Below are 144,179 nucleotides of genomic sequence, written 5' to 3' on the forward strand. Positions count from 1 at the left end.
ACACTAATGATGAAACACAAAACAGCTGAGTGCAATGAGTGGGATAATGAGTCCAGGAGTGAGTATGGGTAATGTAGTCCAAGGGGTGAAAACAAGAGTCCGGAATGGAGTGCCCTCTAGTGGCTCACTAGGGCAATCTCACTAGTGATCATGACATTACCCCTCCTCAAAGGAGTGGCTACCAGACGCTCCACCAGACAACAAAAACAAAAAAAAAAACACAAAAACTCAGGAGGGAGGTGGACAGGAGGAGGATCAGGGGGAGGGATGGTGGGCCAGGACCAGAGCCCCCAACCGAAGGCCAGGGGGGAGCCGGTGGAACAGACCATGTGGGCTCTAAGAGGGTCGGGGTCCTGGCTGAATGCCAGGGCGGCGCTGGAGGAACTGACCAGGCGGGTTCCAACGGTTCCAACGGCCGGGGCAGTGGCAGCAGGGCTGGCGGCCTGGGCGGCAGCGGCAGGCCAAAAGGCTTGGATGACGGCGGCAGTACAGAAGATCTGGACAGTGGCGGCAGGGCAGAAGGCTTGGAGCAGTGAGCGGGCTCACTGGCTGGAGCGGGCTCCGGGCCTTGAAGGATGGAAGAGGTCTTCTTCCTTCTCCTCCTCCTCCCTTTACCGGAGTGAAGCTGAGGCTCAGTGCCCACCTCCTCTGAAGACTCTGGAGTGGACTCACAGGCAGGAACAGGCTCTGGCTGAGCGTGGGTTGCCCAACGGCTTCTGTGGGAGAGATAATGGACAAAGCGCCAAAAATCCAGGATCTGGAGCCCCTCCAACTCCCACTGAGGCAGAGGGTCATCGAGGCATCCATTAAACACCCCTTTTAACGCCTCATTATACCGCAGCCCTCTTGAAAATGTCCAGAAAAACTGGGCAAAACACCCTATCTCTCTCCCCTCCTGTCGCAGAGCCAGCACCGCCCGAACAAGAGCCATCCGCTCCCTCACCGTGGCTGGAGGCGTGATCTAAATCCCCATCCTGCTGGATCCTAAAATGATGGTGTCTTCTGTCACGGCACACACAAAGACAAACAGGGTAGGTCCAATTGCAGGTATTTATTAGGGAAATCCGGAAACATAATCCAAAAACCAGTCAATAGTCCAAAATCCAGGCAGGCAGTCCAAACAAAATAATAACAGGAACAAAACATAAAGCAAACCAAAACAGAGACTCAGGAAACATGAATGAAGACACCATGACCAGAGCAGAAACAAACCAGGTATAAATAGACAAACACTAATGATGAAACACAAAACAGCTGAGTGCAATGAGTGGGATAATGAGTCCAGGAGTGAGTATGGGTAATGTAGTCCAAGGGGTGAAAACAAGAGTCCAGAATGGAGTGCCCTCTAGTGGCTGACTAGGGCAATCTCACTAGTGATCATGACAATGGTTGCATCTTTCAAGTCTTCACAGACTTGCTCTAATCATTCTAATCTGTTGGACAGCTTGCATATTCTGGCCCATACAAACAGCTGCTAATAGGGCATCTACCTATACATATCTGTGAATAAACATTGCATTGTTTATTGCTGTTTATTCATTGTTTCTCCACTGTTTATGTTCACTTAATATATATAATGACCGTTTACGTGAATACTCGCTAAGATGGGCAATTTGACATGAGTCACTAAAAATAACTAATTTTAATAGACGCACACTGTCTGAGAGGCAGCTTTGTGCTTGCATGCTTTGGGTGTATATGAATTGAAATGATGTCTTAATGGATGACCTGTATGACCACACAAAAATAAGATCAGCAAACAATATGAACTTACAACAATGGACATTAATCTTGAGTCATGCAACTTTTCAGTCATTGCTTCCAAGTCTTCAGTTGTTGTTGTTATATGTGTAGTGGGATGAACGGTGTGCGTTCTTTAAATTGGCCACAAGTCACGAATTGTCCAATCATATACTTTCACGGCTATATAAAAGGGGACTTTTAAAGCACTTTTTTTTTATTTTTTTTATTGAAGGTAACATTGGGTACAAACGTGTAAAACCATCAATATACAAACAAATATTTATACAGACATACCATATCAGAAACAAAGAACAACAACAGAAAATAAATAAAAAACAACAACAACAACAACAAAAAAACAAACATACATAGAGGTGGAAAAAAGAGAATATTAAGAAGATTCGGGAAATAGGCCATAATATTTATACAAAAGTTTTCCATTCTTCTTGTTCTTTACAAACTTGTGTGATTTAAGAAGCATATTAAGTTCCAAAATATAATGTTTAAAACATAAGGAAGACTTATTAAATTTCTGCTTGTGTATAAAGAACTTAGCATATAAGATTATAAAATTTAATACAAACTCCAGGGTGCCATCTTGTGGGAAACAAAAGTAACAAATAATATCTTTCAGGGTGAATGAGTGAATTATATTTTGAGATTGGAGAAAGTAAGTACCCAAGTCTTCCCAAAACCTTTTGGTAACTGGACAATTAAAGAATAAATGAGGAATGGTTTCAGTGTCCCGTTTACAAAAGCTGCAGCATGTGTCAATGTCTCGAAACTTAGCAACAAAACAATTTGTAGGGTAAATGTTATGTAAAAGTTTAAAGTGGACCTCTTTAGCTTTATTAGAGATACAGTATTTGTGAGGGATTAACCATGTTTTTTTCCAATTTATTTCACTTATTAAGGAATTCCAATAAAACATACCCCTTGGAGCAATGGAGTTACTCTTTTGCAAATGTCGGCGAATATGCTTATTGTTACATTTTTTATCAGACAGTTCTACACCATCCAACATAAGTGAAGGCTGTCTGATATCTTTGTTTCCATAGCTCAAATGATTTTTAATTAATTGTCTAATTCCGATAGGGATGGCATCAGTGATAGCTTTAAAGTCTTTAAAAGGTATTGGGAAATCATGAGCTTCCATAAACTGTTCATAAGAGAGCATGGTGCCAGAATCATCAAATAAGCAGAGTACATGGTTAATTCCTCTATCGAACCACTTAGGGAAGAATACTGATTTATTCCTAATAAGAATATCGCTGTTGCTCCAAAGGAGAGATTTGTGTGGTGAGAAGTTGTGATTGAAGGATAATCTCCAGGCCAAGAGGGACTGTTGATGGAAGTTGGACAGTTTGATAGGTAGTTTATTTGGTAGAAAATTACACTTTAGAAGAAACGAGAGCCCACCTAGTTTATTAAAAATAAAGTTCGGAATAAAGAAAAAAATAGAATCAGGATTTCGAATGCACCTTTTTAACCAATTAATTTTGAATGTGTTGACCACATCTATAAAATCCAAAATCTCTAGACCTCCCTTTTCTTTAGGGTTAGAGAGAACATTCTTTTTAAGCCTATGAGACTTGTTCTTCCAAATGAAATCTAAAAAGGTCTTGTTGACTTGATTAGCAGTTGAGTCCTTTACAAATAGAGACAAGGAAGGGTAAACAAAGCGAGAAAGGCCTTCTGCCTTGGAGAGTAATACTCTACCTAAGACGGACAAGTCTCTTTGTAGCCAGCAGTTGAATATTAATTTGGTTTTCTGTATCCTATTTGAAAAATTTAAGTTCTGTCTAACTATAATATTTTTACATACATGTATACCTAAATATTTTACATTCTGTTTAACTGGAATGTTATCAATAGCAGAGTCACTACAACAATGAAGTGGCAACAGCTCACACTTGGATCGATTAAGCCTTAAACCAGACGCATAAGAGAATTTCTCCACCAATTCAAAGACAACACTCAACTGGTCCTTGTTGTTCAAAAAAATGGTGGTGTCATCCGCCAGCTGTGAGATCTTTATTTCTTTTCCAAAAATCTTTATTCCTTCAAAATGTGCTTCCTTTACTAAGTGTATAGCTAGTAGTTCGGTTACTAAGATAAATAAAAAGGGAGAAATGTTGCATCCCTGTCTGACCCCCCTATTAATCTGAAATCGTGGAGAAGTATTTTGATTAATTATAACAGAACTATTTATATCTTTGTAGAACATGCTGACAATGTTGATGAAAGGGCTTCCAAAACCAAATGCCTTGATGGCTTGTATTAAAAAGGGGTGTTCGATTGTGTCGAACGCTTTGTAAAAATCAAGAAACAAAACGAAGGCATCAGAATCAACATTGTCAGCATAGTCAAGCAAATCTAAAACGAGCCTTATGTTATTGCTTATGTGGCGGTTTTTCATGAAACCTGTTTGAGTTTCTGCAATTATTGAATTTAAATTCGATTTTAATCTATTTGCATATACAGAGGCCAGTATTTTATAATCTATAGTTAATAATGTGATTGGACGCCAATTATCAATTAAGTGAGGGTCTTTACCAGGTTTCGGGATCAAGGAGATGATGCCTTGCTTCATTGTTGTGATCATTTCCCCTTGATCAATACACTCCCTAAACATGTGCATTAAGGGGAGTTGAATAAGCTCCCAGAAATGAATATAGAACTCCACTCCTAGCCCATCTATCCCGGGAGATTTTCCTTTCTTCATAGCAAACAAAGCATTTTTAACCTCATTTAAAGAGATATCAGTGTCACAAGATGCTTTATAATCTTCACTAATAATAGGGATACTGTGCTGAATTTTTTCAAAAAAACTTACACTTTCTTCTCTGTTAAAATTAGACTGATATAAATTACCATAAAACGAGCTAACAAATTTAGAAATGTGAGTTAGATCCTTAGAAAGGGTCCCATCAATGTAGAGCTCAGTTACAGAATTTCTTTTAGCATTCCTTTTTTCTAAAGCAAAAAAGTAATTGGTGTTCTTTTCACCCTCTTCCAGCCACTTAGCCCTTGATCTAATAAATGCCCCCTTTGCCATTTCTGTATATATTTGGTCTATCTGAATTTGGATGGCTTTTAGCTCAATTTCTTCTTCTGGATTAATGTTTCCTTTTGACATTAATTGAGTTAACTTATTCATCAAGACATGTTCTGACTTATATTTTTCTTTCTTTATTTCCTTAGATCTTTTTATAGCCAATTGTCTAATTTTGTACTTGAAGTACTCCCACTTTTTCTTATGTCCATTATTAATGTCAATCTCGAAGACCTCTTTCGCTAGAAGCTTAACAGATTCATTAAAGGAGTCGTCAGTCAAAAGAGTATTGTTAAATTTCCAATAACCTCTTATGCCCGATTGCGGGTCAATGGAGCCTAGTTTCAAAATAATTAAGTTGTGGTCCGAAAGGGGTGCATAAACATGTTTAACCTCATTGACAAATTGAAGAGCAGAAGAACAAACCAAAAATAAATCAATTCTCGACTTCAACGTTAGACTTCTATTACTCTCTTGGATGCCTGAGTTAAAAAAACGCCAAGCATCAGTCAAGGATAGTTCTGAGCACAGAGAAGAGATTAAATCACTTCTTTGGGAGGAGCGAGCCGCTCTAGGTGGGTATCTATCCTCTATTTCGTCAGGGCATTCATTGAAATCCCCAGAAAGAATTATAAAGGCATTTACGTATTTTCCCCTCAGATCCCTTAGCTTGCCAGTAATGGTGTTAAATAAGTTTTTGTTGTCAAAGTGTGAATTAAATCCATATACATTACAAACGACGAAAACTGTATTGTCCTGCTTAACTATTATTATTATCCATCTTCCGTCACTAGAGGGCACAACTTCCAAAATATCCCCCTTGAAACCATGCACAAGGATTGAGACACCCGCCGAATGATTAGAACCATGACTAAAGTGAACAACATTACCCCATTGAGCTTTCCAGAACCTTGTATCAGAGTCACAAGAGTGCGTTTCCTGTAATAAAATCAAGTCAGCATCAGACCTTTTACAGAATAAAAATAATGCTTTCCTTTTTGTTAAGTCCCGAATACCTCTCACATTTAAAGACAAGACATTAAAACGTTTAAACAAAAAGTCCATAAGGGAACAGAGATATAGAACAGAAATTACCTGAAAGTGCTATTGAACGCAAAAAGTGTGCAAAGACCTTACGAGAAGGTGATGACAACCTGCCTTAAAATAGCAAGAACCCTGTTGTACAAGTAACGTTAGCCGTCAACTTAGAAACAAGAACGTTTAAGACGGCTGCACTTATAGTGAATGAAACCGACATGATCTCATTTAAGCCCGACAAGGAGATAATATATAGTTGTATGAAGAGAAGAAAAAACAAAAACAAAAAAAACCAAAGTAAAATCTGTTAAGGTAGCACTAGTATTAAGTGTTCAACCATCTCAGTCTGTAACGGGCGCTGGCGGAGTGTTCATGCCTACCTATGGCTTGGTAAAAGAAGATGCTCAGCCAACGAGGCTATTCTGGACAGTCAATAACTTTTCCATTGATGACAGCCGAACCACCTCGGAATGAAGCCTTTTTCCCTTCTTCACGCGCCTTCTTGATCAAAGGCCAGAGCTTCTCCCGAGCCGTTCTGTCCTCCGGAGAAAGAGCTTCGGTAATCCTGAGACGATTCTCTTGCAGATACTGAGAGTTTTTAGCTTCTTTCCAGACGGCATCACGAAGGCGACGCAAGGCAAACAAAACTATAGTTGATCTCGCAGCGCCGTCATCTCTCAGTTTCCCCACGCGATGGACGATGTCAATTCCTTGTTTCAAGTCTTCACGAAGCTTTGGTACCATTTTCCCAAGGATGTCGATTATTTTGCCTCTGATGTCTTCATCTCTTGACTCCCTTACGCCGTGCATCTTAAGCGACCACCTTCTACTGTAGCGTTGACACTCAGCAACAACTTCTCTCAGGTGCTTATTTTCTTCTTGGAGCTTTGTATTGGCAACTTTCATTTTCTCCAATGTTTGCTTGTGTTGTTGAACATCCAGAGAAAGCTGTTTGACAGTTGTTGTCAGCTCCTCAACACGTTTGGAAGTAGCTTCAGTAGTTATGCCTATAGCAGAGACTCTCCGGAGTGTTTCATCCTGCTTGCTGGTCATGGCTCGTATCGCCTCCATGAGTTCAGCATTAGCCGTTTCCCAGTTTCGCCCACTTGACTGAGATTCACGATTCCTTTTCTTGGGAGGCTTCTCTGGTGTCTCCACCGCCAAAATGGGAAATAAATCGGTGTCTGACAATGGCTCTGGGGTGGTTTCATACCAGCACATTTCGTCTCCACTCAAAGGATTTTGGGCTACCGACTCTTGAGACTGGTTATCTTCCATGTTTAGCGGCACGTGTAGAGAAATCGTTGAACTTTCAGTGTTCGTCTTTTTCTTTTTAGACTTGGGCATTCGTGGTAGCCTACAATTACTACGTCTTGCTATATGATCGTTTTTTTTTCTTCCCCTCCTCTCCTTTTTAAGGTTCTGCACTCAAATTATTTTAAAAAATGTCAGTTATATCATAAACCCTTCGAAATTGCTCGCAGAGCGACAAGCACACGTCCTCCTACAACGCTGCCATCTTGGGAGCCCGGACTTTTAAAGCACTATTGTGTGTTTGCTCACCGCTGTGCGTCACTGCCCGAGGCCCTCCCATTCCGGTTTTTGGCTCTTTCCGTCTCTCAGGTATGTGTTTGCTAACTAGTGAGCATTAGAATGCGTGTCTGAGGTAACTGGTTTTATTTGGGTTGTAGTTTCCGACGAAAATCATTCATAGTGTTTGGTTGGCGGCTGCCCTCTCACTCAACATGCTCCTGCTGTGATTATATCCTTTTGTGGGTTTGATGTCCGAGTGTGCGTGCGGACTGACTCGTGACTAGCGACAATATGGAGGTATGTGTAACTATCACTAAGGTCTATACTATTTTTACGTGGTGAGTAATTTAATGTTTACATTTTTAGGAAGAATAGCTGATTTTAGGATCCATTGCATCGTGCAGCCTGTGGGGCAACATTCTTTGATGCTGCTGCTTTGTTTACGTTTGTTTCTGTGATCTGACTCAGACTATTCAAGGTCACCATCGGCGCGATAGTGCGCTGTTAATCGGTCCTTCTCGTTGGGTCAGCGCTCTTGTGTTTGGTTCATTTGTTTTATTTTTTTCTTTGGATTTGATGTTTATTTGGATGTGTTGTAATTGCTCTTTGTGTATTTTGTTGTTTAAGTTTATTTTTCAGTTATTCATTTGTTTACTTTGTTTGTTTTTGTTTTTTATTTGTGTTATTCATTTGTTTTTTTTTTTGTTTTTTTCATTTTGTTGTTTAATGTATTTTGCTCATGTTTTTTTTTTTTTTTATACCAGTATGGCACTGGGAGTGAACATCTCCCATTGAGACGGTTCCTAACCTTCATCAGTAGGTCTTGATCTTCTGGTCTCATACTTATAGTCCTATCTGTTTGCATTACTGCAATTAAAGCATTTTTTTTTCTTTTTATTATTATATTATCATTTTCATTTTCTCTTGTGTTTGAGGTTTTGGGTTAATTTTTGCTTCTTGTTGTAGGAACCGAGGCTTCAGGCAGGTCGCTGGTTGGCCCTCGTGTGCGGTGGTGGGACTCTGTCATGGAGTGCTGTGTGTTCACGCTTGACGTGTGTGTGTGTGTGTGTGTGTGTACAGTGAGACCTGTGCACCTGGTGGTAAGATCTCTTGCGATATTGTAGCCGTGTGCTCATCACACTAGTTACCTGCCCTAGGTAAGCCTCGGTTTCCCTTTGGATGAAAAAAAAAACCAAAGAAAACAAAAACAACCATCTCCACATAAAATATGACCAGCCTGCAGGAATATTTTAAGATTTGTGCTTGATTATTGTTGAAATAGTTTTGTATTTTGTTATCCACGTCTCAGGCCTCCATATTTGAAACCACGTTCTTGTGTGCCCATTTAAAGGTGACCAATTCATAAATATCTTTCCCTGGTTGACAGGGTGGCGTAGTCAGTTTATTGAGAATTTTGTTGAAATACCAAAACGCCACATATGGAAGACAATTCCTTCAGGAACCTCTGGCAAAGACTCATGTTGCTTGAGCAAAGCATTTAACATATTGCTATGCACCCTCTGGGTCTCCTTCACTTCTTCTAATAGAGTTAAGAGTTTGATGAACGTAGCAAATCTCTGAGCGGCAGGTCCAGTTTCAGTCTGGCCATCCAGTTTCTTGGTGGTGACCTTCTGGGTTGTAATTTTTAGTTGGTGGGGAGGTGTGGGTGGTAGTTCATCCTCAGTGCAAGAACAAAACTACACCTTACAGTCAAAAACTTTAAGCCTTTAGACATTTTTAGCGATTACGTGGCCAGAAAAAAAATACAACATCACAATTTAAAGGCTACATTATGTTAAAGGTCATTTAAATGTTCAAAACAATGTTCCCTATACTTGAAACCGTGGATAATTAAACCATTTCAAGAAAATATGCATTTTTACCTGCTTATTTCCAATCCGTCTCGACCATTGCTGACTGTTAAAACTAGTAACTCCTGCTGTGCACCACTGTGCTTAGAAGAGACTATATCCACGCGCCAGCGCGGGAATTCCTTTTGTTCGAACATTTAAAATATTTACAGTTATAAATTTAAATGTACGCTTTTCAGCAAAGATCATTGACATATGATATTATATGATGTAATATTATGTGAAAAAATTAACTAAAATTTGAACAGGACTACTTTGTCAAGCGGAAGGTTGTCAGAACATTTGAGAGTGTACAGTAGGTCCCATGTGAGACAGATATGTCTACTCTAGACTCTAGTTTAAAAAACAAAAAACATAAAGGGTTGTCCCTGCTAACATGTGTGCCTTAAAAGAAAAAAGCATTTTTGCACAGGCAGGGTGCATTGTAATATAGATAATCCACACATTGTAATTTAAAATGTTTTAAATATAAGTTTTTTTTACATTGGCACAAAAACAAAAATAAAAACATTCCAATACAATTTTTTTTACACTTTTATACAAATCCTGATTTAGCACTAGATTTTAATATCGTAATAATATATGGAAAAAGAAAAATGAAAAAGAAAAAGAAAAGAAAATAAATGGAAAAAGAAAAGTGTGTGTGTGTAGGGGGGTGCTTGTATTAGAATTCAACTACTGCTTTCTTAATTGATAAAAGGATTGCATGCTGCATATTTATTTATTTATTATTATTTTTTCCCATTTTATCACTGACACCAAAAACAGCTAAAATTGGGTCTGGATCCAACTGCTTATCCAACACTTCTGACAGCAACTGAAAAACTGAAATCCAATAATTACTAATCTTAGGAAAATGCCAAAACATATGTCCTAGTGAGGCTGGTGTTTGACCACACCTATCACATAGTGGGTCTACAGAGGAAAATATATTAGAGAGCTTTAGTTTAGACAGGCGGAGTCGATGTAGGTTTTATACACATGGAAGAAGAATTAACTTGTTCTTGTGCTTCATCAAATTGCCAATCTTCAATATTTATTCCTAAAAAGTGGCTTTTAACCAATAAAGTTTAAAGGTGTAAACATGTATTTAAGTGTGAAATTATTTTGCCCACACAGATCCCACAAAGGTCTCATATCTGTATGGGACCCACATTGTGAAACACACATGGGACCCACATAAACTGCCCATCTTTCACATAGAACCCATGCTGCCCAGCTATAACCCATATGGGGCCCACATATCAATGTTGGCTAGGAAAGGACAGAATCCTCACGCATGTCGGTTTTTCTCGTCGTAGACGCAAGTTTGCCAATCACAGGCATCAGACGCACGTCTCCACGCAGCAGATCTTTTGAGTGTGATGGAGGGATTCCTGCCACTGTTTTGACTACTTTACACATTTTATAAGCTCTTCACGAGTTCCCAGCTGGCCAAAATACCATCACACGCAGGCTACACACACAAAACGAGTGAATCGTTACACCCCTAGTAAGCAGCTTTCTCTACAGTGAACAAGATTATAATGTTATTCCCCAAAGCTAATGTGTAGTTCAAAAGTTAAATGTGCGATTTGTAAAATGAAATAAATTGGACCGAAAATTGCCTGTTGAATATTATAGGTTGTATTTTTAAACAGAATAAAATGTTGGAAGTGAAATCTGAAAGGTGAATATGGATTATTGAATTTTTCACAATGAAAATGTGTGTGAAATATTTTGAATTGAAATATTCACAGCTTAAATATACAACCATGTTGAATTTCAACCCATAAAAATGTAAGTATGGTTAATGCAATGCATATATATAATATATAATATATATATATATATATATATATATATATATATATAATATATAATATATATATATATATATATATATATATATATATATATACCATTTTAGTTTCATCAGCTGAATCTGAGTCTGTGCTCTCCTTCAAACCGGTGATGCTTGTTTCTGAGTGACCAAAGATACTGTACACGATTTGGGCTACTTGGGACAGCAGTTTAGTAGGTGGTCCATCCCATAGAAAACAGTGGACCACATTTGTACATATCATTGTTTGAGATAACTTTGCCAGCGTTTTTAAATAAACTGATATGCTTGATGACTCCTGCTTGTGTGCTGCAATTTCGTCTCTGGCTTTTGATTGCAACACGTACCAGCGTTTCTCACAGTCTTCACTGGTACGTACAAGCAGGGGGAATGAAGTGTTTATATATTTTGGGCTAACAGTAAACACAGTTCTTCTGTCCAGTTGGGCTTTCTTGTTCTTCTTGTATTTGACTCTATGTTTGCTACATTAAAACCAACATTCAAACCACCACTTAAAGGTGCCATAGAATCGAAAATGGAATTTACCTTGGCATAGATGAATAACAAGAGTTCAGTACATGGAAATGACATACAGTGAGTCTCAAACACCATTGTTTCCTCCTTCTTATATAAATTTCATTTGTTTAAAAGACCTCTGAAGAACAGGCGAATCTCAACATAACACTGACTGTTACGTAACAGTCGGGATCATTAATATGTACGCCCCCAATATTTGCATATGCCAGCTCATGCTCTAGGCATTACACAAGGGCAGCCAGTATTAATGTCTGGATCTGTGCACAGCTGAATCATCAGACTAGGTAAGCAAGCAAGAACAATAGCACAAAATGGCAGATGGAGCAATAATAACTGACATGATACATGATATCATGATATTTTTAGTGATATTTATAAATTGTCTTTCTAAATGTTTTGTTAGCATGTTGCTAATGTACTGTTAAATGTGGTTAAAGTTACCATCGTTTCTTACTGTATTCACGGAGACAAGTAGCAATTTCTCATTCTTAGGTCTATCAAATACATTTAGTAGAAAATTAATAGCATGGTGAATAAAAATAAAGAATATATATGAATGAATATATATATATATATATATATATATATAATATATATATTGTTGCGGTGTATGGTACTGGAGAGATGAGACATATACGGATATCCACAGAATAGAGTATAATCCAAAGAAGGAGAGTAACACCATTACACACATAAATAAACATTCAGGACAGACAAGGAGTGAAGGGAGTGAGTCCATTATATAGGGATTGATGATGATCAGGAACAGGTGCAGGTGATCCGTGATGATGGGGAGATGACGAGGGAAGTGAGTGCAGGTGTGGAAACACGAGGATCATGGGAAATGGAGTCCTGGAGACGAGGGAACTGTGACATACATACATATATATATATATATATATATATATATATATATATATATATAATATGTGTGTGTGTTCTTATATACATGGTTTATGAGGACACAAATGTGTATAATAACATGGGTATTACAATGTAAACATGGTTTCTGTGTCCTCGTAGACCAAATGGCTTAAAAAACATACTAAACAGTGTTTTTTTGAAATTCCAAAAATGCAGACAGTTTTCTGTGATAAGTAGGTTTAGGGGTAGGGGTAGTGTACGGGGACAGAATATACAGTTTGTACAGTATAAAAACCATTACGTCTATGGAGAGTCCCCGTATATATGACTTTCTTGTTCCTGATGAAGACAATTGGAGAAATATTAATAAATATCCTGACACATCCAAGCTTTTTTATGGCAGTGATCAGGGATCACTAGTATGAGCTGAAGAAAGTGCTTCCACCTACATTCATCACGGCTCCGGAGGGTTAATAAAGGCCTTCTGAAGCAAAGCATTTGTGTAAAAACAAAAAACAAAATCATATTTAACAAGTTATGAAGTAAAATATCTATCTTCTGGCAGACCACCTTCCATATTCAACGTATGAAGAAAGTGTAAAACTCTTGCAGTTCAAAACTGCAATGGAAACTTACGGAAAAAGCATAACTGACGCGACACCAGTTTATACTTTATTAATAACTTATAAAGATTATTTAAAGTAAACTGCATTAGATTATAATAATTGTGCTCATAATTTCAAAGATCAAGAGTTTAGAGTATGAGCAGATGATCTGGGTTTATATATTACACATATTTATTAATAAATGTACAATTTATTATCAGTTGTCATTCATCAATTTTACAACAAATTACTTTTTTTTTATTGAATGACATTTTAATGAAAGGTAATTTGATAGTAACAATTAAAAATATAGCTGCAAGCAGCAATTACGGGGCCAATCACAAAAACAGCACAAGAAGCCAGCCAACATGGCTGTGAGCATCAGACCAACTGCAACAGTGAGCAATTAAAGACCTATTAAGATAATTTTAGGCAAAAGAGCTGATAAATGATAAAAAAATGAGGATTTACTGTTTCATCACTTTCGACCAATAGGTGGCGCTGTGACCAAATTAATGTGGTATGGTCAGAGTGAGATGACAATGACAATCGCAAAGTTTGGTGTCAATATGTCAAAGCATTGCAGAGATACAGCTTCAAGAGTCGTTTTTGCATCATGCCTCAGATTTGTTGCTCCGGTGTGCGAATACGGTTTGACATATCGACTTGAAATCCATAACTTTTTGTCTGCATGGTCTGAAAATTATACGGTTTGATTTTGGTGAAAATCGGAGCAACGGTCCAGGAGGAGTTCGAAAAAGTATGTTTTTAAAGAAAAACAATATGGTGGACAGGAAGTTCAGCCAACTATAGCACATTTGATATCCATGTTCTCGGTATGACCCAAGGAATCTACTGAGACCAGTTTCATTACAATCGGTAAATATATTCAAACGTTATTAACATTTTTGTAAATTTCATAATAACTTTTGACCACAAGGTGGCACTGGTCTGAAACTTCTCATGTTCCTTCAGGGCATTGTTCTGATGACCCATACCGAGTTTCGTAACGATACTTGAATGCGTTCATAAAATACAGCACTTTAGCACAAAATTCAAAATGGACGACGGCCAAAATGGTTGAAATGGGAAACGTGGATATCATTCGGCTCGGCATGACTCCCTGAATCCAACGAGACCAAAGTTATGATTTTTGGACAAACCCATCTGAAGTTATAAGCAAAAATAACCATTTTTCTTATCTCCGCACCATTAGGTGGCACTGTGATGAAACGCTGCATGATGCCTCATGTCATGATTTTGATGAGATGTACCAAGTTTGGTCTAAATTCGATAAAGCATTGCGGAGATACAGGTTCAAGAGTTTGTTTTGCATCATGCCTTAAATTCGTTGCTCCGGTATATGAAAACGTTTTGACGTATCGACTTGAAATCCATAACTTTTTGTCGGCATGGTCTGAAGATGACACGGTTCAATTTTGGTGAAAATTGGAGCAACGGTCTAGGAGGAGTTCGAAAAGGTTTTTAAAGAAAAACAATATGGCGGACAGGAAGTTTAGCTGACTATGGAAAATTTGATATCTATGTTCTCAGCATGACCCAAGGAATCTACTGAGACCAGTTTCATTACAATTGGTGAATACAGTCAAAAGTTATTAGCAGTTTTGTAAATTTTGTTATAACTTTTGACCACAAGGTGGCGCTGTGCAGAAACTTCTCAGGCTCTTTCAGGGCATTGTCCTGATGACCCATACCGAGTTTCATAACGATACGCTAATGCGTTCGTAAAATACAGCATTTTAGCACAAAATTCAAAATGGCTGACGACCTAAATGGCCGATATGGAAAAATTGGATATCATTCGACTCGACATGATGCCCTAAATCTAACGAGACATTTATGATTTTTGGACAAACTCATCAGAAGTTATAAGCAAAAATAACCATTTTTCATATCTCCGCACCAGTAGGTGGCGCTGTGCCGAAACGCTGCATGGTGCCTCAGGTCATGCTTGTGATGACATGTACCAAGTTTGGTCTGAATATGATGAAGTGTTGCAGAGATACAGCCTTACTTCTATTTTTGCAAGCGCTACGTACAATTCGTTCGTGTGTTTTTCGAAAACGGTTTGAGCAATCGACTTGAATTCCATAACTTTTTGTCAGCATGGTCTGAAGATGATCTGGTTCAATTTTCGTGAAAATCGGAGTAACGGCCTAGGAGTAGTTCGAAAAAGTAGGTTTTTCAGAAAATTCAAAATGGCGGAAAAATTTTCAGATGGAAAATGACGTCATAGGGTGCAATCGATCCGGCTTGAGCCAAGGAATCAGAGGAAAAAGAGAGATAATTTTGTTTCTAGCCCTTCTGGTTCAAAAGTTATTAACATAAACATAAGTGCAAATTTGGACAGCTGGTGGCGCTAGAGGGATTGAGTTAGAGACTCCAAATTTGCTATGGACAAAGGTCAGACTGTCCTCCAGCTTGCGGGAAAGTTGTGAAATTTGGCACACAGTTATTCTATGGGCTGCCATAGACTTCAAGAGCGGAAGAAGAAGAATAATAAGCGTACGGAACGCCAACAATAACAATAGGTGCCTAAGCACCTTCTGTGCTTGGCCCCTAATGATTTATGTGACTCTACTTTAATAACTGACTGACTGATTTCCATCAACACAAATAGAGTTTGAGAAAAGCACAGACTCACACCATCACTCATCATGACACACACACACACACACTGATCTTAGTGATGTATCGTTCTTGAACGATTCGTTCATTTTGAACAAATCTTTAATGTGACTCGGGAAGATCGAGTCGTCTCGGGGGGTGATTCGTTCAGTCGCGCATGTGCAATATTCTACAGGTTCTGTACTGCTAGAAGTAGTTCACCTGATGATTCAATTGATTAGTTCATTTCATGAGTCTTTCGGGTTTTGAGTCGTTCCTTAATCACGTGACAGACCCATACGCTACCAATGCATTCTGAGCCGGAAAGAGAATTGATTAGTTCTTTTTATGAGTCTTTCGGGTTTTTGAGTCCTTCCTTAATCACGTGACAGACCCATACGCTATGCTGTGTGACCCAGGCACATTGTATTTATTAGTAAATAACGTTAACTCTCCAGTTTTGTTTGAGTTTGTGTTACAACTGTTAAAGCTGAAGTTATCATAACCTTGATGTTTTAAACTAACATTAATAATTAAAATTCAAAATGTTATTTGCTTTTAATTTATGTCATTATGTCCTTTTTGAGCAATCTTCTTATATTAGACCAATATGTCATGTCTGCCTAGGAAAAGCAATTATTATAACAGCAAACTCAAAATTGGAGTAAAAATGAACAAACTAGGCTATAAATACTTTGTATTGTAGGCTTGGCTTATTATATTATTATATAGCCTAGTGTTTATTTACAGATAGACAGTCAAAAAGATAAATTAATCAATACTTTATTTATAACAGGGCTTTATTTATTTATAATAACACACCACAGATCCTCAAGAAACAGTAACAAAAACAGTGACAGAAATGTCAGAAATAGCGTATGGGTCTGTCACGTGATTAAGGAACGACTCAAAACCCGAAAGACTCATGAAGAGAACTAATCAATTCTCTTACCGGCTCAGAATGCATTGGTTTAGCATGGGACTGCCTGTCACGTCATTCAGGAATGACTTAAACCCGAAGACTTGTCAGACAAGAGGTGAGGTGAGCTTAATCAGCTTGTCATAAACTGAAGACTCAGGCAAAGAATGAATTAATCATTTCTGAATCTTATAGCATTGTAGTTTTGTATTGTTTGTAGTGGGATCAACGTTTGCATAAGTAGTAGATGTGTTGGGGAAGTAACACGTAACATTTTAATTACATTTTGCTAAAATGAACGAAATGACTCGAAAAAAGATTCGTTCATTTTGTTGAACGAGACTCAAAAGTCCGAGTCAGTAAAATGATCCGAACTTCCGGTCACTAACTGATCTCACTGTCTATCTGAAGATGCATTACACACATTTATTCTGACATGTTATTTCACTGACAGAAGTTCAGCTGTAGTATTAATGTAATGAAGAGAAAATAAGAGACTCTATAACATCTCACTGTTACTGATTCATCATGAGCTCAAAGCATTATGGATAGAGTCTCTCTACAGTCTATTCTGATTCATCAACACAGTTTCACTTATTCATAACAAACACCAAACCCAGGATAGAGCGTCTGAGTGAATGTGGTCTGGACTGTGTGGATGAGGCTCACTGTGTCTCCAGAGACGCTGTAGAAGGACAGAGTTCCTGCACTGTGATCCACATACACTCCTATTCTACTGCTGATGGACTTTACTGGGAGTTTAGTCTCTATGTCATTGTGTTTGAATGAGTAACTGGAGGAAGAGCAGATTAAAGTCCAGGACTGATCATTACATCCAAACCCACACTCTTTACCCGATCCCTTCCTGCTGATGCTCTCATATGACACTGAAGTACGCACTTTATCACCACTCCTCTCAATCTCCCAGTAACAGCGTCCACACACACTCTCTCTACACAACACCTGAAGATAATAATCAAATCTGTCTGGATGATCAGGATACGTCTGGACTGTGTCAGTGTAAGTAATCACTGAGTTCCTCTCAGACAGACGGATGCATTTATTCACTGTGTTCAGATCCTGATTGAGCTGATGGGAATCTGATGGAGATAAAACACATTAGAATCAGGAATTATGAATCTGTCTGATACACTGTGAAAAGTAATTTAAAGGTCCCGTTTTTCATGGTTTTTTGAAGCTTTGATTGTGTTTATAGTGTGCAATATAACATGTGTTCATGTAACACAGTATTTTTCACATAATTTACTTATCTGTATACCGCTGTTTCCACTGTCATAAAAACGGGCTGATGACTTCCTTGTTCTATGAAGTCCCTCCTTCAGAAATACGTAACGAGTTCTGATTGTGCCAGCGGTTCCTGTGTTGTGATTCGACAGCAGCTCTTAGCACACCGTGCCCGGAAAAGTCACGCCTCTTACCATAACGTGGAGATGCACGCGCTCAGTGTAATTGTAAACATGTCTTTAATTTTACCCTATCAATTTGAGCCGGAATCAGACCCGGTGATTGGACTGCGGGATGAAAATAACAGCGTTTCGACGACATGGCGACAAACACACTCTACAAACGCAACTCTTGTGTATTCCTGTGGGCGGAGGTTAGTCAAAAAACTGTTTTAGTGACGTCATTAAAGAAGGAAGTAGAGGAATGTAGTCCAAACTGGCCGTTCAATGTAGGCGACTTCTGTTAAATAAAATATCTCGCTTGGCACTGAACTTTGAGCTTTAAATTTTTACAGATTTTATTTATACTCTAACAACAACATTACACTCTAACTAAAGTTTGAAACATGGGATCACGAAGAATGGGACCTTTAAACAAAGAAAACAAGCAAAATTCAAACAAAAGAAGTCAAAGATAAATTAAGAAAAACCAACACTGAAGACACCTGATGATAATGAGCAGAATCACTGAAGGAAAGAGAAACTCAAGAATTAACAGACGTTTGTTTCAATTTGTTTTTCTATAAATTTGTTCTTCCTGTTCTATTGAAAAGAGAATCACTACTGGGATTTTACCTCTAATGCATGGATGAATGTTTTAATTGTCTTTCAGTGAAAAATAATCATATTTTGGTGACACTTTATTTTAGTGATGTAGTTACACTGTAGTTACTCATAAGTACAGAGTAATAATAATGAACCTCAATTACTAGAGTTAGTGTTCGGGTTTGGTTTAGGGTTAGTTATACATTTTAAAATATATTCAAATAGAAAATGGATCAAATAAATGCAGAAGAAACTTCTTAAAAAACATTAAAAAACCTTACCAACCCCAAACTTTTGATCTGTGATTTATATTAAATATTTTTATTTAGAATATATATTTTGGTGTATATTATTAGTGCTGCTTCCTCTGTCAAATCATCATTATTGTTCTTCTCCATACTTCTTATTCTTCTTCTGGACAAAACTTAAGTCCCACACCGTTTGTCATGGACCCATGAGAAATGCAGGTGAAAAAAGTAGCCGAAAAATCCCATAGACTTAACATTGCGACTAACTTTGACGAGTCATAACTCCTAACGAGAACTTTGTATCAACGTGTGGATTATCATGTTTGAAGAGGCTGCCAGGCTCTGTAAGAACATACCTCACAGTGGGGTGTAAGTTGTACCACTGGGGCGCAAGAACTGCCCATATTTGCCCCATTGACATACTATGGTGCAGCCGTGTCCATAAAACAGTGTGTTTTTCCTCCTATGGTAAATTCCATAGGGATTTTGTATTGAACATAACTCTGGATCACAGTGTCACAATGGCAACCAATCAGTCTCTCAGGAACAATATGAAGCTATCAAGCCACGCCCTAGCAACCATATAGAGCACCCTAACAACAGGTTCCATAGACTTCCATTGAAAAAGATCAAAGGAATATCTTTGGATAGAAGTGTCATAGAAACATGAGGGTGGGCTTGTTTGACTCTGGGCTGCAAACGGCCAATCATGAATCACCTTCAACATGTCATAGCCATGCCCTAACAACCATTTAGAGCACCACAGCAACCCAAACCTAAAGAGAGATATCTTCAAATCTGAAAGACAGAGAAGCATGGGGGTTGGTTTATATCATTCATATTGACAAGCAGCCTTTGGAGTATCATCACTGGCAGCAGCCAATCCTCTCCCTAGCAACCAAACACAGTACCCTAGTAACCGTTTAGCAACACCTATATCTCTCACATATCTCTGCATCAGAACATCGTACAGGCATGGGGGTTTCTCTTCTGACTCATGCTAGAAAACTGAACTTCCAACACATGCTAGCAGTGAAAAGCTACACGCAAATAGCAATTATTTAAGGTTTAAAACATGACACAAACAAGTCAAAATGTGTTAGCATCACGTTAATCGTGGTAGCATCATGTTAATCATATTAGCATCTTGTTAAAAACATGCTAGCAACATGGTAACCATGCTAACATCATGATAACAACATGTTAATCATGTTAACGTCATGCTAGCTAAAAATATGCTAGCAGCACGGTAATCATGTTAGCAGCATACTAATCATGTTAGCATAATACTAGCAGCATGTTGATCATGCTAACCTCATGCTAACAACATGCTAATCGTGTTAACATCATGTTAAAAACATCCCATCAACATGGTAATTATGCTAGTAGTATGCCAATCATGTTAGCATCATGCTATCAGCATGCTAATCGTGTTAGCTTCATGTTAAAAATATGTTAACAACATGGTAATAATGCTAACAAGAACATGTTGTTTTTTCACATTTGAGAAGTTGTTTCATGTTATGCATCGATCTCGATTTCCATTTCATGACAACTTTCCTTTCATGAGGAAGTTAATAGGCCACATCCTGAATCTAGTACATCACACCCTGACAACAGGATAAATGCATATGTATTGTTTGCATTGAGTAGAATGTTGTTATTATGTTGCAGACCATTTTCTTTTGCAAGTAATCACAGGTTTCATCAAGCATATATGTGCCTTAAACAAACAATTCTCAAGAACTCCTCAACACCCACTTTTTAAGATAATGCTTCCAGCACCCCCCGATGTTCTCTGAACGCACCGTTGAGAAACACTAATTTACATGATCAACTATAAAACTCTTCTGTCATGTTTTCTTTCTCCTTCTACAGGAAGAACATGAACACACTCAGTGAGTTTCTCTGCTTGTTTTCTTAGTGACTTACATTGTAGGAAGTCGTTCCTGGTTCTGGGAACAATGTTGGTGAAAGTGACTGTGGAAATCAACAGACATGAAGAGTGTGATTATCATATCAAGAGAAAATGATCCCTGCATCCGTTCCTAAGACATTTCTAATATGATCTTCTACATGATATGAGATGATGGAGGATCATTTCTGAGAGCAGATGAATCTCCAGGACTTTACCTCTGTCAGAGATCTTCTTCAGCTCCTCTTTGCAGAAATCCTCCAGTTTGTCTCTCAGCTGACGGACAGATTCTCTCACAACATCAAAAGAGGAGAGAGAACTGAAGGGATCGTCATTTACGTCTGTAGATTCAAGAGGAGCTGAGAGAGACTGGAAACTCTACAGAAAACAGAAATCAAAGCTCATCACCTCCACACTTCAGACAATAACCTGCACTACTGTCAGATTTGAGCAGCTCTTGTTGATCTTTAGTAACTCTCCTCAATCCAGCACTTTCACAGGATCAGATTAATTCTTCTCATGTTCATTATATCATGTTAGAGCTGTAAGTTCTAGAGTTTGACACTTACACTATATGTGGACTTTCTAGGAAAACACTTGATGATCAAACATCTAATAACATAAATGTAATGGCTTGGTTTAAAGTGGTTTAACTTCCTGTTCCTGAAATCTAACCATCAGGTTAATGGATTTCACATTGTAGTAAAAAAAAAAGTCAGGAAGCTCAATATATCTTTCTGAAAAATGTTTCTTAAGAGATTTCCAGAGCTGAACATCATTTGTAAGTGCATCTCTTTCAAAAGAAGAAGATCAGATGAGAGTCTGACTGATGATTATATAATAACCGAACACACAGATCAACACTTCAGTCAACGGCTCATTCTGCTCTCATGAAATGTTTCTCTGTGAGTCTCTTGCTCAAGTCCACTATGATCCTGTTCTTCTAGATCTCTGTTACCTGCAGGAAATGGATGTGATCCTGTGTGTGTGAAAGCTGCTCCAGCTCAGCGTCTCTCCTCCTCAGATCATTGATCTCCTGCTCCAGTCGCTCCAGTCGTCCTTCAGCTCGACTCACTGCAGTCTTTTCCTGATCTCTGATCCGCTGTGTGGCCTCAGAGCGGCTTCTCTCAATGGAGCGGATGAGCTCAGTGAAGATCCTCTCACTGTCCTCCACTGCTGTCTGTGCAGAGCGCTGTTAGGACACACATCACAATCACACAGTGGCTTCAGTGAGTCTGACTGAGACTTCTCAAACTTCTCTTCTTCTCCAGACTCACCTTATGAGACTCCACAGCCTCTCTCAGCTGCTGAAGATCTTCCTCTCTCTGCTGGATCCTCTGCTGGAACGACCTCTGCGTCTCCTTCAGCTGGTGCTAAAGGACAAACCAATGACAGGAGAAACATCACATAAATCAAGTAAACAGATATGAATCCAGTATCAGTGAAGTGCTGAGATTGAGGGTTAAAGATCTTACATGATAAGGTTATAGGTTCATTCATAAGTACCAGTGTAACAATCAGCCCAACTGTAGGCGAGTTGATGAACCCATGTGCAGTTAACTGAATTAAAGTGTGCAAACAAACAAAACAACCATTTGACATGAACTTAAGCAAACTTGACGATGAGCAGACTTGACTTGGCAAAGAACAGACTTGACAACAATACTCTCCAACAGCAGGGTTACATTAACAATACACGACAAAGTAATATGGGTGGACCTGGTCCTTGGATCATGGCCAGACCTGGGCCGTGGTGCTATGTTGGACCAAGCTGCAACATGGTCTTTAACCAAGGTAACGTTATCCAGAAATATGTTAACAAGGCAGGCAATGCTGGTTGACTACACTAATCCTCAAATATTAGCAGATTTTATCTTTTAAAAACAACATTGCTGTAACTACATGAACATACTACATTCACATGTCGTTGTATTATATAAATATTGTAAATCAATGCATTTATTAACTACAAATGACCAAAAATCCAGTCTCTCTAACTTTATCTATTTGAATTCCCTCCAAAACTTTTCCTGGAGCTATCTGAAGTCTAAGCATCAAGCATTTTGAACTTCTGTTGATGCAACTCTCTCAATGGCTCTGATACTTGCTAACAGTAGACCAATCACAACAGACTGAGACCAGCTGACCAATCAGAGCAGATAGAAATTTTTAGAAAATGTGTTTTAAAGAAACTGAAACTAAAACAGTGTTCAGACCGAGAGGGTGAAAACAGGCGCTTCAACAATGTAAATTATAAGAAAAATAATGAGGTTTTTTTTTTTCTTACTTTAAATTATATAAATGTATTCTAGATGACCCCATAAACAAACTTATGAGCCTGTAAATTATCATAATGGGACTCTTTAAGTTCATACCTGTTTCTCTGTCCTCTGTGCTGCAGCTGATACAGTGTCGTGGTTTTTATGTTCATCCATCGTACACAGCACACATATACACTTCTGATCAGTGCGGCAGAAAACCTCAAGGATCTTGTCGTGTTTCTGGCAGATCATCTCCTGCAGTCGTCCAGTGGCTTCAGTCAGATTGTGTCATGTTGTTCAAGGTGATTCTGACAGTAAGAGTTCAGACACACCAGACAGGACTTGATGGCTTTGTGTTTTCTTCCAGTACAGACATCACACTGCACATCTCCAGCTCCAGTGTAACAGTCAGCAGGAAGTTTAATCTTCTTCAGTTTCTCCACCATTTCAGCCAGAATGGTGTTTTTAGCTAAAGCAGATCTTGGACTGAAGGTCTGTCTGCACTGAGGACAGCTGTAGACTCTCTTCTGATCTTCCTGATCCCAGCAGCCTGTAATACAGATTGTGGCGAGGGGGGCGTGGTTCAGCGAGGTCTGCAACCGGAGAGAATGGCGGGAGACGCGTGGTAAGTGAGTGGCTTGAATACAAATCACGAACACCTGTTTCTCATTGCAGTGATTGGCGCGGAGACAGGACAAAACGCCGTGAGAAGCAGGAGTGTGTGAGAGAGAGGGGAACTGTTGACTGAGTCGAGTCGAGGTTCGTGGAGTGAAGCCCTTGTGGATAGTGTAAGCCCAACGTGGAGTGAAGCCCTTGTGGATAGTGTATACCGAACCTGGAGTGAAGCCCTTTGTGGATTGTTTATTTTCGTTGTTGTGCGTTGCACAGTCCTTCTGTTTGACATTCAATAAAGACTCAGTCACCAGTTGTTCGTCGTCCCTGACCACTTCCTTCCCCACTACGAACTTAAGTTTACTACACTGGTGCCGAAACCCGGGAAGGAAGTCGGTGTGCACGTCGCCATGCAATCGTCGTCCTCCGCCACATTTGCGGACATCATCGCGTCCCTCGCGGTCCTGCACCGCGAACAACAACAGGCCCTGCTGGAGTTAAGAGGCGACCAGGAGCGGTGTTTTCAAGCCATCCTACAGACCCAGCAGGAGGACCGCGAGGCGTTCCGGAGCTGGATTGACCGGGAGGTTCCCCGGGAGCCCATCGAACCGCCCGCTGTGCCTGTCCACCTGCCCTTAAATAAGATGGGCCCACTGGATGATCCAGAGGTGTTCTTAGACCTCTTCCAGAGATCCGCGGAGGCGTGTAAATGGCCGCGGGACCAGTGGTCGATGAGGCTGGTCCCGCTCCTCTCAGGAGAAGCACAGGTGGCGGCACAGCAGCTCCCCGTCCCGAACCTCCTGGTCTATGAAGACCTACGACGGGCCATCATCCAGCGGGTCGGTCGGACCCCGGAGCAGCACCGACAGCGCTTTCGCTCCCTCGACCTGGGTGAGTCCGGCCGGCCCTTCACGTTGGCCCAGCAGCTCCGGGACTCGTGCCGCAAATGGTTGCTGGCTGAGGGAAGCGACGTGGACCTGGTCGTCGATCGCGTGGTGCTGGAGCAATTCATCACTCGGCTCCCGAAAAAGACGGCCGAGTGGGTCCAGTGCCACCGCCCCACGTCGCTGGACTCAGCCATCCAACTGGCGGAGGATCATCTGGTGGCGTGCCAAGGGGGCGGCGAACCCCTTCCAGCTGCCTCTCTCTCTCCCTCTCTTTTGTCCCCCTCTCTCTCTAGACCTGTCCCTTTCCCTAGGTCTCGTCCGCCCGGCCCACCTCGTGTTCCGCCCCAGGGGGGCGGGACTCCCTGCTGCCGGGGCGGACCCCGCTCCTGCTTCCCCCCTCTCTCCGCACCATGTATTCAGCCCACTCTCTGCCACTGGAGCGGCGGGCAGGTCTGGGCCGGCCTGTTGGCGGTGCGGGGATCCGGATCATTTTGTGGATAAATGTCCGGTTATGGAGGTCGGGACGGTGATCCGGGTCCCCGACGATCCTCAGGCCGCCCCTGGTCAGGCTGGCGGGTACCAAATACCTGTGAGTATCAAGGGGGGTACCTATCAGGCTTTGGTGGACTCGGGCTGTAACCAAACCTCTCTCCATCAAAGCCTGATTTCGTCTGGGGCATTGGATACAGGCCGCATGGTTGGGGTTCGGTGCGTGCACGGGGATGTGGTAAGATATCCCGTAATGTCCGTCATAATTAAATTTAGGGGACAAAAGCATAGTGTTGAGGTGGCAGTTAACCCGCACCTCCGGCATCCGATAATTTTGGGGACGGATTGGCCCGCGTTTAAACAATTATTGGGATGTCTATGCTCGGATGCCTCTTGGGGGGAAAGAACGCGGGGTGAGCAAGCGCGAGTGCAGGTCGGAGAGACTGATCAGAGACCGGAGAGTTCTGCTGCAGGGGATCTGAGTGAAGCCGGAAGACTAATTCTTCCGGAACGCGATGATTTTCCCCTGGAGCAGTCTCAGGATGAGACATTAAAAAATGCTTTTGATAGGGTCTCGATGATTGATGGTCAGCCTCTCCAGCCTGGACGTCCGCTTGCTTACCCATATTTCGCGATTATAAAAGATAGGTTGTATCGAGTGACCCAAGACACTCAGACAAAAGAAGATACAACCCAGTTATTAGTGCCAAAGAGCCGCAGGGAAATGCTTTTCCACGCGGCTCATTCTAATCCAATGGCGGGGCATTTGGGACAGGCAGCGACACTAAATCGTCTCATGACCCGGTTTTTCTGGCCGGGCATTCACGAGAATGTACGCAGGTGGTGCGCGTCTTGTCGTGAATGCCAGTTGGTGAACCCACCGGCCACCCTAAAAGCGCCATTGCGCCCACTTCCCTTAATGCAGGTCCCCTTCGAGAGAATTGGTATGGACCTCATCGGGCCATTAGAACGATCAGCAAGGGGACATCGCTTTGCATTAGTCATTGTTGATTATGCAACACGATATCCTGAAGCAGTGGCTCTCCGCAACATTTCTGCTAAAAGTGTTGCGGATGCACTGTTTCGCTTAATCTCCCGGGTGGGGATTCCAAAAGAAATCCTCACTGATCAAGGCACGGCGTTTATGTCACGCACGTTACGCGAACTGTACGAATTATTGGGCATTAAATCGGTTCGTACCAGCGTCTTTCACCCACAAACGGACGGGCTGGTCGAACGTTTTAATCGCACGCTTAAATCCATGATTCGTAAGTTCGTGCAAGAGGACGCCAAAAATTGGGATAAGTGGTTGGAACCTCTGTTATTCGCAGTGCGAGAAGTCCCGCAAGCCTCCACAGGGTTTTCCCCCTTCGAGCTTCTCTTTGGGCGCCAGCCCCGTGGGGTGCTGGATGTCCTCAGGGAAACTTGGGAGGATGGACCATCTCAGGCCAAAAATGAAATTCAGTATGTGCTGGACTTGCGATCAAAACTCCACACTTTGGGGCGGCTATCAATGGAGAATTTGTTACAGGCCCAGCACAGACAGAGCCAACTGTATAACAGACGGTCTAACCTACGTAAATTCGCACCGGGGGAAAAAGTGCTTGTATTGCTCCCTACTTCCAGTTCGAAATTACTTGCAAAGTGGCAAGGACCCTTTGAGGTCACACGGCAAGTCGGCGAGCTCGATTACGAGGTGGTACGGTCCGACAGGAGGGGGGCACGTCAAATCTATCACCTCAACCTACTAAAAAAATGGAATGAGGCAGAATCAGTGATGCTGGCGACGGTGATTAGTGGGGAGGATGATCTCGGACCAGAGGCGAATGTAAAAACTCAATCTCTCGCTCTGGTCCCGGGGGGAGATCACCTCTCGCCCTCCCAGCTCACTGAGTTATCCAAATTGCAAAAGGAATTTGCAGACGTGTTCTCTCCCCTGCCGGGGCGTACGAACCTTATTCAGCACCATGTCGAGACGGAGCCGGGCGTGGTGGTTCGCAGCCGGCCGTATAGGTTACCTGAACACAAAAAAAAGGTAGTTCAGGACGAATTAGAGGCAATGCTGAAAATGGGAGTAATAGAAGTTGCTTGACCGGCTAGGTGCGGCTCGATTTTATTCGACACTGGACTTAACGAAAGGGTACTGGCAGATCCCCTTGTCGCCTTTATCCAAAGAAAAGACAGCTTTCACGACGCCGTTCGGATTACACCAATTCGTTACGCTTCCGTTCGGGCTGTTCGGGGCACCGGCTACCTTTCAGCGACTCATGGATAAGATTCTCCGGCCCCATGCTGCGTATGCGGCTGCCTATCTAGATGATATTATTATCTATAGTAACGATTGGCAGCGGCATATGCAGCATGTGAGGGCCGTCCTGAGATCGCTGAGAGGGGCTGGGCTCACGGCCAACCCGAAGAAGTGTGCAATTGGGCGCGTGGAGGTAAAGTATCTGGGCTTCCACTTGGGGCATGGGCAGGTGCGTCCCCAAATTGACAAGACGGCAGCGATTGCGACCTGTCTGCGCCCCAAGACTAAAAAGGATGCTCCAGATACGGTCCAGTGGACGGAGCTGTGCCAGCAGGCCTTTACCCAAGTAAAGGCTGCTCTGTGTGGCGGGCCACTACTTCACTCTCCTGACTTTTCTCTCCCCTTTCTATTGCAGACTGACGCGTCGGACAGAGGGCTGGGTGCTGTCCTGTCCCAGGAGATAGAGGGTGAGGAGCGGCCGGTACTGTACATTAGCCGTAAGCTCTCTAAGAGAGAAGCTAAGTACAGTACCGTAGAAAAAGAGTGTCTGGCTATCAGGTGGGCCGTCCTCACCCTCCGCTATTATCTCCTGGGACGGGAATTCACTCTCTGTTCGGACCATGCTCCCCTGCAGTGGCTCCACCGCATGAAGGATACCAACGCGCGGATCACTCGTTGGTATCTGGCTCTACAGCCTTTTAAGTTCAAGGTGGTCCACAGGCCGGGTGTTCGGATGGCTGTGGCCGATTTCCTCTCCAGAAATGGGGGGGGGGGGCTGCAGGCCGGACGGCTCCCCGGCCTGAGTCGGGCGGTGGGGGTATGTGGCGAGGGGGGCGTGGTTCAGCGAGGTCTGCAACCGGAGAGAATGGCGGGAGACGCGTGGTAAGTGAGTGGCTTGAATACAAATCACGAACACCTGTTTCTCATTGCAGTGATTGGCGCGGAGACAGGACAAAACGCCGTGAGAAGCAGGAGTGTGTGAGAGAGAGGGGAACTGTTGACTGAGTCGAGTCGAGGTTCGTGGAGTGAAGCCCTTGTGGATAGTGTAAGCCCAACGTGGAGTGAAGCCCTTGTGGATAGTGTATACCGAACCTGGAGTGAAGCCCTTTGTGGATTGTTTATTTTCGTTGTTGTGCGTTGCACAGTCCTTCTGTTTGACATTCAATAAAGACTCAGTCACCAGTTGTTCGTCGTCCCTGACCACTTCCTTCCCCACTACGAACTTAAGTTTACTACACAGATCTTACAGTAACTGTGTCCACAGGGAATGGCCACTGGATCCTTCAGGAGATCCAGACACACTGAACACATGAACTCATCCTGAGAAATTCTGGCTTCTGCCATTTTACTGCATGAACACAGAGACACAAACACACAACAGCTCAACTACACTTCAGTTTCGTTTTCTCTGAACATGTGTTTCCTGTTTTCTGGTTCTGTGTTTGAGTGACGTGTGCAAAACAGGCATGTCTGTAAAGCAGCTTCTTCATTCCTGGTCCTGAAGAACCTCATTGCTTGTAAGTTTTCAGTTTCTGTAGTAATTTGAAAATGTGATATTCCAAAGGAATTATTATTTTGGTTTTGATTTAAGAGTAATAAATAAGTCAATATTCATTAAAAAACATTTTAAGCTCACACGTCTTATGTGTCTGAAATTTAACAAATTGTTCATGATGGGAAGAATACTAGGTTAATTGAGATGAGTTTTCCCAAGAGTTCACAGGGTAGATTGACGTTTAGTCTGTATTATGATTTTGATATTATATCAGAATGTGATAGTTTATACAAAAGAGACTGAGAGAAATGTATCTGCTTAATGCGAGTATGATGATAATTTTTGTCATGCGTGATGGTTACCATTTGAAAAGTACTATTGTAGCATCTGTGTAACAATGCCAAATGAGTTTTAGAGTGTTACTTCAAATAGTTAAATAGGAACAGTGTTCACACAAAGAAGACATACATTAGCTAATTAAAGGGATTTAATGTGTATTTTGCAACATACTGATAGTTATAATGAAGTTATGATGAAATGCGTTTTATGGTTTAAGAGTAATATGCAGGAAACAAGTATTTGAAATTTTTATTATAAAAGCATACAAAAGAGTACAGAACTGTTTTTAGTAAATATGATTTGTTATGGCATGAGATGGAACTCAATAGTCTACTTGAGAAAGACATTACAAGATAATTGATTTTATGCTTTGATATGACAGAGAAATGTTAATAAAGACGCTGATAAGCTGCACTCGAGGAAAGCCAAAGAATTTGCTTATCCTTTTTGATTCTCCTGATAATTCAGGGTTCACACAACACAACCCTTAGTAGTCTGCCTATGAGTTCCGCGTGCCCCAAGACCCATTACTCTGGTCCACATTACAGAGTTACAAATAGTTTAGAAATCTACAATACATTACATGAAAATACATGATATAATCAGAAACATGTAAATACATGATTAACATGTGAATCAGACACCAATATAAAGGGCACCATTACGGGTATGCTTTAATCTTACAGATAATATTAAGCAATTATAGTTGTTCAAAACAATCTATCTAGATTCAGTGATGATTACGAAGCAATCTTGACTTAACTAAAGGAAGAAAACTGTGAAACACAACTGCAAGACTACAATTACAATTACAACTAATACTAGAACTCCACTTTTTCATATTCATATTTATTTACATTCACTGTATTGTGGGGGAGTTTCTGCAGGGGGATGCATGTAAGAGTTGCTGACAACTGGTATCTGCAAGGGGAAAAAAAAGGTCATATATGATCAGCTTTCTTGCTCAATGCTTACTTATTTATTGATTATCACTGGCTCTTGAGACAAGGGACAAAACATGTTTTAAATGTTATTTTTATTATTTAATAATACATTATTATAAATATATATATATATTTGTAGAGCAAAGTCTTAGCTAATGAACCAAGTAAGAAAACAGATTATGATTATTTTTTCTAAAAATGTACATTTATTCACTTCATAACTTTGTGTCAACTCTGTCAGCTGCATGTTGTTTTAATTGGATCCATTCAACAGCAGTTTAAAGTCTTCAATTATGTAATAATGGTGTTCAGTAAAGGAGCTAAATGATAAGATACTTTCTCTACATTTCTTCCTGTTTTCACAATATACAATCACTTATTCCCAATCACCTCACTAATTACCAGGGGCCGTATTCACAAAACATTTTATCTTACCACTAAGAGTTCTCCTAAATAGCAGTGAAAGTTCTTAGCTAAGAGTTTTCTCTTAAATCCTATTCACAAAGCTGCTGAGACAAACTTTTACTAAGGAATAGACAGAAGTCTTAAGCTAAGAGTAAGGGCGGGGTTGACCTCGTTGCTATGGAGTAAACACAAAGTGATTGGTTGATGGGGAGGAGTCAGCAAGTCAAAACCTGAAAGACTCTTAACTGTTCTCCAGCGATGAGTACCTCTGTGACTCTCCCTCGATCTCCAGAGTCTCCCTTGTTTTCTTTTGATCCCTATCAGTCTACTTCTAACAACCTACCGCCAAGGCCAACCACCATTGTGAAACATCTGAAACAACATTGAAAACATCTGGCTGCTGGTTCTGGAGAATTCCACCACTGGGATCATACTAGGGCACCCTTGGTTAATTTCCCATAATCTCATCCTGTCCTGTTTGAATGGCAATGTCCTGAAGGGACAAGGAATTGTTTTCCCCTGTGTTTCCCTCGACTACCACAAGCTGCCACATCAAGTGCTCCAGTGATTTACCTGATCTCTACATCCATTGAAAGCCCTTTTGAGAAACCATTCATTGATGTTCCTAGGCAAAGCATATCTTTTTTCCATCCCTGAACAGAAGGCAATGGATGAGTATATTGAGGAGCTTAACAGCAAGGCTATATTCAAAGGCTATATACAGACATTGAAGAAAATCACCACCAATTTCCATTATCCCCTTCCTCTCATCCCAGCCGCTCTGGAACAGCTTCAAGTATCCACCATCTTCCACAATTTGGACCTAAAGAGTGCCTACAATCTTATCAGGATACACAAATCGGACGAGTGGAAAACAGCTTTTGTGACCCCATTGGACACTATGAATACCCTGTGATGCCATATGGACTGGTCAATGCCCCCTCCATATTCCAGGGTTACATAAACTTTTTTATGAGGACCTCAACTTGTTTTTAATAGTCTACATTGGTGGTTCCCTCCTCTCCGAATCAATACTGCAATACCCCCCCCCCCCTTTTATTCACAAAAACATTTGTATTCTAGTGTAAATCCTTTTAACCCCATGTTATTATTTTTATAGAAGAAATTCGAGATAGATTTAAACCTTCAGAGTTATTTTTTGTAAACATACTTTGCATTCAGACATTCTTTACAACTTAAAAGTACTTACTCTGCTCCAGTTATATAGTCACTTAAACAAATAAGTACAAGTCAACTTGCTATACCAAACAAGACCACAGGGAAATACCAAAGAATTGAATTTAGATACTGTGCTGATTCATTCAAAATTATTAAACATATTAAGTACATAAACACCAATGATCCTTGCAAACTTCTCCAAAACATGCTTGTTTGGTGAGCATCCATTATAAAACACTCACAGTATATTAATTTTGACAACTACACAAATACATTGAAGTGTGTTCATGCAGAAATACGATGTTATAGCAATAAGTGAGTCGAGAGTGCACATGTGCGGATTGTCAGCACATCAATAATATCGGACTCATGCGTGCCTAATGTACGACTCATGTAATTCGCTGTAATCGTCTTTATCTTCATTACAATCATCATCCATCAAAACCTTTTTAGTAACACTGGTTTTCTTTATCCAACAACCATCAATAATTGCAAAGATTTCTTGGTTTTGTTAACTTCTATTGACAATTAATGCAAAACTATAGTTCCCTCGCCTCTCACCAAACTACTTAAAGGCAGGACCAAATCTCTGTCCTGAACCCCGGAGTGCTATCACAGCAGCAGGGGCAGCTTCTTTGACTTTGATCCATGTGCCTTTTTCTCCCAGACACTCTCCCCGACTGGGCAAATTTATGATATGGTAACCGAGAACTCAGCCATCAAGCTCAACCTTGAAGAATGGAGGCACTGGCTATACTGGCTGGACCATCAGACACTTTGAGTATTCTTGTGAGGCCAAAAGTCTAAACCCAAGACGTGGGCCCTCATGGCTCAAGATATCAAAACGTATGTGAGTGGCTGTAAGGGGCGTGCAATGGCTAAAAATAACCATGCCATCTACCCACCAGCAAGTTATTCCCTCTGCCTGTTCCCCATTGCTCACAGTGGCAACTCAGTTAACTTCATAATAGACTTGCCTCTCTCCAATGGCTTCATCCGTGCTCTAGTAACAGTAGACCAGTATTCCAAAGCCTGTTACCTGGTACTTTTGAAAAGATTGCCCACAGCCACAGAAACTGCAGAAATCATGTTCAACGAAGTCCTCCTTTAAACTCCTTGGTATGACTGTGAGTAGGGCTGGACGATTATGGCCTAAAATCAAAACCTCGATTAATTGAACATTTTACCTCGATTACGATTAATGAACGATTATTTTTTTTGTTTTTTTGCCCTCATAGTTCACTGACAAGGTTTGTACTGTAAATAGCCTATGATTGACTATTAAGGTGGGATGTTTTTTTTCCCTGTTGAAAGAGTGATCTGACATCATAGCTCACTATCAGCAGTTAGGCTATTTTATCTATGGCTTGTAACATTTCTCGTTGTTAGTCATACCGTCTCTCTATTAATTGTGAAGCTGTGGGTTGTAAATAGTTCCTTCAAAAGTAGAAAAAATAGATGCTATAACTTTCTTTTTTTAAAGTTTCTAAGCTATTTTAGTGATAAATCACAGGACAGAGCTGACAACAAGTTTCTGCGTTCCTCTGTGTGCGCGTGATCTTCACGTTTTGCCCAGCTGTTTGTGTGAGTGTTCGTGCCACATGCAGCTGCGCGAGCGCAGCATAGATATATGTATATATGTATGCGAGCGCAGTAGCTCGATATAATAATACACATCCGATCGTCTAATCACTCGAATGTCCAAACCATAAAACAAATACAACTGACAAAGTTTAGTGAAGACGCAAGGCGCAAGGCTCACCGCTTGCGCGCCATCACTATTTGTTGAACCGCCGTTCACCTCCGTGTTTTGCTTTTGTGCCACTGACTGGACGGGGCGGAGTCACGTGGCTACACACGCAGTTATGTTTTTAAGGGGGAAGTATTAACAGGATTAAAAAAACGAAATAACCACCATGGGAAAATTACGTCAGTTAGAGGTTCTGAATTTCGGTTTCGATTACTTTTCGATTAATCGTCCAGCCCTAACTGTGAGCCTCTCTTCCAGTTACCAACCTCAGAGCAAAGGACATCAGCCGCTTCCTCTATACCTTCTGCCATGGCCATGTACTCCTGAAACCATTTCCTTGGCCTTAACCATTACCTTACATCAACTGGCTTAACTCCATTACAATGTGTGCTCTGCTTTCAGCCCCTGCTGTTCCCTTGGTCTGGAGAACCTTTGGAAGTACCATCAGTCCCTCATTGGTTCCAGGAGATTGAGAATGTCTCAGACATGGCTCACCAACACCTCCAGCGGGCAGTGCACCATCAATGGAGCCAAGCTAATGCCTGAAGGACCTCTGCTCCAATCTTCCAGCCTGGGCAGAAAGTGTGGCTCTCCACCCGAGACATCAAACTGCCCTGCCCAGCAAAAAGCTAAGTCCCCGGTTTATTGGTCCCTTCCCCATAATCTGTCACTTGAGTTAAAACTCCAAACTACATCTACTGACTAGCCAATAAAAATGCAACATGACATTGCATATTGAGCGATGCTGTTACGGTACAGAGACACGGAGGCAGAGATAAGATCAATCCAGGTGAGTTTATTGAATACAGCAAAGCACGGGGTGAAGTAGAGCAGATAATAGGAGGATGAGAGATGAAGGGAAACTAATACTGTCCTGAATGTGTCTTGTAGATGCAGATGGTGGAAGGAACTGGCGGAGACACTCACACACACAAGCAGGTTGGTCAACACGAGGAGCAGGAGACAGGGGAGCAGGATGAGACTTCAGAAGCAGGTAGATATGGCGTTGGGAGTCCTTTAGGTAAGTATACATGTGAGGTATAGCAAACGAGACCGGACAGTGAGTGTGTGTGAGTGAAGAGTCTTTATGGTGGTGTTGATTGCAGTGCTGATGAGTGGCAGGTGGCGGTGATCAGTACTCCGGTGATTGGGTGCGTGGGTAAGGAAGTGAGGTGGAACCTGACGTGTCTGTTACAGATGCGACATGGCGCTAAAACTGTAAACTACTTACCTCAAGCTTCATTTGCAAAATTGGCATGCCAAGTTGGCCTCTTTTCCCTAGCCATTACCATGTCCATATTCTCAGATTTTGCTTCCTCCTCTTTTTTCAGCACACATAAAAACCAAAATTGCCACATTGCAATTCATCTTACTCTATTTGTTTACCATTAGTGCATACTGATGACATTTTTATTTTTCTATACTAACTTGCGTCGCAGCCTACGATTCAATAGGTGTCAACTTCATCGTACAGTCTACATACATTCTGTACTCTTACAGATTTACAGTACATATGTTGACACTAAATACAAATAGATTTAAACCCATTTAAAATAGAGTTACAAGTTTCTCTTACCTCAGAGTTGTTGTGATCTTGGCAATGATTAGGCCTAATATCACTGGGCTGTGAAGTTAAAATTTGTGGAACAAACGCCTTTGGGGAAAAAAACAAAAAAACATAGCATTTTATGCATTCTTACTGAGAGATGCTATAAATGCAATAATGCTGACAGGCAGTTCCAGTACTTAAAATGAAATAATAAATAGATGGATGCACTTTTGGAACTTGAAATATCCGGGCTCTATTCAATGCCATCAATGGCACTGGCAAAGGAGAAAGTCATATACTCCTAAGCTCGCTCGAGGGTGAATAAATTATGGGATAATTCTGACTTTTGTGTGAACTATTTCTTTTAAAATTTGAAAGAGAAGAATTTAGGAATACATTTGTATGGTAACATGTACTGTTTGTAGGTTCCCTTAATGTCTCAGCGGTAGCAACATAAGATATTTTTATATGAAATGAAATGTTAAATCACTTATCAAATTTGAAATAACAACAATTAAAGTTAGTTCTGGTCATCCCAAACGTCTTCCATTTAAGGATTATGGAGGCCACTGTGCTCTTAGGAACCTTAAGTGCAGCAGAATTTTTTTTTTGTAACCTTGGCCAGATCTGTGCCTTGCCACAATTCTGTCTCTGAGCTCTTCAGGCAGTTCCTTTGACCTCATGATTCTCATTTGCTCTGACATGCACTGTGAGCTGTAAGGTCTTATATAGACAGGTGTGTGGCTTTCCTAATCAAGTCCGAATCAGTATAATCAAACACAGCTAGACTCAAATGAAGGTGTAGAACCATCTCAAGAATGATCAGAAGAAATGGACAGCACCTGAGTTAAATATATGAGTGTAACAGCAAAGGGTCTGAATACTTAGGACCATGTGATGTTTCAGTTTTTCTTTTTTAATAAATCTGCAAAAATGTCAACAATTCTGTGTTTTTCTGTCAGTATGGGGTGCTGTGTGTACATTAATGAGGAAAAAAATGAACTTTTTATCAAATGGCTGCAATATAACAAAGAGTGAAAAATTTAAGGGGGTCTGAATACTTTCCGTACCCACTGTATTTTATGTCTAAGGGGTTCAGCTGACAACAAAGTTTGACTTAACGTATGACTCACCTGAGGAAAACAGCTGCAGCAGGGGGCTTTATAGGCAAATCCTGACAGATAAATGGAGATGACAAACTCAAGGAAGGTGAATACCAACAATACACCTCTGATTCCCCTGAAGAGAGCCTGAGAGAAAATTCATCATTAGCACAAATAATAACAAAACAATTGATAATAACTAGTCACACTGGTACACTGGCTGCTCAGCAGTCCACAATCTGACATCCTTAAGGTTCATTTGGTAATATATTTATGTCAAACTGGACTGAGTTTATGATTAATGTATATTTCTTCCATTAAAAATGATCAGTAATAGTAGAAGATCTATAAACTGAACTAAAGAGCGGACGGATGAGTGCAGATTAACTCTTTCCCCAGCATTTTTGATGATTTTCACAAAAATTTCACGGCCCCTAGAATATTCTATTGTATGAATATCTGAATATATACAATATGTCAAAATAAACAACAGCTAAAATTCAAGCTTCATGCATTGGTAACACTTTATAATATCACATTTTTAAAGTGAATATGTTTAGTTTTGGGATAAGATATCTTAATTTGTATTCCGAATACAAACAAAGGTTCTCACGGGTGTGGAGCGACATAAGGGTGAGTAATTAATTAAATACATTTTTGGGTGAACTAACTCTTTAATTAATGACATTAATTTTCTGTGACCTAAACTAAAGCTAGAACTATTTCCGGTTAATAAGTTGTTAATAAAGCAAAAACACATTATCTACCTCTTTATATATGTGCTAATTAATCAATAATAATTTGTTAATTACAGTGACGATGAATGAAGAACTCACTATTTGTATACAGCCTACTAATATATTAACAGAGACTACATTATATAAACTATTAATTATTGCTTGCAAAAAATTTCTAAGTACATTATTACTGTGAACGTATACTGTAAAGTGTTACCAGAAATTCATGCTACATCTAGATCAGATTCAGAACAATGATCAAAACATAGATAGGGTAGGTTGAATCCATCAACATCCCTGAACCTTGCACAGTCTTATACCTCTTTGTGTTCATGTTAGTTTGCATATAATATATGCAAACTAACTAGCATATTATGCTAGTTTCATGTACATGATAACAGATTTTTCTCTAATAGCTGCTTCTTCTTTGCCTGTTTTTTCATCCGAAAATTCAGCACTCTTTCAGAAGATGCATAATAGCGCCCACTACAGTATAATAGTGAAAACACAGATTGCCGGAAAAATCTGTCAATGGTAGGGAAAGAGTTAGGGATTGACTTTTGAAAAGTGTTCTGACCACACAGTGATTATATAATAACTACTATATAAAAGTGAATAGAAAAGTTGACAGCATACCATATAATTGTTATCAAATTCATTACAGTCATAACTGCCACAATAAGGGTTCAATGGCCCTAGACCCAAATCCATTGAAATTACAATAATCGAAATGCTTGCTGTTAAAGTACTGAAAATGTTCATTCCAAGTGAACCTTTTACCTATAAGCAGAAAAAAACAACATAAAACAGGTTAACAAAAATAGCAAGCACTTTCACATGTTACAGCAGATAATGTAAAATATGGAACATTATCAAAAAATAGATAAATAAGGCAGCAAATTGCAATCATTAGCACCAATAACCCATGTGAATGATTAGGTGATAGAATTGAAATGTATCTTTTCAATTAATGTAGTTTTTTACAGCAAAGCTGTGAAGTGTAGTTTAGTTTCTATTTATAGTTTCATTGAATTTTAGGTTTTATTGAATTTTTCATTAAATCTTTTAGGTTTCAGTTGCTGTTTCCTTGAGTTTGCAGAGAGCACATTTACACAACAACGATGTACTAAAAACAGGAAAGTTTTTCCTGTGCATTTTTCACATACAGATGACAACATTGTCAAAACAATCCTCATTCACACTTGTCACTTTGTAGAGAAACACTACGTGCTTATAGACTGAACACATAATATGCATGTGCATGACATCACCATTTTCACAAATTTGCATTTTTGTAGTTTACACAGAGACAATAACGATATTGTTTTCGAAAACTTGCACTTTTTACAAACTTTATTCAAAAGTTTGTATTTTCAGGCCCCCTAAGCACATAGCGAATATATCCCTAAAAATAAGTGAATTGTACATACCAAACACAAACTGTAGGGCGAATTAAGTTTGTTTTCTGCAGAAATGCAGAGTGAGCCTGCGGCAATGTACTGAGAGGAGAGAGCAAGGCAAGAATTTAGTATACTGTTGTAATATTTAGCTTGTATTAAATAAGATTAATTGTAGGGATGTCCCGATCACGTTTTTTTGGCCCCGAGTCCGAGTCATTTGATTTTGAGTATGTACCGATACCGAGTCCCGATCAGATACTTTTATAATACATAAAAAAGAATAAAGAAGAGCGAAAAAACAGATGCAGAAAATGGATAAAGTAATCAAATATAAAATATCACTGCATCTTTACTGTATAAAATAAATAAAGATTAATCATTATTGAAGTTACAAAAACTATTAAGTGATTTCTTTGTTATTTGATTTAACATTAAAAACAGGCAGCAGGAATAGTTTTTTCCCCTTTAAGACATACACGATCCAGTACTGTTACACATGCGCTGTCTTTCTCGACAAATATACGTTCACTTAAGACATAACCGACTATGTTTGCTAGGATACTCGCTAAGACGGGCATGTTGACATCATTTTTGTATGAATTTGTCCGCTGAAGAGCAAGACTTGAAAGAGAACTCAGTATTTGCGCGCTGACTGGAATGAGCGTGTGCACGCTACGGATGAGCGCACACAAATCTTCTTACAGCTCGCGAGCTCTCTTTCGCGTCTTGTTCTTTAAGGTTTAAATCAGCAAGGCTTAAATGAGTTAGTTTAAACACAGACAGCAACGTGTGCTGTTCAGGTCTCACCTGCGCTCGCGCGCTCTCAACACCCGGGTGATGACGGCGACTGGACATTAGAGCAGACGCCACTCGAAGATAACAGTTTACAAAGAGTGACTGTTTTGTCCACGCTTTCTGATTATTGTTGTTGTAACGTTTTGTGCATCCATCGACTGAAACATACATTATCTGAACTCTGTCTGTTTTCCACGTTGCTATTTTAAACAAACCATATTAACCAATAGATGCGTCATCATTCGAGATGGACCGCGGTGCAAGTGCGTAGCGAACCGTAAGTGGAGAACCGTTGCACCCCTAATACATATTCGAGATGGACCGCGGTGCAAGTGTGTAGCGAACCGTAAGTGGAGAACCGTTGCACCCCTAATACATATATATATGTATTAGGGGTGCAACGGTTCTCCACTTACGGTTCGCTACTCACTTGCACCGCGGTCCATCTCGAATGATGACGCATCTATATCCGAGTCCTGATCGGGAGGTAGCGTCCGATTCCGATCGAGTCTGAAACAACGTGATCGGGCCCGATTTCCGATCACATGATCGGATCTGGACATCCCTAATTAATTGTATAATTGCTGCTTACGCTGAAAGATCCCCAGTAAGGAATACCACTCAAGACAAAGATGGATGCTGCATTAACTGAAGATGCGATACCATACAGGAGAATCACCAGACCAATCATTATCTGGACAGTCTGTGTAGAACATGAAAGTGAATATAAATTTATGGGAGGTGTTTTTATGAAGGTGTTATTATAGCAAAAACAACCAAGCACCTGTGACAATAGTCACAGTTGAACAACCACACGTGTATTCGTAAATCTTTATTAGTTACACTTTATTTTAAGTTGCCCTTGTTATAGTGTAATTATACATATACAAGTACTGGGTTACACTTTATTTTATGGTGTCATTGTTACAGTGTAATTATATATTTAAGTACTGAGTAATATTAATTAACAACATGTACTTACTATAGGGTTAGGGTAGGATTAGGGTTTGGTGGAAGGTTATTTGCATGGTAAGTACATGTAATATATGTAACAAGGACACTCTAAAATATGCTGGTTGAAAATGGACAGACCTAACGTTTGGCTTTTTTAACCCAGCGGTTGGGTTAAATGTTTGCCCAATGTGCTGGGCAGTTTTATTTAACCCAACTATTGTTTAAAAATTACTGTATATCTGGTTTAAAATGAACCCTGTTGTGGCAAAAAATCAACTCCGACTCTACTGCATAAGAGACAAACACGTCCAATTGTCTTTAAAGCTTTTATTTCTTGCAAGAAAGGTCAGACAGGTCATACAGAAACACAAGTAGCTGCAGAGTGTAAGACCAAGAACGAAAGCTTCCCCTCACTTTTATATCTCTAACCTCCAAGGCCGAAGCCTCTGTCCTTTTACCATATTTGCAACATCCCTTAGTGGCTGTAACTTTCCACACATAGTTAGCACAGACATGTTTTTAACATACATCATGCATTTCCCCATACCATATCTTGCTCTTTCTATTTCTGACATCTATGTTAACACTATGTTAAACATTACCACTTAAGCCAACATCATATTATGTTCCATAAGCATCATATATTTTACAAGAATACAGGTAAAAAGCATATGAAAATGTAAAATTTCCACAACAACCCAAAATTAGAAATCAGACACATAATTACTAGAGGCAACAATACTAATCAAAAGGTGAAGATTTATTGATAAGCAATTTAATACATTTTAAATGTTTAATTATTATTAATTAAACTTATTAATAAATGTTAATTTATTAAACATATTAATCAATGTTAATTTCCAACATACGTTGGGTTCAATATGTAATGTGTAACAAGGACACTGTAAAATAAAGTGTTACCTTCGGTTGTTTTGCTCCAACAACACCTTCATAGGTCTTACTTATTGCTGGTGGAACAGTAAATTACAGTAAATGTCAGCTGTGTCAAGTCTTTAAGTCATAAACCTTATCTTATCAAGGAAATAATCACATCCTTTAACAAACATTGCGTGGATTATGTGCACTCTTACTTTTCTAACCTCACACTGACCTACATACACTTTCGGGCTTTGAAAAATGTCTCACCCCAAGGGTTTTTAGTTGTCTTTTCAGAAATGCCTGAAGTCCATAAAGAGGTGGAACTCCTGCTAGCTGTTGTCCATAAACAGGCACAGGAGCATTTGTCAGACATTGTGAGACATTCTTGTTTCTCAATCTGAAACTAACCTGTACAAGACATGTAAGGATATGATTATAAAATAGATTCATTTCTCATTGTATTTAATATATTATGTGTTCATTATATTTATAAGGTTGTCATATTGCTAAAACACTTGTGTTATAGTATCTACCGTAGGTAGAATTATTGTTGTTAACCAGAATTACACTATTAGACCTAGAAAATGAAGAATCTTCACAAATACTATTTAACAAACAATTAAAAATGATCTACATTATTTATATTGAACACATTTAACACATGCTATTTAGTAAAATGACTTACAAAAGTGTCCTACCAGCCAATCCAATAATTACCAAATAAAGGAAATCCATTTGTTAGTAAAATACTAGTATGAGAAACAACAAAATTTAGACATATCCCTTGTTTTGTTTTACCAGAAAGGTCCTCTCTTCAGTTGGTTTCTCATACTTTGCTCTGTAGTTTCCAGTTCACTCTTCTGAGATAAACCAATGCAAAATCCATGTCATAAGTGTTATTGCTTATACCGTTTCCCGAAATGAAATGCGAAGCAGGTGGAGCTCCGGTGATTAGGAAGGGTAATAAAACTGGCCACTAGACAAGGAAATCAATCCTGACAATACATGTGTAACACAGTTTGTATGTACGGGAAGAAGGAGGCAGGAACCAGCGAACATTTAACAAACTTTAATACCAAAATAAACAAATACAACATGGAAGTAAAATGCCGGCAGTTCCTCATGGACAACTGCCGGCCACATAATCATAACAAAACATAAAATAAAGTCCAGGCCTGGTCCTCTCTCGTCCTTCACTGTTGTCGCTCCTCCTTTTATGCTTTCGGAGCTCCTCCGTGAGAGATACGAGACCGGTGCAGTGCACAGCTGATGCTCATTATCACTCGCGTCACCGGCCTCGCGCCGTTCTCTCGCGGCTCTTGCCAACCCCGCTCATCACAACATGATACAATATATTGCCTTTCATAAGAAGTTTAAAATTGCAAATGCAAGTATTCTACAAATAAAGCATGTTAGTTTGGAAACAGGCATGTAAATATTTTAGAAAAAAAATGTGATGTACATAATGATAATCAGTGCACCATGAATTGCAATAGTGCTATAGATTAAACATTTTGTGAACGTAGCTGGATCAAGCTATGCCTAGTGGTGAAATTTAAATATTTGCCTTTAAAGAGAATTAGCAAATATGGCTAAAATGTCGAAATATGATGAAAATATATCAAAGCGGCAATTAACAGACGACTTTAATCCTTGGAAAAACACATGCATTATTTTCAGTTTCAACAATAAGAATCAACCAGTTCAAGTGGAAAAAACAAAATGTAGTATAAGTGATCAAAATAATCAACATAATTACTGCAAAGTTATATTTACAGTGAGCCTTCGAGTTCCACCACAGGTGTTATTCATATTTTGAGAGTTGGGTAACTCTCCCACTCTTTACTCTGCACTTATTTAGGCCATTTTGTCATTGCAATATTGAATATACAGCTACAAGTTCAATGTCTAGTCCCTTATCACTGGTCCCTTATTACTCTAAATCTTTAGCACTCCTGAGTGGGGTTTGCTCAATACCATAATTTCAGCTTCAGCATGATAAATCTATTGACAAATAACAGCCTCAAAACAAAGATAACTGAAGACAGTCTTATAGGGTCAAAGCATATTTGGTTGTTCTGTAAGTGGTGTCAAAAAGGACCATATCTCCATAACTGCTGTTGTACATTCTGATGAATAAACAAGAGTTTCCTGTGATGATGCCATCATCATCGTCCTGTGTGTCTTTGTCCTCCAAATCAGAGTCTTCAGTGACTGGAAATCCTTGTTCTGCTGTTTTTTGCTGTTTGCTGTTGTTCTCTCTGCATTTTTGCGAAAGAAAAACTTGGCACATGAATGGTCTTGTGGATGTGGCAGAACGCTTCCCATTTCTGAAAGCTCTTTCTGGACAAGGTTTTCAGAACCTTCTTCAGGAAAGAGAACAACATGGAAGAAAAGCCTTCTATTTAACCTCACATTTCTGCATACCTCAATCCCTTTTGAAGGTGTATTTCCTGTCTACATATTATGTATACTGCATATAACAAAAGCCATGCTAATACTTACCTTAACTACATATCTGACAAAGTTTTCCTGGGCAATCCCTTTCTTGGCATTTTAAATATGAAACTTTTTTCTTCTGGTGTATTCATGTTCAGTAGCAAAAAAAAGTATGTGATCCACTTGCAGAATCTGTGAAAATGTGAATTATTTTAACAAAATAAAGGAGATAATACAAAATGCATGTTATTTTTTATTTAGTACTCTCCTGAGTAACATATTTTACATAAAAGATGTTTACATATAATCCACAAGACAAAAAAAAAACAGCTGAATTTATTAAAATAACCCCATTCATACGTATGTGAACCACTGATTCTTAATACTGTGTGTTTGTTTGTTTTGTGGTGGTTGTTCATGAGTCTCTTGTTTGTCCTGAGCAGTTAAACTGAGCTCTGCTCTTCAGAAAAATCCTCTGGGTCCTGCAGATTCTTCAGTTTTCCACCATCTTTTGCATATTTGAACCCTTTCCAGCAGTGACTGAATGATTTTGAGATCTGTGTTTTCATACTGAGGACAATTGAGGGACTCAAACTCAACTATTAAAAAAGGTTCAAACATTCACTGATGCTCCAGAAGGAAATACGATGCATTGAGAGTCGGGGCGTGAAAACTTTTGAACAGGATGAAGAGGTCCAAATTTTTCTTATTTTGTTTAAATATACATATTTTCATTTAGTACTGCTCTTCGGAAGCAACAGAAGATACTTTCATGTTTCCCGGAAGACAAATTAAATACAATTTACCTTGATCTTCAAATTCCAAATGTTTTCACCCCCCGTGTAAAAGATCTTAAATTGCATGTTTACATTGCCAGTCACAATTGGGGAGCTAGTTGTTGTGCATGTATCAAGCATTGATTCATTCTTGCTTTGATTATGGGTGTATTGTATATGGGTTGGCAACCAAGACTTTACTGAAAAATTAGATATTATTCAACCCAGAGCTTTAAGAATATGTTGTGGAGCAGTTAAAACATCCCCTGTAGATGCAATTGGGGTCGAAACGGGAGAGATGCCTCTAGATCTTAGAAGGGAAAAATGACTTACTGGGTGAATCTTCAACAATCAGCGAATAATCATCTCACTCACAAAGTATTGGAGGAGTGCTGGGAATATTCATATGATGGATGACATATGTAACCCGTTTCTTAAGTTAGTGTAACTAATGACTAATGTAAGTAGTAAGAAATTAAAGCTGGGCTAGTATCAGAAGCTCTAGATACGACAATGGAGCCTGAAATAGTAAAAGGTCAGCAGAGAACAGACAACACAAAACAGGTAAATTTGAAAAATGTATTATACAAAATGAATGGCAGTTATTTACATTCCCTGCCTACCTAAGCCAGCTTCCTGAGTGCACAGCGCACGATAAACTCAAAATAAATAACCTCAAAAAAAGAAAGAGTCCATGAAAGTTCTTGGTGTGTGTGTGTTTCTTGAAGTATATTATTATATATATATATATATATATATATATATATATATATATATACAGCTATGGAAAAAATTAAGAGACCACTTAACATTGATTTCTGAACTTGGAGTGGTCTCTTAATTTTTTCCATAGCTGTATATATATATATATATATATATATATATATATATATATATATATTATATATATATATACACATCGATATGTTCTTTTCACTACCCGGGTAGGTTTACGTGTGTTATCTGTATCTCAAATAAAGGCACAGGATTGATGATGGTTCCAAAGATGCCACGGCCGGCCACACCGGGCTCTTGATCCATTCACTTCTGTGGTTGGCTCGCCACTGACCGCCAGGGTCAGATTCAGATGGTCTATCCCTTTCTAAAAACCAATCGGAGGTATCTTGAGAGCTTGCTGTCATGCGGCTTAACTCTCTCTCACACAGCTTTCAAACAGTACTTGTTGCTTTCTAGCAACGTCTTCACCGGAGGAAAGGCGTGTTTGTTTACTAATGAATTCCCTGGGGTGTACACGCCACCTGAAGGCAGAGTAGAGAGTTGCACTCCAGTAACCTTGTGTGGGTTACACATAGTTTTGGATGGAAGAGTAGAATGTGGGCTAATGAATGTGGCATGGACAATAAGATCTTCTGTCCTAATGTACCACTTACTGATGCTCTACCATGGAAAGTCCCTGAAACATTCATAGATTTGAGCTTACTAGACAAGTCTAAAGAAGAATACATTGGAAATTAGGTTAATAAGGTTCTAAGGAACCTGTCTGTCAAAAGGTTTTAATATTTTCTGAAATTTAATTAGTTTGAAGTTGCCCAATAAGTTGTCTATGTATACTGCAGTTAACAGTCACAACAGTAGGACTATGGGTTGAACAAGTCGGACCAAATAAAATAATAATATGCTCAGGTTCTTTTTCAGCTTTTAATATTATAATACATGCAAGATCAGACAGAGAAGATTTATTCATGGAAGTATTTACAGTATATCATTATACATATTGAAAGGTTTGAATAGCGGTGTATTTTTGGTGGTTACCAGCACATGTTGAGGTATCTGGTAACGAAGTTAGACATAAACTAGGAAAAAAGCACTAGACAAGATGGAGGTGGATGTTGAAGTACCTTTAGGAAAAGGGAGGCAAAATCGATTTTTAAAGAAAAAGTTAATGAATAAGTTGCAAATTAGATGGGACACTAGTAATACAGGGAGATGGTGTTATAGTATTACACACACAGTATGGAGTATAAATTGCCTGGGGGAAAATAGAAAAGAAGAAGTATTGCTGGCTAGATTAAGACTTAGACACACAGTGGAAATCAACACTGGCACTTGTGGCTTTACATGAAAATGGATTATGTGAAGTGTGTGGAGTATCTGAAAATGTATGTCATGTGATTCTTTTGTGTAGTAAATATATATTGTGATGCATTTAATGAGAATGGGGAGGACAGAATGAAGGTTTAACAGACAGGCACGTATAGAGAGCACTTATTAAATTTATATATGACTCAGGTCTAGGGTCTATAATGTAATATGTAAGGATGGGAATACTCTGAGCATTAATCCCGCCATAATCCCAGCACACAGCGCTGGATGAAGTGAGGTTGAGTAAAGCTTGGGCTAATTTAACTAATCCTTTAAAACATGTATGTAATGCAGTGTTAAATTTCAAATAGAAGCTTAAAAGATTTCTTTTAAAAACATATTGTCTTCAGAAGTGAATCATTTTTTATGTATGTATGTGTGTGCGCATGTATGCATGTATTTAAAATCCTTTGCTTTTACCAGACTTGGAGACCGAGATTGTGGTAAAGCAGACAGGTATTTTATTAAAAAGAGTGCAGATGTCAATAAACAGATGAGTAATTATGTTCTTTAGTCTAAATCAAAGGAATAAACATTCTTTTCTCTATAGCAGGTTTCTGAGACGAATAGCAGTGTTGAGACCTTAATATCATATAATTTGAACATCAGTTCCAATCAACAAGTAGTCCTGTGGGGTAATGAAAGAAAAAAAAAATATTATTATTATGACAACATATTACACAGCCTCTACATACAGTAGTATCTCTATAATATAAATGTAAGCTTGCCTTTAAAACCTGGAGTTGAGTGTTCATAAGCTTCATTTTACCAATTGCAGGGAGTGGAAAACCACCCTGTAAATGAGCTGAGAGTGAAAAAGTCCATGAGTAATTAAAACTAAAAGATGAACTGGAAGAACTTGCCAATAAAATGCCAATAAGAAGAAAAATATAAATAACAAGAAAACAAATCCTCTTACCATTAATCTTGGGAATGACAGCAAAGTTCAGGATATTTGTGAAAATATTGCTAAGAGATGTCACCTGTTGAGTTAAATTTTACGATAAAGTTTCTGAATTATTGCTTTCAGATCAGTTTTAAACATTTTTCTTAGCTTCTTCTTACCTCGAATTGTCCCACATTGCTTGTTTCTAAGTTCATATCAAATCTGTGTAAGAAACATACACAGTGTATCAATCCTTTAAGAATTTAAGAACATAAACTCAAATCCAGCTGTACAGACTGTGTTTATGGCTCAAAAACTCACTTGTTTAGGATCACATTTCCGGCAAGTTTGAGCTCAGTCACATACATGTTAGCACTGACACTGGCCTCCTGTTAGATAAAGGGAAAATCCATAAAACAAAAACAATTATAATATCTCATTTAAATGAATCTGGGGTTATTCCTCACCAGATTGAGGACAAAGACAGGCGACAGTGTGCTGTTGGGCTGAATAGCGTAAGCTGTCACTCTCCCGCTGGCCTGAACAGTCATGTTGTTCGGTTGTAATGTAACATTGGGCTCCTTCACTGTCTCAAACAACAGCTTCATCATCAGACCAGGATACATTTGCTCCATCTGAAAAACAATATTGTCTCAGATTCTGTGTTTTTGAGTTTTGAATTTAATGACAGAACATGGCTATTTATTTTCATACTTGAGGAATGAATATTCCAAATGTCTTCGTGTCTAGACGAAACAGAGAACGAGAGGGAATCTGCAAAAAACAAACATAATAAATTTCTCTGAAGAACAGAGCAGTAGATCATTCTCCATCTGGCCAGTTAAAGAGATTCCAGATGATGCAGTGAATATTATAAAAAAGTTGCTTCCAGACCATGTGCTGTGATCAACTGGCGGCGGGTGAGGACAGAAAGAATGTTTGAGCCCTGCTGGATAATGTTGTTACAAGCACCAAAATCCAGCCACGAGCTGATATCTTGTGGCTACAAGAGTAACTGTAGAAAGCACTGCAGGTGTGCAAGAAGATGGAGAAGGTGCCGACCGACTATTTACTCAAACGTTCAAGTACCACTCATGCCTAACTTGGAAACCACAGCTTTGGTATTCTATTCAAGTAATCATGCATTTTCATGTAACTACAAATAGCAAATATTGGCTAGTCTGAATTGACCCTTCGCCGGGACGAGAGTTTGATTGACAAGCGATCTAACCAATCATAATGCTGAATCTGCCAATGGTTTTGAGGATAATCATATTCTTGACAATCATGTTTAGGAACTCACATGCCCCAAATCTGCAGGATTTCAATGAAAACTTTCCAATGTAAAAATAAAATTTATTAGATATTACATTCGGTAGTAAAGTGTTGCATGTTTTTTTGTTGCAGAGATGACCAAAAATTAACATTTCTTGATAATTTACTGACTCCAAGGCCACATAAATTGAGACTTTCTTTTGGAGGAAAATATTGTTCAGCTTCAGTTTTGAAGTAAAATATTCCAGTATTTTTCTCCATCTAATGCAAGTGAAAAGGCTCACTGTAGACCATTTACAACAGTTCAAAGTAATCAGTTCATTTTTAGAAAATGACTTCATGCTATTCAGAGATGATCACAAACTTTTGGTTAAATCTGAGTTGACAAAGAATGCTTATACCAAATGTTGTGAGCCCATTGTACCTGGTCTAAACCAGGTTGGATTTATCTGAATTTTTCAACTCTAAACCTACTCTGAAACTTGAGTTTGTTCAGCTAGCTTCTTGCAATAGGTCTCTGCTTGCGTTTTGTTACCCTGTGTTTCCCCTGCTCAAGACTTTAAATAAGGGTATTGGGACAGACCTTAAACCATTCATATAAGAATTATACTAGTTCTGGGATTGTGCTTTTTTGGGCTGCAGGGCTGAAATGTTCCAGCATTTAATGGACACGTTTTCTGCTGCAGATGTGACTGATTTGACTGGTATCTTACCATGTCATCAGTGATGTAGTGGCGGAGGGCACCAGCTCTGTGGTACACAAAGCCTGCTGAGTTGATGGAGAAGGCAGAAACTCCAAGGTACAGCATATTAGTGGCCTGAGACACCAATGAGAAAGGTGTTGGGGAAAACGGGGGTTCCGTGTGTTGTCCAATGTTGTAGAATTCACCCTATGAACGGTGAAAACAAGTTTAGCTATAAACAGGTTTTCACATGATATTTTGTAATGTGTTTCAGAGAAATATCACACACGATAGTGCTTGAGATTACCTTTAAACCAAATTCAATCATAGTATTAGAAATGACAGGAGAGCCCACCATGGAGTATTCAATTTCAGCATTTTCATCTACTTTTGCTAAAACTGTAGAGTCAACAAGAGAAAAGACATTTTTTAGTCAAAAATTGTGTTAAAAGATGCTGATATTCATACAAATCCTGCAATAACAATAATTAATAAATAATGATTTATCATGTCACCATTTAATGTATTCAAGTGGCGGTTCATGTCAGGAATGGAATCAGCCACCAAAGGGCAAATCTGAAACAGCAGAGAGACTGTATGTGAAACTCTGGTATGCCTTACATTGCTTCTCAGTTGTAGTTCAACAGTACTCAATTATTGGGTAATATTGAGGGCATTCACACAGCCTTAATTCCTTACCTTTTCCTGCAGAATATTGCGTACAGGTGTATTAATGAAGCAAGCGAAGAGGTTAAACAACCAGCTGTATAAATACAAGAAATAATAGAGCAAAAAATTACATGATTGTTCTTACACAGTCATTAGATGTACTGGGTTTATTTATTTGTATTTATTTGTTTGTTTAGTTAAATAATTTGGTTAAATAATTATGTGAATTCTTGACTATTTTATTGACTAAATTCAACTATTAGAAAAAATTGAATCCAACAAATAAACTAATCAGCATCATCAAATGCCCTTGTAAATGTTTTCTTCACTCCTCTGTACTGCTAACCTTGTGTTCCACTCTGTTATAATTAATCAGAGGAACAGACACACTAATAAACTCAAATACTTGCATGTACAACTAAAATTTAAAAATATTGCATATGTCTTTCGCTACCATATTTAAGGCTGGAACACACCAAGCTGATGCGGTTGGCTCTCGTCAGCAGCGTCTGTGTCCAAAGTTGCCCTGACACACCAAACCGACAGCCGACGGCCAAGTAGCACGCGCCTGCATAAGATGAAATGCCTTTCCGTACCAGCAGGTGGCAGTAGCTGAACAGCCAATCAGGGGTGCGTTTCCCAAAGCGAACTATGGTCGCAAGTTCCGTCGTTACCAATAGAGTTCAATGGGACTTACGCCCAACGATGCTTTCGGGAAACGCACCCCAGAATGATCAGATGAGCTCCGACACTGTTTCAACATGTCGAATCAGCCGAAAAAAAGCAGACGAGGACCAACTTCAGATGATGGTGTGGAACACACTGAGAAAACTTTGTCGGCCAATGAACAAAAACTGCCCGACGGCCAACCGTCTACTTGGTGTGTTTCTGCCTTTAGAGCGTTTCTAAGAAACGCTATATACAGATCCACAATTAATATAGCTAATGCATAATGTTTCAATGATTCTAAAGTGAAGGTCATATTAACCCACTAGTAATGACTAAAGTGTTACCAAATTCATCAGAAGGAATTACTATGCAAAACCTTTCATTTGAAAGAGCACTGTACTGAAAGATTTCCTGATTATTTGAATTGTGAATGTGATACAGGGCCAGATTTACTCCAGCACAAACCATCTTTTGGTGTTAAAAAACTACGGTCAGAATTTACTAAAGACTGAAAAGGCCCAGAGAACTTTATCTGGCCCATAATCTGGCCTTTAATAGGGTGATTTAGCATTGAACATTGACTTTGGTATTCAACATTGACTTGACTTCTGTGTGTTAGTTGCACAGCATTACCTGGGCCCACCATCAAATCTGACATTGACACTTCCCACAGATGCTGCACAGTTAATAATACTGATTGTTGGGCGGCCAGTGACGTCGTTCTTGACTGCAATATTGGTGCTAATGGCCAGTTCACTCACACTGAGTTCAAATGATCCACTGAGTTTTCTGTGACATTAAAAATTTAGCATGTTACATTGTTCCTGAATTTAATTCATTAATTTAGTTGAAACTCTACTTACATGAACCAGAAGTATTTGACTTCCCAATTTCCACGCATATTGATGAAGCCATTGGCAACTGAAAGCTTGACTCCAGTGCCAGGAACTAACCCCACTGCTGAATTGCCAAGTCCAATTTTTCCAATCTGCATCCTGTCAAGAATATTGGAAATACTATCACAATATTTTCAACAATTCAATAACTCTGTAGCTTATATAAGACAGTTGTAAGCAGGACGAAGCAGAGGGCAATGACAGTAAAGGATGAGAGAGGACCAGGCCTAGACTTGTTAATGTGTGTGTGGCAGTCGTCCATGAGGGGCTGCCGCTTTTACTTTCATTTTGAGTTAATTTATTTTGGTTATTAAAGTTATGTTGAACATTCACTGGTTCCCGCCACCTCCTTCCCCGAACAGCATACCATGTTGCAATCACTTTATCTTATTTGCTATATTTGTCAGTAGGGAACACCCCTAAAATGTCAACAGTGGAAAATCACTTAAAATCAAGTGGAGTATAAAAATTAAATAGAAATCATAAGTTTCATACAATAAGAGGTCATTTTGAATATGTCAATTAAGATTAACCTCTGGAATTGCTTAGTAGGAACCTACAGGACCATGAATTAGAAGGGACATTCATCTTACCCCGTTAAACTGTATTCGACATTTCCAACAACCACATTTGCTGATCCACTTATGTCCGATAGTTTAATAGTTCCGAGTTTCTGCTGGATTGCGTCAATTCCCAACTGTCGACCTGCATTCAAAACAAAATAACATTCATAAGCTGTACATCAGAATGAGTGTCCTGATATATGTCTCACAAACCAAGTATACCTTCAGCAAATTATTATTTTTTTCTCTCAGTCTCTACCCAAAGTTCATAGTCATACTATTACTGTTTAAGCAAATACTTAAGATCCTAAGATTGAATCATTCTAGCAGTGATTAATATGTTTCTTGTATGTTGTATGTGTGGTAACAACTTCTTTACCCATAACTGATGCAACGGCTGGACCAATCAGACACAAATGATTCATTATATTCAAAGAACAATTCGGCAAACTCACACTCCCAGCAAACTGTGTTAGAGTTCCATGTGTTACACCATCCCCCGAAACTACAACAGTGGTTTACGACTCTAAACTCACTTGAATCAGGCCGTAGGAAAAACCCATAACCCTTAAATGACTTAAAAAATGGAACTGGCACTGTTTTTGTTCTGTAAGTTGAATAGGGCAGGTGTAGGACATACAGCATAAGCTTTTTGAAGAATACAAAAGCGCAGTTTTGGTGGAAACACTTGGAAGACGATCATTTGTTTATATATAAAGCATATACATTTACATTTTTTTTTCGAAAATGTCCGATCGTTTCGCTAGATAAGACCCTTATTACTCATCTGGTATCGTTTAAAGGCCTTTGAAGCTGCAGTGAAACTGTAATTTTGACCTTCAACCGTATGGAGGCCATTGAAGTCCACTATAAGGAGAATAATCCAGGAACGTTTTCATCAAAAACCTTCATTTCTTTTCGACTGAAGAAAGAAGGACATGGACATCTTGGATGACATGGGGGTGAGTAAATTATCAGGAACATTTTAATTGAAAGTGAACTAATCCTTTATCTTTTGTAAAAGCTTTACGAAGCATAAATAGTCCTTACTTTAGCTCACAGAGAGAGAGCAAAAGAAATAAGGCCAAACTCTACATACACATAATCACATGATGTCAATTCAGAGTTTTACCTAGAGCTTTTTTGAACCACTATGATTACAAGTTTTTGTTCTATGGTAACAATTACAAACATTCTCTTTTTTTAATTCCAAAGAGTTACAAGAAGTCTTGTTTTGCTTTCTTACCGTACTCAAGCCCCTTCTGAGTCAGTGTGACTTTAACTCCTGCACTGCTGTCTGTAGCCACTGAGACCAGGTTCACAAGAACCAGAACAAACCCGAGGAACATCATTTTCAATCTCACCTATGAGAAACACATATCATGGGCATAAAAAGAGCTGTTATACTTTCCTGGTCATTCCTTTGTTTAGGGTATTTTTAGCTGAAAAGTTTAATTTTTACATTTTCCTTTTGGTGCTTAGATTAGTCTTTAAAGTTTACAGGAATTTAGTTGTGTTTAGTTCTTTTGTTTGTCACCACACTTGCTTATTTGACTTGTACAGTTACTTGTGGAATATAAATACTTGTAGATATTAATTTTTCAACTTCTTCTTTTTTCACTGTGCTCATTGCACTTTATATAATAAATATCCTTTTCTTTCATGGTATTATATGTATTATATAGCCAGTGAGCGTTGGATCATTATCATGCTGCTGTAATTTTTCACTTTTATCAAGCTTATGGAGACTGGGAGTCATCATGTCAACCAGTATGTTTGTTTATCCACATCTATAAACGTCACCTCCCCAATAAACTCTGGATATGTGTAGCCGTATATAATCAGACAGAAATCTGTAGTTTCAGCAGTAAAAAGCGGCAGTGGAATTACTCCCTCAGTAAAGGCGTAATTCAAGCTACTTATATTTAGCAAGAACATCAAAGATTTTTAACATTGTCACAAAAGATTCTATTTCAAATGAATGCTGTTCTTTGACTGTTCTATTTATCAAATATTCCTGAAAAACAAAATGTTTCACAATTTTAACAAAATATTAAGCAGCACAGCTGAGCAGCAAGTCAGCATATTAGAATGATTTCTGAAGGATCATGTGACACTGAAGACTGGATTAATGATGCTGAAAATTCAGCTTTGATCACAGGAATAAATTACATTTTAAAGTATATTACATTATTATAAAATGTACTTGTTTTTACTGTATTTTTGATCAAATAAATGTACCATAAGAGACCTCAAAAACATTTTTAAAAAGATCGACCCTAGAGTTGTATATATTACACAATATTACATTATATGTGCATGATATTTATCACATATTTTCTACCCAAAACATAAATGGACAGCATAAAAACTCACCCTCAATCCTGAGCAGGATGCACTACCTTGATCGTGAACATTGGCCTTGCTTTTATAGTGTAACCACACCAATACCTTTTGCTTTTTTTGGCCTTATTTTTTGGGAGGTTTTTGTCCTTATTTGTACAATAACTATTGCCTGAAATAAAAGCAACAACATACCAGGATGTGGGCTGACCCAAAATTTCTTAATATCTGTGATCGCTTCCTTTTATTTAATGCTATCATGTTTATAACATTGCCTTTTGATTCTTATTCTGTGCACTGCTCTCTAAGGGGAAATCAGATATCCAGAGACCCTCTCATTTGACAAAATGGTTTTTCAAAGAATAGGATATCGGGTGATGGGACCCGGTTGGATGGAAATGGCAGTAGGGTGGTGGTGACCAAAGCAGCTGTCTGTCCAGTATCACTGTATCCACCTTATTTTTCCAGTAAGAGTGGGCACAGTCATTTCCCGACATGAATCGGAGGTCTTGCACATTTACAGAAAACAGCTTACTTCCATGTTAAAAAAATAAGATGGATAGATGTATCCCCAGGGGAGAGCTCTACCGAGAAGGAAGAGTTTGCCATTTATCTGAAGATCCTCCTTGGATGTAGTGAATCTGGATTCACATGAAATTCGATCAGAAAAATATCTTCAAATTTTTCTCCTCTCATTGTTTGAAACTTGAATGAGATGCCAATTACGAAATTCTTATTATTGGTTCTGCATTGTCTGTTATTGCATATAATATGGTAACACTTTACAATAACAGTACATGAATAACCATGAACTAATACATAAATTAATAGTTACTTCAACATGAACTCATGATTAGTCAAGATATGAACTAATGAAGAGTGATCCTTAACTACGACAAGAGTCATAAGGATTCATGCATGAAAACAGCAACCTTAACTACGCGTTAATACATGTTTGTTAATTAATGCATTAATTAGCATTTAGGGGTAAACTAAATAAATCAGCCTCCATAAGAGTAAACAAGAAGTACTCTGAATTTGAATTAAACGTGATTTAATACTGTCATAATTTACACTGTAATATCATAATCTGCCATCTGCAGCTTTGTGACAAATAATTGCAATGGCACATGATTATTTAGCCATTAATTACATAGATCTGTCTAATCAAATGTGGAAAATAGACTAACTACCACTAATAAATTTAATTTGATCTAAACTGTTTTCTGATTTTTATAGTTCATTTACATTTAGTCATAGCTAAATAGTCATAGTTTATTCCCGGAACTAAAGTATGTAGGGTTTGTTTCTGGCGGGACACTCATTAGTGGCGCACGCTAGGTGTTCTCTTGCCGCGTTTGTTGTGTTGCTGGCATTTTAAACTAATAAATGTTGACTGCTTTGGTAAGCCGAATTAATAATTAAAGACATATTTACATGTATGTTTTATTGGGGTTTTCAGGAGGTTATGTGCAGTTATTAACTGTATTTGTATTTTTGTCATTTAAATGTATATGCTTTGATTAGCATTAGCTTGTGGACGCTCGCAATTTTACATGTAAATGTGCCTTATGTGTGTCTTTACAGGTATGTTTATGGCTTGCTTTCAAGTCCATATATGTTTAATTATATAAATAAAAGTAAAATACAAATTCTTTTTATTTTAGTTTTTTTTTTTTTTTTGTACCGGGGTGTAAAGGAATAAGGATGGCACTCTATAGTGTTTATTCATATATTAGTTAATGATGTGTGATATGTGCATCATGTCATGACTTTACTTGAGGGAGCACAATCATAATTAACTCATTATTAACTAAGCATATACTAACATCAACTAATGGTTTGTTAATGTATACTTATGTCATGACTTTACTTGAGGGGGCACAATCATAATTAATTCACTGTTAACTACTTACCAAATTCAGCTCATGATTATCATTAACTTACTATCAAATACACTTGTACTAACACAACTATATAAGTATTCAGCCCAGTTAAGTGATGTTGTGTGACTTTTCAAAAAGTCAGAGAATGGAGGTACAGTATGATCACGGCCTGCGTCTGGATGGAGAGTGAACTTCTGAATCTGATCCCAGCAAACACTCCCTGACCTTAGTTCATGTTTCTTGTTTGGTTACTTTTTTGGGAACCGATTCCTCAGGAACTGATGTAAGTCACAGTAGTTTAGTTTGATAGGAAAGAATATCACAAAACATATTAAGACCTTTTAAGATAAATAGTGTATTTAGTATTTTATATGTTTGATAGGGAGGGTCAGTGAAAATAATGGCAAACTAATCATGTGCCTTTCAGTGATGTTTATAATGAAGCTGCTGATGTCAGTAGTTTAAATTCTGACAATAATAAATTGTTTAAATTTATTTCAAAGTCCAAATATGTATTATTCCTTCTTATAGAGACTGTTTGATTTAGTTTACCCTAAATGTTAATTAATGCATTAATTATCAAACATGTATTAACGCGTAGTTAAGGCTTCTGTTTTCATGCATGAATCCCTATGACTCCTGTCGTAGTTAAGGATCACTCTTCATTAGTTCATATCTTAACTAATCTTGAGTTCATGTTGAAGAAACTATTAACTCAGGTATTAGTTCATGGTTATTCATGTACTGTTATTGTAAAGTGTTACCTACAATATATTCAGGATGTCCAGCCATTGCATGTTATTGTGATTCTTTTTCCCTTGAGGTGGTCAGTTACAGAAACATGGTGCATATTTCTGAAACAAAAATGCTCTTGCAGGGGATGTAGGGAAGGCAAATGTATGGTGTTGCATCTTAAATGAAATCTGATGGACAAAATGTGTGGGAGATGCTAACAGAGAGGACAATAGTTTATAATTTAAGGATTAGTCCACTTTAAAATTACCCCAAGTTCATCGTCAATCCATCCTAGATGTATATGACTATCTTCTTTCTGATGGACACAATCAAAGATATTTTAATAAATATCCTGACGCATCCGAGATTTATAATGGCAGTGAATGGAAAACAACAATTATGAAGCTCAAGAAAGTGTCCTCATCAACACCAATCCATCATAAATACACTAAATAAAGGTTCAGGGAGTTAATAAAAGCTTTCTGAAGCAAAGCGATGCATTTGTATAAGTAACGCCAGTAATGCTTTTTTTTCTAGTGTACCTGTACGTTTATAAAAGATACTTAAATATCCTAATTGAACTTAGGCCTAATCCTGGCTTAAGCTAAGCCCTTTTTTTGAAACCAGGCCTAAAAATTCTTCTTACAACTTCTTAAATACAAAATTACTGCTGAAATAGAGCACTTTAAGTACATTATGGAAGTGTAGTTTTTCACCTTTAGTAAAACATGTTTTCTCTGCCACTCTTTCAAAACCTGCTGAAAATAAGCAGATAATGGTGAGTTGTCGATGATACATGTTGTGTGCCTTGTGTCTTCACTTCCCCCCCATTTTTCCACTAGCATGTCCACTTTAGACTTTGAAATGATGCTTACCAGGATGTTCATGTCATGTTTTGTGGGTTTGTCAGAACTGTACATAATGCATTTTGTAGTCTTGTGAAAGCAAATTTGGCAAATTCTCTCAGGACTTTCTCATCTTTCTCACCTAAAGATTTCCTGATTGCTTTCAAAATGAATGCAAATGTGCAAGACAGTAGACTTAAAGTCATCCCATTCCCCCCCATGCAGATCTCATATGCTCATTTGAAGTAGATGATGTGTTCTTTGATGAAAGCAAGAATCACACTTTGTCTTAATGCCCAGCTGTATTCAGTTTTGACCTGGTCAATCACCATTTGTGTGTATTTTATGCAATCAGAAAAGCTGAAATAGCGTACACAGCACTCTCTGTCTTTTCTCGTTTGCATGAGTTATGACTTTAGCAAGCACTCATTACAGCTGTCAATCAAATTACATGAACATAATTCCTGCCCTTCTGTGGATGATGCTGTCCTGTACACTTTCTCATCCTGTGCTCCATGAGAAACATTGAGAAACATTTCTACACATGAAACAAGAAGCTAATAAACACACATTTACAATAGTATATGATTTGTGTAATTTTCATGCTTTTTGGGGTATTTTCATATCTATAAAGTATGTTTACATTATAAATGCTATAATGCTTGCTGTCAAGTATTTATGTACCCTGGCTTCATCTGTGCCTTGCGAAAGGGTGTTTTCAAAGGCAGAAGATGTGTTTAAAAAAACAAAACAAAACAAAAAACACCTAAAGTATACCCTCTTCATCATTTTCCTTGTTACTCAAGCAGATTCACAATCCTGCCAAGTTAAACCCAGACACTTTACAATTTTAGAATAATATCGTCCCTCCTGTCTATTATGACCAAAGAATTGATTTACGCACATTTGATAGCCCCATTCATTTCAAGCCAAGTACAACTGTCATGTTACACAATCACTCGTCCCCTTGGAATTATAATGAATTATAAGAAAGTCCACTGGAGGCGGGTAGTTGAACCAAAGTGCACTTTTATTCACAACAATCCAAAACATGAACAAAATGTACAAAGGCTTGGCTTGGCTTGACTTAGCATGAGGGCTATTTATACAAAGAGACTAATGACAAACAAGCAACACCTGTGAACAATCAAGTCAATGACCCAATCACAAAACAGAACTGATAACCACATGACTAAATCAACCAATAGGCCTGTTCGACTTGATGCAGCGCCGCACAGACTGATCGGTGGTTGACTTGAAGCAGTGCATGGCAATAAGAAACTTGAGACAGCGCCAACGCCATGTGACTGTGACATATAGCATCAAAATACCACAAGAGCGGTTCGAGATCAGCCGCCTGAGTCAGCCAGCACAGTTTCTCAAGAGCAGCTGTACGAGCGCTGATGACGACACAGCTGGTCCACGATTGGCCGGATTAGTCAAATATTGCATTTATTTCACTTCAGCTGTGATAAAGTATGCAAAAGCAGCATGAGCATCACTACAAGAAGCAGAAAGTGTCCGACTTCATGTCTCCGTTTTCAGTTCCTTCCCACCTGCACGTGGCTACTCTCGCCGATCGGTTGCATGGAGGCCGAAGTCATGCTGTGTTCACACCACCTTGTATTTACCGGAATCTTGAAATGACAACACGTGACGTTATATTCGGAGCTGTTCATGTCCTTTTGGTCCTTGGACTGGGAATTATGGTTTCCATGGCACCACTTTCAATGGCTAAATTAATCTACAGCGGTCAGGTGGTACAGCGCGGCCATGTGGTACAATCTGGGAGCTTTCAGAAAACTCCCAGCTTACAAGATGGCGCCAGCATGTTGCACGGCAAGCCGTCGGGTCCTGAGCATTTTAGAGTTTGTTTATGTTTGTTTGATTTTTATGATGTTGTTTCCGTCTGTTACCTCATCTGTAGTGAAATATGATCGCTTGAAACTACTAGAAATCAAAACTTCAATTACATCTGAAGACTGTCATTTCACAATCAATGTCAAAACTTCTAACCTCCCTAACCACCTGCTGCATATTCCGCCGGAGATCTGCCGCAGTTACCGTGGCTCCTTCTCCAAAAAGAAGCGTCATAAACGACGAGGAAAACGTGGGGGCTTGTTGGCCAGAACTACAAAGAATAAATGGTCCTACCGGATGATTGACGCTCGCTTTGTTTGGTCGTGGCATCGGCCGGTCTAACCTGCACGGCCTTTGGCCAGTACTCAGCGTGTGTGGGTAAAGCCTTATAAGTGGAATGAACCGTCGACTCACCGCTATGTAAGGGATTTACAGTACTCATCAATATCTCAAGTTCATCCGTTGGATTTTATTGGAGTCAACACGGCTTTGTTAAATGTGAGGTCAGTGAGAAATAAAACTTTTATACTCCGTGACTTCATGGTATCTAAAGACTTGGATTTCCTGTTTTTAACTGAGACATGGCTTGAGCCGTCGGACAGCTGTTTTCTTACAGAGCTGGTACCTGCGAAGTACAATGTTTTAAACTCCCCGAGACTGTCTGATCGAGGTGGGGGGGGTGGCTACGCTGTTTAAAGACCATTTTAAATGTTCTGTTGCATCGGCAAGGGAATACTCTTCTTTTGAGGTACAGCTGTTCAAACTAAACCTGGCACAGACTCTCTACTGCGCTCTTATTTATCGTCCTCCTAAATATAACAAGGACTTCATTCAGGACTTCGCTGATTTTCTCTCACACATTGTACTGATTACGGACAACCTTTTAATTGCTGGGGATTTTAATATTCATCTGTGTTGTTCGTCAAACCTTCTTGGTCAGCAGTTTTCTGATCTCACTGACTCTTTAAATTTAACACAATTTGTTCTCGATGCCACTCACAGTCATGGCCATACGCTCGATCTGGTTTTATCTATGGGGTAACCTATTAAGGATGTGGTTACAGAGGATAATTGCATATCGGATCATAGACCAGTCTTTTTTAGATTTGATCTAGCCGTTGCCCCACCAAAGAGAACATTTACAGATGTTTATTTTCGTTCGATGACTGAGTCAATGGCGAATCATGTTGCCGAGGCGTATGCAAATAGCCCTATTTCATCGGTACTAGAAACTGATGGACACGGATGAATTGACTGTTGCCTTTAATTCAGCATGCTTGGACATTATAAACAATATTGCCCCAATTAAGAAGAAAAAGCCTAAATCTTTGCCTCAGCCTTGGTTTAATGATGACATAAGGGCTCTTAGATGGGTTTGCAGACAAGCTGAACGTAGATGGAAGAATTATAAATTACGGATTTCTTTTGAAATATTGCAAGTATCCCTTAAGAATTATCAGTGTGCTGTTAAAGCTGCTAGAACTAAATATGTTTCAGGGTTAATAAATAGATCTCCTCATTGCCCAAATAAATTCAGTACTTTATCCATCTATAGATACTTCTATTGATTCCTCTCTTTACACTTGTGAGGATTTTTTGAATTTTTTCCAAAGGAAGATTGAACTAATCAGAGACGATATCACGCTGTCATGTTGTGTTCTAGCAGCTTTTACCCCAAATTCATGTACATTCGATCATTTTGATCCAGTCTCTCTTTCAGTTTTGGAGGATATTTTTAGACACACAAAACTATCATATACTCCCTTAGATCCTATACCTCCTTGCTTTTTAAAAGATCTATTTGTTATCTTGGGTCCTAGTATTTTATCTATTGTAAACAGTTCTTTGAGAAATGGAATGGTGCCTCCCTATCTTAAGTAAGCAGTGGTCTCACCTTTACTCAAAAAATCTGGCTGCAACCCTACTGAGCTGAATAATTATCGACCAATTTCCAAATTACCATTTCTCACAAAGTATTGGAAAAAGTAGTTTTTTTTCTCAAATCACGCCTTTCTTAATTGAAAATGATATTCTAGATAACTTTCAGTCTGGCTCTAGGGCTGGCCACAGTACAGAGACTGTGTTAGTTAAAGTAGTAAATGATCTACTGATGTCAGTCGATGCTGGGTTGGGGGTTGTTTTACTTATGCTGGATCTCAGTGCCGCCTTCGACACAGTAGGTCATTTAATTCTTTTAAAACGCTTGGAGGATGAAGTAGGTATTAAGGGGCCTGCTTTAAAATGGTTTAAGTCATATTTGCATGAAAGATCATTCTTTGTGAATTTCGCAAATAATTCTTCTTCGCTGGCATCATTAGGGCCCGAGCACCGATGGTGTGAGGACCCTATTGGAATTGCTCAGCCAATTCTTCTTCTTCTCCAAAATGAATCGCATTTATGAGGGCCTAAACGTTCTCAAAAACTCATGAAACTTTGCACACGCGTTAGAAGTGGTGAAAATTTACATCTGATATGGGTTTCAGAATTAGGTGTGGCAAAATGGCTCAATAGCGCCACCTACAAAATTTCAATTAAGCGCCCTTCGTGCTACATTTCACGTACAGTTATGAAATTCGGTAGACAGATGTAACAGCCCAATACCTACAAAAAAGCCCCTGGGTGCAAAGTTTGTAAACCCAACAGGAAGTGAGATATTTTGAATTTTCTCTACAAAATTTTGGCAGTTTTTGCCATTTCCACATGTTGTACTTTAACGAACTCCTCCTAGAGCTTAAATCAGATCAACATCATATTTGGTCAGTCTAATCTAAAGGCCTTTGAGACGTTAAATTGCGAAGATCTAGAGTTTTCACTGAAGGGCGTGTCCGTGGCGGCCTGGCAAAGTTTGATGTTTCGCCATGAAACAGGAAGTTGTTGTAACTCGGGCATACAATGTCTGATCTGCCCCAAACTTCCCATGTTTTATTAGAGTCCTGACCTGAAGACATCTATATGACAATATTCAGTTACAGTCATAGCGCCACCTGGGGGCAACAGGAAATGACATGTTTTACACTGGGATTAACTCCTCATAGAGATTAAACCAGATCAACATCATAATATGGCCAGTCTAATCTTAAGGCCTTTGAGATGTTAAATTGCAAAGATCTTGAGTTTTAGTTGAAGGGCGTGTCCATGGCGGACCGACAAAGTCTGATGTTTCGCCATATAAGGTGAATCACTGTTTTGAGGGCCAAAACATACTCGAAAACTCATGAAACTTTGCAGATGCGTCAGAAGTGGTGAAAATTTACGTCTGATATAGATTTCAGAATCAAGTGTGGCAAAATGGCTCGATAGCGCCACCTAAAAAATTTCAACGAAGTGCCCCTGACACTACGTTTCATGTACAGGTATGACATTTGGTACACACATCTAACAGCCCAATACCTACAAAAAAGTCTCTTGGGGTGAAATCTGAAAACTAACAGGAAGTCAGATATTTTGAATTTTCTTTGCAAAATTTTTGCAGTTTTTGCCATTTCCAGATGTTGTACTTTAACGAACTCCTCCTAGAGCTTAAATCAGATCAACATCATATTTGGTCAGTCTAATCTAAAGGCCTTTGAGACGTTAAATTGTGAAGATCTAGAGTTTTCGCTGAAAGGCGTGTCCGTGGCGACCTGGCAAAGTTCGATGTTTCGCCATGAAACAGGAAGTTGTTGTAACTCGGGCATACAATGTCTGATCTGCCCCAAACTTCACATGTTTTATTAGAGTCCTGACCTGAAGACATCTATATGACAATATTCAGTTACAGTCATAGCGCCACCTGCAGTCAACAGGAAATTACATGTTTTACACTGTGATTAACTCCTCATAGAGATTTAACCAGATACACATCAAATGTGATCAGTCTAATCTTAAGACCTTAGCAATGATAAATATCAAAGATCTTGAGTTTTGGTTGAAGGGCGTGTCCGTGGCGGACTGACAAAGTCTGATGTTTCGCCATGAACGATGAAGCTGTTGTAACTGAGGCATACTGATCTGCTCCAAACTTCACATGTGTGATAAGAGTCCTGGCCTAAAGACATCTATATGACAATATTCAGTTAGCCATAGCGCCACCTGCTGGCAACAGGAAATGGCATGCTTCACACTGTAATTCACTACCAGATTCACATTTCATTATGCCACGAAGTACCAAACATGCTAGAAACATGTTAAATCATGCAACACTTGGCTGAGTGCTAATTTATGCGATTAACGCCACGAAAGAAACAGGAAGTTGTTGTAACTCAGGCATACAATGTCCAATCTGCTCCAAACTTCACATGTTCGATAAAAGTCCTGGCCTGAAGACATCAACATGGCAAAATTCAGTTATGGTGAAAGCGCCACCTGTTGGCCGCAGGAAGTGTGGCATTTCGAAATGACTTTGGCATAATTCTCCTGTATTCACTCACTTAAATGCATGACGCCCACTGTTCACTGTTTTCCTGAGGCCAACGGGTGGCGGTGAGCCCGGGTGCGAGGGCCCTCTCAACGCTGCTTGCAGCTTTAATTAAAATATGGTCTTCCTCAGGGTTCTATTTTAGGGCCCATCTTATTTTCTTTGTACATGAGCCCTCTTGGCTCAATCTGCCGTCGTCATGACATTTCTTATCATATGTATGCCGACGACACTCAATTATATTTGCCTTTTAAAGTTGGAAATTTGAATTCGCTACAGCCTTTAATACTCTGCCTGGATGAAGTCAAAACCTGGTTATCACAAAATTTTCTTCAGTTAAACGGAAAAAAATCTGAGATAATTATCTTTGGTCCATCGCATCTTAAGGAAGCTATGTCTAGTGCTATCGCCCCGTTAGATATACCTATAAAAAATACTGTTAGGAATCTGGGTGTTATCATTGACTCTTCTCTCAGTTTTGACAACCAGATTAAGTCTGTAGTAAAGAGTAGTTTTTATCAACTTAGACAGATCGCCAAGTTGAAACCTTTCCTTAATACTAAAGACCTACAGGTCATAGTGCATGCATTCATCACCTCAAGATTGGATTATTGCAACTCTTTGTACGTTGGGATAAGTAAACACAATTTATCTTGTCTGCAATTAGTGCAGAATGCAGCAGCAAGATTTTTAACAGGCACATGACATGATCACATGAGGACAAGGGAATCACATGGCATCAGGGAACGCATGGCAAACATAACATACATAGCAATGAAACAAAACATGACCTTGAAAAATAAACCACGAAACATGAACATGAAACAACACCAAAACAAGATATTACAAAGATTCTGACATTTTTTTTTTTTAAATTGAGTTATTCACATATTTACATTATGTGATGTTTTTGGTAATGTTGAGTACATTTAGGGACTTTGCCAAATTGGCCAAGTATTTTTAAATAAACAGGGTTAGAGATTGGTTATTTAGTCAGCAGTGGCATTTACAAGATTTTATTTTTCACTCATCCTTGACATTTAGTAGTGCCTATATCTGTAGCTTTGAGGCCCATGATCTTCCATTTTTCCTCCCTTTTGTACTCCTGGAGTACGTTTTCTAGCAATACCTTGTAACCCCACCTCAGAGTAATCACTTGCCGTCTTCCTCATGTCATTTTTATAGGTCTTAGAGTTTAGGTCTTACAGTTTCTGATGACACTATTTTCTCCACCTAGTCAACTTTTATATGGAACAAAACAAACGTATCCAGCTTCCCAAGAACAAATACTGTACATACATTTAAATCATTACAAATTGTACGTACTGTACCTCATTGCTATCAGGAACCTCTGAAGGGTACCTTGCCTCTCGACCAAACATAAGTATGGTGAGAACTTTGTCATATTTGCCTTTAGATTAATGTCCCATTCTGGAAGTTCAACATGTTAAATTTTTTGCCAACTAGATTCATGCCCATCAGTTTCAGAGGCTCTGTAATCTGAAGAAACAAAACTCTTAGAGAACAAAGTGTATATTTTTTTATTAACTTAACTCTGTTGGGATGTAGGAAGACATCTCTTTCAAAGTAGAACTTCTGGTCTGACATTCAGGGTATTGAACTATCAGAAAGATAGATCACTGATACACAATTCATAATGAAGAATACCCTCCATAATGAAGGGATCTGACCCAAAGTGGGATTCTTCACAGAGCTCAATTTACTCATTTCCATTTCAGGTAGTTACAGTGAATGCAGTATAAAACAGACACACCTTAGCCAAAATTTCCATTAGAAAGATATTAAGACACACAAATGCCCATTTCTACATGTTATTAATTTTATTTTTGAGTAGCTCAATTTTATTTTGTAGTACTCCTCCTGTAAATAGGGTACTATTTTCTGCTGCTTTTCGGTCCATTTTATTTTGCTTTACAAATTTGCTTCCCTTAATTCAGTGGTTCAAATTTGACTGAAAATTCAACATTTCACATCCGGGAACTGCAGGAAAAGCAGTATAGTTCTGATTCATAATCTCCATCAGCTGTTAGTCGACCTCACCAGCAGGTGGTGCAAACGCGTGTTGACGAAGAGCAGAGCGATGGGTAGAGAGAGTCATTCATTCATTAAAACGGATTTACAGAAATGGAGCAAGTGGTAAATGTATTTGTGTTGATTATCAGGGCCAGTATATATGCAGAAAAGCTGAGGACACAAACGATGTGTTTTCATTTATTTCAATATCTTCACTGTTACTTTCCCTGTGTAGGCTACATGTAAGCAGCTTTCTCTACAGTATACAATATTTTGGAAGTGAAATCTGAAAGGTGAATATGGATTATTACATTTTTCACAATGAAAATGTGTGTGAAATGTTTTGAATTGAAATATTCACAACTTCAATATACAACCATGTTCAATTTCAGTCCTAAAAATATAAACATGGTTAATGCAATGCATTTTTTTTTTTTTTACAATTAGTGCAATTCAACAAGCTTTTTGTTTCAAAAACATTTGTCATTATTTTACCTCCATATTGTTCAGTTCATAGAATGCCAGATATAAATATGAGAAATGGCTTTGTCTATGGAAAATAAAAATGGGTCGGTAACGCTTTAGATTATAGCCCGGAAAGTACTGCGTAATTACAACAAATTTACAGCATAACTTTCAATAATTATAGTTTAACTATACAGTAAGTATGTGTAAGTATAGGGGAACAATATGTAAAGTATTGGGAATAAAGGGGTAACAACCAGGAAAATAACAAATTATTTATACTGTAAATATTTTATATCTAAGGGGTACTTATGACATATAACTAAGGGGTAAGTATGACATTACGGGCCGTAAATTAAAGTGGAGCTTGTTACCCTCTTATTTCATGTAGTTATTGGGTAAATATGACATTACGGGCCGTAAATTAAAGTGGAGTTTGTTACCCTCTTATTTCATGTAGTTACAGGGTAAATATGACATTACGGGCCGTAAATTAAAGTGGAGCTTGTTACCCTCTTATTTCATGTAGTTACAGAGTAAATATGACATTACGGGCCGTAAATTAAAGTGGAGCTTGTTACCCTCTTATTTCATGTAGTTACAGGGTAAATATGACATTACGGGCCGTAAATTAAAGTGGTGCTTGTTACCCTCTTATTTCATGTAGTTACAGGGTAAGTAATTAATAAAATGCAAACAATCTGATATCACTGACTCTGAAACCTTTATTTGAAAAACAACTTTATTAAAAACAGGTCTACAACACTTTTCATTTCAAACTCTAAAGTCCTGACAGAAAGTAACAAGTTTTGTCCGTTTTTTGGTTGTTGTTGTTTCTCGCTTGGCTTCCACCTGCTCTTGTTTCTCAGCTGATGAATCTTAAGAAGGAATCCCGTTGCTATTCTGTATTATAAGAAATTACAGTACACCCCGAAATTTTCTCATGGTTTAGGCTATTCATCTTTTCGCTTTCGACCAACTGTCACCAGCGCCTGCATGAGAGTTGACTTCGTGTTCGATGAAGCACATTGAAATGAGCAACGTGAAGCTTTCATGACGTTCTCACAGGAGATTCGTGTGAAACTCGCGCGAGAACTGCCGTCTCTGTTATTCTGTCTTGTTTGTTTCTCATTCTCATTATCTGCTATTCTGTGTATTTTGTTGTGAGCATTACCAAAAAAATAAAAAAAAAATAAAAAACTGACGGCATCCAACATCTGCGTGAGTTTCTCGGCACGCTTACGTCACGCTTCAGGTTACGTCAAGCATGACCTCTCAACCCTCGCATACATGCGCAGGAGACAGCTGGTCGAAAGTTTTAAGAATATTCAAATATTTGGTATTTTTCTTACAAATACGTATCGTTTCACTTCAGAAGACATTGATTCATCCATTGGGGTCATATGGATTACTGTAGTTACTGCTGTTTGATGCTTCGACTTTTAGGAACACGTGAGCTTGCATTATAAAGCGTTCCCAGATGATTTATTTTTTTCCTAAAATCCTTTTTGTGTTCATCTTAAGAAGGAAAGTCGGATACATCTCAGATGGCATGAGGGTAAAAGATGAGTAAACGGTGAGCACATTTCTGGGTGTTCTGTATTTTTTAAATACAGAATAGCAAATGGGATTCCCTCTTAAGATTCATCAGTGGAAAGAAAGAAGAAGAGGAACAAGAGGAGGAGGAAGCCAAGCAAGAGAAACATAAGAAGTGTTGTAACTTTAAATCTGTTTTGAAATAAGTTGTTTTTTAAATAAAGTTTTCCAAGTGATATGACTGTTTGCGTTTTTATTTATTTATTTTTATTAATTACTTACCCTGTAACTACATGAAACAAGACTGTAACAAGCTCCACTTTAATTTACGGCCCGTAATGTCATATTTACCCCTTAGTTATGTCATACGTACCCCTTAGTTATAAAATATTAAAAGTATGAATAATTTGTTATTTTCCTGGTTTATTCCCAATACTTCACATATTGTTCCCCTATACTTACACATACTTACTGTATAGTTACACTATAATTATTGAAAGTTACGCTGTAAATTTGTTGTAATTACGCAGTACTTTCCGGGCTGTAATCTAAAGTGTTACCGTTTGAGCCCTCCTTCAAACCGGTGATGCTTGTTTCTGAGTGACAAAATATGTTAAACACAGTTTGGGCTAGTTGGGACAGCAGTTTAGTAGGTGGTCCATCCCATAGAAAAACGGTGCAGTGGACCACATTTGTACATATCATTGTTTGAGATAACTTTGCCAGCATTTTTAAATAAACTGATAGCACTCACCTGTGCGTGATGACTCCTGCTTGTGTGCTGCAATTTCCTCTCTGGCTTTTGATTGCAAAACGTATCAGTGTTTCTCACAGTCTTCACTGGTATGTACAAGCAGGGGGAATGAAGTGTTAATATTTTGGGCTAACAGTAAACACTGTTCTTCTGTCCAGTTGGGCTTTCTTGTTCTTCTTGTATTTGACTCCATGTTTGCTACATTAAAACCAACATTCAAACCACCACTTAAATAGACATGCCAGCAATCAGTGTAATTGGAAAGAGTGGAACAATTTTTATCATTCTAAGCCAATCAAATACCTTATAGGAAATTAACAGCATGGTAAATAGAAATAAAGAATATATATACTACCGTTCAAAATTTTGGGATCAGTAAAATAATGGGTGAAATAATTGTGAAATAATAATAATAAAAAAAAAAAATGTGAAAAAGATATATATATTATATATATATATATATATATATATATATATATATATATATATATATATATATATATATATTTTATGAATCATTGTAAATTCATGTGCATTACTCTTAAAGTTGACAAATCTTCCTTGTTAAATGAACATTACTTTACAGTACATCAAAAAAAAAAAAAAAGAAAAGAAACCAAATACAACTCTATTTTGTAATTTTACATTAACAATGTAATGTTCTATTTATCAAAACCAAGTCAATCTCATCAAGCATCAAGTGTTTTAAGCATTTCTACATTCATTCCAAAATAATAACTAAAGGCAATAATAATTTAAACAATATATTTTATTTGTTTATTGCGGTTTTTCTTTTTAATTGTCAACCTAGAATATTTTGGATCATCAGTCATGCTCCATTAACACCGTCTGTCGTAAACACGAATTGCATTTTTAATTTCACCAAGGTGATAGCACTAAAAAACCCCACAGTAATCATGCTTTCAGTCCATTTCAAGTTTGATTTTGACGTAACATAAAGTAGTGATATATCTAACTGGGTGATCTGTTTACTTACTTTTCGATTAGTCTTCCGATTGACACCATCATTTGTTCAGTCAAACCTACGCGTGGTTCAACGAGAGGCGGATTTATCGCACAAACCAATCATATCCAATCATAACCAATTACATCCAATCATAGCGCGATGGAGACATTGCCTCCTCTCACGTGACTTTTCCCCATTCATTCTCAATTACCCCCCACAAAACCCACCGCACGCCGGGGTTCTGATGATTTTCTATAGATTCCTATGAGAGGAAAGGGAGGCATGACTCCTCTGTGTAACTTTACCTGCGGTTGTCGCTGTTGGGCAGTGTTCCTTAAGAAATACGCGTGACTTGCGCTCTTTTTAATGTCATAATTTGTAATATTTGTGTTGTTTTATATGTAATATGGATTATTTTCTCATCCTATTTTTTTGAGGAGGCACTGCCTCCCTTGCCTACTCGGAGGAAACGCCCCTGATATATATATATATATATATTGAAGCGGCAGTCCAGGGCTTCAGACTCCAGACTACGTGGAAGGGGCACGTCAATGATCAAAGAAATGAGCAATGAAATAAACAATGAGACGCGAGCGCACACGCATGCAAACACACACACACACACACTCGCACACATACTCATGAGATGCGAGTGTGTGCTCATTGAGTGATGCCTGTCTGTGAGGCGGCCAATGCTTGTGAGAAGAATACGGAATGGCCACTGTAAGTGGCTAAAATGTGTGGAGGGGGAGGGGCCTAGAGATAATCGAGCGCGCATAAACATCTGTGGGAAGGAAACAGAGACAAATATCATCACAACTTGATATGTGCGTGCGTCTGAGCTATGAGCAAGCGAACTATTGATTCGTTCTTCCAGTGCCACCAGTGCCAGAGTCTACAGTGTCACCGTCGGATGATGATGCAGAGTCAGAGGTTGGTGTGGCGAAAAAAGCCTGCACTCACCATTTTTGAGAAGACTGGCTGAAAGAATTCAGCTGGCTGAGGTACTATAAGCAGTCGAACTATATGAACTGCGAATACTGCTGCAGCTACCCCAGAACTGCGGGGAACACAAAGTTTGCCGATAATACAGGCACTTTGCAGTTTAAACACAATACACTGATTAAACACAATCTCAGCCTAAAGCGTCGAGTATGCGTGACATGTTTATAAATCAAAAAGCAACGCCACTGCCGGTTGCTTTTAGAAGACAAATGACTGTAAATCAGAGCGCAGATGAGGCAGAGATGATGTTGAAATTTAACACGGCCTACTTCGTTGCTAAAGAGGAACTACCCTTCACCAAATACAAAAGCCAGCTCGACCTTCAAAGGAAGAATGGCTTAAAACTTAACAAAACATACAGTTTTGTTAATTTTGGAGTAATTGGAGTAATTGCGGATACTCTGAAGGGGAAGACTTACACGAAAATCAAGGATGCTCCGTATTTATCAATTATGATCGATGGGGACACCGACGTTTCAACAAAGGAATACGAAATCATATACGCAAGGATCCTAAACGAAGGGAAACCAATGAATATTTTGATTGGCCACATCGAAGTGAAACATGCACATGCTCAAGGTAAGTTTAATTCAAATTATGTTTAGACCTATATCACTAACTTATTTAGCTGTCTTTACTTTGAATATTTATAAGTTTAAATAATCACTTAAGGTGCCGTAATGGCTGTGCCTCAAGGTATGTTTTAAAGGTCCCGTTCTTCGTGATCCCATGTTTCAAACTTTAGTTAGTGTGTAATGTTGTTGTTAGAGTATAAATAAAATCTGTAAAATTTTAAAGCTCAAAGTTCAATGCCAAGCGAGAAATTTTATTTAACAAAGTCGCCTACATCGAACGGCCAGTTTGGACTACATCCCTCTACTTCCTTCTTTAATGACGTCACTAAAACAGTTTTTTGACTAACCTCCGCCCACAGGAATACACAAGAGTTGCGTTTGTAGAGTGTGTTTTCGCCATGTCATCGAAACGCTGTTATTTTCATCCTGCAGTCCAACCACCTTTGTTTGGCCTTCCCAGGGATGCTGTACTTAGAGATCAATGGTTACAATTTATGTTTAACTCGGTTCCCGAAAATTATAATTGTGGTATCCTTACTGCAATAGTTAATGTTGGACTGCAGTGCACATAATGGCCACAAGAGGGGACTATGTTTATGTATATGGCTGTTTTCCGTTTGAGGTACTCTTCTGAGTGAGTGCTAACGTTGTACATTTTCTGTCGCTGCTTGTAGAGATTAAAGAGTTCAGTCTCTCGGGAATTATTGTCTTTTGTGTTCATTCGGCACAACACCACAATAATCCACATGTAAAACTATGTGCAGCACACGTTATGGTAAGAGGCGTGACCTTTCCGGGCAAGATGCGCTAAACTGCTGTCGAATCACAACACAGGAACCGCTGGCACAATCAGAACTCGTTACGTGTTTCTGAAGGAGGGACTTCATAGAACAAGGAAGTCATCAGCCCGTTTTTATGACAGTGGAAACAGAGGTATACAGATAAGTAAATTATGTGAAAAATACTGTGTTTTTTTACACACAAAACATGAACACATGTTATATTGCACACTATAAACACAATCAAAGCTTCAAAAAAACACGAAAAATGGGACCTTTAATTCACATTTTGTTTAGACCTATTACTAACTTCTTTAGCTGTCTTTACTGTGAATATTTATTAGTTTAAATAATCACTTAAGGTGCCATAATACTTCAGCTGTGAGGTGTGATGATGACAGAGGGAAAACTGTTCAGGCAACTGGTGTTTTTGTCCAGTGTAAGACATAATTTTACACCATTGTCATGGTTACTAAAGCATGTCAAAAGGTTACTAAGCACTTTTTTTTATTCTGAATGTATGGTATTTTGTTTACTATTTGTACTGTCATGACAGCGATGGTGCTGTCAGTTTACCTTGTTGTTGCATCTTCAAAAGTGCAGAATAAAATGTGACACTGAATTTGAAAAAGGACATTGTAATTTCTGCATCTATTATTAAAGTATTTATCAGTAATACAGTGGAAATTAGTAGATTTGGTTAGCATGTTGATTTACGGTGTGCGCCCCTAAATTTTCTGGTTGTGCCCCTAAAATTTTCAGTTGGTGGCCACTGTGCTCCTAGTGAAAAAAGTTAGTCTGGAGCCCTGCAGTCGATTCCAGAATCCACTCCTTCACTTTCTTCAGCTCATACTCATTGAATCCTATCACTGCCATTATAAAGCTCAGATGTGTCAGAATATTTATTAAAATATTGTGTTCATCAGAAAGAAGAAAGTCATATACACCTAGGATGGCTTGAGGGTGAGTAAAGCTTGAGCTAATTTTCATTTGAAAGTGAACTTATCCTTTCAGCTAAGACTCCTACGTAGAAATGATTAAACTAAATTAGGATCTCTCTGAGAAGATTCCTAGAAGCTTTAAGAATACAGGCCCTGGTCTGTATATGCAATCCCGTTCTGGGGGAGGTTTATTTAAAGTAAACTGGATCAGATTATAATAATTGTGCTCATGATTTTAATGATCAAGTGTTTACAGTATGAGCAGATGATTTGGGTTTATTTATTACACACATTTATTAATACATTGATCATTTATTAATGTCATCTCACAATTTTACAACAAATTAGATTTTTTTATATATAATGATACATTTTATTGAAAGTTCATTTTAATAGTAATTATAAATATAGCTGCAAGCAGCAATTCGGGGCCAAGCCCCAGAAGGGGCAGTAGCGCAATACGGAGCAGGAAGAGCAAAAACAGCAGAAATTGAATGTACATGCAAAACAGCTGGTTCAGAAGGACAGGTGGAAATGAAATGAAAATCAATAGAAGTTCAGAGAATGAACAGGGAATGAACTAAAAACACTTGTATCTCATTCAAGAGGAATAAAGATTAGTACAATGCTTATTTGGATAAAAAAGGTATCAAAATGACTCATTACACACAATTGTATAAAGGAACCCCACACGGGATTCGAACCCACGACCTCCGAGTCCAGTGTCCATTTCTCATCTCATTGCACCACTGTGCAGGTGAATGTTGGCACACCTGCCGAAGTTCATTAGTTCATGTGAAAATGAACTCAAAATGAAGAATTTTTATAAAACTGCACTGAATGTTATATTTAATAACTACTTTAGATCATTCTGCAGCTCATCATGCTGTAGCGCAATACAGAGCAGGAAGAGGAAAAACAGCAGAAAATGAACAAACATGAAACAGCTGGTTCAGAATTACGTGCGAAAATGAACTCAGAATGTACATAAGCTTAGATGAAAATGAACACAGCATGAAACAAAAAGCATTTATTTCTAATCCAAGAGGCAGTAAAGGAATCAAAACACACTATTTCATAAAACCGCTCCACCTGGGATTCGAACCCACTATCTTGGGGTGCAGAGCTCATCAGGTAACTGGCTTTACACATTGAGCTACTTGAGGATGCACATTCAACAATCTGTGGAAGAGAACTTTTAGTGTAAGAAAGAATTTACAAAAAAGCATTACTTAGCATGCTAACCATATTAGCATGCTAAGCTAACTTAATGCTAATGAAGCTCATGGTTAACTTGATAGCTGAAGAGCCACATTAAAGAGAATGACAACTGGTTAGCATGCTAAGCAATTAGCATGCTAAGCTAACTAGCATAAGACAACAAACACAAGCAAGGTCACATTCAGAGATGAATATCTTGGGAATGGTAGCGAATATCAAAAATCCGTTCAGTCATTTCTGTGCGGCTCGGTCCAAAGATCACCTGAGCTGATTTTGGACAAAATTGGACAAAAATTGTAGGAGGAGTAGTGAAAAAATGGAATACTGTACTTTTCAAAATGGCCACTACTGTACTGGGTGGAGTCTTAATGTAAGATATTGAATGTGATCAGTATGAAGAGAGGAATCAGTTGTATTGACATTCATTTTTCTGGAACAAAGGGTTCAAAAGTTATAACCTTTACAAAAGTGAATATTTGAACTGGTGGTGGCGCTATAGACTTAGTCCTAGATACTCCAAAGTTGGTCAAATTACTTTTAATTACTATCACTACAAGCATGCCAAATTTGATAATTTTCCTTCTTATGGTTCATTGATTACCATACAGGGGGAAGAAGAATAACTACGAATTTGGACATAAAGGAATTGCATGTGATAGCTTCAGATTAGACCAGTTTTAGGCAGAATGCCTAGAACAGACACAAGTTCTGCATCTTTTCCTGCCACAGTACCTCATGCGGTCTGGGCATGTGTCACACTGAGTTTCGAACCCACGATGCAGAGCATTCGGGATCCGTGGCGTAACACATTGAGCTAATCAGCCATGCAAGTTCATCAGTATGCTAAGCAGAGGTTTCAGTGTGAGAAAGAGTTCACAAAAAAAAAAGCTTCATAGCATGTTAACCATATTAGTATGCAAAGTTATTTAATGCCAACTAAGTTTTGGTTAACCTGTTGACTGAAGACCACATTAGAAAGAATAGCAATAGTTTAGCATGCTAAGCAATTACTGTGCTAAGCTAACTAGTATAAGACAACAAACACAAGCAAGGTCACATTCAGAGATGAATATCTCGGAAATGGTAGTGAATATCAAAAATCTGTTCAGTCATTTCTGTGCGGCTCGGTCCAAAGATCATCTGAGCTGATTTTGGACAAAATTGACCAAAATTTGTAGGAGGAGTAGCGAAAAAACTGTTTTTCATTTACTTCAATATGGCAGACAGGTACATTTAAGGAAAATGACAAATGATACATTGTCGGAATCGGCATAAGCCAGGGAATAAAATGACATGAAGCATACACATTTTGGAAAGTGTTTTCAAAAGTTATAAGCGTTTTTGAAATAATCATTACATCTGTGGAATAGTAGGTGGCGCTGTGCTGAAACTTCTCAGGTACCTTCACGACCTTCTAAAGGTCATACATACCATTTTTTGTGAAGATATGTCAAATTGTTTAAAAGATATCGCAATTTATGACAAAATTCAAAATGGCGGACACGTGATTCATCCAATATTGACAGAATCGGTATCGTCGGATTCGGCATGATCCAAGGAATCCATAGACACCAAGATCTTGATTTTCTGACAAACTGTTCAAACGTTATTGGCCAAAATAGCCATTTTTCATTTCCATGACCTGTAGGTGGCGCTGTTCCCAAGTTTGGCATAGACCCTCAGACCATGGTTCTGATGAAGGGTACCAATTTTTGTTTCGATTGCTCAAAGTTTGGCCGAGATACAGCCTCTATACTAATTTTGGGTCGACCTCGTTAACTTCGTGACATCATAACCTTTGAACAAAGATGAATAAAAAAAATCTGTTCAGTCATTTCTGTGCGGCTCAGTCCAAAGATAATCTGATCAAAGATTGGACAAAATTGGACAAATTTTGAAGGAGGAGAAGCGAAAAAAACAAATACTGTACTTTTCAAAATGGCCGCTACTGTAATGGGTGGAGACTTAATGTAAGAAGTTGAATAGCATCAGCATGAAGAGACGAATCAGATGAACTAAATTTAATTTTTCTATGACAAACAGTTCAAATGTTAAAACCGTTAGAATGTTGAAATTTTGAACTGGTGGTGGCGCTATAGAGTTGGTCCTAGAGACTCCAAAATTGGTCAGATTTCTAGACATGACCATCACTACAAGTGTGCCAAATTTCATCATTTTCTCATGTTCCGTTGATAGGGCTGCTATAGACTCCCATTCGGGAGGAAGAATAATAATAATAAAAGGGAAAACGTACAATTACAATAGGGGCTACAGCCCCTTCGGGGCTTGGCCCCTAATAATTATTTGTGACACTACAAGAACTGAATGACTGATTTCCATCAACACAACACCATCACTTTCAACATCATGACACTCTTTCACACACACACACACACACACACACACACATACACTGATCTCACTGTCTATATAAAGATTCATTACACACATTTATTCTGACATGTTATTTCACTGACAGAAGTTCAGCTGTAGTATTAATGTAATGAAGAGAAAGTAAGAGACTCTATAACAGGGATGGACAACTCCGGTCCTGGAGGGCCAGTGTCCTGCAGAGTTTATCTCCATCCCTGATAAAAACTCACTTGCCTATAACTTTCTGCTAATCCTAAAGACCTTGATTAGCTGGTTCAGGTGAGTTTGATTAGGGTTGAAGCTAAACTCTGCTGGACACTGGCCCTCCAGGACCGGAGTTGTCCATCCCTGCTATATAACATCTCACTGTTACTGATTCATCATGAGTTTAAAGCATTATGGGTAGAATCTCTCTATTCTGTTTCATCAACACAGTTTCACTGATCCATTATAAACACTAAACCCAGGATAGAGCGGTTGAGTGAATGTGGTCTGGACTGTGTGGATGAGGCTCATTGTGTCTCCAGAGATGCTGTAGAAGGACAGAGTTCCTGCACTGTGATCCACATAGACTCCTATTCCACCGCTGATAGACTTTACTGGGAGTTCAGTCTCTATGTTATTGTGTCTGAATGAGTAACTGTAGGAAGAGCAGATCAAACTCCAGGACTGATCATTAGATCCAAACAAACACTCATTACCCACCCCTTCCTGCTGATGCTCTTATATGTCACTGATATATACACACTCTCTCTACACAACACCTGAGCATAACCATCAAATCTATCTGGATGATCAGGATACAGCTGAAGCTCTGGGTATGTGTTAGTAATCACTTTGTTCCTCTCAGACAGACAGAGGCATATATATGCTGTGCTCAGATCCAGATTGAGCTGATGGGAATCTGATGGAGAGAAAACACATCAGAATCAGGAATTATGAATCTGTCTGATATCCTGTGCAAATCATCATTATCCATTATCTAGAAAGCCCCCTCATTGTCTTCCCTGAATATTATTGTTGGTTATTATTCTGTTTATTATAATTAGGCCTTAACTGATAATTTCATTAATCAAGGATCTATTAAATTGATTATTTTAAGTGCTGTACACTTTGGTGATCTTGATATTTCTTTAAATATCTATCTGTTTCCCCAAAGGTTAAAGAGACTTGTTAAAAAATCATGTTTAATATTTTAGTGAAAGATTTTTTTAGTTTGTTCTTCCTTTTCTGGAACTCTTAAAAAGCTTTTTTACCACTGTGAATAGTTTCTTTGTAAACTTTGAATGTTGTATTAGTGAGTTTCAATCCTCCCCCTCCAGCAAACAGTCATTCACATGAAACAATCACCACAATTAGCAAATGACAATGATCAAATCAATTTTTGTTTTCAAAATCCTGCCCTACATTTTTTTCTCATTTGAGAAGTCGTTTTATGTTGTATGTCAATCTCAATTTCCATTTCATGACGAAATAAATTGTTGAAATGGTTGAAAAGATGCTGTCTCCACAAGCAGCATAAGAAGGAAGTCAATAGGCCACATCCTGAATCTAGTGCAGCACATCCTGATAAATGCATATGGAATGTGGGCGTTGAGTAGAATATTTTTTCTTTTATTGCAGACTATGGCCACGTAAACACTACAGCTAAATTCGGTTGTCCGTTCACCTTTTAGTAAACACCTTCGCGTTCTGTACACACACAGTTCAATAAAATACGAAAAATACAGGTATTACATAATACATTTACAGAAATTCTATGCAGTGTGTACGTAACCGAACTGAACAACTAGTTGTTAATGACGTTTACGTGCACCGGTGTAACGTTTGTCTCTCGTGTATGCGCGGCGAATCACTGGGAAAGCACAAGCCTATCCAGATGCTTTATGCTGAAAATCGCGATTCATGTTTGCTCACAATAATAACTCCATAAACCCGTTTGCTTTACAACCAGAAAGCTATACATTAAGATAAAGTTCTTTGGCGTAGACCCCGTCTGTAGCACACATATCCTACCCGAAATAAAGGCAGGGGTGTTGCCGACCCCTCATTGATCTCCTGCTCCAGTCGTCCTTCAGCTCGACTCACTGCAGTCTTTTCCTGATCTCTGATCCGCTGTGTGGCCTCAGAGCGGCTTCTCTCAATGGAGCGGATGAGCTCAGTGAAGATCCTCTCACTGTCCTCCACCACAGAGCACTGTTAGGATACACATCACAATCACACAGTGGCTTCAGTGAGTCTGACTGAGACTTGTCAAACTTATCTTCTTCTCCAGACTCACCTTATGAGACTCCACAGCCTCTCTCAGCTGCTGAAGATCTTTCTCTCTCTGCTGGATCCTCTGCTGGAACGACCTCTGCATCTCCTTCAGCTGGTGCTAAAGGACAAACCAATGACAGGAGAAACATCACATAAATCATCAAGTAAACAGATATGAATCCAGTATCAGTGAAGTGCTGAGATTGAGACGTTAAAGATCTTACATGATAAGGTTATAGGATCAGTCATAAATGTCAGCATTATTTCATCAAAGTCTAGTTTTATAGTGATAGTTCACCCATAAATGTAAAATGAATGTAAGTTTATACCTGTTTCTCTGTCCTCTGTGCTGCAGCTGATACAGTGTCGTGGTTTTTATGTTCATCCATCGTACACAGCACACATATACACTCAAGGATCTTGTCGTTTTTCTTGCAGATCATCTCCTGCAGTCGTCCAGTGGCTTCAGTCAGATTGTGCCTCTTTCCTTTAATCAAACTCTCATGTTGTTCAAGGTGATTCTGACAGTAAGAGTTCAGACACACCAGACAGGACTTGATGGCTTTGTGTTTTCTTCCAGTACAGACATCACACTGCACATCTCCAGCTCCAGCGTAACAGTCAGCAGGAAGTTTAATCTTCTTCAGTTTCTCCACCATTTCAGCCAGAATGGTGTTTTTAGCTAAAGCAGGTCTTGGACTGAAGGTCTGTCTGCACTGAGGACAGCTGTAGACTCTCATCTCATCCTCCTGGTGATCCCAGCAGCCTGTAATACAGATCTTACAGTAACTGTGTCCACAGTCGATGGTCACTGGATCCTTCAGGAGATCCAGACACACTGGACACATGAACTCATCCTGAGAAAATCTGGCTTCTGGTTGTCAAGCTAGCTGTCAGGATTCTAACTGTTACAACATGTGTTGTTATGGTAGTTTCAGAGCGGAAAAAGTAAGTGGATCAGTTTACCCCCAGCTGGTTCACTTTACCCCCTTGATTTCTCTGGTCTGTCTCAGTTTACCCCTAAGCTGGGGTAAAGTGAGACACAATGTGACTTTTTAAAAAACAATTTTATTTTCACTGACCTTCATCCTGAATACATTCTGATAATTTCTATGGCTAGGAAACATCCTGAATTAATGGGAAATGTGTACATTTTACTGATATATAATTTTAGCTTGCTTAGAGGGGAGCAAATGTAAAAAAATGTCTCACTTTACCCCACTCTCCCCTATTAGTTAAGTGATTTTTTTTTTTAGAAAAATTAACATGTAGCTACTGTACCTGATATATAATATACCAAATTGATTGATATTGAATCATAATCAAATTTAATTATATTTGCATGTGTCTGTCATTAAAACTGAACCTACATTATAAAATTCAGGATGCAGAGATTGAAATGCTTCATTTGATTCAGATGTTTGAAAAGTTAAATTTCACTCATCAGTAGCTCATCAAAGAGGCTGTCAGAGATTTGCAGAATCTGCAGAAGACAACAGTCAATCATCTGACTTCTAACACCAGTTTAACACAGTCAACACCATCTATCACAGGACACAGAGTAAGAAATAGGATAAGCTTTATTGACATCACTGTCTATATACAGAACAATGTAAGAAATAGAAAGCAGTAAACCTGAACAAAGCCGTCAAGTGCCATGATACTTCTCTAGACAACTCAACAATAACACACATACACAATATTTGATATTACACACAGTTCTGGACCTTTAATAAAGAACAAATCCAATTTACATGATTACATAGTCTCTGAAAGTAAATACAAAACCGGTCAGAGCTCATCCAGATGGTTAATCATGTGAGGTGACTGACTGTTTATTTCAATCAGATGTGTGTGATGTCTCTGCTGTTGCTCACAGGCTTTTTGGTCTCACACAGACACACTGAGGCATTTAAACCAACCATAAATCCAGCACAGAGAGACTCAGTGAATGTGGAGGTGAATGTGTGTAAGTGTGTGAGTGTGTGTGTGTCAGAGATGCTGTAGAAGGACACAGTGCCAGCTGGCACATCCACATAAACTCCTACTCTCCTACAGGAGCCTGAAGGCACATGGGTGTCAGTGAACTTATGGTTGTGACTGACACTGAATGTGTTAAAATGGCAGATCAGACTCCAGGAGTTTTTACTGCGCCCAAACCAACAGTCTTCACTACCTCCTTTCCTGTTGATTCCTTTATATGTCACTGATATTTCAGCATATCCACTCCATTCAGCCTCCCAGTAACAGCGTCCAGACAGACTCTCACTACACAGAACCTGAGGACACTCATCAAATCTCTCTGGATGATCAGGATATGACTGAGATTCTCTCACATGTGTCACCTTTCTATTATCCTCAGAGAGAATGAGCTGAGGGTTTGCTGTGTTTGAATCCAGAGTGAGATCACAAGCATCTGAACACAAGAAGAGAGACATTTATAACATAAAAATGTGTGTGTTTGTGTGTGTGTGTGTGTGTACGTACATTTGTATAGTCCTGCTGTAATCCTGAACTCTCCTCCATGTTCCACACTGTAAAACACACATTGTGCCACATCAGTTTAGCTCTCGTTAGCCACAGGCCCATAAAAAGAGTTGGGCAAGTTACTTCCAAAATGCAATACATTATATATTACTAGTTACTATCATTTGAAAGTAATTAGTTACATTACAATATTACTGTCTCTGAACTGTAGTGCATTACACTACTTTTGCATTACTTTCTATTGTAGCATACACAGCATGACTGTGTAGACCAGTGATTGTCCAGGGGGGCTTAGAGATAACTTGTCATTTTTGAGATAGCTTAAAATTAATTAAATCTTTCAGTTGGGACTTCCGGTTATGGCGGTGGCGTGACAAGTCGCAGATTTCAACCCTCGTGCATTAGGCTAGAATTAATCCTTCTAAACCCACTTAAGATACTTAATTTAAGTTGGTGGAATAGCTAAAGAGATTACTAAAACAATGCCGTCGAAGAAAAAGATCAAAAATAAAGAGAGATTGGAAGTGGAATCACAAATTATGCCATCCGAACCTGAAAGCCCGAGCGAGCACGAAGAGACGGAGGATGAAGGAGATGAGGCCTCAAACGAGAATCCTAGTAACGCGGAGATGATGAAGGCCTTTAAAGCAATGGAAAGACAAGTAAGCGGCAAGGTGGACGAAATTTTTTCGGCGGTCGTGGATGTCAAAGGGAGATTGACAGAGGCGGAGGAGCGAATTTCAGGGGCAGAGGACGAAATCGTCCAACTGAAGGTCAGAAATGATACGCTGGAAAAACAGATGAAATCAATGGCTGATAAGGTAATTGACTTGGAGAACAGAAGTAGGAGGGATAATCTTAGGTTGGTTTGCTTGCCGGAGAAAGAAGAGGGATCGGATGCGTGTGCTTTTCTGGAAAAGTTTCTACCAGAGACTTTGGAGTTGGGAGAAAGCGTTACGCCATTGATAATAGAAAGAGCCCATCGGTCAAAAATACGGACAAGATGGTAAAGTGCAGCCAAGGACTGTCATAATGAAGTTCCTCAATTTCAAACAGAAGGAGCATGTTCTAAAGGCTGCAAAGAGTAAGGGAGCAATTGCATACAAAGGTTCCAATCTTCGTTTTTTTCCGGTTTTGTCGGCAGAACTTCACAGGCAACAAAGAAAGTACGATGCTATCCATCAAAAATTGCGTGACAAAGGAATCAACCGACACCGAGTAATCTTTCCTGCTCGATTGCTTCTTACACATGGAGACCGTACTGTGATTATGAACAGTCCAGAAGAAGTGGAGAAATATATGCAGCAGGTCGAGGATAAGTGAACTGAGGTATCGAGTCCAGAAGAAATGGATAAAGAGATGCAACAAATTGAGAACAAGTAAACGGAGGTATTAAGGCGAGGTACTGAGGACTATATGTAAAATTGTAGTTTATTTTCTTTGTCTGTAGGTTGTATATTCGTCCAAAGTAGATATTTAATTTTGTTTTAATAAGGGTAACAAGATAAGTATTTGAAGTTTAAGTTAATTCATTTATGGTTCAGAAGAGGGCGCTTTTGCTATAATATTTGAAAAAAGAAATGACACAAAGTGAAAGTCTGACTTTATTTTAAGATAATAGTTTGAAGATATTAGGTTAATATAATGTGTATAGTTGGAAAGATGTTACTTGGAAATATAAGACTGACAGACTGTCAGCGTATTTGTGTTTTTTTTTTTTTCTCTTCTTTTCTTTGAGGTAATAGTATTTTATTGGACAAGTCATGGCTTGGTTATAATATGTGGGTATAAAAATGGATAAGAAGGTTGAAACGGTAACGATGGATAGAGGGGTTGGTGTTCATAGAACAAATAGGAGAAGACCATTTAAGAAGTCGAGTGTAGGGAAGGGGGTTACTGATACAGATGGTACCAGTGAAGCATGGAAAATGCTGGGGTAAGTTCATATTTTATGTTATTAGTTTTGTTTTAGTTATTTTAGGTTTGGCCTCGTATATTTTGGCAAATATATGGTTCAAGGTAATGAGGATGGTTAAAACAAAAAATTGGCACAGATAGGAGGGATTAAGCTTCTATCATGGAATTGCAGGGGGCTGGGGAAACTAAAAAAGATTAAATAGGTGATGACTAGAATTAAGCATATACAGGCAAATGTGGTATTCTTGCAAGAGTCACACATGACTAAGGAGGAAGTGATCAAAATTGAAAGAAGGTGGCAAGGACAAGTATTCTCGGCATGTTTTACTACACAAGCCAGAGGGGTAATTACATTAATACATAAAGCTGTGCCATTTCAAGTAAATAATGTTATTAAGGACCCAGCTGGAAGATTTGTGATTATTCAGGGAAGATTGGTAACAGAGATAATAAATTTAGTAAATATCTATGGCCCTAATAAGGATGACTCTAAATTTTATAGCAACATATTTCTGTTGGTGGCTTCATTACCAGGTCAGGTTATAATGGCGGGGGATATGAATTGTACACTTGATCCAGGAAAAGATAGATCTACGGGAGTTGATACCGCACATGTGAATTCTAGAAAACAGATTCTACATTTTATAGGAGAGCTTAAACTAGTGGATATATGGAGGCATATTAACCCAAAACAGACTGCATATTCATGCTATTCGGCAACACACCAAACTTACTCTAGAATAGACTACTTTCTTGTCAGCCCAATTGCTTTCAAAATGTATAGATTGTCAATACCTTAGTATTGTCATTTCTGATCATGCACCAGTGTCTTTGTCATATGTTGATTCAAAATTAGTTAAAGATACCCCTAAATTGCGATTCCAACAAAGTTGGCTTAAAGATGCGTCATTTGTAGAGTTCTTGGGCAATCAAATTGACAATTACTTTGAAACAAATCAATTGGAAACTTCAGCAGGAATTCGGTGGGAGGCATTTAAATGTTTTATTCGGGGACAAATTTCGGGGAAAAATCGGGGAAAGATTTTTCTAAAAGTAAAAAATCTCGACAGGAGTTACAAGATTTGGGAAAAGATTAAAGAGCTGGAAAATTAAGTATATTATAGTGATTCGATATGTGCAGATAAACATAAACAGCTATTAATGCTTCGATCTAAATATAATACACTTTCTGCAAATAAAACTGTAGCTAAGTTATTAAAGCTGAAACAAACATTTTATGATCAAGGCGAAAAGACAGGTAAAGTGTTGGTGTGGCAAATTAAAAAAAAGCAAATGGAGAGGGCGGTAGATTCGATTGTACAGTCAGATGGTAATATCATTGTTGACCCACAAGAAATTAATAATTCATTTAGTTCATATTATATGAAACTGTATAATTCTGAATGTATTTCGGGTTCAGAAATACAAAAAATTTTTTGGGATAATTTGGAGTTACCTAGTATACCAGAAGAACATAAAGATGAAATAGGAAAAGACATTAGTTTTCAAGAGGTGGTAGAGGCAATCGATCTGATGAAAGCGGGTAAGGCGGTGGGACCTGATGGTCTTCCCATAGATATATATAAAAAATTTAAAGATAAATTAGTAAGACCTATGTTAGACATGCTAGTAGAAGCCTTTGCGGAGAATAAACTTCCTATGTCTTTGAATGAAGCTATAATTATTTTATTGCCTAAATCAGGAAAACCTAACAATAAATGTGAAAATTTTTGACCTATAAGTTTACTCAACTCAGACACTAAAATCCTGAGCAAAATATTGGCAAGAAGATTAGAAACTTTAGCATCTTACGTCATAGGGATGGATCAGAATGGTTTTATGATAAATAGGCAAGGATGTCATAATGTAAGAAGAGTGCTAAATATTCTGCATCAACAAAAGGGGGAAAAAGATACTGCATTACTAGCACTAGACGCAGAAAAGGCATTTGATAGGGTGGAATGGGATTTTCTGTTTGATGTATTAATTCGGTTTGGAGTTGGAGAAAAATACTGCAAATGGGTTAAATTGTTATACCAGAATCCTTCGACAGAGGTCTTAACTAATAATTTTATATCAAAATCATTTAATATTTCTAGGGGATGTAGACAGGGATCGCCTCTTTCCCCTCTCCTTTTTCTGATGGCTATTGAACCCTTGGCAATTGCCATCAGAAAAGAAAGTGATATAAAAGGTATAGAAATGTTTGGCAGTGAACATAAAATAGCGCTATTTGCAGACGACGTTATATTATTTTTAAAGAAATTAGACTTAACCATTCCGGCTTTAATTCAAATTATAGAGACATTTGGGAAAATCTTTTATATTTGCCATTTGATAGGGGTGGGCTTCAATGCCCTAATTTTAAATGGTATTATACTGCTGCCCAGTGAAGATCTATTATGTTTTTCTTCTCAACATCTAATGAACAACCTGTATGGGTAGAAATGGAAAAAAACCTCTATTCCGAATAAAATACCCTTGGAATCATATTTATATGATTTGGATCGTAAAATTCTACAGAAAATGAAGGGTAAGGTTACGAATCCAACGGTTTTAAATATGGTAAGGGTATGGTATGAGACGCAGAGATATTTGAATATCTCCTATACAAGTGAGATATCTCGCTACTGTCCAATATGGGGAAATCCTAAGTTTAGTCCCGGAAAAGTAGATGTAGGTTTTAAGACATGGGCAGAAAAAGGTATTAAAAGTATAAAAGATTTATATAAGGAAGACAATCTTATGTCATTTCAAGAATTGAGTAATACATTTGATATACCTAAAAGTCATTTTTTTAGGTACTTACAGATAAGAAGTTTCATTTTATCGTTTCAAAAAAGTACTGGAAATATACCACCATTATCAGTTTTGGAAAGAGTAGTCACCAAAGATTGTTATGATAAAGGTCGGATTTCACTTCTGTATAATATGTTGGTAGAGGGCCCCCCGGAGTCTTCTAGCTCTCGTTTAGGAGCATGGAGTAAGGATCTTAACGAGGAGATCACACCAGATGAATGGAGTGAGATTTGTCAAGATGCTCAAGTACAAACAGTCAATACAAGATTAAAGTTGTTACAATATAATTGGCTTATGCGAGTATACATAACTCCGGTATTATCAAACAAATTTAATGAAAATATACCAGATACATGTCCCAAGTGTAAGGTTTGTAAAGGCACCTATTTCCATTGTATATGGGAATGTGAAGAAATATCGAAATTCTGGAAAGAAGTGCATAATATGATTGGTAAAATAATAAATGTGAGTCTTCCTTTTGGACCAAGGATTTTTCTAATGCATTTGTATCCTAAGCTTAAGTCAAAGGAATGTATCTTTATTTCTATGTGTATCTTGCAAGCTAAACGCCTCATTGCATTACAATGGAAAAGTCTAGAACCACCCAGCATAAAAAGGTGGCTCAGGGAGATGGTACTGAATATGTCAACGGAGAAAATAACATATATTATTAAAGGAAAGGGTAAGACTTTTGAAGATGTTTGGAATCCCTTTAGATCCTTCATAGAGAAGGAGGATAGTGACATGTTTAAGGAGACAATTGAAGATATGTGAGATTATAGGATGTATTTGTATTAGGAGGCCTTAATAGTTTGTATGCGTTTTTTTTTTTTTTTGTGTGTGTGTGTGTTTTAATTCATTAGTCTTGTTGATGTGAGTCCTGTACAAATTGAGATATGCTAAGTTGTAACGATGCGAAGACATCAATATGTGTCTATACTGCATTTTGTATTTTTGTTCCTGGAGTGTGTGTAATACATGTTGTTAAAAAGTTAATAAAAAAAAAAATCTTTCAGTTGTATAAAGAAAACTGTTCATTTCTTGTCTATTACCATCCACTGCAACTTATACCGATGACGGAAATAAGTGCAGTTATAATAGCAAAATATATGGTCTTCCTAAATTGGTGACCCTACTTATTTGGCAAAATATCTGGCTATAAAGTTAATATCCAGAAAGGTGAATTAATGCCTGTTGGTGATGGGGTCAGCCTGTTATCTTGCCTTTTATCTACGCTCAGTTCCCTTCAAAAATAGCATTAAAAAACTGAATGTACCTTGGAGTTTGGGTTACACATAATTATAAAGATTTGTATGGGGCCAACTGTCCACCTCTCTTATCTAATCTAAAACAAGATTTTGACCAATGGGACCACCGCCCTCTCTCAGTGGGTGGAAGAATTAATACAGTAAAGATGAGTGTACAGCCCAAGTTTTTGTATATCTTTCAGTGCCTTTGTTTTTATAACAAAATCTTCTCCAAATTAAATAATCAGATATCAACCTTTATTTGGAACAAAAACAAAACAAAAAACAAACAAACAAACAAACAAACAAACAAAAAAACACCAAGAATTAAAGGAAGCACACCTTGTACAGAAGGAGGGATGGCACTTCCAAATTTCATGTATTATTATTAGGCAGCCAACATAAGAGCATTGCTGTTCTGGCTAAGGAATGACATCACTGCCCCTGCCTGGACAACTCTGGAGGGGGCTTCGGTTGAGTCCACCTCTCTAGCAGCTTTAATGTGTTCTAAAATATCATTCACACAGCCAATCTCTAGCTTGACTTCTAATCCAATTGTTATACATTCAGTTAAAATTTGGAATCAGATCAGACGATTGTTTTTCCCTAAAGACTTATCACAGGCTGCACCAATTGCTAAAAATTACATGTTTGCTCCATTAATGATGGATGATGCTTTTAAGGTTTGGGCTAGAAAGGGTTTGGTCTTAATCCCTGGACTTTATATTGTTTTAAATTTTGCATCCTTCGAACAGTTGGTACAGAAATTTGACATTCCCAAATAACATTTCTATGAGTATTTGCAACTTCGTAATTTCTCCCATCATGCCATCCGATCTCTTTATTAGACTAAATTTTTAAATGTAAATCAGTCCTAAAACAGGCTGTAAGCAGGATCTATGAATTACTCAGCATGTATGATTCAACACCTTTAGATTCACTTAAAAATAATTGGGAGGCAGATTTAGGCCAACTAATCTCAGAGGAAATCTGGCACAAAATAATACAGGGAATTTTTTCATCATCCATTTGCCTTAGACATTAAAGCTAACATAGTTCCCACATTTGATAGATTCAGGCAGGCACCTGCAACTCTACTGCATATGTTTTAGATATGTCCAAGACTTTACATGTTCTGGACTAATATTTTGAGACCTTCTCTGGGCTATTTATATGTATATAGAGGTAGTAGAGCATCCCCATTTATTGCATTGTATGGAGTGGCCCCAGAAAACACTAGTTTTTACTGAATGTAAAATTAAAATATTGATCTTCTGTTCTCCTCTGGCTAGAAGACTGATACTGATTAAATGGAAAGACCCTTTTCCATCTTCATTTAGTCACAGGATAAGAGAAGTCATCTACCATCTTAAGTTGGAGAAAATTAGGTATACAGTCAGAGGGTCTACTGGAGCATTTTATAATATATGGTAACCTTATTTAAATTTTGTTAAGGGAATGAAAGCAGACAATATGACATTGTAAAAGAAAGAGGGAGGGGAATATTTCTCATATGTCATGTTTATTATTATTATTTCTTTATGGATGTCTGATCATGTATAGTATCTTTATGTTTATGTATTTGGGGGATGGGGAGTTTAATTTTGTTTTGTATATCTTTGTTCTTTCTGTATAATTTGAAAACAAATAAAAAATAAATGTGATGTAATAAAATTCTCCCGGCTCAACATACTTGGGTGTGCAGTTTGAATGGGTGCATGCATCAGAGAGCAGCTTGACTCCTGATTCTCCCAGGTGATTGTAGCTCAGATCCAGCTCTCTCAGTTGTGAGGGGTTTGAACTCAGCGCAGACGACACATAATGACAGCTTTCCTCTGTTACCATACAGCCAGACAATCTACAAACACATAGCAACAGTCCACATTACATTAATTTGCCAATCAGACACCACTATCAAACTGTAACCTCAGACTGTAATCAAACTGTAAATACAGACTTTTGGCCACTTTTTACACAACAAAATCACTAGTGTTAAATGTACACTGCTAGGTGTATATATATTTGTCTCACCCACAGGTGTTAAAACCTAACACAGAGGCAGTGTAGGATCAACCCTTTACCCTTTTACCCGTTAAATGTTAAATTGTTCATCCAGTGAATTAAATCAATTAGGCTCACTTTACAAGTGATGACACCTGCTATTAATGAACAGAGTCTACTGAACGTAAAAGGAAAAACAAAAAAAGAACAAGACAGAATAAGACTTACAGTGGACCGATTTACTTCGGTTTGATTCAAGACTAGTTGCAAATGATTTTTTGTCCAAAAAATCATTTATTTTGTGGTGTCATGATTATTTAACTGCTTCTGATTGAGACTGAGCATCCCCGGACTTAAATCTTGGATCGGGCTGCCTCTGACGTGATACCCTCATAGCCAATAAGTGTGAGCAGGCATCACCTACCAGATGTTGCATGTTTCTTTAGCTGAAACTTGGCAGCCAAAAAACTAAAAAAAAAAGAGTATTGAAAAAGATCACCCATATTTTTTTTTTTTTTTTTTAGTTTTTTACTTTAAAGTAGAATGCATGGCAGGAGAGTGTGTAGCTGCAAAAGAGCAACAGTGCACTTTTGTTTTATATTCTTCATTTTTTTTTATAATCATTTAAACTTGTTAAACCATTTGTTTAGTTTGTCATTTGATTTATTTATTATTTAATCATTTATTATTCATTTGTCATATTATGTTTTTATTTTTCATATTACTTATTTCCTTGCTCTTGAAATGCATGCTTTTGTTGTTTAATCTATTGATTGTGGGATTTTATGAGATGTAAAATGTGTGTCTTCATCAATAAAAGATAAGAGGAATATGGTAATTTGAAGATTTTATAGGTTGTTGTGAAGCAGCCACCTGTTGTATTTGTGCTGGTCAGATGAAGTCTAAGCATTTAAATATACAACTAAGATTATTCAATAACCTTGCTAATTTTTATTATCATCACTTTCTCAGTCAACCTCTTGGCTGATGTAAGACTGTTAATACAGTTTTGAGTACCAGACAAGACTAGCCGTTGACAGGTTGGATGGATATTGAAAGACTGGAGCAAAGCTGTCTAGACTCAAAGAGGGCTACACTGTGAATTAATAAAATGACTTCTGTAAATTAGCACTTGAACTTTCTCTTCAACATTAGTGTCCTCATCCTAGATGCAATCACACTGAGTCAATCTCATCCCCCTCATTTCTCTTCACACGCTGAGATCACCTGAAATTCATCCAGAAATCAATATGGTTTAATTTGAACAATTATCACACAACACTATACATGACTTAAATGTCTCAATGTGACTGGTTCAAAGGTCTCATCCGCACAGAAGTAAACCAAAAGGTAATAAAGGTTTTAAAAGTTTAGAGATAATCTTGCTTACAAAGGATGGTGGATCCTCTGCCAAGGTTTTTATTCAAATTACCTTCTGTCCCCAAAAGGTGTAAATTACCCAGGTCTGGGACCTTTATTATTGCAAGTTCCTATTGTAAGTTCCTGTCTCACTTTGGGGGATGTTTTGTCTTGGTCTGAGTATTTAAAGAATATTGCAAAGGGTTCAAGGTGAATTTTAGTCAGATCAACATAAAATTCTGAGTGTCCTCCAGACACTCCTCATTGTGTATTTTTCTAATGTCAGGTATGTATATTTTAATTATTTCTGAGCATTTGTGTTACAGTACAGAAGGGTCGGAGACAGATGAATAAAAGCAACAGGTATTTACTGACAACCAGCAGAGTTAAGCAGGAATGCAGGTGAGTAATGGGTAATATTATAGTTGAATAGTGAATGGTAGATGAGTGATACTGTCCTTTGTGTTGCAGTGACGATGATCCTGGGTGATTGGCGAATGGCTTGAAGAGGCAGAGCAATGGAGATGACAGACAACTCACATGAAGACTGGAGACACAGGAGACTTGGAAACGCTGGAGACAGGTAAGTAGATTGACTGGAGTCCTTGAGGTAAGCATTAAGGTAAGGCTTGATGCGAATGAGACTGGACAGTGACTGTGAGTGTCTTCTAACTGGTGCGTGATTAGAGTGCTGATTGAGTGCAGGTGCGTGTGATCAGTACTCTGGTGAGGGAGTGCGCTGTGATTGGATGGTGTTGGAGCCTGGCATGTCTGTGAAAATTTGATGTTATTGTTATGATTTTCTTTGAATTGATTATGTAATTGGCATGATACATTTACCAGAGTAATAATAAATTGTTACATTTGAATTTATTCTGACTTACTCTTAAATCATTGACTTTAGTAGATTACATTGCATCCATTTGGGGTTAAGTACATACTATGCATACTAGGTTAGATGCAACATTGGGCACATCAGGTGAGATTCTAAATTTCCGACTGTCTGCTCAACTTTAGTTAAGTTGTTATACAGTCACATTCACAATAGGGGCTAGTTAAAAATACTATTAAAATAATAGAAAGCATTGGGGCGGCATTATTTTATAGTACTATCTATAAACTCTGGTTGCTGTTTCAGCTTTATTCAAGTTGTTATATAGTTAACTATAGAGGATAGATAAAAATACAGTTGAGATAATAACAAGCATTAGGTGGTATACTTCATAGTACTAGACATAACCTCTTATTATAGTTTGGGTTTTAATTAAGTTGTTATATAGGTAATTGTAGGGGTTAAACAGAACTGTTATTTATATAACCTCTGGATAAATTATTGGACTGGCGAGTCTGTGACATTGGATCCACTTAAAAGAACAGCTGGTGCGAGATCCTAAGTGACACTAGTAACAGAACGAATGAGTACAGGAAGAGTAAAGAGTTAAATAGATTAATCAAATGTGTAGTTAAACTGTTATACATATTACCAATAATCAATTAGCATTCTAACCTAAATTTGAGGTTGTGATAAAATGGAGTCAGATAAAAGTAAATTGGAATTAAACTATTGTGCTATACTGAAAAGACCAAACGTGCAGGAAACCGTCGTTTGGCCAAATTGGGTGGGCTTTACAATATCTGGTGCTGGATCTAAAATTTCTGACATAGATACTTGATCTAACAGTATATTTCTATAATTACATCACAACCATTGCAATTTAAATAATTACACTAAGCCATTTACATGCCAGAGTAGTAATAATTTTAGATTCTGGCTGTGATGCTCAGGTGGTCCTGCACAAACTCACTAGATGGTGCTGCTATCTTGTGCAGTGCTATTGGAAGCAATCCATGCATGAGTTGAACCGAATTAAACAATGAATGTGGAATTCCATATGAATATGGACTGGAATAAAAACGCAACCCTGCAAATGTTTTCGTCTCTTGTTTTGGAACTCAATGAAGAGCAGATGCCACATTTGTTTACAAAATTGAATGGTTATTTATTATAATATATTATTTTTAATTGTATGAAATCCATTTACCTCAGTATCTGCAGCTGACAGTTTGGACTCTTCAGTCCATCAGAAAGAAGCTTCACTCCTGAATCCTGCAAGTCATTTTTACTCAGGTCCAGCTCTTTCAGATGAGAGTTTGATGATTGCAGAACTGAAGACAAACTCTCACAAGACTGTGTAGTGAGATTACATATGGAAAATCTGAACAAAAACAATGTAATTGCATGAAGAATAAAACTTATATTTATTTTTATTTAATTTTATATTATTTTATTATATAATTCATGTTAAAAAAATCTAATTAGAGTATTTGAACTGTAACCTCAGTATCTCCAGCTGACATTTTGGACTCTTCAGTCCATCAGAAAGAAGCTTCACACCAGAATCATAGAGGTCATTGTTACTCAGGTCCAGCTCTCTCAGGACGTTTAAGAATTGTAAAACTGAAGACAAACTTTCACAGCAATGACCAGTGAGATTACAGCTTTGTAGCCTGTGTTGAAAACAAACAGTGATATAATGTATTTATCAAGTAGGGTTTATAATTTGGAGAGCACAAATCCACATCTCAGTGTAAATTAAATTAATACTCAGTGGTGTGGATACATATATGAATATAGAGCAGTAAAGTAAACCTGAAGTTAATGAGATAACAAGAGCAGCTTACGGTGTCGGGTGGACGGGCCCTACTGGCCAATAAACTAGCAACAGCCAAAATTTGGAACGACCGATCGGTAGGGCTCTCGCAACATTCGACAGGAGACCAAGGCTCACAGCATCAGATGAGTAAAGCCCTATCGGCCAAAGAGAGTTAGGTGGGGAAGGCTCTGGCGCCTAGGCTGAGATCGCTGAGCCTGAGCACCAGGAAAAGCCGTGGTATCTGGCTGAGTGAAGGGAGGAAGAGTGGAGCCTGGTGGGCTGATGCTCATCTTTTAGCGTGTAAATCAAAAACATGATGCAGAGGAGATCCTATAAGAAAACGTGGACTTGCAGGGTTAAACGCATCTTGAAGTTTAAGTGGCTGAGCAAAGATTTTTTTAAGATTTGACAGTTTGAATATTTAGAAGAGTTTAGCCTCTCTAGGAAGGTGGGTGCAGCCAGAAATATCCAATCAATTTTTCCTTGTGCAGTGAGGCCTGGTAATTAACTGTATCCAAGTTAAATGCCCAGAATTCAATGGACGTGGCAGGACCCGTGGTTTTATCCTGGACAATTGGAATCCCAAGTTCATTAGAAACCCTGTGTCATATAACACTGATCATCCTTGAGAGGTTTCTACAACATGATTGGAGTCCACCTGTGGTAAATTCAGTTGATTGGACATGATTTGGAAAGGCATACACCTGTCTATATAAGGTCCCTCAGTTAACAGTGCATGTCAGAGCACAAACCAAGCCATGAAGTCCAAGGAATTGTCCATAGACCTCTGAGACAGTATTATATTGAGGCACAGATCTAGGGAAGGGTACAGAAAAAATTCTGCAGCATTGAAGGTCCCAATGAGCAAAGAGGCCTCCATCATCTGTAAATGAAAGAAGTTTGGAACCACCTTCCTAGAGCCAATGAGCAATCGGAAGGGCCTTAGTCAGGAAGATGACAAAGAATCTGATGTTCACTCTTGACAGAGCTCCAGCATTTCTCTGTGTAGAGAGGAAAAACTTCCAGAAGAACAACTCCACCAATCAGGCCTGTATGGTAGAGTGGCCAGACAGAAGCCACTCCTCAGTAAAAGGCAAATGACAGCCCACCTGGATTTTGCCAAAAGGCACCTGAAGGACTCTCAGACCATGAGAAACAAAATTTTATGCTCTGATGAAACAAAGATTAAACTCTTTGGCCTGAATAGCAAGCATCACGTCTAGAGAAAACCAGGCACCGCTCATCACCTGGCCAATACCATCCCTACAGTGAAGCATGGTGGTGCAGCATCATGCTGTGGGGATGTTTTTCAATGGCAGGAACTGGGAGACTAGTCAGGATTGAGGGAAAGATGAATGCAGCAATGTACAGAGACATCCTTGATGAAAACCTGCTCCAGAGTGCTCTGGACCTCAGACTAAGGTGAAGGTTCATCTTTCAACAGGACAACGACCCTAAGTACACAGCCAGGATAACAAAGGATTGGCAATGGGACAACTATGTGAATGTCCTTGAGTGGCCCAGCCAGAGCCCACACTTGAACCCGATTGATCCCTGGAGAGATCTGAAAATGGCTGTTAAGCATCGCTCCCTATCCAACCTGATAGAGGTTGAGAGGTTCTGCAAAGAATGAGAGAAACTGCCCAAAAATAGGTGTGCCAAGCTTGTAGCATCATACTCAAAAAGACTTGAGGCTGTATTGGTGCCAAAGGTGCTTCAACAAAGTATTTAGCAAAGGCTGTGAATTCTCATGTACATGCAATTTTTTTCCCATTTTTTATTTTTATCAATTTTTGTTTGTTGTAAATAAGATATAGATGAAGTGGGATTTATTTGAATGCATTAGTGAGAATGAATGTGTGTATGAAATTGTCCTACCAGTTTGTACAGTGTCCCTTTAACAATAGTGTAGCTGGGTTTAAGTTACTTGAAAACAGAAACACATATATGTTATATAACTTTCAGTTTCTGGTTAATTTTGTTGATGAATCGCAGGAAAGCGCTGACAATAAGTTCTTATTAATGATTCTGTGTGCTACTGTGCTTGCGGTCTAACTGCACGTAATGTGCAAGCTGCTGTTTGTAAGCATGCGTTTAAGCTATAAGGAAGTAGCGCGTTAGCTAAGAATGGCAAATCCCTTGTAAGAAAACGGTTTAAAATGTGTATTTTCTCTGATTGAAGTTGAGTATCCAGATAAACTGTGCTCATGATTTAGTGACTGAAGCGAAATTCAACCAGGGGCAGAAAATGAAAAGGATTTGAGCTGTGCTCTTATGTTTTTGTGCCAGAGGGGGTGGAGAGTGGGAGCTGGCTGAAACTGAATCTGTGGCCCGAGTTGCAAGCTTGGCACTCTATGGGCCTTAATAGTCACATGATTGAGTGGTCTGGAGTAGAGAAAGACGGGGAAAGGGATTGTGGATGTTTTGGCCATAGTGGTGGTAGGCCTTGGCATGCTGGGACCGATTTGTTTGGGCTGACGCCTGCAAGATAACGCCAAGTGATCGGGGGTGGTGCTAGGTCTTTAAACAACAGGATTGCAGTAAAGATTTCTTGAGCACAAAAGATTTTTTATTGAAAGGCGAGAGCTCGATTTCAGATATGTTGGGAACATGGGGTGGGGCCTAATGCTGATAAACTGTCAAACGAACAGAGGTAAGTCTTCTGTATAAGTCTTCTGGAGTCTCTCATTGTTATATAAGTATTAATACATAACTTTCACAGCCACAAAACATTTTTTTTGTTTTGTTTGGATAAATGGTGAAAGATACAACATAGACGTATTGGCAACATTTAAACGTGAACATATTACACTTACAGCAGTCCTCTCTGATGATATATAATAATTCTGTATCAGGTACAGAGCAGAATTTAAGTTATTAATCAACAAAAATGGTATTCCACTTCACTTCCCTTCAAGGTATATTGCAATCTGTGATGAGCTAATGAGCTATCATATCACTGCCATAAAACATATTGTTTCAAGCTTTTTGAGGTGGCAATTTTTAAATTCATAACGACTGCACAATTTGTTTACGGTTGCTGTTGAGGATGGAGATAAAGATCGCTGGTTAATGATTAAATGATTACAGAAATGTTATTCATTTTAAGGTTTTAAAGTGTAATTTGGTTAACATAATTCTTTGAAATGAGTTGTGAAAGTCACAAACAGAGCAAAATGTTACTATGTTACGATACTATCATGTTTCTTTGGAAGTATGAATAAGCGCAGAGAGAAAGTATTTGCATGCACGTGTATCTGCGTGTATAAAAACAAACACAAAAATGACCGATTTGAATGAGAAAACTGCATGACTGTGGCGAGGGGGGCGTGGTTCAGCGAAGTCTGCAGTGGGAGAGAGAGTCGGGAGATGCATGGTGAGTGAGCGGGTTAAATGCAAATAACGAACACCTGTTTCCTGTTTCAGTAATTAGCGTGGAGACAGGATAAAATGCCAGGAGAAGCAGGAGTGAGTGAGAGAGAGAGGGACTGCTGACTGAGAAACGCCTGAAGCTGCTTGGAACGTTTACACTGGAGTGAAAGTTATTGTTGTGACATTTTTTCTGTTTATGTGCTGATGCACTGACTTCTGTTGGAGATTGAATAATCTGAATAAAGCCTCAGTCAGCAGTCAAAGCTGACCCTGTCCTCTTCATTCCCTAAGAACTTTGAACTTTATTACAATGACTTTGACATAACATGAACCAAAAATGAGGATAAAACAGTTTCACATCAAATAAGTTATTGCAATTTATGTTTTCAAACATGTCTCTATGCAGTGAACTGGTGCAATCAAATGTAACTTGTTCAGTGAGTACAGTCACAGGACTGCTCTGTTTGGTTGTTTTATATATATATATATATATATATATATATTTTTTTTTTTTTTTTTTTTTTTTTTTATTCTGGGAATTTTATCCATTCTCAGTCAAAATAAATGTAAAATTGACACTTTAAATGAGCTAAACTGAAACTTCAAGTTGTCCTGTTTAAAATGATATATGACACTTGATGCTGACTGCTAGAATAGGTTAGAAAACCAGAGAAAGGTGCAGGCAAGTCAGGAGCTCCAAAAATGCTCTAGGTCTTTAAGGGTTAATGCTTAACTAATGCATTATTCTGGACCCTCAAAATAAAGTGTTACCAAAAAAAAAAAAAACAAAAACAGCCAAATGGCAATTAAAATAATTTCATATTTTTCATATAATTTTGGATGCTGGCTGAGATGCTATGGGTGTCCTGCACACACCCACTAGATGGTGCTGCTAGCTTGTGCTGTTGAAAGCAATCCATGCATGAATTGAATTACACTGAATGTTTGCATTTATGCAGTCCACATGGTACATAATTCTCAGACTGGAAAATACAGTCCATCTGTATGAATATGGAAAAAAACTGCAACCATGTCTCTTGTTCGTTAACATTCAAAGAACAGATGCCACATTTGGTTCATTATAATATATATTTTTTAATTGTATGAAAAACCATTTACCTCAGTATCTGCAGCTGGAAGTTTGGACTCTTCAGTCCATCAGAAAGAAGTTTCACTCCTAAATCCTGCAGGTCGTTGTTACTCAGGTCCAGCTCTCTCAGACAGGAGTTTGAGGATTGCAGAACTGAAGACAAACTCTCACAAGACTGTGCAGTGAGATTACATACGGGAAATCTGAATAAAAAAAAACGTCTCAGGTTACGTATGTAACCATAGTTTCCTGAGAACCAGGGAACGAGACTCTGCGTTAAACACGCAATGGGGAACATCACACGTGACCCGGTGTCTGAAAGCCAACTATCCAACAACTCCAATCCCTAATAGCCGGCGACAGCCTATGACGTAATACGGCATGACCCGGATGTATAAAGGAGTGCCTGGAGAAGCAGTTATTATCCCTCGTCTTGAGGGACTGTTCTGCAGGCAGGCAACCCGAAGCATGGCAAGGAAACGCAGAGTCTCGTTCCCTGGTTCTCAGGGAACTATGGTTACATACGTAACCTGAGACATTCCCTTTCGAAAGGGAACTTCAACTCTGCGTTGAACACGCAATGGGGAACGAAATACCCACACCGCCATGCTTGCGGAGAGTGCATGCCAAATAATATGGCTGACAAACGTTGAGCAGTTTCGAAGGAAACGCTTAGCAGCTCATCCTCGGGTCACACCAGGCTGTCAGTGACAGCATTCCCTTTGGCCAACAGCCCAAGCTGAGCCTCAAGAAGGCCTTCCGCAGAAGGCCTACCAAGGCCTCTTAAGGCATCTGGAACCAACTTTTCAGAAGAGAAAGTGGTCCCTTTAAGGGAATGTGGCCAGAGAACTGAAGGAACCCCGGCCAGTCACTAGAGGGGAACGAAGTCACCCTCAATGCCAACAGGGAGGCCGACCTGGTCTATCATAGGACAAACTTAGTCTTAGTCAACCCTGTCTGAGTACAGAATTTCCATAACACATTCTTCATGGAAGAAAGCAGGTAAGAGTGACTGCAGAAAGGCAGGAGCAACTCAGACCAACGTGTAAAGATGGGCATCCTGGAGAGCAGAACTCAGCTGAGTGCTATGAACCCTCGTATTGAGGGGAGTATAATCCACTCATCCTAGGATCTACTCAGCGCTTAATTAACGCACTGAGGATGCTGTGCGCTAAACACCTGTTCATACAGGGGAGCACAAACCAACCTAGGGCTGAGTCTTAGGAGGAGGCCTGATTAAGGCCTACCACCATGATCAGCTTAGGGAGCTAAGGACTATTACATACATAACCCAAAAGGGAAGTACAGAGCTAACAGGCAGACCATGCAATGGGCACATACTTATGGAGGCTGGAGAGGGGCCTACAACATGATATTAGCTATATGTGAAACAGAAGTATATTCAGAAAGTGGCCTGGAGGGGCCACCCTGAACACCTGTCTTGCTGGGGCAGACAGACAACCTCAATGGCAGCATAAGAGTGCTGCAAAGTACCCGCATGACAATCCACCTAACACAATCCGACGAGCAGTGTACACAGTAAAAGCACCTTTTACTCTTTCAAGCAAGAGGAGTACAGCGTACGCCAACACGTATTAAGGAAGACCTGGAAGGGCCTATAACCTCAGCAGACACGTGGCATCAGCTCGTGGCAGTGTTTAGGCACCAAGAATGATAAACAACCGGACTGAAGGAGGTTGGAGAAGTGTCTACACAGAAGTGTACACAGAAAATTCTCAAAGAGAAATATACATAAACATATACCAGTGTGTTCAAAAAGGCGGCCCATAGGGCCTAGCAACCTCTAAGACACACGGTGTAAGTCTTGTGGCCGTTTCAAGGAGCATAAAAGATCCACCCTAGGCGTTAGGTGGCTCTTAGCTCAACTAGAGTAGAATCAGACTCAGGGAGGCAGATGTAGGTTAAACCAAACCTTAGTAAGGTTTCATTACCATAATCAACCTGAGGGGCCAGCCACTCAACATACTCGGTAAAAGCACCCTGTTACTCTCACAGCAAGAGGAGTACATAACTGAACTCCACATGCTACACCGGAGGCCGAAGTAGGCCTACCTTAGTAAACACGTGGCATCAGCAAGTGGCTATCAAAACCATTTCATCCAAAAAAGGCAGTGTATTAGAGATTTCCAAAGAGGGAATACATGAAAACGCTGCCAAACATCACGAACAGGCCAGTTTAGGGCCCATCCGTTTCAGCGATGGGGCGTGGCCAATGGTGGCATGGTTTCCCAGGCATCCTGCCAGCAAGTCAGCTAAAAAATTAGGCCTAAAGGGGCCTACCATTTCAACAACAAGCTGCGTTCAGCCTGTTTGCAGAATAAAAACACAAGCTGTGCCAACATGTGAACTAAAAAGGAGGCCTGAAGGGGGCCTACCGATTCAATGACACGTGGCTTTAGCTTGTATCCAACGAGCAGCTCGTTTTAGGGTTCTAGGAGCAAAAAATAGAACCAACCTAGATACTAGGTAGCTATTTAGCTCAACTAGCTTAGAAACCCAGACTCAAGGAGGCTGATGTAGTTAAAACCAATCCTCAGTAATGTTTTACCACAAAAACTCACCCCTGAGAGGTCAGCCACTCAGAAGAGTACTCGGAAAAAGCACCTTTTTACTCTCAAAGCGAGAGGAGTACCTCCAACATGCTGCACAGGAAGCCCATAGGGCCTACCTTAGTAAACACGTGGCATCAGCAAGTGGTGACCATAACCATACCAACCATCAGGCCATGCATTCAAAGATTTAGTTTCTAAAAGGAAATGCATATTACACCACATACTCCACGAGAGGCCTGCTTAAGGCCTACTCAATAGAGGTGGGGCGTGGCCGATGATGGTATTGTACTCACAGGTATCCTGCCAACAAGTCAGCTAAAAAGGAGGCCTTGTGGGGTCTACAATCTCAGCAACAAGTGGCATTCAGCCTGTTTGCAGAATAAAACACAAACTGTGCCATCATGTGAACTAGAAAGGAGGCCTGTTGGGGCCTACCGTTCCAATGACATGTGGCCTCAGCTCGTGAAATAATGCAAAATATGTGAGCAAACTATGATCAGCTAACAGCACTTGTAGAAGTACAATTGCTAACTAGGAAAGGGCTAATTAACCATAAGCCTACAATCAAAGTTATATGCAATATATCTGTTAACAAGATCACAAAAAGGGAGCTAATAGAAACCAGCTTTTCTCAAAAAGTGGTTCTATACTACCCTGAGTATACAATCCAACAGGTGATGCACTCAGTAACACCAATAAACCTACTAATGGGGAATATTAGGTCATCAATGTCTCTAATACCGGCTAATGAAAAGCCTGCTATTATGAGAACAGGTGCTGACCTGTGGCAGCATAAGTGAGCTCACATACAATGTAGGGCAAAAGTCTAGAACTTCAAAGCAAACACAACACTTGATGTATATGCTATTTTCACAGAGGAAAATAATTTTCTCCATACAGATTCTCAAATCCATAGGGGACGGATGCTAAACACTAGCAACATCAACTCAAACTTGATTAAAGAAAACATGTTGCTCAGTGGAAAAAACACATTTTCCATAGCATAAAAGTTCTAGAAAGTGGGGCCTAGCACACACAGCATGACTTATCTACGCAAAGATAAGGGCCTACCACCTGAGATAACAGCCTCAGGAAGCCTAAAAGCCTAAAAACAGTCTACAACCTAACTCAAAAATTGCACTTACATAGCAAAGGGATAATGGGCGTAAGGCCTAACAACTCCCTCGGGAGAAGGCCAGAACTAGGAATTATACAACCTGACAAGGGAAGTATACATAGGTTTAAAATATTTAAATAACACACCTAACATAGCTCTAGCCTGGCCGCTAAGTTACAGACCTTCTACAGGGCCACAAGCCTAGTGAAACCTGGGCTTCACCTCCAAATCTCATGGATAAGAAAAAGAAAGCAAAGCTCACAAGCAAACAATGTCAGGCGTCCGATTAAGGCCGACCTAAACATACATATTAACTGAAGTGACAAGTGCTAACTCAAACTACTCTAGAAGGCAGCAGAGAAGCTACTCTAAACAACAGATGGCAAAGAGGCGGCCATTTCGTGGCCTGCATAATATATATTCTAGCCAGTCTATAAACTTCAGTTTGCCCAAAAAAACCTTACTTTTTCCTGACTACATGCTCAGAAAACTATACAGGAAAATAAGGTCTAAGTTTAAACACAAAATATAGACCCTCCTGCGGCTCAAAGACCGAAGACTCGTAATGCTCCTTTTTTACATTAAATTGCCCTATGTAGCTGGGGAATCGATTACAAACGCAACGGTGTTTACAATCGATCATCCATCTCACTCTTGCTTCTTCCTCCTCCCGTCTGTCTGGGTTCAGATATAAATCTGGATGGCTAGGGGTTTTTCCATGCCCTCCCGATCTCAAACGCGGAGATCAGAAGGGAAAGGAAAGTCATGGAAGCTGCAGCATTCATGGACAGAAAGGAACTGCTCCTCGAGCTGTCCGCACGCGGCCCCTTTCTTAACACGCTCTCACGGCATCTGCAGCCCGCCGAAAGCGCATCCCAAAAACACAGCAGCTCCACACACACAACAGCCAAAGGAACGCTCGCCGCTGGACGTGATGCCGTCAAACACGAACGTCATCATCATCCACTCATCCTCGCCAGACCTGGGGGAGTTGAGAGAGAATACAACTTTATCAAACTTCCCAACAAGCTCACCTGTGAGCCCTATGATTGCAGCCGCCGTTATGCCTCAGCACAAACGGGGCTAGAATCACCAGGCACAGATGCAGACAGCTCTTCCCTCGGGAAGAGTGCCAAACGAGAACGGAGCGTCCCGATAGGTAGATGCTCACAGTAAACAATAGACAAACACACAAACAGTGCCCTCAAGCACCGTCTATGCGTGCTCCTCTCCAAATAGAAACGCCCAGAAAAATGTGTATATCAAGTGTCAAACCCTGGGACATGGATAAACACACTCTCTTGAACGTTTGTAAGGCATATATTGAATCCCTTATCGGAGTCGATATAGTCACGATCAGACAGAACAGGACCGAAAGACGATGAGATAATGACTGCTTCTCTAGGCGCTCCTTTATACAGCCGGGTCGCGCCGTATTACCTCATAGGCTGTCGCTGGCCAATAGGGATTGGAGTTGGATAGTTGGCTTTCAGACACCGGGTCACGTGTGACGTTCCCCATTGCGTGTTCAACGTAGAGTTGAAGTTCCCTTTCGAAAGGGAACGCCATGTAGTTGCATACAGTCTCAACAGTGTGATTGTTAATAATAAATGCAAAACAAACAAAAAACAAATGAAAGAATTCGAACTCAAACCTCAGTATCTCCAGCTGACAGTTTGGACTCTTCAGTCCATCAGAAAGAAGCTTTACACCTGAATCTTGCAGGTCATTGTTACTCAGATCCATCTCTCTCAAGAGAGACTTTGAAGATTGTAGAGCTGAAGACAAACTTTCACAACAATGACCAGTGAGATTACACCCATGTAGTCTGTGTAGAGATCAAAACAAACAGCAATATATATTTATATATGTTTACAGGTAGAGTTTATAATCACCAATAAAGAAAAAGGAAAAAATTATTTATTGTATTTAGGGCTGTAATAAACGATTAATTTGATGGTTGATTCATCTATTAATTACTTTACTTTACTTTGTCCCCACTTTATATTAAGTGTCTTTAACTAAGTACTAACATTTAAATTAATCATTTAATTATTCTGTAAATGTTTTTACATTGTACTTATATATTTTTTTTAAATACCTGCAAGCATCTACAGCTTTAGTTATTTCTATAATTACACAAGGACACCTAATATGAAGCGTGACCATTTTTATGTTTTCAATCTGTTATTTTCTGATTAGTCAAATAAAGTGGCTTATCAGTATAACCTTAAGTAACTTACAAATAAATAATAACTGTAATTTATGTTGTTAATATTTCAAGGTTTATTTAAACATTTTGTCATTATAATTACAAATAATAATAAAACAATCCTAACATGGAAAATAATGCACCAATAATTAAAAGGGCATTTAACAGCAATATATCAGTAATAGAAATATGCATGCTGCTTTCACCGTCACTGTTTGGGACTGACAACAGCATTTGCTTATCCGTGAGTTTTGAAATGTTTTCTTCATTCAGAAGATTAAAGTATCTGCTTTCAATAATATCTATAAAGGAACCACTGAAGTCATGACCACTTTAAGAGGTGCGGCACGTGAGTTGTTTGAATGGGTGCCTGCATGGGCGACATTAGTGCCCCCCCCCCCCATATTGCCATCAATTTATTGTAGTCATGTACACAGCGTTTCATATTTGAAAATTGTTTAATATGCATTTATATGTATGTCTCTGTGTTGATGGGGGCAACAGAATAAAATAGGAGCAATAGGTTATTAGTTTACAGTTGTTAGAATGATTAGGAATCTGCAAAAAGGCTAAGCATCCCAATACAGTGGATTATTATATCTCTAAGAAAACAAAAACAGCTGATGGAGGACAGGTAACTGAGCAGAGATCTGTCACTCATTCAGAGGATGAGATTCAGAATTCCCGATGTGAGCCGTCTGCTCTGCAGCAATTTGGAGCTGTTAGTCAGGCCTCCTCTGACAGCGTGAGTCCTGAACGAGATCCAGTTCATGGACCCAAAACGTCTGCAAACTTTGACTATTGGGATTGATGAATGGCTTGAATATAGTCCCATTATTGACCGGGCTGTGACTGTGCAAGCAGCAATTAAAGGGCCCTCACACCCATGCCATCACCACCCAGTGGCTTTAGGAAAACAGAGCACGGTGGGCAATATGCATTTAAGTATATAAATATAGGATGACAATGTCAGTAATTTGTATTTGCTTCACTTCCTGCTACCAGCTGGTGGCGATATGACTATAACTAAATGTTGGCATGTAGATGTCTTATCAAGCCAGGACTCTTATTAAACATGTGAAGTTTGAGATTTGCTAACAGTGCCCCGTAGAGTTAAACATGTCACTTCCTGTTGCCAGTGGGTGGCAACCCATGGCATATTTAACCCTCTGGAGTCTGAGGATTTTTGGGGCCTTGGAAGAATTTTGACATGCCCTGACATTTGCCATACACTGAATGCAGCGTGGAATACAGCTTCCAGAATCTACACAAGTTAAATGCTGGATTTGCATAAAGGCTTTTACTGAAAGATGAAGCAGTTCCCACTTTAAAAGCAGAAGCTGCTGTTTATCGGCCCCAAACTGTAAGTACGTTTTATTGTTTGTACATGTCTTTTAAATGTATAGTTCTGTTTGTACGTTTGGTTCCATCAAGGATGTAAACAAAGACCAAAGCATTTTTGCTTCTAGCCAGGTAACGTTAGCTAAATTCTATTGCATACTTCTACAACAAACGCCAACAATCTTCTAAGTTCATAGAAAAACAGTTGTTCATGCTATAAATTAAATGCTACCTTTACAAAAATGCTACTACTCAGTCATGTGTTCAGCTACAGTAAAGCTTTAATCTGGATAAAACCGTATATTGAGAGCTAACAAACAGCAGTGACAGCATCTAAATACTTTGACACAAATACTAAATGAAATACTATTCATAAACGTCCTTTAAAAGCCGCGATTCCAGAGGTTCTTCTTGACCTAGGGCTGGGCGGTATACAGAGTTTAGGCGATATTCTGATATTTTCTTTCGGCACGATACAAGATGAGACAATACCGTCTATACCGATATATGCAACCCTTCCCCACTCTCGCTTTGCGCGTGAACTGGACCAAGCCCACTCCATCACATGTTCGACTGAAACATGGAGGAAAACACGGTCAACACTGCAGAAGATGATCTGGTTAGTAAAAAGAAAAACAACGATTCAGTTATTTGGAGATGGTTTGGATTTAAAATATCAGATGAGCAGCAAAAACAAGCATCTGTAAAGAGTGCCATAAAACGATTAATTCAAAAAGGGGAAGCACATCAAATCTCTTCCACCACCTACAACATCATCATAAAGTGCAGTACGATGAGTGTTTAGAACTCCGAGCTTTGTCTGCTACAACATCAGCCTTGAAAACTAAGCAGCCTGAAAAGTTTTCTGTCCCAAAACAAAGCTTGTTGGAAGCTTTGTTTACCCGCAGCATGCCTTATGAAAATAAAAGTTCCAGATGGTGCGATATAACAAATGTGGTAGCTTACCACATCGCTAAAGATATGGTTCCAGTTTCACCAGTGGAACAGGAAGGTTTTAAAACCATAAATGCTAAAATGGCTAAAAACCATTGACTCAAGATACCAGCTACCCAGTCGCAAGTATACTTTGCAACAGAAGCGCTACCAGAAATGTACACTGAGGTCAGACGGACAACCAATATATGGACAAGCAGGACGTACGAGCCATATAGGAGTTTGACGATACATTTTATTGAATACTGGGAAATGAAAACCGTGTGTCTCCAAACCAGCTATTTTCCCCAAGACCACACCAGGGAGAATATAGCGGAAGCCCTGCAGGACGCACTGGTGAACTGGAAGCTCGACGAAAAGGTGCTAGTTGCCATAACGACCGACAATGGCAAGCAACCTTATCAAAACTGTTGAACTGAAGAAGTGGCTGAGGATGCAGTGCTTTTGTCACCGACTTCATCTGGCCATTGGTGAGTGCTATGTTTGTATTTGATTTGGAAATTTATTTATTTATTTATTTTTAACTTAAGCATATTACGCTCAAATTATTGTTTGCAGTAATGCCTAGTTTTTAGTATGCCTAGCCAAGAAAATGCAACCAAAGTTAAAACAACATTTGAACATGTAGTGATTTCATTACACACAGTTAAACACAGATGATGATCTGTCTTGTTAAATAAAAAAGTTTGTTTCAAGTTTAATTCATTTCTAAAGCACATTTAAAAACAACAGTAGTTGACCAAAGTGCTGTACATATAAAAGGGTCATAAAACAAACAACAACAATAAAAAGGGCAATATACAAAACATTACAAATTAGGAGAAAAAAAAAAAAAAACTCCACAGCTCTCAGACTGTATTAAACGTCAAAGAATAAAAATATGTTTTAAGACTAGTTTTAAAAGCAGTTAAATTAGGGGCCATCCTCACAAACAAAAGGTAGTGAGTTCCAGAGATTAGGGGCAGCTACTGTAAAGGCACAATCACCCCTGTACTTTAGTCTTACTCTAGGAACTGTCAGCAGCATATGGTCAGCAGACCTCAGAGACCTTGATGGGATGTGCAATTGTATAAGGTCAGAAAGGCAAGTTGGTGCTAGGCCATTTAATGATTTATAAGCAAGCATTAAAACCTTAAAATCAATCATAAAACGAACCGGAAGCCAATGTAGCGAAGACAATATGGGTGAAATATGTTCCTGTTTACGTGTTCGTGTTAAAAGTCGAGCTGCTGCATTTTGCACTAACTGCAAGCGTGAGAGAGAGGCCTGGTTGACACCAACATAGAGAGCATTACAATAGTCTAAACGTGATGAAATAAAAACATGTATAAGCCTTTCAAAATCATTAAATGAAAAAAATGCTTAACTTTAGATAAAAGCCTTAACTGACAAAAACTTGACCTGACTACTGACTTTATCTGTTTGTCAAGTTTAAAATCTGTATCCATTATTACCCCCAGATTTTTAACAGTGGATTTAACATAGGGAAGCAAGGGGCCCAAATCAATGTTAAAGGTCTTATTAGTACAGTTTGGACCAAATATAATGATTTCAGTTTTGCTCTCATTAAAATGTAAAAAAATAAGGCTATCCAATCCTTAATGTCTTTGAGACAGTCAAAAGGATGTTTTAAAGGACTGGCATTTTTCCGTTTTATTGGAAGATCAATTTGTGTGTCATCTGCATAACAATGAAACTACATTTCATATTTCCTGAGAATTGACCCTAATGGGAGCATATACAAGGAGAACAGCATTGGGCCGAAAATAGAGCCTAGAGGGACTCCAAATGGAAGGGGTGCTGATGGGGAAACATAGTCACCAAGGTGGACAGAAAAAGTCCTGTCTGATAAGTACGATCTAAACCACTTCAGAGCAGTACCATTAATACCAATAAAATGTTCCAACCGGGAAAGTAAGATATTATGATCAGTGGTGTCAAAAGCAGATGTGAGATCTAAAAGCATAAGAATTGCTGAGTCTCCTGAGTCAGTAACCAATAAAAGGTCATTAAAAACCTTTAAAAGTCCCATTGAATGTCTATCTAAGAAAGATTGCAATTGTGTACAGACTATTTTCTCTAATATTTTAGAGAGGAAGGGGAGTTTAGAGACTGTTCTATAATTAGACAGAACCGTCGTGTCCAGGTTGGATTTTTTTATCAGAGGTTGGAACACAGCATGTTTAAAATTTAGTGGAACAACACCTAAGGTCAAACTGCTCTTTATAATTTCTTGAACTACATGCCTAATGGAATCAAAAATCTCCTTTAAAAGACGTGGTGATACTACATCTGTAGGACAGGCGGAGGGTTTCATCCAGGCCCGCACTTGGGGGCGGGGCCGCGATATAATATGATTTTTTTTTTTTATAAACATAAAATTGGCCAACGACCGGCCCATAAAGCAGGTACAGCGGCCCATTGGTTAATTTTCCATACTGACACTGGGCTGGCCCAATCATATCTCTTAACAGACTCCACCCCGTCCCCTGTGTTTCGTGTGTCATATGCAGTGTCTCAGAGCCAAAACATCTGTGGATTAGGATGGAGAAACAAAAGCGCAAGTGCAAGGGGGGTGCGGAGAAGTTGCGGGTAAAAAAATAAAAAAAATGTAGAGGTTGATGCCTCAACGTGCAAAAATTACTGACATGTTTAGTACGGTTACAGTAGCTTCAGTTTACAGTACCTGACGACGTGCAAGAACATAGAAGAACATGGAGGAGACACCTGTCAGGCAGAGGAGCAGCAGGTGTTTGACAGTGAAGCCAATGAGGGACAGAGTAAGCAGGAGAGTATAATAGAAGCGGTAAGCAGGGTAGTTACATGATTAACAGGGAGGGAGGGAGCGAGGGACTCACGATGCGACGACGACGACGACGATGATGCTTTACCTAAATTAATGAATATTAGGCTAGAAGACAACATAATCGTCGTCGTTATTATAAAGTCAGACTGTCACCTACTGCACTGGTCACTCAGTCAGCTAAAGTCAAATAGCACAGCAAAAGCTTTTTTTGTAGCTAGCAGTGTGCCCTTGTAGCTATCAGAGTTCACTTATGCAGTAACGCCCCTTCTCATTAACTAGAAAAACCTGAAATGATGCAATTTGATTTTTCCCAAAAAAAATCAGGTTATTATTTTAATGTAATATTACTGATGATGTGTTTATTTCACAACGAGACTATACGTGTCTATTTATAGCCGTTAGTCGTGATGATGGTCTACTAGATCTCACTTTTCAGCTATAAAAAGTTATGTTTTGTAGCTCTTGTACCCTATTACTCTGGTATGAACACTTGGTTGTTTATGGCAAGTGAATAACATGTATATAATTTTATTAGGACGTTTTTTGCGAATAATTTGGTAGTATAGTTTTCTTTTTCATTGTTTTTAATGGGGAGTATCTAAACAATAAGAGGTAAATGTTTGACACTTAAAGAGGGGTTTGTGCTCTTTAAAAAAAGTATATTTGTAATTATAGTTTTTCTTCTGTCTGTTTCGTTTAAAAAAATGAATTAAATAGAATTATCAGTATACTACATCCATGTTCTAAGGGTTAACTAGCTTTTATAACATGGAGCACATTGTCCATCAAGATTATAATGCAAAGTTAAACACTTAAAATAAGATTTTTTTTTCTGATCTTTGCTGTCCATTGGTGTGTAGGCCCTACTCCACTGCCACTTTTGATCACCAGGGAGTCAGTCAAGCGAGAGTGAGTACACTGGTCCACTTGCACTTACTACTCAGCTTTGTAGGGGCTTTGGGGAATGGAACAGTAGGTATGCATATTTACAGGGACTGCAAGGATGGTGTACTGGTGGGTGGTGTCTGACCGATTGTGGTGGACTGGTCTGAGCAAAAATGCCAGGGCCATTTTTTTGTCCCAGTCCAGCCCTGGTTTCATCTGATGAATAATATTTCAAAAGAGAAAGAGACACAGGCTCAAATTGGTTTAAAACAGTTGAGCAAGTGATCAGGACAGAGGGGTCCACAGAAGGAGGTATAATGTTTGTTCTGATAACTGATACCTTATCCACAAAAAATTGTAAAAACCTATTGCAAGTGTCAGAGGACACATCAGAAAAAGTAGGTTGAGAAGTGTTTAGTACAGAATTAATTGTGCTAAAAAGAGCTTTGGGTTTATGAGAATTTTTAAGAATAACATTAGACGAATACTTTGTTTTCTCAGCTTTAACAGTTTTTTGGTATTTGTACCAAGTCTCCTTTAAGATGTCAAAAGCTTGTCTTTTTTCCACTGATGTTCAGCTCTCCTACATTCACGTTAAATTAAAAAAAAAGAAAGAAAAGAAAAATATTTAAGGTACTTTTCAATACAGACAGTGAGACATAAATCTCTCACATATTTCTGATGTGTGCACTAATTTGTTAAATAAATTTTATTTTATTTATTTAATATTTTTATTAAGCATTTAGCATTTATTAAGCATAATAGACTTTCTGATTCTGACAGGACATGGATGGATGACAGCCGCATCACCCGGGCCATTTCTCTGTGTAAGAAAGTTGTTAGCAGCTTCTCATATAGCTGGAAGAAAAGAAGAGAGCTCACTGAAGTCCAGATTCAGCTGGGTCTGCCAGCTCACCAGCTCATCACCGAGTCAGCCACAGGCTAGTGATCATGGCAGCAAATGATTGAAAGGTTTCTGGAGCAGGGGGGAGCAGTCACAAAAGTCCTGTCTGCTGAAACCGCTTCAGGACTTCACAGATGCTCTCTCAGGTGAGGAGTATGTCACAATCTCATATGTCAGTCCTGTACAGCACCTTTTCAAAACAAGTCTCCTGGCACATGAAGAGGGTGAGAGTGAGCTGTGCTATTGTTGGAATACCTTACTGCCAATTATGCTGACCCAGCAACTACTGACCTGTTGGGAAAGGAAAGACTGGCTGGGATTTTAAGATATGTTCTGACATCTCTCCAGGCCAAAGTGTATTTGAAAAAAAGTTTTTTGAAAAGCATTCAAAGTTTTTTAATATTTATAATGAAAGGCAGACGTTTTATTGGAAGGGGAGCACAAGTCATTGCTTTCATGTTAAGCCACGTGGAGTCGGTCCTTTCATTATACCAACAGACCATGTGCTTCACCTGTGTAAAACTGATAATAAAACTGAAAGTTTGGTAAAGCAACACCTCCCTTATCTTTTGGTTTCCTTAATTTGTTACATTTGTTTTGGGGCATTTTGTGGTCCCAAATAAATCTAGAAAAGTGTGTATTAATATCTTTAAAAAAAGGTTCAGCCAAGTAACAGGGAAGGGATTGAAATAAATAAAATTTAGGGAGAATATTAATTATCATCACATTTATTCTACCCAGGAAGGAAATGGGGAGTGTACGAGAGTATTAAGGTCTTTTTTGATCAAATCGACAAGAGGAGTGTAGCTTTTATTAAATAGATCATCCAATACTAGTGTAATAAAGATACAGAGATATTTAAAACCATTTGTTGTTATTTTGAAAGGTGAGAACGAGACAAAAGGTCAATTGAAGTAGAGATATTAAGAGGAAGTTAATTTAGTAAATTAATTTTATATCCAGATAAGATACTATAATCTAAGATACATTTTAATAGCATAGGAATTGACTTTTCAGGTTCAGAGATGTATAGCAGGACATCATCTGCATAAAGAGAGATCCGGTGCTCTCTGTCTCCGACTTTTATTCCCAATATTTTTTTGACATTGTCTTATATACTCAACAAGAGGCTCATTTACAAGGGTGAAGAGATGTATTTAATTTTTAATCACTTGTATTTTATGTGTCTTGTTTTTATGGAGCAATAACACAATGATATAAGTTCTGTTTCATTCTTACTGGAAGTCGAAGGGCGCCCTTGTGCAGTCCACAACTGAGACTCATTAAAAATGATGGCACTGTAGGAAATCCCTTAATATGGACAAAGGCATCCAGAGATAACTGCAGCTGCATAAAATGCATGCTTAAGCCATCTTAAAGTATTAGTTCACTTTTAAATAAACTTTTGCTTATAATTTACTCACCCCCATGTCATTCAAGATGTCAATGTCCTTCTTTCTTCAGTCGAAAAGAAATTAAGGTTTTTGATGAAAACATTCCAGGATTTTTCTCCATACAATGGGCTTGAATGGGCACCAGACGGTTTAAGGTCCTAAAGACAGTTTCAGTGCAGCTTCAAAGGGCTTTAAACTATACCAGACGATGAATAAGGGTCTTATCTAGCGAAACGATCAGTCTTTTTTTTTTTTTTTTTTAAAGTTTACGTTTTATAAGCACAAATGTTCGCCTTGCTCTGTTCTCAGATGAGCGTTCGTGACGTCACGTAATACGCAATTACGTTAAAAAGGTCACGCATGACATAGGCGGAAGTTCAGATTCGGTGTTTACAACTTTTTTTTTTTTTTCTCGGTGTTTACAACTTGAACATGCAAATACTAACCCTGCATCTCAATCTGCTCCCTAGTTCCCTAGGTCGTGAATGTGGCTGATTCCCTGATCAGTGCCCTGACTACTGAACTAGGGAGGTGATTGAGACACACGCCGTTTACAAAAACAAGGTAAAACAACTAATGGTTCTTCCATCCTGTGTTGTCAGTACCATCAGACTCATACCCTTCTCCATCAGAACAAAAACACCTCTAAAGGGGGCCGCACACCGGACGCGCGAGCTCAATTTTGACTCAACTCCTGATAGAAGAGCTGCACAATGGGAGTGTTTTACGTCAACAGGGAAACATTACATATGCTTTAATATTTCGCACTGAGGTTAGTGTACATGGACAAATGGCACAACAAAGCAAAAAGAAAGAAAAGGCTACGTTTATTATACATTTTTAGACTTTATTCAATATTGCTGTTAAACTAAGAATGTAAAACCTATGCATCTTGCAGCACAGGGTGAAGTCAGTATGTACATTAACGGAAAATATAATATACATTTAATGTAAACAATGTATACATGGCGCTCTGTGGCGCAGCAGGATTTTGAACAACTTCCTGGGCGCCGCGGACAGGCACCGAATGTCACCGCCGGTGTGTACACTCATAGGAAACAATGCGTTCAATGTGTCCGGTGTGCAATCCCCTTAAAATGCTGTTGCTCAGTAACGGTGGAAATTTTGTCCGGTAATGCAGCGAGATGGAAATAGGGACTCATCGACTGATTCTAATGGCGGGACTGAAATGGTCCAGTCGTGGCAGCATCTAGATTCTTCCTCTGTTGGCAATGGTTGGCATTTGCCACATGTGCACCACCACGTCTCGTTAGATCTTCGTCTGCCCGATGCTGGAGAGGTGTGTGTCGCCGCAGCAGTCTCTTCCATCTGCCTAATTTCTTTCTCTGTGTATTCCGGCTCAAAAGGTAGGGCAGGCGAAAAACTTTGTTTTTTTTAAAAAAGACATTGTTTTTTTTAACGTTACCTTTTTTTTGTAAACGGCGTTTGACTTAGTATTTGCACGTTCAAGTTGTAAACACCCAATCTGTACTCCCGCCTATGTCATGCGTGACCTTTTCAACGTAATTGCGCATTACGTGACGTCACGAACGCGCATCCGAGAACAGAGCAAGGAGAACATTTGTGCTTATAAAACCTATTTATTTATTTTTTCTTTTTTAAATGACTGATCGTTTCGCTAGATAAGACCCTTATTCATCGTCTGGTATAGTTTAAAGCCCTTTGAAGCTGCACTGAAACTGTTTTTATGACCTTGAACCGTCTGGTGCCCATTCAAGCCCATTGTATGGAGAAAAATCCTGGAATGTTTTCATCAAAAACCTTAATTTCTTTTCGACTGAAGAAAGAAGGACATGGACATCTTGGATGACATGGGGGTGAGTAAATTATAAGCGAAAGTTTATTTAAAAGTGAACTAATCCTTTAAGGCTTAAAGAACAGGGGGGATTTGTATTATAGTAATAAAACAGGGTTATGATTTCACAGATACAGTTACAGACAAATCTGTTTCTTCTGTGAATACATGAATGAATACTCACAGAGCTTTTCTGCAGTTCATCACAGCTGGTATCAGTCTCCATCTACCCTCAACTGATGTGTTGTATTTCATGAGATCGAACTCATCCAGCACCTCCTCTGACATCTGAAGCATGTAGGCGATTGCTGAGCAGTGAGCAGGAGAGAGTTGATTCTCTAAGTGTTTGTCTGATTTTACAAACTCCTGAATTTCTTTGTACAGAGTCTGATCATTCACTTCCAGCAGACAGAGGAACAGATTGATGGATTTGTCAACTGAAAGAGCCATCTGATAGTCATCCCTCTTGATTGTGTCTTTAATGTACTGTATCGTTTCACTGATGCTCTCTGAGCTGTTCTCTGTGTGTATCAGTAAAACTTTTAAAATTTTCTGATTGGACTCAAGTGAGATGCCCAGCAAGAACCGCAGGAAAAGATCCAGTAGTCCATTTTTGATTTGGAGAGTTTTATCAACTGCTGATATTAGAAGATCACACAGAGAGATTTTCTCAGATCTGTACCTCTCAAACAAATCCAATGGCTCCATGTTCTTCGTCAGATGGGAGTAAAAGACATAGAAAGCAGCTAGAAACTCCTGAAAGCTCAAATGTACAAAGCAGTAGACTTTCCCCTGAAGGATTCCAGATTCTTCCTTAAATATCTCAGTGCAAAGCCCTGAATACACTGCGGCATAAATTACGTCTATGCCACTCTCTCTCAGGTCCTCCTCATAGAACATGACATTGCCCTTTATCAGCTGTTTGAAAGCCAGTTCAGCAAGTTTCACAATCACTTCTCTGTTGTACTTCAGGAGTTTCTCTGGATCTCTCTCTTCATACTTCTGATTCTTCATGTTGATCTGAATCAACAGGAAGTGGATATACATTTCAGTCAGAGTTTGAGGGATTTCTGCACTTACATCTTCTTTCAAGAGCTTTTGAAGCACAGTGGATGAGATCCAGCAGAAGACGGGAATGTGGCACATGATGTGGAGGCTTCTTGATTTTCTGATGTGTGAGATGATTCTTCTAGCCTGATGCACATCACTGATTCTCTTCCTGAAATATTCCTCCTTCTGAGGCTCATTGAATCCCTGAATTTCTGTCACGCGGGTGATGTATTTGGAGGGGATCTGATTGGCTGCTGCTGGTCTGGAGGTGATCCAGATGTGAGCAGAGGGAAGCAACTCTCCTTTTATGAGGTTTGACATCAACACAGCCACTGATGAAGTCTCATTTACATCAGAAACTTTTTCATGGTCTGAAAATATCAGTGTTATCCTGCTTTCATCCAAACCATCAAAGATGAACAAAACTGTACATTTATCATAAATCTTTGGGTCCAGATCTTGAAGTTCAGGATGAAAGTCCAGCAGAAGTCTGTGAAGACTGTTCTGATGGTCTTGAATCAAGTTCAGCTCTCGAAATGGTAGCACAAACATGAAATCAACATCCTGATTGGCTTTTCCCTCGGCCCAGTCCAAAACAAACTTCTGCACAGAGACTGTTTTTCCGATTCCAGCGATGCCTTTAGTAAGGACAGTCTTGATTTTGTCTTTCTCCTCACATCCTGGTTCATGTGTGGGTTTAAAGATGTCATTGCAGTAGATTGGAGTGTCTTGTGAGTGTTGTGTTCTGGGTGTTTTCTCCATCTGTAAAACCTCATGTTCTTCATTCACTCCTTTACTCTCTCCCTCTATGATGTAGAGCTGTGTGTAAATCCTGTTCAGGAGGCTTTGGTTCTCTTGTACTTTGATTCCCTCAAATAATCTCTCATACCTGTTCTTCATGCTGGTTTTGTGTTGGTCTTTGACTCTCTGTAGTTCAGCATCTGCTGGTTGGTGAGAATCCTGCTGCAGGTCTCCAGTCTGGTCATCTCTATCCACATAGCAGAAACAATAACAACACAACAAATCCATGATTATGAGTGGCAAGATCTTCTTGTAAAGCCATGCATGTCATACTAAAAACCAGTTAAGACAATTAACAGCAACTCTGGGTTTATCTTATGCCTTTGGTCTGGAGTCACATGTAAGCACTGTAAAATTTAGAATTGCATTTCCCAGATAAAATTATTGGCAAGATAAAACTGCATCTTGCATACAGCTTTCCAGTCCTCTACCTGAATTACCTTCTCAAAAATTTTTCTCCAAGGATTCCCTAGTTTTGTCTGTTTGTCTGTTCTCTCTGTATTTGCATTTATCAATATACTATAAAAAAGATGCTAACCGAGAAGAAGTGAGTTTATTCAATTGCTCTTCCAATGGATAAACACAGGCCACGTTTAAAAGTGTTGCTGCTTCTGCACTGATCCAAGTTGAGTTTAGATCATCTATGTGCCATTCCAATATTAAACAGTGATAGGCAGATATATAATTTGAAGGAAGGAGCAGCTAATCCTCTCAGTCTGCTAGGCAGTGATATGTAGCTATATCTTAATCTGGGCCTTTTTTTGCCAAATGAATTAAGGCGAGACACCCCAGGTAAACAGAGTAAAAATGTTAACTAATAGATATCACCATACTTCCCCAGCTAATTGATTACATAAAAAAATTGTAAACTTTTTTTTTTTTATATTACAAGCTTTCTGAAATGTTATGTTTAAATATATTTCTACAACCAAACTCTGAATATTGGATGAAGTTGGGTTGAAAATTCTAGTTAAATCTTTTTGATATATTCAAAGGTTTTTGCAGAAGGAATATCTATTTTTATCACTCCATAAATCAGAAAATACTATCAACAGCCAGTTGATGTTTGGAATAAAATGTTGAATAAAATCAGGCAAATTATATATGAACAAATCCCTAGGTAAAAACCTTAAGATAGGAATAAAACTAATGTTTGGTGTATGTAAGTTCTGCTGAAGTGGAGATTTTTGACTCAGAACAGGAGTAAAAACTAATTTTGAGAAAACAGCCTTTAAAGATATTTACTGTCATTTAAATCTACAGATGCAAACAGATAAAGTGCTATAAAATATACACTTAAAAGTGTATTTTGGATGTTTACTTTACACCAGTCTGAAAAAAAAAAAAAAACATTTTATGAAAAGACAAAAAGCACAAAATCTCAAAATTGACAGGTGCATGAAAAACAGTGTTTTGCTTGTAGTGTCTTCCTTCAAATAATGAATCCATGCTGTTTTATGGCTTTGCTAGGAATGTGAATAAGTAACATTTGAAGTGGGTATAGCAGACAGGGCAATATATTAATCTTGATAAGTTACACCATCTATCTACATCTGATCTAATGGACTTAATAATAGGGGCAAAAGTATTTTGATATAAGTTAACCAGTTTTGGTGAAATCTTTATACCAAAATTGGATATCAGGTCGATTAGATGTGGGATAGAGTGTTGTGGAGAATCTAGGAAAATCAAAATGTCGTTAAGATAAAGAGAAAATTTGTGGCTCTTCTTTCCTAGGCAAAGTCCCTCAATAGAGGGGTCATCTCTAATGGCAACTTCCAGTGCCTTGATAGCCATTGCAAACATAAGTGGTGACATTGGGCACCCTTGTCTGGTGCCTCATGATAGAGTAAATTTAGGGAATTTGAGACCATTAGTAATTACTCTGTCCCTATGTGACATTCCAAATTTGAAAGTATTTTGTTTCAATAATCATGTTTCTTAATCATTTTTGTTATCAGTTAGGTACATTAGGGTTTTATACATCTTTACATCTTCTGTTGTTTAATGAATGTTTATTGCATTATATAAGTGTTGTGGGTTACCATGATGGTGTTTTGCATTACTGTTATAACCATTGCTTTTTTCTCTTTTGACACATTTTAGGATTACTGTTTTGGATTTGTGTGCCTTTGGACTGTTTTGCCTGTGTAATGACTGAGGCAAATCAGACACAATTATTGGTTAGTTAACCAATAGTTTTAAGCTCACTCTGGGGTCTGTCCCTATCCCCTGGGAAGTTCCCAGTTATTAGTTTATAGCGCCGAGGAATATGGCTGCCGCATGGAGAGCAGAGAAGAGACAAAGAAAATCTGCATCTTTCCTGCATTTTCCACACAGAACACACACTCTGTGGCATTAATGTATAGACAGACTGTGCTATAAATGAATCCTTCCCAGGAAATGGTATCCAGTATTACCGTTGCTGTATTACAATCATTGTATTCACGTATGTATGTGTATGTTTTATGATCAGTGTTGGGCACGTTACTTTAAAAAAGTAATTAGTTATAGTTACTAATTACTTCTCACAAATAGTAACGGAGCTAGTAACTGAGTTACATCATTATAAAAGTAACTAATTACCAGGGAAAGTAACTATTGCATTACTTTAAAAAAAATAAAAATATGCCAAATAAATTGAATGCCCCCAATATTACATATAAGTCTAAGAATAAATTATTCTTGATGCGACTCCAGACTCATGATCCGCTCTTGCTCACAACATGAAATTTCTCTGTACTGTGTTGGTAGCCATTAAAGAAAACGTAGTTTCATATTTATGTTTAAATAGTCCTATGTTATGTTTTAAATCCATTTATTCGATTATGAAAAGTGAACAGCATGAGTAAGATGCATCAAAGATGCGCAAATATATCGGGAGACATGGAGTGGGTCAGACATGATTATAAACACTTCATTAAGTTTTGTTTTATAAAAAGCCTCTCTTTAAAGTGAATTTCGTTTTGTAAAAATTGTATCTTAATTTTAATCAATGTTTCATCAACCAATTGCTTGGATTTAATATATAACAAGCAAATATAGCAGACAATAAAATCATGACATGGATGCGCGGGCGCGATCACTGGCGCGTGAACTGGAGCGCGTCTCATAGGCTAAATGAACCGAAACTCAGAGGCTGCTTGCCTCGCAGACATGAGAAATATATCTATAGAATCTTGAAATATCTACTTTAATGAAAATGAAGTAATTAAACACGAAAAGAAAGAGGCTACTCTGATTATGTAGCCTAATCCGAATGAAATGTGCATTATCTCTCTAGGCGCGTCAATATGAGCAGATGATCAGCAATGAGAATCAGCAATGTCAACTTCATCTTTGCAGCCGACACTGATTCTGAAAACATTACTTTATTAATAAACAATTAAAATGTCTCCTTGCTGTTTTTGTCACACTCATAATCATTACTTTTACCGGTTCTTTATGGCAATTATGCGTGCCCTTGAGTGCTATAGCCTATATTATGTAAACGCTCCTTATTATGGTTTATTCTCTCCAGTATTTAAGAAATTAAATTAATATAAATGTGATTAGTCAACTAATAGCTTAAATGAACAACTACTAGTCGACTAGAAAAAAACTAATTTACATATTTTCGATCAAGCATCAAAAAGGGTATTCTGGTTTGAGCTTGCGCTTCGCGCGCATGCTCTGACAGACACACACACAGCGCATCATACATTATTATCAGTTTAAATTTATATTTGTGTATGGCTAACTGCAGCACACACCAGAGAAAAAAACTTTGCAGGTCCTATGGTTAAAAGAGAGCTTACGCGGATGAAAACCGCTTCAGTGAGCTCAATTATAGTAACGCGGCATTTTTTTGTCAGTAACGCTAACGCCGTTGTAACGGGAGAAAAAGTAATTCGTTTGATTACTCGTTACTGAAAAAAGTAACTGCGTTAGTAACACGCGTTATTTATAACGCCGTTATTCCCATCACTGTTTATGATACATTTAAGATAACTTCAATCATGCCATATTTAGTGTCTATGCGTTCGTATCGGGATGATTTAAATGCTTGTGTATGCAGTATGTCCATACCTGTGCAACACAGGAGTATTACAAGACTCTTTAATAGTTCTTATTCAAAGACTTAGCTTGTTAATCTACTTGGTCATAAAAGCCCTGTCAAGGGGGTGTGTTGTCACCCGGAAATACAACATCTTCATTGGCCCCCATCATTCCTAAGAGGTTGGACTTTGACCAGAGGTTAAAAGCCAGCGAACCATGCCACTCCCTCTCTTCTTCCTTGCTTCTGGACGACCGAAAGGGTCTCCTTGCGGCCGGCCTCTCTAGGCCCGGCCGGCAAGGCCGGTAGGCCCCCGGCCTACAACACCCAGCCATGTGCTCATCACCCAACAGACTGGCAACAACTTCAGATGATAACGTCAAGATTTAGCCTCAACCTGCAGATCCGACGCTCCTCAGCCTAAAGGCATCTTGCAAGTATCGTACATTTTAATGCTAAGCAGCGATTTAGTATTGATTTGTAAGACTTACCTTTGCTATTGCTAAAAGAAACTGATGAGTCCTTTCCAGATTGTCTTTGACATTTCCTGTAGCTCTAGTAACAATACCTCTTCATTCTACTCATTCTGACCTCATATGTGTGTGACCCTTTGTGTATGTTATGTTATGTGTTTGTTTGTTAGTTTAGTTATGTGTTTGTGAGTTAGTTAATAAATATTGTGCTTATTGAATCCACTCAGCCTACATCAGGTTGTTTTTTAAATGTGCTATATAAATGTTGTTCAAAATAAATAAAAGCTTTATATTTATTTCAAACATTTGATTACACTTTGAAAATAAGTTATTAAACTTAAAGAAATAAATCACCCCAAAATGTTAATTTTCTATTAATTTACTCAGCCTATTAGTAAAATATTATAATTCAGTTAATCTCTCTGGGTTAATTCCAGGGCTCTGAACCGGTTCAAGGAACGAAAACGAAAACCGGAAACGAACAAAATTTTGACCAGAATGTAACCAGAAATGGAAACAAAATCAAATTTAATCGTTCTGAACAGAAACGCTAATTTGAAATGGCCATTAACTGGTTAATAACGTTATTTTATCATTCCATTTAATATTTTGATTTGGTAGTCAACCAATCACGAATTCAAATAGTACAGCCTATGCAAATGTGACGCTGACGCATCCAATGAGTGAAATGCCCGCGCTCACGCTCTAAAGTGAGATATGCCCACGCTGACGCGCTCAGCTCAGCTGTCAAGTCATCATAGGTAAGTCAATGGCAATGCACTGGCATTAGTTTTTCCGATGATATATGTCACCAACCGTCAATATTAGGCGGCAGGCCTACATTTAAGTGAAAATGTATGACAAGTAATGCAGCTTGTTGTGCGTTTTGAAACCAGCGAAAATTGCAGGATAGTACAATTTTCAATGTCACATCACGCATCTGCAGTGCTTCTGTGAACGGAGAAAACTAGGGCTACCTACATAACACATATAAAATAAAAGGGAATATTTAGGCCTATAGGCTACGCGACATATTTCACTTAAATAATAGAAAAGGAAAAAGACATTCTGCTTGTTTTCATTACTTGAGTGTCTTTTGTAAATGTATGAATGATGTCTTGCCTGTATGACCATAAATTACGGAGACAGTTTATAGAAGGAAAACAATTCCAGTGGTCGCACCGGCACCTCACGCGTGCGCACACTAATTCTTGCATTGCTTGATATCGCAGCCTGTTAAATATTAAAATAAAATACAATCAAACGTTACACTGCTCGGTTAAATTATGTAATACAATCTGCCATTTACCACCCGGGACCACTGCCTCACTGTGCTGTTATATGTGAAGGATGTTGATAATGTGAGTGAAGTACAAACTCATAAAAAAAATAATATAGTTTATCATGCATTCGTCCTGAAAATGAAAACAGTTGGATTCGTGCCGCATGAGAAAGGTAGGCTACAGATTAACTTTAAATTAATTTGTTGTGCATCTTATTTAGTTTTATTTCCAATAAAAAAAATAAACATTCTCGCCTTGAATATAGCAATAGAAGCTGGAACGGCGTTAAAAAAGGGTAATTTTTTTATTCGTTTTGGCTTGATGTTTATATAGTCTGAATAGTCCAACTGTTTAGAGGTTTTGTAAGTGGATAGGTAAAATAATATAGGGCAGTTTTGTTCATAATTTATGTTTACATTATATGTATAACATTATAAACAAAGCTATGTAGGCTAGGCCACTTTTTCATTTTACTTTATTTACAGATAACTTTATTATCATTATTTCTAAATGTAATAAAATGCGACCTAGGCTAATAGGCCTATGCGACTTATCTTTTTTCCTCTCGGGAATAGCGTCAGTATTTTTAACCATGCAGCAAACATTAAAATATCTTGAAAAAATACTTTAATTTATAAACCATTGTTTTTCCTTTCGTTAATAGGTTTACATTTGGACAGAATCTTGTTATAAAAGACAGCCTAATTGTATGCCTATTGACTAAGACGGCAAATACACTCTCTTTGTTTTTTAATAAATAAAATGCTGTATGTATTATTATTATTATAATTATTAGGCTATTATTAAGTAGGCTACATGCAAAAAATAAATAAATAAATAAAAATAACGTTATTAACCGTTTTTTTTCTAAAGAAACCGGTTTCAGAACGTTTATAATACCAAGGAACGCTGGAACAGAAACGTTAAAATACAGATTCTGCTCGGAGTGGAACGATTGAATTTTCTTTCCGTTTTTAAGCCCTGGTTAATTCTATTATTGACTCTGAAATTAAAGCATTATTTCACCCAAAAATGAAGATTTTGTTATCATTTACTCACCCTTATGTTGTTCCAAACCTGTATGAGTTCTTTATTTACTTTGAACACTCTTTATTATTTTTAAACATTTTTCAAAATATCTTTTTTTGTGTTCAAAATTACAAAGCACCTCATACAGGTTTGGAACAACATAAGGGTGAGTAAATAACAGAATCTTAATTTTTGCGTCAACCATGTCTTTAAATAATGTCTCATTTTACTGAAGCAGTTCAATAACCAACTACACGCTTGCACTCACACAGGGTCAGAGTTCACTGCTCCATCACTAAGATGTTTAGTTTTTAGATCAGCGTTTTTCCAACCTTTTTTTTCAGTGACAGCACCTACTTCACAAACACTAATGCTAGACAGTACCACCCCCAGGAAGTTTGCTGTTCGAGTGTGCATTGCACAAGGGAAACATATCAAGTTGGCCCTGTTCAAAGAATGCCAGAGAGCGAGTTTGGACCTGAAGCCTCGTAATTTGTCATGCTAAAACTCAAACTTGTCATGCTTGCTGCGTGATAGCTATCGAATGTAATAACAAGGTCTAATTTCTAGTTCCGCTCCCACTTCCTCACATAAAATTGTGACTGTGCAGCAGGGGGCATGGTTCAGTGGAGACTACAGTGAGAGTGAGTCAGGAGATGGGTCTTTTTCTGTCTTTTGATCAGGAGGTTCAATACTTGTTCAGAAGATGTATAATAGTGCTGTATAACTGTATAACAGTGAAAACACAGAAAGCCAGAAATTTACATCAATGGCAGTGAGAGTTGAGACCTGCAACCTCTTGATTGGACTAGTCTGTACTATTCACATTTTCCCCACACTGTGCAAGGTCAATGTATATAAGCTGCTGACCCCCACCTGCATCATGATCACAGAAGAGGTTTAGGCAGCACTGTGAAATGTAGTATTTGTGCAAACAAAGCAGATTTACACATCTAAGATAACTATTATTAAAGGTACAATATGTAAAAATGTTTCAGTAAAATATCCAAAAAAACACTTGGCCAGTGTTATATATTTTGTTTACTTGAGTACTTACGATATCCCAAATTTTTCCAACTATTTCCAACTATTATTCTAAATCGTGAGAAAATTGCTATTTTAACCAAGGTTCCGGGACATGTGAGGAGTCGCCTGTCAATTGCGTCATATCCGCGTTACCCTCGGTTTCCGGTTTTATTTTGTAGAAACCATGGAAACACCAAAGAAGCTTTAATATCTACATGTTTTAGTAAACAAAGGAACAACTGTTTGGTTACATTTATAGACCGAAAACTATTGTTATATAGCTCAACATGTTTAGTCTTATTGTTTAAATCAAATTTCTTGATTTTTTGCGAGTACCATGCTTTACCATGCCTCAGAGAAAAACACTATTTCGTCAAGTAGCTAACATAGCATAATCAGATTTATTTTTAGTAACAATAATACAGCATTTTCTCCATCATACAATGCATTTTAAAATTAATTGCATGCCATTATATTCTTAAATCGATCTATCTTACTGCAGTGTGTAACAGTGTCTCACAGCAGCCGCCCAGCGAACGCACAGAGTAACATTATAACATCATTTTCAACACACTCAAATGTATCTAATATGATAAACAGAGCTGTGTTACCTCATACTCATGACCAGAAAAGCAGAAGCGGCGCCAGCAACTGTGGCATAATAAAAGTTCAGCTGCTCGTGATGCATGTGTTGCACAATTGCTTCAGTGGCCTTGTTCAGCTCCCACAACACTCGCTCCTGCTCTGCTTTATACTACAGTAACGTTAATAATCTCATCCATGAACATGATTTCTGCCTGAGTCCTATCCCGATTTATTTCCACTGGCTGTGAGGTGAAGAATAGGCGAAACAAAGGTGTAGCTTGATGACACCAAGTTTGAGCCCAGAATCTTGGGACATCACAGTCTTCACCTCACAGCCACAGCCCTCACAGCCTCACCTCACACCTCACAGCCCCCATAATACAGTTATTTGTCTCCAGTTCTGGTTACTGCCTCACCTGGAGTTAGAGGTCACTGTTCCATCACAGAACTTAAAAGGTTCATGCATGGATCCGTCACTCTTCATAGACACACAGCTGGACTCTGGAGATGCTGTTCTCCGATTCTTGTACTGAACAACATCCTGCTCCTCTCTCTCCTCATTAGAACTGCTTTTAGAGGCAGTGTTCTTCAATGTCTCCATTAAGATTTCAGTTCTGCATTTGAAAATATAAAACTTTCATTAACATATCTTGAGAGCACTATGTTTTGTTCCATCCTTCTGAACTCTTGTTTTGAAACATGTCTGAAAAGACCTTAGAAAAAATGAGTACTTCAGCAAACAACAATTAAAGGGCCATGAATTGGTAGGGTTCTTGATTGGACCAGTCTGTACCAATCACGTTTTCCCCACACTGTGCAAGGTAACTATACAGTATATGCTGGTGACCCCACCTGTGCGACAATCACCAAAGATGTTTAAGTGGCATTGTGTAACAAGGTATTTATGCTCACATCTATGATAACTATTATTAATTTGAGTTGTTAATTTGAACCTTTAATGAAAAGGTTCCTTGTATGTTCACAACATTGAGAGATTTTTCCTTGAGAAAAATTAAATATCAGGTACAGTGGCTACATGTTATCCAAATAAATCAATATTAAATTAAGATCGGAATCATATCACAAATCTTGAAACTTGTGTCAAGCCCTACTAAAAACAGTAGGTTATTAGTTATTGTACTGTGACCATTGTAACATGTAGCCACTTAATGAAATTCTGTTTAGTTACCAAATGTTTTGAAAAATCACAATACACTTATGATGCAAGTTTTTTTTTTATTATTTTACAACAATTACAGCCCCCTTCTTTTGATATAGACACATCAATAATTAAGATGATCTCTTTATCACTGATGTTTGTTATAAAGCTGTTATTTGTCTCAAGTGTCTCACCTGGGGTTAGAGGTCACTGTTCCATCACAGAACTTACAAGGTTCAAGCATGGAACTGTCACTCTTCATAGACACACAGCTGGGCTCTGGAGATGATGTTCTTCGATTCTTGTACTGAACAACATCCTGCTCCTCTCTCTCCTCATTAGAACTCCTTTTATAGGCAGTTTTATTCAATGTCTCCATTAAGATTTCAGTTCTGCATTTGAAGATATAAAACTTTCATTAAAGGTACCATCGAACTGAAAATTGAATTTACCTCGGCATAGTTGAATAACAAGAGTTCAGTACATGGAAATGACATACAGTGAGTCTCAAACTCCATTATTTCCTCCATCTTATGTAAATCTCATTGGTTTAAAAGACCTCAGAAGAACAGGAGAATCTCAACATAACACTGACTGTTACGTAACAGTCGGGATCATTAATATGTACGCCCCCAATATTTGCATATGCCAGCCCATGCTCTAGGCATTACACAAGGGCAGCCAGTATTAATGTCTGGATCTGTGCACAGCTGAATCATCAGACTAGGAAAGCAAGCAAGGACAATAGCGAAAAATGGCAGATGGCGCAATAATAACTGACATGATCCATGATATCATGATATTTTTAGTGATATTTGTAAATTGTCTTTCTAAATGTTTTGTTAGCATGTTGCTAATGTACTGTTAAATGTGGTTAAAGTTACCATCGTTTCTTACTGTATTTACGGAGACAAGAGCCGTTGCTATTTTCATTATTAAACACTTGCAGTCTGTATAATTCATAAACACAACTTCATTCTTTATAAATCTCTCCAACAGTGTGTAATGTTAGCTTTAGCCACAGAGCACTATCAAACTCATTCAGAATCAAATGTAAACATTCAAATAAATACCATACTTACGTGATTAGACAAGCTGCATGACGAACACTTTGTAAAGGTCCATTTTTAGGGTTATATTAGCTGTGTAAACTTTGTTTATGCAATGATAGATTCAAGAGCTCTGGAGAGGCGGAGAGCGTGAGCTCTGGAGGGGCAGGGACCGCAAGGATTTAAAGGGGCCGCAGCCCTGAATCGGTGCATTTCTAATTATGCCCCAAAATAGGCAGTTAAGAAAATTATTTAAAAAAAAAAAAATCTATGGGGTATTTGGAGCTGAAACTTCAGAGACACATTCAGGGGACACCTTAGACTTATATTACATCTTGTAAAAAAATGTTTGATGGCACCTTTAACATATCTCGAGAGCCCTATGTTTTGTTCTATTTTTCTGAACTCCATCCAGCTGTTTTGAAACGTGTCTGAGAAGAACTTAGAAAAAAATTAAAGGATAATGAATTGGTACAGAATAGTCAAATTAAGAACCTCTTGATTGGACCAGTCTGTACCAATCACGTTTTCCCCACACACAGTCTGTGCAAGGTAACTGTACATAAGCTGCTGACCCCCACCTGTGCGACAATCACCAAAGATAATTAGGTGGCATTGTGAAACATAGTATTTATGCTCACAAAGCAGATTTACTCATCTAAAATAATTATTAATTTGAATTGTTAATTTTAACCTTTAATAATAATACCAGTATTATTATTAAAGGGATTTTTATTATTTAAAGGGATTATCAGAGATTTTTTCCTTGAGAAAAATTAACATGTAGCCACTGTACCAGATATTTATCCAAATAAATCGATATCAAATTAAGATCGGAATCATATCACAAGCTTATGAATTGAAATTATGAAACTTGTGTTAAGCACTACAATAAACAGTAGGTTACCAGTTATTAACGTGAACATTGTAACATGTTGCCACTAAAATTCTGTTTAGTTACCAAATGTTTTGAAAAATCACAGTACACTTATGATACAATGTTTTTTTGTTTTTACAACAATCACAACCCCCCCCCCCCCCCCCCCCTCCCTCCCTCCATAATTCTCACTCCAAGCTAAACTCAAAAGTTGGCAAACCTGCTTTTGATAAGGACACTAGAGGTCTTATGTCCTAATTGAACTAAAGCCTAATCCTGGCTTAATCTAAGCCCTGTCTGTGAAACCGGGCACCAGTGTACTGATTTATTGTAGGCTGTTTATGTTGTGGTTTCTTCTTTTTATTAAAACAAAAACCCTTCTCGAAATCTTTAATTCAGAATACACACTTTATTACACGCTTGTTACGCACTTCAGGAAGCATCGGAGCACAAATGAATCGGTGTATCGAATCTGCTGTTCGGAGCGCCAAAGTCACGTGATTTCAGCTGTTGGCAGTTTGACACACAATCTGAATGATTCGATACACTGATTCATTTGTCCTCCGATGCTTCCTAAAGCATTGTTTTGAAATCGGCCATCACTAAATAAGTCATTATTTAGTTTTTTTTGGTGCACCAAAAATATTCTTGTCACTTTATAATATTAATATTGAACCACTGTATTCACATGAACTGATTTAAATACGTTTTTAGTACCTTTATGGATCTTGAGAGAGGAAATGTCATTGCTCCCTATGATCAGATTGCTCCCTATCGGATTTCAACTAAAGGCATGAGGGTAAGTAATAAATGACAGATTTTTCATTTTTGGGTGAACTAATCCTTTAAAAATATATCTAAACTACAACATATGCTCTCAATGAAAAATGCTGAACAGTTAGTTCATGCGTTTATGACCTCAAGGCTAGATTACTGTAACACTCTACTGCAGTGGTCTCAAACTGCCGGCCGGCTAAAATTATTATTAGTATTATTCTCTAGTTGCTACCTGTCTGATATGCAAGGAAAAAGTCGCCGTTCTAAGGATCATTCACATATCGCGTCACATAAGCAGCCGCGCCGCATTTCCAATGCTCTTTCGCTCCAGTGGCGTCTGTCGTTGCTATGCAACCACGAGCCGCGCTCTCAACCGCGTCGCTTCTATTATGAGCGCGCTTGCCTAAATTATAGTAAAAGCACGCCACTTTAAGTCACACGCGGCGATTTAAACCACCGAAACACATCCGTTGCAACCATTAAACGTTACCGATGCTCAAATGGCATCTTGGACAAATGTGTGTCAGCTGTGTGAGCACAAGCGCTGCCAGGTGTCTGTCAAGAAACAGAGGAGTGTACAAATGTAGGCTATTCAGGGATTGTATTTGTTAAGTAGTGTTGTTCAGTGCAAGATTGTTATGTTATTTAAGCTAACATAAAGTAAGGGAAAATACTTCCACTAAATTTTAAAAACTAATAATGTATGTAACAATGAGAGATTTTTATTTTTTGGCAAAATAAAGTTAAAATATATAGCTCCAGTTTTTTGTTATTTCTGACCCCTCCACGCCACAAGCGTTGCTGGTTTTGTTCCTAAATTGCTAATTTTTTTATTCCATGCACCTTGTTGGATGTGAGAAGTTGTACCAGACTATTGCAATTAATAGTATTATATTAGTATTATATTAGTAAATTAGTGGTATTATATTAGTAACAGTATTATATAATTATATTACACTCTGTAACAATGAGAAAGACACTGCTGTTTACATTTAGTATGGTAAATAAAATATTTATAGTATAGGTATAAAAATATTTTAGTAGGCCTAATGAAATTTGAAGTAAATGAGAAATAATGCAAAGGAAAGTAAATTTTCTGAAATGTTGCGCTTTCTTGCGCTTGAATGCTAATATAGCCCTCCTATGAGGTGTCAATCACAGAAACGGTCCCCGCCAATTTGAGTTTGAGACCCCTGCTCTACTGGTTGGTTGTTCTGCTCGCTTGATAAATAAACTACAACTCGTACAAAATGCAGCAGCTAGAGTTCTTACTAGAACCAGGAAGTATGACCATATTAGCCCAGTTCTGTCATCACTGCATTGGATTTTAAAATCTTGTTACTTACCTACAAAGCACTAAATGGTTTAGCTCCCCAGTACCTGAGCGAGCTCTTAAAGCATTATAGTTCTTCACGTCTATTGCGATCTAGGTATTATCAACTGTCCTGAATTCTGAGAATATCAAAATCAACTGCAGGCAGTAGATCCTTTTCCTATTTAGCACCTAAACTTTGGAACAGTCTTCCTATCACTGTTCGGGATGCAGACACACTTGGTCTACACTAAAAACTCCTCTGTTTAAACTTTCATACACATAAACCATTATCTACTTCTATAATTCAAATCATGTAAAGTGTTAGGCTGCATAAATTCGGTCAGCCGGAACCAAGAACACTTCCCATAACACCTGATGTACTCGCTACATCATAAGGCGTCTACGCTAATATTAGTCTTGCTCTGTTTATCCCAAGGTTTGCCGCAGCCTGCCAGATCCAGGCCGTATCCAAATGAGATGAAGGACCTGCGCCTAGACATGATGATAATGCAGCCCTGACGTTTTAACTAAACTATCCCCTGCAAAGGCCCATTTCCCTTTCCTTTCCCTAAGTATAGATAAAACATTATCAAAATTATTCCAGTTCGCATGGATCCGCAGACACAACTAATTTTTCTGTATTATGCGGACCAGTAAAGTAATTTGGCGAATATCACTTTGTAAAAAAGACCAGGCTTCTGCACACATACACACTCAAATACGCAAACAAAAAATATAGACTAAACATGTAAATGAACGGCAAGAACGCATTAAATGTCTTCGGTTTTCAGTAGGAAAGGTGTCATTTAAGCGACACCTAATGTAATTTTATATAAATTAAAAACCAACTTTAGCTCGATTAGAATTTTCCTATTGTCACTGTGAAGCTGCTTTGAAACAACATGCATTGTAAAAAGCACTATATAAATGAAGATGACTTGACTGACCAGAAATCAACATCACATTAAATCCTAATAAACCCAGAGTAACAGATTACCCAGCTGGGATTTAGTCTATACATTGGCGTGCTTGTTTAAGCTTGTATGAATTTGAAACCCAATAGAGCACACACTCATTCAGTGATGGGCAAATTCCAAAAGCACAATCCAGCAAGGAAAGAGCACAACAGATCCACACATCAGCAGTAGCATCCTCGATCTTATTCATAATTTGACAGTCAATATCCAAATAAAATGTTTTTGAAGAAATATTACTTTTAAACCTGCCTATTCAGTTTTTGTTGGAATGTGAAGGGTTAAATGAAAGATGCTCTTTAGAATTTTTCTGGCTAATGAGAAGACAAGATGATCTAGCTGTTGTGGGAAAAAACACTAATAAATCATACCTGTCACAGCAGTATTTCTCCCCTCTGTCATGATCATTACTGGGAGTGCCCTTGTCTGCCACCAGAGGGCACTCTTTCTCACCCCTTGTTTGTCACCTGTCAGAACTTCATTACCCACAACACACTGCCTGGACTCATTATCACTTCATTGCAACCAGCTGTCTTGTATTATGTTATCAGTGTCTGTATATTTATACCCTGTTGGTTTGTTTTAGTCATGGAGTTTTCAGTTCATATTTCCTGGTTTTGTGTGTTTCTGGTTCCCTGTTTTTGACTGTTTTTGTATGGACTGCTTTATTGGATTTTGACCTTTGCCTGTCTTGGACTACGACGTTGGATTACCCATTAAAACAACATTTGCATTTGGATCTGTCTCTCGTCTCTGTGTTATCAAACGTGACACCCTCCTCCATGTTTAAAGTTTATGGCCCACCCATCTCGGGAATCATAATCATCAAGTTTTCTGAAATAGAGGCAAATGAAAGTATACATATAATAGACCTATGCTATGCCTTTGTGTGTAAAGATGGTAATTTTTAAGCATGACTGTTTGGATATATGAAATGGTAACACTACAATAAGAGTCCATTTGTAGCATTAAATAAGGTTAATGAAAGTATTGTTCATTTTTTACTTCAACATTTACTTTTTAACATTTGAAAGTTGTCTCTTACATTAGTTATAATGCAATATGAATTAACATGAACGATCTATGTATAATTAATATAGTATTTTATATTTAAAAATTGCAATAAACATTTAGCCATTTTTTAATTCAAAGAAACAAAATATTTTTGCTCCTTTTGTATTTTACATTTACATTTACTTGTACTTTTACTTTCAATACTTAAGTATGTTTAATATCAAAAAAAAATAATTTTCGTAGTATAAATGAAGTACAAAAAAGTAAAAATATCACATACTCAAGTAACATTTTAAACAGTGACTTTAACTTCTACCAAAGTCATTTTCTGGTAAGATATCTATACTTTTACTCAAGTGTGGTTTTCGAGTACTTTATACACCACTGTGTGTGTGTGTGTGTATAATATATATATATATATATATATATATATATATATATATATATGAAAGTGTAGTCCCCAAGCTTTCCAACGATGTGTAACACATGGAAATCTGATAATATTTGGAGAAGTTTTGGCCATTTGAAGGTAGGCACTCAAAAAAGCTCAAAGGGCAGAAAATGACCTAAAGATTTTGCAGTTATCGCCTGTTCTCAACTGCTGGGAGTGACAATAGGGCTCATTTACATCTCATTTAGATAAGCCATACCCCCTGTAAAGCTGCATGGTTGCATAGCAACGACAGACGCAACGGAAAAATCGGGCCGCATACTATTAATAATAAAGGATAATGTGCATTGTAAATGTCAGTAATTTATCTTTTTTGACATTAGATCTTTTTGAACATGATTCTGTGATAATCGTATAGTCCTGATTTAGACCTCAGTTAGTGGTTAGACCTGGTTTGAGTCAAAGGATTAAAAAAACTCTTCAATACTTTTACTTTTGACTTATAACGCACATTTTACGGCTACGGATACTTTATACTTTTACTTGCGTAGGAATTTAATCTGATACATTTACTATTACATTAGTAAATCCTCGTTAAGAAGTAGTAACTGGCTAAAATTATTAGCGTCACATTCAATTCAAGAATAGTAAGGTTTACATGAGCTAAGTCATTCACACCAGTCAATTCAAGCAGTTGAAGCATTATTCCACTTAACATGCTAACATTACCATAAAAGCCCATTATAGTAATGGGGGTTTTTGGCAAGTGATACGATGCTAACGATTACAGTTAAAAACGACAGTCCTGAGCTAGCTAATAACAATAGACACATGAGATTACGTGTAGCCTACGTGTTCTTAGAATGAACACAAAATGACAAACTTCTATGTTTATGGAACCTAAGAAACAGAAAAGATTTTGTTGCCTCCAATTAAATAAGTTGTTCAGGCACACTTTCTCTATGTCGGGGTCTTCTTTGTGGATGTTACCATCTCCGAAGTTTGCACTATGCGTCTGTTTGCCTCTAAATGTCCAATAATTCGCATGTCCTGCCACTCTTTTTCCACAGCTAAAGAATCCAGCCGTATGTTGTACTTCAAAACATTTTCGGTGTAACGGCCACGGTTCAGCTCGTCTGCGATATTCTTTGCGGCGTCCATCTTCATTCAATTTTGATATCAGCTAGAGCCGGCCAGAGCGCTGCATAAATAAGTAGCCACGCTTCCCTTGGAGGGCGGCGGCAATAACTAAAGAAGCAAAAGCCGGCGTATCCGATTCCAGTATGGGAATACAAACAGACAATGACACGCCCCTACTGCGAGATAGAATCTCTGAAAAACAAGCCGATTTCAACCTCAAAATGTATGCTTTTAAATAAACCAATACTGCTATCTAAAACACGGAGATGCTTCTTCATGATCTCAACTAACAGATTCTGCAAAAAAACGAAAATCACTAATTTAAAAAAAAAAGAAAAAACGCTTCTTTCTCAGTTTGCTCAATAGTTGTGCTGCCGACTTGTGTCCCTGGTTTCCTTGACGGGTCACATATATACACCCTTGATCTCTCCAGCTTGCCCTCTGACCTTTGAAGCTGCACTTTCATTTTAGGAGGTCGACTCTGCAGCTCCCTCGCAGCTGCCTGGGTCAACAATGTCGCTCTATCTCCCTAGTCCTTTGGCTATGCGGTGGGCTTTAACTACATCATCATCTCCTCCAGCCATCCCCAATGTGGCATCAAGACCACCATGGCTCCTCCCTCTGGCGATGCCACCATGGAGTGGAGTTTCTGGCTGGTTTCCCCCAGCATGCCTCTGGTCACGGCTCCTCTTTGGCTCTCCTCTCACCTTAATCACCACCCTAGACTTTTCTGTTGTGCCTCCTTTTGGCCAGCCATCCACCTTCAGAGCCACCTCCTGTACCCTTTACCTATTTCACCAAACTTTCACCAGCACCTTCACCTTCACCTTCTCTCTGGTTGCACACCAAATAAGAAGCTCAGCGCCACGTCACGTCTTTATATTAGAACACATTGTTTTCTGAGTATATGCACACCGGCAGCACCATTCAGCGTCTAAGCTATGACTCAATATGACAAAATTCTGCTGCGCCACAGAGCGCCATTTACATTGAGAGAAATATAATATACATTTAATTATATAATTACATACTGATTACACACCATGTGACAATATCAGAATGCACAGCCCTCTGTGAATCACCAAGACACACTTCAAATACTGTTAATAATGACATAAGGACAGTTAAATAAAATAATGAAAATTACTTCACCACAGCATTAAAGTTTCAGAAGCACAAAGTAACCAATGACTAGGGATGGGTATCATTGGAATTTTATCGATACAGATACACTTATCGATACTGGTACTTATCAATACTGGTATCGATACTACTTTCTATAATTTGATGCAAAAAAACATGATGTGAAAAGATGTTAAAAATGAAGTTCTTTTATTTCTGTTAAACTTTAGTACTGTAATTTACAAATGCCTCTATAAGTAAACAGAAAAAGCCACACAAGAAAGCACAATTATAAAGCTGTAAGAGAAAAGGTAAAGTGTCTTTCTTATCCCAACACCAGAATTTTAACGATTCTGATTCTTATTGATTCCTAATTTCAATTCCAATAAGGTAAAAGAAAAAAAACTTTAGATATCGTTCACATTTATTTTAAGTCTTATTGCAAAACATTTAATTGAAGCTGAATATCATTAACAAAAATCAACACGCTAAAGTACACACTTACATAAGGAACCTTTGCCTATGGTTTAAAAATAGCATAGCAAAAACAAACTACTAGCCTAACTAATGTAAATTTCAATCGTTATTAAAGACAAGTAAAAGACTCAGTAATTAAAAAGGACAAATAATTTAAAAAAAATACAAATCGCAACAAATAAATACAACTGAACAAAGGTTGAAATAAACAGTGTTTTAAGATGTTCAGGTACTCAAGTAAAGAAACTAATCAAATGTAAAATAACAATGCACTTTATAAATAAACATTACAAATATAGTTACAAAAGTTACTCAGTCAAGAATACGTACATTTTCTCTTTGTCTTTTGTTGCTTGATTAGTTGTTATAGAAATGGCAGCAGGAAGTTTTGTCACTATAAGACTTGTAAGGATCTGCACTGTTACAAGTCTGCAGCACAGAAAACAGTGCACAAGTCCTCTTGCTCGTGAACGGTTTAAAATCACATTAAAATTACTTTTTTGTGTGCAGCACAGTAAACAGCCCGCGAGTCGTCTCGCACATGAATGGTTTAAAGGCACATTGAAATGCGCATAAAGGAATCTATAAGAGGAATCGAAATTTTCGAAATAAATTTATTTTATTATAAATGGTACCTTCGCCTGAGGCAGGGCAGTTGGAGCTGGGACACGATGGAGACATAGCAAATATAGCACATTGCTTGAGGTAAATGGCATGTTTTGTTTGTAAATGTTTCATTATATTACTAGTGTTGCCTCCATTCTTGACAAATGTATATATACGGAGATACAACAACACAAGTATCGACAGTATCGTTTGTCCTGAAGCGTAGTGGTACTGTAATGACCCAATTATCTAAAAAAAAAAAAAAAAAAGAAAGAAAAAAAAAAAAAACGGTTCTCCTACCCATCCCTACCAATGACACATCACGAAATGACACTTGAAAACAACTAAAGAAAGATACTCACGTCAAATAATATTTGTAGATCTTGCTTTTCCCTCCTCTGAACTGTTGTGTCGAACAGCAGCTCTGAATTGTCTTTTACTTCTGCAAAACTAGTCAAACCAGTTTTTAGGACAAGATGTGAGAATCAACAATTATTCATCTAAACATACATACTCATTTAAAATAAAAGGTTCACTCATAGGAAATACTGTTTTAGAGGATTGTGAAAATACCTTACTGTTTATATAAAATACTGCAGATTGCAATATATTGTAGGAGACAAAGCAGTGGAACTTCCTCAACATGTAAAATCATTCAACTGTAGATTTTTTTTTTTTTTTTTTTTACTTCAGGCAGCAGACTTCAAATCAACTCAAAATTTTCACAACTGGCTCAATACCATGGCAAATGGAGGAGGATGCAGTGAATCATTTAACTGTACTTGAAAGAAAACTTTTATAGTAAAAATAAATAAATAAATACAGTTTACAAATTATGTTAATGTGGTAATCGGTGGAGTCAGCACTTACGTACATACACATACATACATATATAAGACCAGTTATAATGTTCAAATACGTAATACGTATATTGACACTACCATCCCGGCAATTAGAAATGGTTGTTAAAATGAAAACTTAGGGGTTTTGTTCTCATGAATGTATCTTTGTGTGTAAGAGAGAGTGAATAATTTACATGTATTTCATTCTAATTGACCGCCAGAGGCAGTGCTTCACATTGGATATTACAGATGTGACCATAGAGACTGCACGTCGAAAAAAAAAGGATCACACATGTTCATACAGTAGCATGCAGGACCATGAGGAATGCTCTGGCAGAGGAAATACATGATTAGTTCACATGTTCACACATGCATATAATTAAGTAGAGTAAAGGTTAAGCGTATTTGGCATGCTGTTGAGGGGGGAGGGCTCCGAGCTTAAAATTTTTTGCCCTAACCCAGTATAAATGTAAGTGTAGAACATGGATTCACACAACGTCACATCACACACCTGCAGCACTTCTGTGAACAGAGAAAATAGAATAAAACTAAATATATAAAAAGGAATATATAGGCCTATATGCGAAATATATCACTTAAATAATTAGAGCTTAACAAAAGGAAAGAGAAAATTGTGCAGAGTTTTGGTTCAGTGTGACACGCTCCAGAGAGGAAAGGAAACCAAGACGGCAGAAAGCAGCATCCTGTTTGTTTTCTTTATTTTACAAAAGGTTTACAGTTTTGAATGGTGTGTTCTATCTGTATGATCACAATTTACGGAGTAATAGTTTCCTCTCTTAGAAGGAATAAAATTCCGCTGATCATGCTGGCACCTCATACGCACACACAATTTATTTTAGCATTGCTAACTTGACTCGCAGCCTGTTCATTATAAAAATAAAATACAGTCAGCCAAACATGTAGAAAGTTACACTGCTCAGTTTAAATAGCCCGTAATACAATCTGTGGCATTAAGCGTGACCACCGCCTCACTGTGCTGATATACGTTAAGGATGTCTTATGTCAATAATGCGAGTGAAGTAAAAAGCCTGAGCCAAATGAGAGAGGTAGGCTTCAGTTTTACTTTAAATTAATTTATTGTATAGCCTGAATACTGTTGACTTAAGAGGATTTGTTGTGGAGTGAGGGGAACTAAAATATCCTATTGTTTTATAGTGTTAACATTTGGCTTATTTTTACTGGTATTTATTTCTTAATATAATAGGCTAATAAAATGAACCTGTTAAAAATGAGTGCTTCTCCGTTATGTGTTGTGTTATCACAAGCTCACTTAACTTCCTGTTCTCCTCTTCCCTTTCTGTAATGAAACCTCATGGGAGAAGTTGGTTTCTTTTGATTTCCTCATACTCTAATTATCCTCATCTTAATTATTGCTTTTATATTTATATATTGACTTAAACTTACATGTATAGTGTTTTTTTTACTTACCTATGGGATTATTTTTGTCATTTTACTCTTTTTGAGTTATATTATTTGTCCTACATGGTGATAAATGTACATATTTATTTTATAGAAAGAATAAGGTGTTACAGATCCCTTGTTTCCCTGGACTCCATTTCCCAGAATCCTCCTGTTCTCCACACCTGCACTCACTTCCCTCGTCTGCTCCTCATCGTCACTCATCACCTGCACCTGGACTCTATTGTCAGCACTCCCCATATATTGCACTCACTCCCTTCACTCCTCGTCCGTTCTCTGTTTTGTTAAGGTGTCTGTCTGTTGTTCATTGCCATTGTTTGAAGTAAAGTCTCTATTATCGTGGAAATCCGTATCTGCCTCATCTCTCTACCAGCCACCCGTAACAGAAGAACGGACCTAAACCGACCGGATTTTCCACGAAAAAAAAATGGAGACTTTCCCCAGCTCCCTGGATCCAGCTCCTCCATCGCCTCTCACCCTAACAGCCAGCGAACGCATTATCGGGCTCCTGCAGGTAGGACGTTCGCTGGAGAGGTATGTGGAGGAGTTCGTTGAGCTTGCTTACTTGTCTAACTGGCCCGACGCTCAGTTGATCTCCCTGTTTTTGGATGGATTGGATGACGACACTATCCGTTTTGATGAACCTGTTTTTTGTTTCTCCTTAAGCGAAACTATCAATTTAATTTTGTGGTTGAATGGCTCCAAATTCTTAGTGAAAGAGGTTCAGGATCAGTGTTGTCGTCCGGTCCATCCAGAAACACGGTTGGCCGGGCCAGTTAGTCAACCTCCGGCTTCCTCCGCATACCCCTCCAGCGAACTCCCTGCCTGCCCCAGGCTGGACCCATATTCCGCTACTGGGCCCAGTAAGCGGAGGAGGAGGAAGAAAGCGGCCCCAATGTCTCCAGAACCCGCTCCAGTGTTTCCAGAACCCGCTCCAGTATCTCCAGAGCCCGCTCCAGTATCTCCAGAGCCCGCTCCAGTATCTCCAGAGCCCGCTCCAGTATCTCCAGAGCCCGCTCCAGTGTCTCCAGAGCCCGCTCCAGTATCTCCAGAGCCCGCTCCAGTATCTCCAGAGCCCGCTCCAGTATCTCCAGAGCCCGCTCCAGTATCTCCAGAGCCCGCTCCAGTATCTCCAGAGCCCGCTCCAGTATCTCCAGAACCAGCTCCAGTCCCCACAGAGCCAGCTCCAGTGCCTGTGGGGATTTTAATTGTATTTGAGGGGATGAAATGGCCCTCAACCCCAGTCTCCGCCGAGCCAAGTTCTCCAGTCTCCTCCGAGCCAAGTTCTCCAGTCTCCTCCGAGCCAAGTTCTCCAGTCTCCGCCGCCGAGCCAAGTTCTCCAGTCTCCGCCGCCGAGCAAAGTTCTCCAGTCTCCGCCGCCGAGCAAAGTTCTCCAGTCTCCGCCGCCGAGCAAAGTTCTCCAGTCTCCGCCGCCGAGCAAAGTTCTCCAGTCTCCGCCGCCGAGCAAAGTTCTCCAGTCTCCGCCGCCGAGCAAAGTTCTCCAGTCTCCGCCGCCGAGCAAAGTTCTCCAGTCTCCGCCGCCGAGCAAAGTTCTCCAGTCTCCGCCGCCGAGCAAAGTTCTCCAGTCTCCGCCGCCGAGCAAAGTTCTCCAGTCTCCGCCGCCGAGCAAAGTTCTCCAGTCTCCGCCGCCGAGCAAAGTTCTCCAGTCTCCGACGCCTACGAGCCCTCAGCTCCAGCCGCCGCCTACGAGCCCTCAGCTCCAGCCGCCGCCGCCGAGCCCTCAGCTCCAGCCGCCGCCGCCGAGCCTGCCGCTCCAGCCGCCGCCGCCGAGCCCTCAGCTCCAGCCGCCGCCGCCGAGCCTGCCGCTCCAGCCGCCGCCGCCGAGCCTGCCGCTCCAGCCGCCGCCGCCGAGCCTGCCGCTCCTAGTATGGTCTCTGTGATTGAACTCTCCAGCCCAAAGACTGTTTTCCCTCCCTGCCTCCCTCTCCCGCCTCCTCCAAGTCATGTCTATACTGCACCTCCACCTCAAGCCCCCTCGCCCAGATCTCCACCTCGGACCTCTGGGCGATTACCTACACCCTGGCTCCAACCTCCCTCTGCTCCACCGTTGCCCATCAGTCCTCCAGCCTCACAAGTCTCCATCCTGCCCCCGTTCACACCTTGGTCCCTCGTCAGCCTGCCTTCCCCTCTGGACTGCACTCCTCCGTCTCCGCTCCGTCCCTCCGTCCCTCGCTTCCAGTTGGCTTCCTCACTCCCCCTAGTGTTCACTTTGTTGTCTGTCGTCTGTGTTCAACTGCGGCCTTCTGGAGCCCCGGCTGCGCTTCGGTCGGCGGAGCCTTCGGTTCCGCCATCACCCGCCAGTCCTTCAGCGACGCCTGGGCTCAACGCCTCGAAGGCTTCGGCTCCTGACCCGCCATGGCTGCCCGCTGCTCCTGACCCGCCATGGCTGCCCGCTGCACCTGACCCGCCATGGCTGCCCGCTGCACCTGACCCGCCATGGCTGCCCGCTGCACCTGACCCGCCATGTATGCCCGCTGCATGTCTGCCCGCTGCACCTGACCCGCCATGGCTGCCCGCTGCACCTGACCCGCCATGGCTGCCTTCGGCTCCTGACCCGCCATGGCTACCCACGGCTCCTGACCCGCCATGGCTGCCTTCAACCCCTGACCCGCCATGGCTGCCCACGGCTCCTGACCCCCCATGGCTGCCCACGGCTCCTGACCCGCCATGGTTTTTGGACCTGCCCTGGAGACCTCCACTCCAGTTTACTCCTTCCCCTGCTCCGGTTTGAGGTCTCCAGGGCGCCCGCCCCCCTCCCGGTTGTTTCATCTACGGCGCGAGGACGCGCCTACCGGGAGGGGGAGGTACTGTTACAGATCCCTTGTTTCCCTGGACTCCATTTCCCAGAATCCTCCTGTTCTCCACACCTGCACTCACTTCCCTCGTCTGCTCCTCATCGTCACTCATCACCTGCACCTGGACTCTATTGTCAGCACTCCCCATATATTGCACTCACTCCCTTCACTCCTCGTCCGTTCTCTGTTTTGTTAAGGTGTCTGTCTGTTGTTCATTGCCATTGTTTGAAGTAAAGTCTCTATTATCGTGGAAATCCGTATCTGCCTCATCTCTCTACCAGCCACCCGTAACATAAGGGAAATTTCATCTGAGAGGCTGCTTGTTCTATGCATCAAGTATGTTTTCCATGTGGTGATATTTTCTTATATTTTTCTTTCACTTTTCTCATGTTCATGGTTTATTTTTTTTTGTTAGTCTACTTTCTGTAATGAAATGTCATGGGAAAGAATAAGGGGAATTTCATATGAGAGGCTTCTTGCTTGTTTATTAGAGATTAAATGCTTCCAGTGAACCACTGCCTGCTGTCCCGTGTTACCATGATTTCACAACGTCACAACGCGGAGTCAAAGTATCTTGACTGGCGTCGCTGCTGGCCAAACATCACACTTGGCGTCGCTGGTCTCCAGTTACCGGTTACATATGCAGCAAACATTTTTGAAATATCCTGAAAAATATAAATACTTACATTTCTTTATTGACAGTTTTTCCTTTGGTTTAATACATTTGGACAAAATCATGTTATAAAAGATGTTGTATTGGCTATGACTAGATGGCAAACTAAGCTCCAGACTAAGACTCTCTGTTTTTTTAGTTTTTTGAGTAAAGAAAATGCTGTACTTACTAGTAGCTGTCAGAGTCCTCATGTTTCATTGTTTCCCTGTGACCCAGTGTGATAGAAATATTTTATGTAAACATGAAATGTACAGAAAATGCAGACTAAGGATGCTCAGGTCAAAGACCAGTCATATGATTAGCTTAGATCATTACAAACCAATCACCAGAACAAATCACATTGAAGAAGACATTGATTTTTACTCAACTGGTTTTACTCAACTGGTAAACCCAATGCCTTTCACTCAAAATAATCACATACCTAACTGAGTTTTGTATTTGCTTTTTGTGTAATTATTAATTAAAATGTTTGCGAGTATGACTCACTTGCTTGTAAATGATTATAACTTGCACACAGCCACTTCAGAACTGTTCATGAGCTTCTATGGGTTTGATTTTGGTTGTCATTTGTTGAAATAAATACAAAAATACAGCCTGTCGGTGTCTGTCCCCTGAACGTGACCCTCCGATTCTCCTTTGTGGCCATATGGGAAAGTGAATATTTACAAAGACAACATTAAACCTACAGTTACATTTAAACGCTTCCAACAAAGAAATGCATCAACTTCTGTCAGCTTGTTGAACACATTTATTTTATTTGGACATTTTCTACCATACGACGGCTGAAGCAGCAGCGCGTGACTGTTTTCATGGTAACCAGATCAACAGTGTGAACGGAATACTACAAAACTGAAGTGAAAACACCAAATTATCATTCAATAGGATAAAATATCTTCTCTTCCCTGCAAACGATAGCATGAATGTGAATATTTAACCAAGTCAAAAACAAAAGGTAAGCAGGTATCCATATTCATTCAATATCAACAGACGCAAAACACTATTAAAGGCGACAACTTTTAAAGTAAAAAAAAATTAAATAACATACCGTTTTTTATAACTTATGTAAACGATATAAACACCTTCTAGCTTCTCGATTTTAACGATTTGAGCAACCATAAACAACACAAAATATACGAATTTTGAGTTTTTGATAGGATTCCTATATAGAAAAATCACTCCCTGTCCTCCAGACACGGAGGGTCAGGTGCCACAGGTGGCCATGGTGCGTGTGGTGCCATGGGCAGCCATGGCGGGTCCAATGGCTCAGGCAACCACGGCAGGTCAGGTGGCTCGGGCAGCCACGGCAGATCAGGTGGCTCGGGTAGCCATGGCAGGTTAGGTGGCTTGGGTAGCCACGGCAGGTCAGTGTCCATAAACGCCCATAGTGGGTAATAGACCATAGGTGGCCATAATAGTTCTGAGGCCGTTATTGGCAGAGGCCGTTATTGGCAGAGGCCGGGCAGGGTCCCAACCCACAAGCTCCCCACCCACAAGCTCCCCACCCTCAAGTATACTGCCCCCCCCAACAAGTTCTTGGGGATTTCAGCGGGGTACGTTGCGGGCTCGTGGGCAAGGAGTTCGGGTGGCTCCGGCAGAGCAAGGCATTTGGGCGGCACCGGCAGGGCAAGACGCTTGAGTGGCGCTGGCAGAGTGAGGAGCTTGGGCGGTGCTGGCAGGGCGAGGAGCTCAGGTGGCGCCGGCAGGGCGAGAAGCTCAGGTGGCGCCGGTAGAGCGAGACGCCTGGGCGGAGTAGGAGAAACCACAGGTGTGGCTTCTGAGCCCTGAAGACTGGAAGAAGTCTTCTATCTCCTTCTCCTCCTCCTCCTCAAAGCAGCTATCTTGTCCATCGTGTCCAGGGTGCTTGAGTGCGTAGCAACCAGGGAATTTGAGTACGTTGCAATCAGCGAGCTCACGTGCTAGGCGTCCGGCAGGCTTGAGAGCGAAGCGGCCGACTGGCTGGAGTGCGGAGCGGCCGGCTGATGCTTGGGAATTCCAGCCGCTCGCGCTGAAATCAGCGATGGATCAGCCACACTGGAACGCAATCTACTCCGCTTTCTGAATGATCTAGAGACGTGACGTTGCTCTGGCCGATCAGCGGAGATGCGACGTTGCTCTGGGCGATCTGCGAAGGCGTGACGTGGCTCTGGGCGATCAGCGGAGACGTGACTGGGCTCAAGGTAATCAGTGCTGACTTGACTGGATGTTGTTATTGTGGTGACCGCCATTTTTTGAGTGTCATCTGGCGTGGCGGCCATTACATGATTCAGCAAGGTGTCGTATTCCTCAGCAACACCCACAGTAAAGGGAGACATGCAAAGCAAAGCCAGCTCGATATATTGTTCTAAAGTCCCGTTGATCTCATGTGGTGGCATGACGGAACAGAGCGGGTCAGATAGTCCACCGTGAAAAAATATCATTAGACAATCCTCACTAAAACAAGTTGATGGTGCCAGTTCAATAAAATCCCTGACGTAATCCTCAATGGATCCATCTCCTTGACGGAGACCTATTAACTGGGCAGATGGATTCATCTTGGCAGTGACAGAAACACTCACGGATGCTGCTGGATCTGTGATGGCAAAGTATTCTGTAACGAATGGAGACTCAGGCAGGGGATCCAAGTGCAGTGTTTTATTTACAGTGAGAATGGTCGTACAGGCAGAGTCAATCAGGAACAAACAGGAGCAGCAAGGATAGGCAGGGTCATAGTCAGGGTACAGGCAGTAGGTCAAAAGGCAGGCAGATATCACTCACAACAACAGGAAACAATAAACAATCCAAAGGGGTCCAAGGGCCGGCGGCAGAGAATCAAAATACGGGGAAACAGACAAGGTGGAGAACAGACAGGCAAACAGGGAAAAAACGCTCAGAAATTGCAACAGGATGTTAACACTTTGAGGTCTGAAAACGCGCCGGCGCGTTTTGCAGGTTTTTTTCACATTGCAGCAAAACAGACTTAAAATACTCCGTATTTTTTTGTCATAGAGACATAAGTAATATATCAATTGAAACTATAGAATATCTTCTTTTATTTATATACACTCAAAGTAAAAACAAAATGTTGTGCTTTTTGTAAAATAAAGAAAACTAACATGATGCGTGATCTTTCCTCTCCCTCTGAACGAAGTCCAATCTGATAATTCTCAGAAAATGAACTGTAACTTAGTGAATACTAATCACAGAAAAATTTAACTTATGTCTAAAAAAACGTTAAGATGTCAGGTTTCAAATCATGTAAGTCAAATCGAAAACAAACCTTCTGTGTCTATGTAATCTGTATGAAAAGAGAGCCATGTCAGAAGTCCGTGTTTCAGCTCATTATCCGCTAATGCGTCCACGCCCACGGAGCAAGCGCTTTTCAGACGCAAATTCAGAGGCAATACATGCATTCATTGTCTCAATCGTGTATTTATTGTCTTGAAAAGTGTTTATCTGGATGTAAAAGTCATGGTTAGCGATCTCTAGAAGACATGCAGTTAGTTCCTGTTTACTTTTCTTCTATGGATGAATTTTAGATGAGTTTTTGTTTCTTTAGCGCCCTCCGGCTGCA

The 144,179-nt window shown here is 39.0% G+C and overlaps 3 protein-coding genes and 1 pseudogene across 4 annotated transcripts; all 4 read right to left on the reverse strand.

The window, feature by feature from the left end:
* Positions 1-17,194: 17,194 nt before the first annotated feature.
* Positions 17,195-28,628, reverse strand: LOC137024908 (tripartite motif-containing protein 16-like; annotated as a pseudogene).
* An 807-nt stretch (positions 28,629-29,435) lies between these two features.
* LOC137024915 (membrane-spanning 4-domains subfamily A member 12-like) lies at positions 29,436-41,720 on the reverse strand. Of its 2 annotated transcripts, none has more exons than XM_067392869.1 (9): positions 41,612-41,720; positions 41,081-41,221; positions 40,856-40,902; positions 39,573-39,683; positions 38,216-38,284; positions 37,422-37,565; positions 36,079-36,195; positions 34,973-35,050; positions 29,436-30,039 (listed from the first exon to the last, which is right to left on the reverse strand). In XM_067392869.1, exons 2-9 carry the CDS (start codon positions 41,184-41,186, stop codon positions 29,968-29,970), a joined length of 744 nt encoding a protein of 247 aa, XP_067248970.1. In that variant the 5' UTR covers positions 41,187-41,221; positions 41,612-41,720; the 3' UTR covers positions 29,436-29,967. The 2 variants fall into 2 exon arrangements, with proteins under 2 accessions (XP_067248970.1, XP_067248971.1); XM_067392870.1 differs by having other exon boundaries at positions 41,512-41,698.
* A 5,000-nt stretch (positions 41,721-46,720) lies between these two features.
* Positions 46,721-53,124, reverse strand: LOC137025233 (bactericidal permeability-increasing protein-like). Its single transcript, XM_067393254.1, has 15 exons — positions 53,019-53,124; positions 51,803-51,914; positions 51,177-51,308; positions 50,947-51,102; positions 49,675-49,738; positions 49,491-49,551; positions 49,283-49,374; positions 49,006-49,182; positions 47,732-47,791; positions 47,485-47,652; positions 47,339-47,406; positions 47,197-47,239; positions 47,051-47,114; positions 46,860-46,936; positions 46,721-46,759 (listed from the first exon to the last, which is right to left on the reverse strand). Exons 1-15 carry the CDS (start codon positions 53,122-53,124, stop codon positions 46,721-46,723), a joined length of 1,419 nt encoding a protein of 472 aa, XP_067249355.1.
* Positions 53,125-76,913: 23,789 nt separating this feature from the next.
* On the reverse strand, positions 76,914-115,624 carry LOC137024899 (NACHT, LRR and PYD domains-containing protein 3-like). Its single transcript, XM_067392851.1, has 8 exons — positions 113,859-115,624; positions 103,017-103,190; positions 97,702-97,875; positions 92,599-92,772; positions 88,881-89,054; positions 81,234-81,280; positions 80,923-81,162; positions 76,914-77,194 (listed from the first exon to the last, which is right to left on the reverse strand). The coding sequence occupies exons 1-8, from the start codon at positions 115,622-115,624 to the stop codon at positions 76,914-76,916; spliced, it is 3,030 nt and encodes a 1,009-aa protein (XP_067248952.1).
* Positions 115,625-144,179: the final 28,555 nt, after the last annotated feature.

Source organism: Chanodichthys erythropterus, chromosome 8 (assembly GCF_024489055.1).
Source record: "Chanodichthys erythropterus isolate Z2021 chromosome 8, ASM2448905v1, whole genome shotgun sequence".
Taxonomy (NCBI): Eukaryota; Metazoa; Chordata; class Actinopteri; order Cypriniformes; family Xenocyprididae; genus Chanodichthys; species Chanodichthys erythropterus.

Bases quoted from the DNA above. Each gene is read 5' to 3' on its own strand.
- LOC137024915 (XM_067392869.1), bottom strand. From the start codon at position 41,186: ATGTCTGACAAATGCTCCTGTGCCTGTTTATGGACAACAGCTAGCAGG. The intron at 38,285-39,572 runs GTAAGCAGCAAT...CTCTCCTCTCAG, and splicing joins CTTACTGGGGATCTTTCAGC to TACATTGCCGCAGGCTCACT. The intron at 30,040-34,972 runs GTAAGAGAAACT...TTCCCCTTGCAG, and splicing joins AAGATCACAACAACTCTGAG to ATACCAGTTGTCAGCAACTC.
- LOC137025233 (XM_067393254.1), bottom strand. From the start codon at position 53,124: ATGATGTTCCTCGGGTTTGTTCTGGTTCTTGTGAACCTGGTCTCAGTG. The intron at 49,739-50,946 runs GTAATGCTGTGC...GTATTTATACAG, and splicing joins AGATTTGATGGTGGGCCCAG to CTGGTTGTTTAACCTCTTCG. The intron at 49,552-49,674 runs GTAAGGAATTAA...CTGCTGTTTCAG, and splicing joins GCAATATTCTGCAGGAAAAG to ATTTGCCCTTTGGTGGCTGA.
- LOC137024899 (XM_067392851.1), bottom strand. From the start codon at position 115,624: ATGAAGAACAGGTATGAGAGATTATTTGAGGGAATCAAAGTACAAGAG. The intron at 103,191-113,858 runs GTGAGTATTCAT...ATCTCTACACAG, and splicing joins ATGAACTGCAGAAAAGCTCT to ACTACATGGGTGTAATCTCA. The intron at 97,876-103,016 runs GTTTGAGTTCGA...TTTTTTATTCAG, and splicing joins TGTCAGCTGGAGATACTGAG to ATTTCCCGTATGTAATCTCA.